Source organism: Trichomycterus rosablanca, chromosome 2 (genome assembly GCF_030014385.1).
Source record: "Trichomycterus rosablanca isolate fTriRos1 chromosome 2, fTriRos1.hap1, whole genome shotgun sequence".
NCBI classification, from domain to species: domain Eukaryota; kingdom Metazoa; phylum Chordata; class Actinopteri; order Siluriformes; family Trichomycteridae; genus Trichomycterus; species Trichomycterus rosablanca.
This window is the reverse complement of record NC_085989.1, coordinates 27,656,766-27,800,944: the sequence shown is the minus strand read 5'-3', so window position 1 is coordinate 27,800,944 and position 144,179 is coordinate 27,656,766. Positions and strand designations below refer to the sequence as shown.

Genomic DNA, 144,179 nt, shown 5'->3' with positions numbered 1-144,179 from the left:
ACTTGAGTGCCCATTGGGATTTTTTTTTAAATGACAGACAAAAAAGAGTACACATACACTAAATGGCCAAATGTGTGTAAACCCACCTTTTAACTAGTAAATCTCCCAATTTACCGCACCAATTGCAAATTAATAAAACAGACAGCCATTCAGTCCTCATAGATAAACACACTGTTTAAACTAATAGGGTCAGTAAGACTGCGGCAGGGCAGTGGTTAAGCTACTGGACTAGTTATCAGAAGGTTACTAGTTTAATCCCACCACCACCAGGTAGGCACTGTTGGGCTCCTGAGCTGCTGCCTGGGGCAGCAGGATTAAGCTGCTGAGTGCCACCAAGGAGTAACAACAGTCCAGAAGTGATAAAATAGACTGCAGACTTAAAGGGAGTATTGCAGAGTGCTAAAGAATGCAATGCATAATACTTGATTGTTGCAAAGCTATCAGGTTTTTAACTGACTCTGAAAGCAACATAACAGAAGCCTTAAATCACCATGTACAATGGCAGGTGTTGACTATATTAATGCCTTTGGTTTTGGAATAACATGCACACATAGACTTGGTGTTTGAATGTCCACATATTTAGCTCATGTGCTGTACATTTTTTGTTTTCCGCCTTGAAACCTGATGACGTATTTGCTATTTCTTCTGTAATGGTGGAAAAAATGGAGCATAAAAAGATCTTTCCTTTTATTCACCTATCACAGATTCATTACGTAATAAGTCACATAGGCCTGGCATCTGAACTGCTGGACTATGCAACATCTGCACAGCACTTAGAAGACATGCTGAGGCATCCATTCCCATAAGACCCACTTTGCCACAAAGGTCCTGGGAAAGTTTTTTTTGCAAAACCAGTAGCTATCATTCAAAAAGCAAAGATCAGCACTTTCACAGACAATGTAGAGTGATCCATTAGAGTTAGTTTTAGTTATTAGTTTTAGAGGTTGTTTAAAGTTAGGCCTGATTCTGTTTTACAACTTCAAGTGCTATATTGTACATTAATATTACATTAGTTCATAAATGTACTTGACTTTGTAGAAAATCTTGTAAAGGGCAATGTGGCAAGCAATATGCAGATGAACATTTACCAGACTTTGTGCTTGCCAGAGTTGTTTGCATGCTGTTCAGCAGACTTAAAGCACCATTCAGTTTTTAATTTCTACTTTTTTAAAGTTAATTTTAAGATGTTTATATCTGATCATTTTCTGTGATTAAGTGAAGATTGAATGATAAAAAAATCCATTCAAAATCAAATCCACATCACAACGCCAAAGAATAAGCAGCTTTACCAAGTCCTTTGTTTTACAGACACCACAAATGAGCTCAGTCAGCCGGTGTTGCAAAAACAGTTATAATGTGGTAAACATGAAGTAGTACATCAGGCAGCAGAGAATTAATCCCATAGGACAAGAATGAAAAATCACAAAAAAAAAGACTGACAAATTAAGTAATTAGCCTAAACTTGCCATTCCTGATAGATCCTCCAAAAAAGAGCTTAGAATTTGAAATATTTAACTGGTTTTGAATGATTTAACCAGTGATTTTAAATGTAATGTAGAAGTGTGTCAACCGATCCTTATTTATAGTTGCAAATATTCCACCCACTCTCACCTTAGAAGGTATAACGATGATGTGTATAGAATTGATTAGATGTCTCAGTTAACAGTGAAAGTTATTTACTTTTTACTATTTAATTTTAAGAAAATAAGTTGACAATTTTGAGTTTGAATGAAAAACATCTAGTTGTAAAGCTCTCAGCCTCAGAATTTGGTGGAACATCCTCTTACCTCTAATAGCGATATCAGTAAGTGTTAACCAGCTTCTGACACATCTCTTGTGGAATCTTTACTCATTGTTCAGGTGCAAAAGATTCCAGCTCATTGGGGTTTGATGGCTTTTGTGCTGCAGCTGCTTTCTTTTAATCCCACCAAAGATTTTATATTAACAAATTCTGGAGACACTTTAGGATATTCCAGGACTGATTCCTTACTAAGCCTTGGTTGATTTGGAAGTGTCATTTGGGTCATTGTTTTCACAACAGAAATTATAACATTCTTCCTTAAAATAGATTTGGTATTTCTGTGGACTCATGATACCAGACACACAATAAAGTTTACCAGTTCTTGCAGCAAAAAACTATTTTATTTCACTAATTACCTCCAAAAATCCTGAACCTGCTTCCTTAAAGAAATGCTCAGTTATTAGATTGTAATGTGAATGATTTATCAGATAACATTTTGTTGATGTCATATTTAAATTTGGCTCCAAAAGTGTGCTGCTGTTTTTAAAATACAGTACATTTCCACTTTTTTGAAAGAAACGATCAGACTAAAAGTAACATTTCTTAAGTGTGCTGTACTTTTATTGATTGGAGCCATTCTTGCACCCAGTAATTCCAGGTGGCGCCAGACCTGTAGTAGGTCTTTTCATTATTCGTGGCTGTATTCTTTATCAGTGGTAGCCTAATGGATGGAGCTTTGAGCTATCAACTGAAAGGTTGAGAGTTTAAATCCCAACCACTGTTGGGCCCTTGAGCAAGGCCCTTAAACCTTTTTGCTACAGGGGTGCCGTACAATGGCTGACCCTGCTCTCTGACCCCAGCTTTCAAACAAGCTGGGGTATGCGAAGAAAGAATTTCATTGTACTGTATATATGTATATTAAAGCAATAAGCTTATTGCTTTTATAAAACAGAGGTCAACATAAAATATAATAAAATACAACAATGCTCAATTTATAAATGTTTTTATTTACAAAAACACTTACAAAAAGCATTCTTCCGCGAAATCAGGTAGTCAGTTAACAGTGTTGCTAGGCAACATAAGGGCGAACATAACATTGGCAATAAGAATTCCTCCACAAACAATATTACACTATTTCTAGGACTAATGATTAGGATTACTGTTTATATTAATCTGGACATTTCCATGTATAGTACATGACTGAAAATAGAGTTCTACCAAGTTTGTACTTTTTCTTTTCAGTGGCGTATTAATATGGAATGATGTGAGGTGGTCATAGGTGTGCGTATATCAGGGATTATACAACAGTTAGTTCCGACCTTACAATCTGATTGGTTGAGAAGCGTTCTAAACGTGCTGATATTCGTGATAACAGCACGGTCTTTTCACACCACAACTGTATTACTCCGCTGACGAGTTGCCATTAACGACAAGCTTCATGCACACAAACGCGCACGCAGGCGACACAGCCTTTATTCCCGATCGCGTTTTAAATCCGTTATCTGATATACAATCTAGCGCACTGTGTAGGGAACATAACCAATTGTCTAATTCACTATCTAGTGCACTATGTAGGGAACATAAATCCGCGATCTGATACACAATCTAGTGCACTATGTAGGGAACATAAATCCGTGATCTGATACACAATCTAGTGCACTATGTAGGGAACATAAATCCGTGATCTGATACACAATCTAGTGCACTATGTAGGGAATGTAGTATTAAACTTTATATTCGTTGTGGAACTACTTTTTGGCGGAAGGCATTGTCAATATTAAAGCAAATTTAATATGAAATTCAGGGCTTCTTTGATTTATTTTCTTTCTTTATTTTGTAAAAACTGTTGTATAAAAGCAATAGAACACTTGAGGTCGTGTGTTATCGCCAATAACATCACGGCTATGATCTGGTCGCAGGCACGAGCCGAAGGCTCTTAAAAAATTAAGATTTTCTATTGCTTAATTTTACAACGGCTTCGAACGTGGCTCAGCCAATCAAATTTTAGGACCGGAACTATCCGTTTTATAAGACAAATTATGGCATTCTATATGTGGTAACTACTGTTACAATATAATACATGACCTTGGAAGGCAAAGTCAGTGATGGTTAAATGAATGATTGAATGATTTAAAAATATTGTGATCTGTCAGCTGTGTGATCTGTTTAGTACGCTTTCAATGGTCAAATCATGGCAGATGCTTAAAGATACCGCACACACACGTTCTCCCTCACAGTGTGAGTAGTGATGGGAGGAGTGACGAGCGCAGGAGAACCCCTGACAGGCTCTTCCCTGATTATAATGTAATGGTGGTTATACATAGGCGGCCAACAGGAGGCGCACTCTTTCACATGAGAGGAATCCGCCCGGAGCACATCATCCTACACAGACAGACGAGAGCGAGAGAGGGGGTGAGAGAGAGAGAGAGAGAGAGAGAGCAGAGGCTGGATGTGGCTAATTGGGTGTCCAACAGGACTAGAGCACCAAAAGTCTGGGGAAGGATTAAAGATCGGTGTGAGAGGCCGCATGCTGCAGCTGCTTCTCACTGCTCTTTGTTTGCTGTAACGGGGAATTAAAGACAACAGATCCCGGACAGGACGGATGTACCCACGGTCGCTCGCACTGAACTCGGATAGTGAGAAGTGAAGACGCGGTTTTGGCGTTTTGTTGCCAGGTTTTGGAGGCAGAGCGGGGGTGCGAGTAAGAAATCTGCGGTGCTGCTGCTGTAGGAGTGTCGGGGCGGAATGAAGCTACTGGGCTGTGTGTCTCCTGCACTGCTGCTGCTACTGCTGCTGGCGCACTCGGTGTCGGTAAGCTGAGACCGCATGCTCTATTGTTACCTGCACACAAACGTGGATGGAGCTTGCTTTCAGCACCTGTGTGTGAGGATAACTTAATGACAGTCAGAAGTGCACTGTGTGTGTGTGTGTGTGTGTGTTTATTGGAATCATAAATTGGGGAGCTTGTGTATGATATGGTTTAATATTTGCATACATCGGTTGACTGCAGTTCGTGTTTGATGAATAATAATCCCCTTATTGATCAGTGAGTGGCTGGTGGGCATTGTAGGTCAGGGACACCCATCTGGCTCACGCACCCCCTCCCTGTGTCTTTCCAGGCTCCTGATGCGTAGTAGCCCCTCACCACTCGCCGCCTGTGTGTGTGCGCGCGCGCGCGTGTAGGCGTGATTGCGCATGTAGGCCATAATTAACGCATCACATCCAATTACGTGCCTTCCGCCTTCATTTGTGCGCGCAAGCTCCTGGCGCGACTGTAGCATAATAACGCGTTGATAATCCAGGGTGGGGTAGATGGTGTAGCATGGGGTAACAAGGGTAGGTTAGATTGGAGGGGGTGTAGCGGAACGGCTGGCTGCGGGCTAGCGCCAGGGAGGATGACGTCATTGGGGACTTGCAGAAGCCGAGGGGTATGACCACAGGCTGCGTCTCAAAACGCACACTACCGCACTAAATAGTAGGCTACACCACCTGTGGTTTTTTAAAACACTACTCTTATCTGTTTCTCAAAATACTATGCGGCGTTTGTGGTAGAAATGTAGCCGAAGATGATGAGGGAAGCACTGGGAGTACCTTCCTGCAACCATGGCTAATAATATTAAGCATTTCATAGACAGTTGTAGCCTAGCAGTTAAGGTACTGGACTAGTAATCAAAAGGTCGCTGGTTCAAGCCCCACCACTGCTGCAGGTTGCCACTGTTGGGCCCTTGAGCAAGGCTCTTAACCCTCAATTGCTTAGACAATATACTAACACAGTACTGTAAGTCGCTTTGGATAAAAGTGTCTGCTAAATGTTAAAAATGAAAATTTCTGAAAGGATTGCTTCGGGTCATTTTAACATTGAAGGACATCTTTCTGTCTTTTTATCGGAATTAGTAAAATATAAGGTGGGGCTCTTTTGACAGCTTACATTGGCACTTGGCTAGTTGTTTTTTTTTATCATAATCGCAATATTATAAAGTGTAGCATGATGCCTCTATAAAACGCTGAAACTCCTTCCTGTGTTTTAAAATGATTCATTCATCCATCCATCTATTTATTTTGACTTACTGCTTTATCCTGATTAAAGTTGCAGTGGGTCTGGCACCACCTGGAAACACTGGGTGTGTGGCTGTGGCATACTCTAGACAGGGTACCAGTTCATCGCAGAACACCATTCACTCACACCTAGGATAAATTTAGTGTAGCCAGTTTACCTTTCACATATTTTGGGAGGGGGGGGGGGTTAAACTGGAATAGATGAAGAGGGTGGGAACTCCTACCTTGTGCCTCAGATAAAAAAATGAAAATATATCAAAAACACATAAACCTTTTTAAAGTAGGTTTACCAAACATATTTTTGTTCTGTGATTATTTTTGTTAACTCACTTGCTGTGCAGCACCAACTACCAGCTTCGTTTTCTTAATTTTTATTTCTTAATTAAAGAAAGATTTAATTAAAGAAGTAAATTTAATTTAATTAAAGAAAGAAAGATTTTATTTCTTAATTTAAAATGCTACACATGAATGTTATTTATAAAAAAAAACCCTGCATGATAAAATGCTTCATAAATAATTGGATTGACACCCTGTCCAATCTGCCTTGCATCAAGTGCTTTCAGGTCGGTTTTGAACCCACTGTGCGCATGTTTAGCATAAAGAGGTTATGGAAGAGTGGCCGCTCAGGTGGCGCAGCGGTAAAAACACACGCTGAAACCAGAGCTGGGATCTCGAATACATCGTATAGAATCTCAGTTCTGCTTGCCGGCTAAGGCTGAGCGGCCACATGAACAACGATTGGCCTGTTGTTCAGATATGGGCGGGACCAAGCCGGATGGGGTCTCTCTCTCTCATGACTGGCGCAATTACGACCTCTGCTGGCTGATTGGTGGAGAGGAAGCATGAAGCAATCGGGCAATTGGATGCGCTAAAAAGGGAAGAAAATGCATAAAGAAAAAAAAAAGATCTATATATATATATACACCATATGATTAAAAGTGGATGGACTCCTGATCGTAGGCTAGTTACACATCCCATTCCAAAACCATAAGCATTCATGTGGTGTTGACACAGACCCTTATTCCCTCGTGGCCAAAACTGTTTTGAGAAAGGTTATTGAGATTGTGTTTTCAGGAATGTGTGCCCATAGTCAAAAGAACATTTGTGATTTTGAATGTGAAGTATATCCAAGAGATGTTTATAGGGATTGAAGTCAGGGCTTGGTTCAGTCCACTGCAGTTCCTCTGCTCAACTTGTCAAACCACTTGTTCATGGTGTTGCTTTGTGCTTATGCACAATTATACCGGAACAGGAAAGGGTCCTTCTCAAATTGTTTGTTACAAATTGGAAAGATAATATACAGTGTATCACAAAAGTGAGTACACCCCTCACATTTCTGCAGATATTTAAGTATATCTTTTCATGGGACAACACTGACAAAATGACACTTTGACACAATGAAAAGTAGTCTGTGTGCAGCTTATATAACAGTGTAAATTTATTCTTCCCTCAAAATAACTCAATATACAGCCATTAATGTCTAAACCACCGGCAACAAAAGTGAGTACACCCCTTAGTGAAAGTTCATGAAGTGTCAATATTTTGTGTGGCCACCATTATTTCCCAGAACTGCCTTAACTCTCCTGGGCATGGAGTTTACCAGAGCTTCACAGGTTGCCACTGGAATGCTTTTCCACTCCTCCATGACGACATCACGGAGCTGGCGGATATTCGAGACTTTGCGCTCCTCCACCTTCCGCTTGAGGATGCCCCAAAGATGTTCTATTGGGTTTAGGTCTGGAGACATGCTTGGCCAGTCCATCACCTTTACCCTCAGCCTCTTCAATAAAGCAGTGGTCGTCTTAGAGGTGTGTTTGGGGTCATTATCATGCTGGAACACTGCCCTGCGACCCAGTTTCCGGAGGGAGGGGATCATGCTCTGCTTCAGTATTTCACAGTACATATTGGAGTTCATGTGTCCCTCAATGAAATGTAACTCCCCAACACCTGCTGCACTCATGCAGCCCCAGACCATGGCATTCCCACCACCATGCTTGACTGTAGGCATGACACACTTATCTTTGTACTCCTCACCTGATTGCCGCCACACATGCTTGAGACCATCTGAACCAAACAAATTAATCTTGATCTCATCAGACCATAGGACATGGTTCCAGTAATCCATGTCCTTTGTTGACATGTCTTCAGCAAACTGTTTGTGGGCTTTCTTGTGTAGAGACTTCAGAAGAGGCTTCCTTCTGGGGTGACAGCCATGCAGACCAATTTGATGTAGTGTGCGGCGTATGGTCTGAGCACTGACAGGCTGACCCCCCACCTTTTCAATCTCTGCAGCAATGCTGACAGCACTCCTGCGCCTATCTTTCAAAGACAGCAGTTTGTCAGGATGTGACGCTGAGCACGTGCACTCAGCTTCTTTGGACGACCAACGGTCTGTTCTGAGTGGACCCTGCTCTTTTAAAACGCTGGATGATCTTGGCCACTGTGCTGCAGCTCAGTTTCAGGGTGTTGGCAATCTTCTTGTAGCCTTGGCCATCTTCATGTAGTGCAACAATTCGTCTTTTAAGATCCTCAGAGAGTTCTTTGCCATGAGGTGCCATGTTGGAATTTTCAGTGACCAGTATGAGAGAGTGTGAGAGCTGTACTACTAAATTGAACACACCTGCTCCCTATGCACACCTGAGACCTAGTAACACTAACAAATCACATGACATTTTGGAGGGAAAATGACAAGCAGTGCTCAATTTGGACATTTAGGGGTGTAGTCTCTTAGGGGTGTACTCACTTTTGTTGCCGGTGGTTTAGACATTAATGGCTGTATATTGAGTTATTTTGAGGGAAGAATAAATTTACACTGTTATATAAGCTGCACACAGACTACTTTTCATTGTGTCAAAGTGTCATTTTGTCAGTGTTGTCCCATGAAAAGATATACTTAAATATCTGCAGAAATGTGAGGGGTGTACTCACTTTTGTGATACACTGTATGTATAGTGCTTTGAAAAATATTAGCTTCTCACCAGATTTCCTGTGTTTTTGCGAATTTGTCACATTAATGTTTTAAATCCTCCAACTAATTTTAATAAAACAACAACATGAGGAACCACAAAATGCATCTTTAAATGATAAGTTCATTTACTGAAGATAGTGGTTCATTTAAAACCTGTACCCCACAGAAATGAAATGTTTGTGATGAGTCTTTTATATCGTGGCAGAATTTTGGCGCATACTCTTATGCAGAATTCTTTTCTTGGCTACACTGGAGAGTTTTTGAGTATGTACTGCCAGTTTAAGGTCTTGCCACAGGACCTCAATAGGACTCAAGTCAGGAATTTGACTCGGCCTCTCCAAAACCTTTGTTTCCTTTGAGCTATTCAGACGTGGCTTGTGTGCTTCAGATCATTGTCCTGCTGAATAACCCAGCTTGAGCTTTAGGTCACAAACATACCCATCACACACATTCTCCTTCAGGATTTTGAGATAAAGAGCAGAAATAAAAGGTTCCATTAATTATGACAAAGTGTCCAAGCGAAACAGCCCTAGACCTTCACACTAGTGCTATCATGCTTGACTGCTGGTATGAGGTACTTACTGGAAAATATGGTGTTAGTTTTATGTTTGATGCAACATAACCCATGTCTTTCAAAAAATCCACTTTTGACTTGTTAGTCCAAAGAAGTCTTGAGGTCATCATTGTTAATGCAAGATGAGCCTTTGTGTTCTTTTTAGTCAGTAGTGGTTTGCATCTTGCAGTTCTACCATGGATTTCATTTTTGCCCAATGTTATCTGTAACATATAAGTGTGACAAATATGCAAAAACATAAATGTGACAAATACTTTTTCACAGCACTGTAACTAATTTATGTATCTGTTAGCAATAGGTGTGATGGAAATATCTGAACTCAGTAATAAGCCACATATCCACATGCTTTTGACCACATATTTTCCAGATATTCTGTTCTATAGAAAATCATTACCAATCTCACAGCAACCCTGACCAGAATAAAATGGCTAATGGAAATTAATAAGCATTTTTCACATCACATGTAATTACAGCAATTTCTTTAGATTTTGTTGAATTTTTAGGATGTTTTATTTTAGTTTATATTCCTTTACTTAAACACTTTTTAAACATGATCTCGACTTGATCTTTTCAGCTATAACAGATTTTCTTTCTTTCTTTCTTTCTTTCTTTCTTTCTTTCTTTCTTTCTTTCTTTCTTTCTTTCTTTCTTTCTTTCTTTCTTTCTTTCTTTCTTTCTTTCTGTCTGTCTGTCTGTCTGTCTGTCTGTCTGTCTGTCTGTCTGTCTAACTGAAATCCACTTTTGCCATTTAAACTGGGTCTGAAAAGGCCACTGTTGTCCTGTCCATAATAAAGTTGTTTACTTGCCAGATGTTGAGGCCTCTTCAAAGGAAGCTGAATAACAATCAGTTCAGTAGCGTCATATCCTATATTATCCAGCCTGCCAAAACCAAAGTTTAATTTAGATCAAACTGAATACACATACATCCCCTCCTCTCTTGTACTGAGTGAATGTGTTTTTCTGCTGAGGAGCATTGGTGGTCAGTACTGAATCATTGTTTTGTACTGCAGACGACAAAGACAAGCATAGAGAGAAAGAAGGAGGAGAAAGAAATGGAAAAAGGAATTTATACAGCTGTTTGACACAGATTTGTATTTCATAACTGCACAAAGCTTCATTGAATTAAAAAGGAGACAATATCCTTGATTTGAAGCACCGGTATACAAGGTCCTGACAAAAACAGGAGCTGTTTAAAAAGTGCTCACTGGTACAGTGCTGCTTCTAGTAAAGAAAAAATGTTAAAATGAACACTTCTCAAATAGAGCTGCACCCCTGGTTTTATCTTGTTATATTTTGTTGATTTTAGCAAAAGCTTCGGACACCTTTCTATTTGTAAAGTCTCAAAACTTTACAAAGCTTTTTAGACCATTATTATTTGTTAGGACCACATTGCTCATCTGCTAAATGAATTCCGTGTTACCATTTTGGCCTACAGAGGGGGCACAAAAGCGCAGATGATGGATGTGTCGGTTTCTCTTGATTACAGTTGGACGTTCTTCCATACATCATGGTTTCTCCCTCTTAGTTTTGCCAACTACTTTGTTGGCACTTTTTGTTGGCGCATTTCTCTAAAGCTGTGATACTTGGTCTTCCACTGGTGTGATGCCAGCATTCTTTAGTTTTCTGGGAACTCACCCCGGTGTCGCAGAGTTTGAGCCTCATAATGGAACCGCCCTGGGAGAGCATAATGTTTCTTTTCTGAAGAGGATCCAACTAGTAAACACACATTAGACAGAAGGCGTGCCAGTTGGTGGGGTAGGGGTTCTGCTCATGAATGGCCAAACCAGATTCTGAAAGTTCATAAATAATACTTATTTGACAATCTATACATTGCCTTGTTTATGCTGTAAACACTTTTATATATTTATTTTCATTTCTAAAGCATTTTTTGCAGAAAGTGGGCTCAACTATTGTGAGGATGCCAGTATTAGATTAGTATCAGATTTGGAATATAAATGGAAAAGTAGAGCTGGATATCAGTGTACTAATTAGTACATGAAAGAGGTTAATTAATGGAATATGTAGATTCTTTGAAAGAATTGGTATGTTCTAAGAAAGTGTGTCATTTTTGTTCACAATATTGATAGTATTATATTACATTAAAGAATTATATTTATTCTGATTCGCTCAGATAAAATTCTTTTCTATATTATTAGATCATGTAGAGTGGATCCTGCCTTGATTAATTTCCCAGATTAGCTCATGTTTTTCTGTTATATTAAGGAAGCATTGTATTGTGTTTACTTGACACACTTAGTTTTAGCAGATGGTGTTGAAGCCAAAAAGAAATATCACAATACCCTTATCGAATGGCACTGGCAAATACTGGATCATTTAGAGGTGTCAGGTGGGCTGATGCACCTCATAGCTCTGTGGTGTCCCCACAAAGTAAATGAGCTGCTTCACACTTACCTCCCTCTGTGTATCCTCCCTATCCCTCCACTAAGCCAGGCCTGAGGGGGATATGCCTTTGTTATTTGAACATAGTCATGAGATCAGTACAATAAAATCATTTTTATACGATACGTAGCCCAGAGCAATAACCACTGCATTACCACTGTCCACACTAATAAATAAGTAGTGCAGTATTATGATTAATTTTGGGAGAGGCTTATTTTTTCCATCACATGAAGAATTGTCTCTGTAAGAAGAAATTATATATAAAAATATTTCATGCATTTCACACATGCACATTTACAGTGTTGACAATATGTACAAAAGCGTGTTGAGTAAACGGACAGGGTAAGTTACCCGGTTATCCTAGTACAAATGCCAGGTAAAAACAGCGTTGGTTTATGGTTTATTTAACAGTTTTTTTAACGTAGTCCTCAAACGTAAAATATTACAGTCCTGCAAAAAATACATCTGATTAAATTATTTAGTTTAGCAGGTGTATACAATTGCAACTGTAACCCTTTGACCATATGGCATGCCAGTGTATATATATATATACAGTGTATCACGAAAGTGAGTACACCCCTCACATTTCTGCAAATATTTCATTATATCTTTTCATGGGACAACACTATAGACATGAAACTTGGATATAACTTAGAGTAGTCAGTGTACAACTTGTATAGCAGTGTAGATTTACTGTCTTCTGAAAATAACTCAACACACAGCCATTAATGTCTAAATAGCTGGCAACATAAGTGAGTACACCCCACAGTGAACATGTCCAAATTGTGCCCAAATGTGTCGTTGTCCCTCCCTGGTGTCATGTGTCAAGGTCCCAGGTGTAAATGGGGAGCAGGGCTGTTAAATTTGGTGTTTTGGGTACAATTCTCTCATACTGGCCACTGGATATTCAACATGGCACCTCATGGCAAAGAACTCTCTGAGGATGTGAGAAATAGAATTGTTGCTCTCCACAAAGATGGCCTGGGCTATAAGAAGATTGCTAACACCCTGAAACTGAGCTACAGCATGGTGGCCAAGGTCATACAGCGGTTTTCCAGGACAGGTTCCACTCGGAACAGGCTTCACCAGGGTCGACCAAAGAAGTTGAGTCCACGTGTTCGGCGTCATATCCAGAGGTTGGCTTTAAAAAATAGACACATGAGTGCTGCCAGCATTGCTGCAGAGGTTGAAGACGTGGGAGGTCAGCCTGTCAGTGCTCAGACCATACACCGCATACTGCATCAACTCGGTCTGCATGGTCGTCATCCCAGAAGGAAGCTGACGCACAAGAAAGCCCGCAAACAGTTTGCTGAAGACAAGCAGTCCAAGAACATGGATTACTGGAATGCCCTGTGGTCTGACGAGACCAAGATAAACTTGTTTGGCTCAGATGGTGTCCAGCATGTGTGGCGGCGCCCTGGTGAGAAGTACCAAGACAACTGTATCTTGCCTACAGTCAAGCATGGTGGTGGTAGCATCATGGTCTTGGGCTGCATGAGTGTTGCTGGCACTGGGGAGCTGCAGTTCATTGAGGGAAACATGAATTCCAACATGTACTGTGACATTCTGAAACAGAGCATGATCCCCTCCCTTCGAAAACTGGGCCTCATGGCAGTTTTCCAACAGGATAACGACCCCAAACACAACCTCCAAGATGACAACTGCCTTGCTGAGGAAGCTGAAGGTAAAGGTGATGGACTAAACCCAATTGAGCACCTGTGGCGCATCCTCAAGTGGAAGGTGGAGGAGTTTAAGGTGTCTAACATCCACCAGCTCCGTGATGTCATCACGGAGGAGTGGAAGAGGATTCCAGTAGCAACCTGTGCAGCTCTGGTGAATTCCATGCCCAGGAGGGTTAAGGCAGTGATAATAATGGTGGTCACACAAAATATTGACACTTTAGGCACAATTTGGACATGTTCACTGTGGGGTGTACTCACTTATGTTGCCAGCTATTTAGACATTAATGGCTGTGTGTTGAGTTATTTTCAGAGGACAGTAAATCTACACTGCTATACAAGCTGTACACTGACTACTCTTAGTTATATCCAAGTTTCATGTCTATAGTGTTGTCCCATGAAAAGATATAATGAAATATTTGCAGAAATGTGAGGGGTGTACTCACTTTCGTGATACACTGTATATATATTGGCATGCCATCTGGTCAAAGGGTTACAGTTGCAACTGGAAATATTTGACTTACCCCCACATAAAAGTTATTATGATGATGTGTATAAAATTGAATAAAAATATACAAGTATAATATTTATCTTACAAGCAGTTTTGATTAGTTCACATCATTTTGAGTTTAAAAGCAAAACATCTAGTTTCCATGACAACTGTCCATGTGCACTAATATTCAAGCCCCAGCCTCAGGACTTGATGGAACAACTTTAAAAGTGATTTTTGTAAGTGCTAATAGAATCTTCATCTATTCTTCTCGTGCAAAACATTCCAGCTTATTGAGTTTTGATGGCTCTTGTGCTGTAACTGCTTTCTTTAAAACCCATCAAAGATTTTCTGTCAGATTTAAATCCTGAGACTGAAAAGGTCACTCCAGGATATTCCAGGACTGATTCCCTAACCAAGCTTTGGTTGACTTGGAAGTGTGTTTGGAATCATTTTCTTTGCGGAAAGTGCAATTATCATCAAGATTCATTTTTACCACGTAAGGCATCACATTCCTCATTCTTTCATAAATCACTGAAGCCAGTTACACAATCCAGATTTCCAGTTCCTGCTGCAGGAAAACATCCCCATTTCACTGACCCACTTCCACGATGATAGTATTCTCCTTTCTTGTGCAAGACGAACGGTTGATATAAGTCACTAAACAGTTCCAGTTTTGATGTGTCACTCCAAAGTACTGTGTCCCAGAAACTTGCAGGCCTATTCAAATTACTTCTTGATCTTACTTTTTGATCAAGAGTGGCCAGCCATAAAGTCCCTAGTTGTTTAGGTATCTTCTTTTAGTTACCACTGACAACTCTGCCGTCTGAGCTCTCATCAGGTCATCCTGTAAGACTTTTGCAGTAACACAGCAACAAAGTCACTGGCAGCTAACTTTTATTAGCACTAGTTTTCCTAATTATAGCAGGCCATGGAGAAAATAAGTGGATTTTTTTGCTGTCAGAGACTTAATTCAAATTCTTAGTGATTTACCAATAAGAAATTGTTTAATACCGTTACCACAGCAGCCCTGGGTAAAGCCGCTTTAGACCCTGTCCATATGAACATGTTTTTAAACTTTCCTCTTGTCACAGCAAAGCATTTTCCATCTACATCTTTTCTTCCCTACACAAAAACTCCACACTGCTGTGAATGCAAGCCTGATTGCTTGTTAATGTCTCTGCCCAATGGTCTACAGATGCAGTAAATGTAAACTTAAACACAATGTTGTTCATCACAAAAATTCAAACCCTGCTGCCTACTGTTTTATGCAAATGCCTTTTTAGTACTTACTCATTTTTCTTATTCAAACAAAGGAAGCAACGTTTATTATATTTACACCCTGGACTATGTTTTTTAAAAGCTTTGTTATTAGTGACATACTGTGTTTATATAAAGTGTTTATATAAAGAGATGTTAAAAACTGTTTTTAAAGATATATTTATGTGGATAGGCCCTTTGTCTTAGTTATACATTTCCAGTTTAAAGTGCTTTGTCAGCTGAAAATAATAAGCATATTTCATATGATTGTTTTTAGTGACATAACCCTAAAAATGTATATCCCACCCCATTATATTTTTGATCAAATCTCTGTATAGTATGAAATATAATCAGAATTGGCCAGTCAAAAGGTTTATGTAAGATAAATCAGTATTCCTGACCTGTCCCTGACCTGACCAGGTCTATTAGCTTTTTTAATTTACCTCATTTTTGCTGATTGCCCCTATTCTAGTACTGCCCACTCTAACTGGGAAACTAAATGAGTGTAACTGGTACTTTGATTGATTGTTTTATTGCTGTATAGCAACTTTAGCTTTAATACACTAAAAGCAGTAATTACTCATTTGATTCTTCAATTAGCAGCCGCTTTTATCTAAAGCAGATTTCAATCTAAATATAATCCAATTACACTGAAAATGGAAAGAGGGAAAGTGAGATGATCTGCTGAGAGAGCCAGTGAGAGAGTGAGATGGAGAAGTGCAGGGTTGCTAGCCCTTTCCCAGGAGACTTTGCTTTCTACCTGCTCACTACCATCACTATGACAACCACAGAGCACAGTCGCAGCCATCTACGATCTCTCTCACTCCTCTTTCTCTCTCATTCTGTTTTTTCCTCCCTCGGTCTCTCTCCTCTCGTTAATTCTAATGCGACTGCGCTCTGATGGGGGAGGGGAAATCCTCGCTGTTTATACCTGGGCGACACAGACAATGGGGGAGGGCTGAAGGGAAGGCAGATGTAACCGATAGTCTGTCTGCGTGGGTGTGTGTTTAAATGTGTACCTGAGTCTCCACAGATAGCAATTTGTTTTAGACGTGGTTCTGTAAATTCTAGCTTGCCATGATGTGTCCCTGAAAAGGCCTTGGCGTACTGTAGTGGTTTTTCTTTGCTGAAAACACTGGGCTCTCATGTGCCCCACATTTAGTTGCATTTGTGTTAATGTTTATGTGTGTGTGTGTTTACTGAGCTAAAATAAGGCTTGAAATTAGAGGGTACAAGTGGAGGGACTAAAAAACCACAATGAATTTAAATGTTACATCTATATGCTGGTTAAATGTAAATACAGTTAGCTAAGCCAGTAGGCCACTCCTTGAGTTTGTGTGTGTGTGTGTGCGTGTGCGCTCACGCATTTGTTTGTTCTGCAGATATACTGAGTCCTGTGGTTGTAGAAAGGTGGGGTTAGTGGTGCATTTCCATGAAGATAAAGTACTGGTTGGTTTAATTGGCTTAACGAGAGGTCAGGGGCATTTCAAGGCACTTGGGATTTTCTAGAGTAGTTAACTTTGGCTGGCAGGGTGGGGCACAACAAGCATTTAGGAAACATTCCAGGCGACACAAGTCCTAAAGGGAAGATTATGGCACTTATGGTTCATGAACTAATGCCTTAATGACAGACAGTTTCCTCAGATCAGATCAGATCAAAAAGCACAATATAAAGAATAAATTACACTGCAACAATAATCTGAAACTGTTAACAATATCATATTTTAAGAAAGTAACATGAATTAGGGTTTTTTTCCCTTGAACAGATTTAATACTTCTTAGAATGCTGTTAATAATGTTCTAAAATATGTATTATGTTTAAATGTTTATTATATGTTAAATAACTTCTTTGTTTGATGCTGAAATCTTCCATATTTTTGATTGGGAAAAAAGTTATCTTTACACTCTGTCTCAATTCTTTACATTAATCACATGATTTAATCACAGTTACATCTGGTCAGTTAAGAGTTCATGGTAGTCCCTTGACATTTTAGTTGTGATCAAACCATTCTTGAATATTTTTAGCATTTTGTTTAAGAGCATTACAACTGCTCTTAAATGATAGTAATATCATAAGAAAAAGAAAAGTTTGCATCATATTTCCTGTGAAATTCTTCCATATTTGTTAGCTGTTATAAAAATATGTGAAGCATAATTAATCACCCAGTGTAGTAAACATTTGGTGGCAGACCTTTGTTGGCAACCTTTAGCTTTCTTCTAACAAAAATCCATCCAGATGTAGGAAATATGTTAACACTGGCTTATAGAGATGCTTGTTTAATTATGTGGCTGAACACTTGGGCCATTACCAACTATCCTGTGAAGTATCTGTTTACCAAGCAGTGAGTTTCCACCTGCATGTGACTGACACATCTGCAACTCTGTCGCTTGCTGTTATTCTGTAGTGTAGAGTGTGGGAGTCCTACTCATTCCTTCAATTAGTGCCACCAGTATGGAAACCAGTAACCAGCAAGCTGCTTTAAAAGATGGTTATCAGTTATTAGGTCTTTATATTTACAATGATCATCATGATAAAAAAGTAAGAACTCTTAAAGGATGTAAAAGGCAACATTTTAACAAGCTGATACTCTTGTGTAACTATACTATTCCTAATAAAAGTTCACTACCAACAGTCTAAGTGTTGCCATGGGGCTTAACAAACTAATTTTGACAAAGGACAAAGAGGGTTCATAAAAAGAATGAACATTGACTGCAGGGAAAGAGTAATGAAAGTGATCACTGTATTTTAAATTTGGCTTCAAATAAGTGAAATGGCATATTTTACAAACTGTGATCAGCACAGTATGTCAGTACATACTGGCCTTTATTTGAATTTGAAAGGTCAAAAATAATCAATCAGGACATAAGACCATTTCTTATGAATTACAAATGCTGGTGTGGATTTACATTTACATAATTTAGTGGACACTTTTATCCCAAGTGACACTAGTTACTGAATACAATGCAAGCAATTGAGGATTAAGGGGATTGCTTAAGAGCCCAACAATGGTACCTTGGTGGTGGGGACTTGTACCAGCACCAGGTTTGACAAAACAATCATATAATTAATAAACAAACAATACTTATTAGCTTAAAAGTGCCAGCTGAACAGTTTAAAACTCTTGATGTTTATCTTTTATGTTTATGTTTTAAAAATTGCATTTTATTTACACTGTTATAATATTTTTACAGCACAATCCTACCATATTAAAGATTAGCCTTGTATTGTATTGTATAATGTATATATGTTGTACTGATATACACTGCCTGGCCAAAAAAAAGGTCACACACAATAATATTTGGTTGGACCGCCTTTAGCTTTGATTATGGCACGCATTCACTGTGCCATCATTTCCACAAGCTTCTGCAATGTCACAACATTTATTTCTGTCCAGAGTTGCATTAATTTTTCCCCAAGATCTTGTATTGATGATGGGAGATTTGGACCACTGCGCAAAGTCTTCTCCAGCACATCCCAAAGATTCTCAATGGGGTTCAGGTCTGGACTCTGTGGTGGCCAATCCATGTGTGAAAATGATGTCTCATGCTCCCTGAACCACTCTTTCACAATTTGAGCCCGATGAATCCTGGCATTGTCATCTTGGAATATGCCCGTGCCATCAGGGAAGAAAAAATCCATTGATGGAATAACCTGGTCGTTCAGTGTATTCAGGTAGTCAGCTGACCTCATTCTTTGGGCACATAACGTTGCTGAACCTAGACCTGACCAACTGCAGAAACCCCAGATCATAGCACTGCCCCCACAAGCTTGTACGGTAGGCACTAGGCATGATGGGTGCATCACTTCAGCCGCCTCTCTTCTTACCCTGATGCGCCCATCACTCTGGAACAGGGTAAATCTGGACTCATCAGACAACATGACCTTCTTCCATTGCTCCAGAGTCCAATCTTTATGCTCCCTAGCAAATCGAAGCCGTTTTTGCTGGTTAGCCTCACTGACAAGTGGTTTTCTTAAGGCTACACAGCTGTTTAGTCCCAATCCCTTGAGTTCCCTTCGCATTGTGCGTGTGGAAATGCTCTAACTTTCACTATTAAACATATCCCTGAGTTCTACTGTAGTTTTTCTACAATTTGATTTCAGCAAACGTTTAAGTGATCGCCGATCACGATCATTCAAGATTTTTTTCCGACCACATTCCTTCCTCGAAGATGATGTTTCCCCACTGTCCTTCCACTTTTTAATAATGCGTTGGAAAGTTCTTAACCTGATTTTAGTAGTTTCAGCAATCTCCTTAGATGTTTTCTCTGCTTGATGCATGCCAATAATTTGACCCTTCTGAAACAGATTAACATCTTTTCCACGACCACAGGATGTGTCTTTCCACATGGTTGTTTAACAAATGAGAAGCCACTCACTGCATCAGTTAGGTTTAAATAATTTGTTGCCAGCTGAAACATAATCACCCATGCAGTAATTATCCAATGGGAGGCTCTTACCTATTTGCTTAGTTAAATCCAGGTGGTGACCTTTTTTTTGGCCAGGCAGTGTATTAACAATATATAATGCATAAACACTTTATAAAATGTATTTTATGTTTTTATCATGAGCTTAGTATTGTGAATAACAATAATAATGTAATAACCACAATATGTGCTCACTCTCAGAGGTCTAAGAACACATCCTGGGAAGAGGGTTTTAAATAATTGAACACTTAATACCATGGAGGCAGAAACAAAATGGCGACTGTATAATAGAACATGCACACACACTTGAAAAGGTCTAATGTTACTTGTGTATTGATAAAAAGCTGGATTTACATGTTTTTTTAAAAACATTCAACATTCTGTTTTGATGTCCGTCCAGACTAGTGGAGTGTGTAGCCTTTAGAGAAGATCATATTTTCCATGTACTGCATTAGTGACATATCTTTGACTTGAAACACACTTACAAAGATAGTATAATTGTCATTGTTGGAGCATTGGCAGTTATTAAATATTTACTTGTGCATTATGGATTATATGGACTTCAGAGGCGAGTACAGATGATACAAAATCATAGGGAAAATACACGACCAGAATTACTATGCTTTGTCAGTTGTTTATAAAAAGGCATAAATACAATTACATAAGACATTTTGTTATGCTGATCTTATCCTAAGATCTTGATTGTTACAGTAAACTCCTCATATATAATAACCTGATTAGGGTTGAATTTAAACCTGGACCTGCCTGGAGGACAGTGAACACAACATGTGACCTTTCAAGGACATAACAAACTCATCAATTAACACATAGAGACAATTAAGTACTAGCCAATACAAGTACAGCAGAGCTTTAAATTTACAGTATTTAAGTAAATATGTACTTTTTTAACCTGTCATATTTGGTTGACACAATGGGGCAACAGGATTCCAGTAAAGAATCTAGAATTGTGAGTAAAATGCTAAAACTGGATCTTCACAACAATTCCAAATTTTTAATTTAGATATATTAAGTATTTAACACCTGACCAGAATAAATAAAAAATTTTAAATATATATATTTCTGGTGCCCAGGTGGTGCAGCGGGATATTCCGCTAGCACACCAGCACCGAGTTTCTGAACTCCTCGGTTCGAAACTCAGTGTTGCCACCGGTCGGCCGGGCGCCATCTGGCGGGCATAATTGGAAGTGCCTGCAGCAGATATTCATTGGCCACCATATCTGCAGGGTGGGGGCCGGACTATGTGTGGGTGAGTGGGTCTTCATACGCTGTGTAAGGACCCTGATTGGCAGAAGAGACGCCTGTGCAGAATGCAGGGGTGAAAAGAGGAGGGCTGTACACATCGAAAGAGGTGTGTACAGTGACGTGCTCTCCTCGGATGCAATCTGGTATCTCTCAGCGGCGAAAGACAAGCTCCTCACGTGTAATTCTGGACTGACCTCACCTTTCTCAGAATCATTCTTACCCCACCAGGTGAGCTCCAGAGTGAGGGTGATTGACTGTGATCTTGTATTTCTTCCATTTTCGAATGATCGCACCAACAGTGGTCTCTTTCTCACCAAGCTTCTTGCTCATGGTCTTGTAGCCCATTCCAGCCTTGTGCAGGTCTACAATCTTGTCCCTGACGTCCTTTGATAGCTCTTTGGTCTTGCCCATGGTGGTCGAGAGATTTGAACGGAAGAAACTGATTCTGTGACAGGAGTCTTTTATACAGGGACAGGACTAATCTGTGTGCCTCATGGGCACATAACCGGTCTGTGGGGGTCAGAATTCTTGCTGGTTGGTAGGGGATCAAATACTTATTTCCCTTAATTAAATACAAATTAATTTATAACTTTTATTTAATGTTTTTTTTCTGGATTTTTTGTTGATATTCTGTCTCTCTCTGTTAAAATAAACCTTCCATAAAAATTATAGACTGTTCAAGTCTTTGTAAGGGGGTAAACTTACAAAATCAGCAGGGGATCAAATACTTATTTCCCCCACTGTATATATATATATATATATATATATATATATATATATATATATATATATATATACATACACACACACACACACACACACACAAAATGGCCACTAATGTTTTTGGTTTGTTTTTGTTTTTAACATTTTGATGTTACATTGGATAAAAAGACAAAATTCAAATAATCTAAAAGTAAATTGGAAGTACAAAAATATGCCAATCACACAAACACTTGTACATGTGTCTAAATCTGGTAGGAAGCTATTACTAGAAAAACAACAATTGGTGTCCTCAGTTCCAAACCATTACAAGGTATAATTAATAGTGTAATTATTTGGAGTGTGTTGCAGGCATTAAATTCTGAATTTGTTTATATTTACAAAATACAGTTGGGTTAGTCAGCTATAAAGTCACTTACTTTTTGTACTTTTCACAAATGTCAGATTCTTGTTTTTATTGAATTTTTTAACATTTTTTAGTTTTCCAGAAATGGTTTTTTTATTTATAACATTGTTTATATAAAGCTCTGATTCCTTTTATGTGTGAATGATGTAGGAGGTTTATGGAAACGGATGTGCAAACTGATATGGCATCTTTAAATCTAGGTAGCCCTGCCCAACACACCCTGCAGGAGCACTCGATAAGCTAGTAGATCAAATCAGCAGCCTATAAATGTCAACCTTGAAATATCCCTCATGCAGAGCAAGATTTGCAGCATTGGCTATTTTCTACCTTTACAGCCCACACTTTTTTTTACCAGTATTTATAATTTTTTAAGTTTAATCAGATTGAACAAAACACCTTTATTTCAACACAACATCTGATGCTTTTAATTTTGCAAAGTTTTGGTGGAAAGGGCAACACACAACAATACAATTTGTGTATTGACCCGTCAACTAATTGTACCTGTTAGACGTTAAATTAAGGCTATTTTAGTTTTGGACTGCTTTAATATTCCTTGAGTTATTCCTTTATTTTGTCTGTGCACAAAGATCATATAAAAAGCATTGTGTAGCTTCTTGTCAGAATCATCCTTACCATTTTTATTTTAAAGTTAAATAGCAGCTGGCCAATGTCACCTTCAAAATCTTGGCCATTATTATGGTGCATTATTTGCCTGTTAGTATGTTTTCACTCCAAATTTCAATGATAATGTAATTACAGATCTTCCAGCTGTCTGCTCATGGGTGGCTTGATAAAAATCCACAAGCGATTATCAGTTACCAATATTATTATTACAATGTACATAATATTAGGCTTATATGAGGCTGATCAGCCTTAGAAACCCAAACCATGACACTCCTGGTTAAAAAGTGATGATGGTGCTTTAAGAGGCAGTTTGGAATTTGTCACCATTGCAATCGTGCATTTTTACTGCCTAAACAGTTCAGCACTAGGAGATTCATTCTATGTGCTTATGTGGTCTTCAACTTGTGTGGCGGTTGAGCTGTTGTTTAGCTGGCAATTAGTTACCCTGGCTGGACAGAATTTTGGCCTACTGGTTTGTTAAAGAGGTGGCATTCTATAAAAGTGGTACTTCGAAAGTCACTGAGCTCTTTGATACAACCCACTTTACAGCTATTGTGTGTCTGAATATTACTTTATTTTCACCTCATTTGAATTTTTGTAGCCCAGTCTGCAAAAAAAAAAAAACTGGACTGCTCTTGCTATGACATGGTGTCATTGTAACCGTTTACAATACTTCATCCTGGCTTTTTCGTTTTGAATTTCTCATCTTAATTCTTAAACACACAGCTTCATCCATTTCACAAGTTCTATGCAATAGCACAACTGTCGCAAAGAACAAATCTTTTATTTACTTTTGCACAAAACATTAATCGTAATGTAAAAACAGCTGTTAGCTTAAGTCTTAGCTTACATGTTCAGTTTACAAATGTGTGATTGTCCTTTTGAAGTGTAGTGTATAATACTGTTACAGCTTTTCTTTATTAAGCAATGACATGCTGCAAGTGTGACCAGACTGGCACTGAGTAGTGCTGGTACTAGCTATCAGCCCATGTTTGTTTAGGTACTCTAGTTTCTAGTGGTTGAATTCTTGTTCTCTCTCATTGTGTACACTGCAGTCTATGTAAAGACCATGAGGCTAATCGTAGTGGATCATATATACAGTATATATACAGTATATATATAGTGGCTCATACAGATAAAGTGCTTTTAAATATACACTTCAACATCAACTAGAATTAGTAAATGTAAACAACATTACTGAATCTAACTACATTAAAATGAATGGAATCTTTTAAAGTGAATAATTAGTATAAACTAACAAACCCAGAATTGAAAACTGTGTAACTCATATTGCATACTGGTATCATCAGTTAAGGTAGGAACTCTTGCATCATGTTATTCTAATGAGAGTTGCATAACTGATTTCAGGCACAGTGTGTCACACGGCTGGCACACAAGATTGAACCTCAGTAGTGCATCAGAATAGGAGGAGGAGGAGAATAATTCATTTTGCTCTTTCACATTTTGCATACACTTCAGTCGATGTGATACCAGGAATTGGGTTAATGCTTGTAGGGCAAAATGTATTTAGTTTAATGTGTTTTCTGAGGTCGAGGCTTAATTAAAATGTAATTTTACGAACACCATTGATACTTTTATTTTGAAACAGTCAGCATTATGTGGGGTACAGTAATTGCATTTATATTAAAAGCAAAAGCATGACAAAAACATGACAGATAACTATCCAATTATGCCTGCCATGTATGACATAAAATATAAATGAGCACTTGTGCTTCTGTCCCTGCTAAATTGCCATGTGTAGTTTCAAGATTACAAAACTAAAACAGTCATGCTGTGAAGGGTCAGATTCTGAATAGATACATGCATCATTTTAAACTAGAGATAGGACAATCAGCTTAACTGAGGCCAAAACCAACAGCTAATCATTCATTAGTGAGATTAGCTAAATGCCATTTCTGATAGGGTTGGAGGTGTATTAAAAACAAACTCACAAGATGCAGCACAAAAACCTTCATTTTGTGCACAAATTCTGGAGTGTCAAAAAAGATGTGAAATAATGAAATATTTATGATCTGTAATTGGTCCACTTGCTGTGGAGATAGACAAGAGGGTGCACGTTACTTAATCAGGCTCATCTGCCATGCCATTAGAGCCAGCGGGGGCATGGAGGCATTGATGACTCATTCGCTCGGTTCCTTTAACCGACAATCTCTGCCTCACTGAGCGATCCAGGTGAAGGTCCCTCTACTTATTTAATTTTCCCCACTGAGTTGCTGGCTTCTCTGTTGGCAACCATCTTTTCTCTGGAGACTATGATGCCGGGCCTGATCTGGTTCAGTTTTCCACCAACACAGATGTCGACACTTTGGGAACTCAGCCAGTGTTGAGCAGTTTCAGTCGTCTCTTGCGTGGGTCTTACAATGGGATCCATGCTGGGTGCAGTAGGTGGAGAGGCTGGCGCCTGTACGCACAATGATTGGCGCATTCAAGGGTGTAAATGCCAGAGGAGATTTCTCATAACTGCTGCAATTACAAGATCTGCTAAACATGTCAACGTATGCCTTGGTATTTGTAATTGAATATGTTAACACATAGCTCATAGGCTGGTTAGCCACAGCTAATTGGGATGGCACAGTGGCTAAGTGGGTAGCAACCTCACAGCAGGGTTCGATCCCCAGGTGGGGCGGTCCGGGTCCTTTCTGTGTGGAGTTTGCATGTTCTCCCCGTGTAAACGTTTACTCCGGTTTTCTCCCACCGTCCAAAGACATGCAAGTGAGGAGAACTAGAGATACAAAATTGTCCATGACTGTGTTCGATATAACCTTGTGAACTGATAAACCTTGTGTAATGAGTAACTACCGTTCCTGTCATGACTGTAACCAAAGTGTAAAACATGAAGTTAAAATCCTAATAAACAAACAACCATGGCTAATTAAACAGTGTTATCACTTAAACAGAAATGACAAGCAAGGCTATGTTTAAAAAATCAGTGTGATCTAAGAGTATGTATGTGAGTTGTAAATTTTAAAAGGTTAACTGTTAATTAACATATAATCATCAGACTATCAGGATTTTAACAATTCTGAGATCAAGCAGTTGTCTGTGGTCTTCTATAAAATATGTGTTCTGATTTAAAGGCATTACTGTAAAATGTTTATTGATCCACACTATTTCCATTACACAAGCTGAAATAACCTCAGTGTTGAAAACCAAAAAACCTAACAATAAAATAGATTCTTTGTGGGTGATGTATTGCTGTAGACTTTATTTTGTTAATGCATGACTAAAGCCATGTAATCTTTTTCTCAGTTTGCTGTGCTGTTTGTTAATGTATCATTTTTGAATCAATAATGAAACTTTTTCTCACATCTGCAGAGGTGTGATTGAGTAAGTGAAATCACTTGGAGGCTGTTAAGACCTCCTGATGGGCTGATAACAGAAATGGGCTGCCAATTATTTTCTAACTCTTCAAAAGTATTTGTCAGGTATCCCCAAGTGTGATGGCCATGAAATGAAAGTATAAGATATTGAGCTGTCACTCTTGAGCAGAATCCTAGAGGTGCATCATTTATGTTGTCACCTTGAATTATATTTATTTATTTTCTATGCAATGTTTATGCAAAGCAGCTTACAAGTTAAGGCAGTGAGATTCAAATCATAAACAACAGCTGGTAAACGAGCTGATAGGAATACATGTTGCTTCTATCCCTTCTCCCCATGAGCAGGTTGAGCAGACCAGCCATGACTGCTCTATTCCCAGTCATAGGTTTCAGCTTGATGTTCCCAAGCCAGCTGTGAAATTGAATTTTGCCATTGAGTCCTGGGGAATTTACCTAAAACAACCCCAGCAGGAGCCAATCACGGTGCATCTTTGCAAGATGTCCAAACCACTTCAACTGGCTTTACTAAATTAACTGTTTACTGATCTGAAAGAACTTTACTGATGGAAGATGTTGGAAGAACAGTACTGTCTGAACACAATAGTTAGACGTACAGTGAATCTAAAGCCTTTCACAAACACACTGGGAAGAAACACACCTTGGACAGGGTATCAGTTAATTACAGGGCTTCACACACATTATCAACAATCAGCATGCCAAGATTTACACAAGCAGCATTGATTGGACTTAATGTGCTGGAGCTCTGCAGCATGTATTTTTGTTGGTAGGGTTTCAGCTTTTGTATCATTCACACTTGCACGCTTCAAATATTAACTCAGTTGAACTTATTTGTACATTTGCCTTGTGACCTAAGGCAACCTAGTATCAACCCTCACATATGATGGATTTGGTAAAAGACTGGGCCTTTGCTGATGTATCTCTCCTCAGGTATTTTAGTTAACACTGTGCTTTGTGGTGGATTTGCACATAAATAACTTTTAAATAAATTATAACAGTTGGATATAATTTATTTAATAGTCAAGAATGCTTTGATTGTAGTATAACTCCAATTTGGGGAAGTTATTGTTTGTCATCTTGATTGAATTTAGGTACTGTGGTACTGTTTTAAATCAGCTTTCTCAAAAGATGCTGCCAGCATTTATTTCCTTTTAATTGCTCAGCTTCTGTTTATACAAGCCTGTTAATTTTATATGTTCTGGTATATACCTGAAAATTGTTTTACCGTGAAAAACTGCTGCATCATTCTACCTAGTATTTCAACTCAATCTCTAAAGGACTTTAAATAAACAGTTTATTTAATTTTTGTTTTTTATGCATATGAACAGTGTTTTCATAAGCATTCAATAAAGAATAATAGCTAATTAAAAAAATATTAGCTGCTTAACATATGTTAGCATAATAAATGTGCATTCAAGCCAGCAAGATTGTAGGAGCAGGAGGAAAAAAACAGAAGAGGCAGACAGCAGTAATTGATCTTTCAGTCTTATTTCCTCTCATCTACTAAATCAGAATTTGCTCACTTAACGTATTGTGTATGGAATGTGATATCGATCGATGTGTGAAACCTGAGACACATGCTCACATCCTCTCAGGCAGTCCTACCGGTAATGGAGATTACTCTATAATTCAAAAAGTGTGCTAGATGAGAAATGAAAACAAAATCACCCGCTGTGAGGATGGGGTGGGGTGGGGTGAGAGACAGAGAGGATGTCATGGAACAATGTTTAGAGGGCAGCTACTAAAAAGCTTACAGTGGTAAGCAGGATACTCACCATATCCTATACTACACGCACAAAAAAAGAACAGTGAAGGAATTGGAACAGGTCACTGCTCTTGCTCTTCCTGTACACTACTCTATTTTGTTCTAATAGTATAACTTGTCTAAGGCTTTGTTTAAGATTCAATGGGCATTAAAGGCACCCATGACCAACAATGAGGGCAGTCCTCTGTAATATGCTAATCATGCTTATAAAACAAAAAAGATAATATGCAACCAAGATCAAATTTATATATACCCTCTAATGCTAAAAGTATATTTTCAAGGTCAGATGTAGAATGTTCTATGTCATTTAACTTTATTACATGACCTCCTAATTTCTTGGTAGTGATTGATTGAATATAGCTGATGAATTTCCTGTGTGCATATAAATAGATCCAGTTGAACAGCACCATTAAAATGTATTAAGCTGAAAAATTAGATCTCTTTAGATTTGACATTTAAAAAAAAGTCACCAGTTGTAGGCAATCATATTTACACATTTTATGGCCATGCCTTACACCATCAAATTAATAATCAAAGCTATTGCATTTGTGGCCAATCATAAATTGTTTAATGAACTTAAGTTGGCAAAAGAAGCTTTTTGTATTAATTAAAAAAATTTGAATCGAATAAATGTTAATTTCTGGCTTAATTGTATAAACAGTTAAAAGATATTTCACTTTGTCAGTTTGATTCTACTAAGTGTGCCATGCTTGTTTCTGTAGAATTCAGCAGTGCATTTTCAAGCTCCAGAGAGCAACTGATACATAAACATGATTCAGTTTCTGGCCATTAATATGTAAAAAGCCATGGGCACTGTGGAGGGGGAGAAACAAATGGCTCATAAGCAGAAATAGACCCACATGGAGTAGATCATTAAATTGGTTTTTAACACAGTGCATTAGCAAAATAACAAAATAAAAATCTTTTAGATCCTTTTAGATATTGTGTAGTGGCTATCCCAATAATCTCCACACATAGACATGTAGTGATTTAGCTTATTTTGTGTCTATTGGACCTAATTCAAAAAAGGATTATATAAATAAAAATTATTTGCTTTTGTTACCATTTCTTCATGTTTTGTGCTTGCCACAATCTGTATCTAGTGGAATTTCTACATCATATCATAGTTTGATAAGCCTGTTATATGAATAGACATAAAAGTGACTTTGTTTGTTAGATGCAAATATTAACTGATTTGGATCTGAAATAAACTTTTATATAAATTATGTTTATTTGTTTATTAATTTGTATGATTTTCAATTTAAGCATATTCCTTCCTAGTTTTGTTTGTGATAGTCAATGCTAAAATGCAACAGTTTGTAGGAAAGAGCTGTTAATTTCTCATAAAATGGATGTGTACTTACTTGAATATGTTACCTTTTGTATTAATACAACATGGACTTGATGTTGTTGGATTTTGTGGAATTGTTTTGAACAATACTTTTTAATAGTTGATTAAAACTAAAAATGGCTTAGATTATGGCTTATTGGTTAGGTAAGATACTAGGGAAAGAACATCATTGTCATTGGCTTGGACCCTGATGGTGGTGCTTACTAATCATATCAAATGAAATTCGAACTGTGCTGATCCATCAAAACAGGGTTGGATGGCTGTTGGTGTTCCTTTTTTCAGCTAACCCCAGCTATAAGAAAAGTCAGATTTATATATAATACAGAGTCTCACGTTTTTGAACACTTAGGGGAGTAATAGGTTTAACATACCAGGCATTGATCAAATGATTAAATATCTTCAGCTTACTGTACTGACCAATGTCTTTCTAAAGTAAACATAATCAATGACAGTGTGCTAATGTCGGATTCTAAAAGCACACATGAATCTACAGTGGTACCAGAGTTTATAGGCACAGCAGATAATAAACATAGCAAGTGGAAGGCAAAAGAACAAGCTGCTGGAGCTCGGCTGGCAGCCTCTAATTTTTAAATTACTTGGAACTGGAAAGCTTTTATTTAACAGTCATAGCATTGCGGAGAAAGTCTTACTGGGAATGTAATGAAAAAAACACACACACAGAAACAAATATACAGTCACAGGAAGCCTTTGTATTGTGAATTCTGTCTTGTGCTAAGCTTCCTTTCCGTGACTTAGCCTAACATTTAAAGCCACAGGTCAACAGGACATAAGGACATGAGTTAAATGTGACTAAATCTGGATCTGATCCCTGTAAACTACCCTGTGCAATTCATACATACATACATAAATACACATATATGTATGTATGTACTGTATGTATGTATGTATGTATATAGTATACTTTCGAGTATTTATTGTAGTCATAGGTCATAGCTTTACAGAGTCTTCAAAAGAAGTCAGACCCAAAAATGATTGTCTTAAGCAAGAACTGGATTTTTTTTACTTAAATTTAATTTTGAATTTAACATTTATATTTAAATAAATACCAAAAATATAAAAGTTAGCAATTTATCATTGCATATCTTTTTGTACTTGATTGTACATTTGGCATATTCTGCAATGGCGTTGTAAACCTTCCTTGATTTTTAAGACAAAACATTGCCTATTTTATAATGATTGTTCTTGTCACAGTCAGGGATATGTTAAATGTTGGGCTAATGATAGTTACTTATAGTAAATACAGTATGTTGAATAGGTACTCACAGGTGAGTACTTACTGACAGTGGTCCACGGAGGGACAAGTAACAAGTTGTTAGGTGGCCAAGACTCATTGATGCCAGATTTGATGAAAGGTACAGTGGTGTACATTGCATTAAACCCTTATGTGTATGGGGCTGTAATTAATTTTAGCCCATGTTAACTCCAGTTCACTGAAGTTAATGTGGATGGCTGGACACGTGCATGGTTTATCTGTGGAAGAAATGGCACCAGGATTTACTGTAGTACGATCCACCTTGCAAAATACAGAATTTAGAAGACCTGTTGATAATGTTCTGATACCAGATACTATAACTCCTTCAGATGTCTTGTGGAGTCCATGTCTTGTTGGGTCAGAGCTATTTTGACTAGATGTTAAACAGGTGTTCCTAATGATTTACAATTAAACAATTTCTGTCTAGTCTAAATCTATATTAACTTTTGACCTTAACTGTATACACAGGTTACACTTTAACATGTCTGAAATTTCATTTAACAAATGTGTTCTGTTTACACCTCATTCTGTTAAATGTGTAAAATTACGTTTTGATTGGACTCTTTACTTCTATTAGGTGTTATACCTTAATGTTTTTCTTATTCCAGTGAAGCTGTTAAATAGATTTTCAGACCGTTGAAAGGTTTGCTCTTTTAATATTACAATATTCATTTCTTTTCAGGACTCGAGGTTCTGTAATGAGGTGTCTCAGCCTAACAGTAACTTTTCTATATTATAAAGCAAACTGACTCGGCTGTGTTACTCCTCTGGGTTTGCTTTTCTAGTTAACACTGAATATTTCTCTACCTCTTATGAACCCTTGTGGGCAATGTGTGCAATAATATTTCACTTCAGTATTATTATATGTGAGGCAGTGCGGCAATTTTTATCATTCTGTAACTATTTTAGAGAGGTAATATTAAGATTTTTCAACAGGTGTGGCATAGAGTTTCTCTCAGCATATTTAGCATAGCCAATTAGTCTTCCGATGCTGGGGACCTCGGTCGCATCCGAGGAGGGTATATTCGCCTGACACACACTTGCACAGGCTTTCTCTTATTTGCCCGCCTTGGGGCGGCATGGTGGCTCAGTCACCTCACAGCAAGAAGGTCCTGGGTTCGATCCCCAGGCTGGGTCTTTTCTGTGTGGAGTTTGCATGTTCTCCCCGTGTCTGCATGGGACTCCTCCAGGAGCTCTGGTGTCCTCCCACAGTCCAAAGACGTGACTGTGTTTGACATTAAACTGATGAATTTTGTGTAACGAGTAACTACTGTTTCTGTCATGAATGTAACCACAGTGTGTAAAAACGTGACATTAAAATCCTAATAAATAAATAAACAATCTGGCCTTTTACCACACAGCAGACTTAGTGGCCAATTTTGTATGCTGCAGGAACTGCCAATTGTGCCTGCTAGGGGGTGCCCAGCCGACTGGTAGCAGAGCTGAGATTTAAACTCGGAGAGTTCAGAATTCCAGCGCTGGTGTGCTAGAGGAATATCCCACTGGGCCACCTGGGCGCCCAGTTTTTTCAAAAATACATTCAATTCATTTTTATTTACAGACATATAGGAGAACCTTTGTGGGCGGCACGGTGGCTTAGTGGGTAGCACTGTCGCCTCACAACAAGAAGGTCAAGAAGGTCCTGGGTTCAATCCCCAGGTGGGGCGATCCAGGTCCTTTCTGTGCGGAGTTTGCATGTTCTCCCCGTGTCCGGGTGGGTTTCCTCCTGGTACTCCGGTTTCCTCCCACAGTCCAAAAACATGCCACCAGGTTAATTGGAAACACTGAATTGTCCTATAGCTACCTAGCCACTAGATGCACTAGTGCATTGTAGTGCCGGTCCCAAGCCCGGATAAATTAGGGAGGGTTGTGTCAGGAAGGGCATCCGGCATAAAAATTGTGCCAAATCAATGAGCGATCATGAGGATGACTCGCTGTGGCGACCCCTGAAAAAGGGAAAAAGCCGAAAGAAGAAGAAGAAGAAGAAGATAGGAGAACCTTTGTAGGGACCCATTTGACAGCAATTACAGCTGAAAGTCTTGTACACATCTTTAAAAGCTTTGCACACCTGGATTTGGGCAGTTTATTCCATTGTTCATGGTGGATCATTTTAAGCTTCGTCAAATGGTTAGCAACTGTTAATTGCATTGAGGTTTACATCTTGACTTTGGCTGGGCCACTCAAGGACACTCTGAGATGTGCCCAAAATTTACTCTACTGTTGTTTTGGCTGCATGATTTGGGTCACTGTCATGTTGAATGGTGAGCTGTCACCCATTTTGTGTGTGCTCTAGAGGAGTTTTTTTTCCCAAGGATTTTGTATTTGCCTATATTTATCTGTCCCTCAGTTCTTACCAGCTTCACTGTCCCTGCCACTGAGAAGCACTCCCATAGCATGATACTGCCACCACCATGTTTCACTCTAGGGAGAGTATAAGCCAGGTTATCTGCTAATCTGCCAAAAACTTTAATTTTTCATGCTGCTAGACTTCCTTACAGGCTGTTTAGCAAGTTCCAACTCAACAGTGGCTTCTGTCTTGCCAGTCTGCCATAAAGGCCTTATACACTGATCAGCCATAACATTAAAACCACCTCCTTGTTTCTACACTCACTGTCCATTTTATCAGCTCCACTTACCATATAGAAGCACTTTGTAATTCTACAATTACTGACTGTAGTCCATCTGTTTCTCTATATACCTTTTTAGCCTGCTTTCACCCTGTTCTTCAATGGTCAGGACCCCCACAGGACCACCACAGAGCAGGTATTATTTAGGTAGTGGATCATTCTCAGCACTGCAGTGACAATGACATGGTGGTGGTGTGTTAGTGTGTGTTGTGCTGGTATGAGTGGATCAGACACAGCAGCGCTGCTGGAGTTTTTAAATACCGTGTCCACTCACTGTCCACTTCATTAGACACTCCTACCTAGTTGGTCCACCTTGTAGATGTAAAGTCAGAGACGATCACACATCTATTGCTGCTGCTGTTTGAGTTGGTCATCTTCTAGACCTTCATCAGTGGTCACAGAAAGCTGCCCACTGTGTGCTGTTGGCTGGATATTTTTGGTTGGTGGACTATTCTCAGTCCAGCAGTGACAGTTATGTGTTTAAAAACTCTATCAATGCTGCTGTGTCTTATCCACTCATACCAGCACAACACACACTAACACACCACCACCATGTCAGTGTCACTGCAGTGCTAAGAATGACCCACCATCCAAATAATACCTGCTCTGTAGTGACCCTGGGAGAGTCCTGACCATTGAAGAACAGCATGAAAGGGGGCTAACAAAGCATGCAGAGAAACAGATGGACTACAGTCAGTAACTGTAGAACTACAAAGTGCTTCTATATGGTAAGTGGAGCTGATAAAATGGACAGTGAGTGTAGAAACAAGGAGGTGGTTTTAATGTTATGGCTGATCGGTGTATATAGAGAGCTGCAGAAATAGTTGTGCATCAAGTAGGTTCTCCCATCTCTGCATGGGACATTTTAAGCTACAGTATTTTATAGTGACTGTTGGATTCTTTTTCATATATTTGATCAAGGCCTTCCTGCAGGAAAGTTCAATTTGGCCAGACAGCTAAAAAGCTTTTTCCATTTCAAAATTAATGTGGTCCCACTGTTGTCCTGGGAATCTTTTGACATTGTTTTTTATGCTTGCCCTGATCTATGACATGATCATAAAGTTTTCTTGATTTTTGTTGTGGACCAGATGTGCGCCTTTCCAAACTTTACTCAATCATTTCAAATTGCAACAGATGGACACCAATTTATGGACAGCTCTAGACACATCTCAAGGACCATTTAGGCAAACAAGATGCACCTGTCACAGCCCAGAATTCTTATTTAAAATTTAAAATAAGATCTATTTGAATAAGAATAAGATTCATTCAAAATAATATTCACAACACAATAAAGTGCACAAAAGTCAAGGGGTCTGAATACTTTCTGAATCCCCTGTATGTCACTCCTTGGTCTTTTAAACAAATTCACACCCTGAACAGCAGGAGCTTCTGGGAAAGGGGGAGGGCTGTTCACGAGTACAAAGATGGTCCACACGCATGCACACACTCACACAAAGCTAACTATTCCAGAGCCGCGAGCTGCATTTTTTAGCCCCTCTGAAAAGTTTCTTAGGAACATGAGAGTTATGATCCACAGGAAACCCTGACCCAGCTGCCTAAAAGAAAGAGTGCATTCAAACATGCACTCACACACACTCACACCCCAGACAGCACCCATTACATTATAAACATTTGCCCAACTCCTATATAACCTAAGTAACAGAAAGCCACACAAACTCACTCACTCCTGAGCACAAAAAGTCACACACAATTATACACACATACAGACTCACAAAGACACCCTCTTAAACTAAACTCCACACTGCAATTTGACCCCACTCAACCTGTGGGTGCGGGGTTGTCCCAGGCAGGGTGGAGTGTGTTTATATGTGTCTTAGTGAAAGATAGCACAGAAAGCACAGAGGGAATTTACCAACATAATTATCCTTTAGAATGTTTCTATAGCAACACTTTACTAACAAACTAAGGGGAACAACCCCCACACTAAACAAGGTCAGCTTTGATCATTTGAAATTTCATTAAGTTTAAATGTAGGCGCCCAGGTGGCGCAGCAGGATATTCCGCTAGCACACCAGCTCCGAGTTTCTGAACTCCTCGGTTCGAAACTCGGCATTGCTACTTGTTGGCTGGGTGCCATCTAGCGGGCATAATTGGCAGTGTTTGCAGGGCGGGATGACTGGACTATGTGGTAGGGGTCTTCAAACGCTGTGTAAGGACCCTGATTGGCAGATAAAGAGTTGCCTATGCAGAAGTGCATAGGTGAAAAAGGGTTCCGCTAAGGGCTGTGTGCGGGTCGGAGGAGGTGTGAGCAGCAATATACCCACCTCAACTGCAATCAGGGATCTTTCAGCAGCGGAAGACAAATTGACTACACTAAATTGGGAGAAAATGCATAAATAAAATAGAAAAAAAAGTTTTGAATGTAAAATGTAAACACTTTAATATGTAGGAACCTGATATGCTTTCTTTAAATTTTGTTTCTTATATGTAACAAGCCTGGCATGGCTTGTTGAAACATGGCCAGTAGAGGGAGCATGGAGGCACAGATGATTGATGAATCAGTTCTTAACTGATAGTCACCTGCACTTTGTTGAGTGTTGATGGAAAGTGCAGGTGGAAATGGAAGTGCTTCAGTGCTGCAGATGGAAGTGCTTCTATTTATCACTGCTCCTTTTTACAGATTACAGGAACCATGATGCTGGGCTCTCTAAAGTCCAGTTTTCAGCTGGCATAAGAGGCCAGTGCACTTTTATCTGTTTCTGGGAACTCACCCGGAGTCACAGCAGCAGGATGTTTGTGTGTTTTTAACTACTTTTATTTTCCCTTTACCTTCGTGGCTTTTTAGGCACAGTATTGTTTTACTCTGGTTAAAAATGTGTGGGGCACCTCAGTGGTGAGGCAGGACCCGCCACTGTACATTACAAGCATTCTTTTAAACCTTTTCAGTCTAATATTTTCCAACATAGTCTAATATTTTCTGAATCTTTCATTAAAGTATAATCTTTTCAATATAGTGTATGGGCACGAACAACAATTTTGACATTTAAAGTAAGAGTGGAACTGGGAAATAAAGTTAAGCTCTTGCCCTGCTGGATACAAAGATATTGATATTAATCTGTGTAGTTTTCTGTTGTTTTTTCTGATTTTATTATAGCATTACACAGCCTGACATTAATATATAGCCAAACTACTGTTTAAATAATTGCTTTTTTATTATGTAACGTCACTATGTCATGTTTTATATATTTTATTACACTGTTGTTTTAACTACACTATTTTTGGGGTAATATAGACAGTAAGCTACAGTTAACAATTTTAACCAGCAGAAAAAATAGCTTCTCATTTTCTCAATTTCCCTCAAAATTTAGCACACAATTATGTTGATTCAAATGGGATTTGTTTTGGTCAGTAGTTTAGCATACAAAACTAAAACAAGGCCAAACTTTGAAATTGTTTAATTCTGACCAATTATTTTTTTATTGGTGACCAAGAGCTGACATCTACAGAAATGGTACTTTATATTAGCTTATAGAAGCTGAGTGACTTTGACAAGGACCAAACTGTGATGGCTAGACGACTAGGTCAGAGCATCTACAAGCAGCCGATCCTTTGGAGGTTTCTCATATGAAGTGTCTAGTGCCTACCAAAAAAGGTTCAGAGAAGGACAAGTGGTGAACTGGAGACAGGGTCATGTTTGACCAATGTTTGTTAATGTGTGTGTAAAGAGAAGGCTATCCTGAGCTCTCCCACAGTAACTATCTCACTAAGAGCTACTGTAGCACTAATTGCTTAAAAATAATTCTGGCTATAGTAGAAAGGTGTCGGAACAAAGTGCATTACAGCTTATTGTGTATGAGTCAGAGTCAGAGTGCCTGTGTGAACCCTGTCAACCACTGAAAGCACCTACAATGAGCATGTGAGCATCAGAACTTGACCAAGAAGGCTTGCATGTGTGTGCATTGCTAACCCAGGGCAGTGGTGTCTTTAGGCAGGATAATGCTTTCTGCCCCACCACAAAAATCGTTCAGGAATGGTTGGAGAAACATGACAAAGTGTCCAGGGTGTTCACTTGGCCTCCAAATTTACCAGGTCACAATCTGATCAAGCATCTTATGAATGGAATGTGCAAGACACAAAAGTCTGATTCATGGAGGCCCCACCTCACAAGTTATTTAAATGAATGTAAAGAATGTAGAGGTCAAGATAATCAATTACATAAATTTGGTCTACACATATGTTACTGGTCCAATAACCACCTTTATATTTTCATACACTCAAAGATGAATTTCAAGTTATTGTTCTATTTTTTTAATACTGGAAAGTATGAAAATTGCTGCTTGGGGTTACTAAACATTAGATACTTATAATAATAATAATAACATTTTATTTGAAAAGTGCCTTTCATGACACCCAAGGACAAAAAAAAGAATAAGAAAAAATACAAATGAGAATACACATTTACAAACATGAACAAGCACGTAACTCAAGAGGGAGACCATTCCACATTTTGCGGCCAGTGACACTGAATGCCCTGTCACCAAATGTACGTAATTTAGAGGGCGGAACTTTGAACTGGTGGTAGCGCGAAGAGACTGAGCTGGAGAATATGATGTAGCAGATATATATAAGGAAAGACTTAGGGTTACTCAAACACTAATGATACTACAGTGGTAAGGGTAGTTTAAGCATAGAGGAAGTGTTTGAAGTCATAATTAAGTGCCACTTTGTATAACTAAGTATCCTGCGCTTAGAGCAGTTTGCATCGTCATGTCTGTGCATCTGACATGGTTCTAATCCAGAGGAATAACAGATTGCTTGCTGCTGGGATTAAGAATTGCCAACAGAATGTGTCCAGTTCGTACACACACACACACACACCACACTTTACACACATACTTCACTGCAAGACATAATACACAATAGTGGCGTGTGTGTGTGTGTGTGTGTGTGTGTGTGTGTGAGAAAGAGAAAGAGAGCAAAAGAGATGCCGTGATGAGGTCTTTACCTAGTGACCTTTACAAAGCTTAACAATGGCTTTCAGTAAACGTTAGTGAACTCTGCCTCCTGCTCACCCTCTATTGTTCTCTTCGTCTGATGCCTTTTTTCTTTCTCTCTTGTTCACAGCTGTTGTGTCCAAGCTGTTGACCAGCAGCCAAAAAAACTCTACCAAGTCAAACTAATTTATCATAGCAGAGTGGGTCAGGAGGTGGAGAACAGTGAGCCATAGAATGAGAGAAGAGACATAAATTCCCATGAAATCTTGTGTTTATGCTTTGTGATATTGTCCTGCTAGCATATAATGTTTTGTACTGTTTTTAGGGGCCAGTCACTTTACATTTTTCTGTGCAAAAATCTGGTGAAACAAGGTGAAAGCAAGGTGAAACACCTGACTTGCAAACTCACGTCTATAAACAATAGCACAGCTGGTCTGCTGGGTTGATATATGAAAGGCCAAGGCTTTGCACTGATTGCTGCTGTTCCAGCTAAGATTTAATAAAATATTACCATAATTAACAACAAAGTTTTGACTAAACCACAGTGGTGGACTTTTTCCGGCTCGGTCTGACCAAGCCCACTTTGCAAAGCGAAGTTTGTGGTATGACCATGCGTTTGCTCACCGATGTGCTAAAACATACACACACACACTGCCCATTAGTGAACGCTCTCTCACTGTTGGCTACAGACCCACCCCTTAATCATGCATTATACCAAATTACACTACCAAACAGGCTATTATTAAAGTGGCTACACAACACACACAGCATTTAGTGGAACTGCAGCATATTTAAGCTGAACCCTATTATGTTGACTATATTATTTCTTAAATCTATCAATTAATTATACATTAAGAAGTGTTCAACCATTTATTTTTATGTACTTCCAGTGCATAAAAATTTTATTAAAAAAATTATTAATTCATGAGCATTTATTAATAAGTTTGTTGGGAATTGTTGCAAAACTGTGATTGGCAATTATAGCTTTAGTAAGAAAGAATGAGCTTTTTGCAGCATTCGGGTTCAATATTGCTCCATTCCTCCTAGCAAATTCAAGTTTTAGACTTACAACTTAATATTATCCATCATTTTCATAAGATTCTGAATGCAGCCAGTGATGCACTGACTTCCATACTTTGGGTATGGGTTTTTTAGGATCATGGGTGCAACTCCTCTTTTTCCAAAAATGACAAGCTTAAATAATGCTTTTTCTGCTTTTTCCTTTGATCTGACCATTATCATTTATTTTAAAGCTTGTAGGCAAAGGTATTGAAGAGGTGTAGAAAGAAAACACTTGGTGCAATATATTGCTTAATGTTTTCTGTGTAACTGTTGTTCTGGCTGCTTTCAGGTCTTTTCAACACTTTTCAACAGAATGCTAACTTCTCTTTGCCTTGCCCTTCTCTCTCTTTCTCTTATTATTCCAAATTGTAAAACATTGTGTGGATCACCTGTAAAATCTTTTCAAACAATGTATTTTGTAATTGAATATGGCTTATTTATTTATTTTATTAGCAAGAAATAACTTTGCTAGAGTTTAAGTCAAGCACCCACCCCATTTTTATTAGAAGAATTTATTCATTTAGCAGGTGATTTTATCCAAAGCAACTTACAATTGTCAAATTGTAATCCAAATACGATCAAAGCAATTGAGGATCCAAGGCTTGCTCGGAGGCCCATGAGTGGAAACTTGGCAGTAGTGGGGCTTGAATCAGTGACCTTCTGATCACTAGTCCAGTACCTTAACCATTAAACTTTAATTTTAGAAACCCTTTAAATGATTTAAAATACACAACTAAAATACAAAACACATGCTGAGTACGCAATATTGACTTTAAAAATAATGTTTTGAAATTAGGCTTATTTTTTTCCTCTTTATCTTTTAAACTAGTCATCTCCAATGCTGCTTGCACAACCCCCAGTCAGATCAAAGAGAGACGGCACATGTCCACACCCCCTCCGGCACATGTCTAATCTGTGGCTGCTTCTTACCACCTGGCAGTGTTGGGTTCCCATACAGAGCCGTATTCCACCCTCTTTGTGTAACCCCCCAAACCAGTCTTGGAGATCAAAAAGAGACCCAGTTCCAACCTGTCCTCTCTCAAACATGGCCAGCTGTGTGTGTGGACACCGAGCTGGTGGCTCTAATGAGATTCGAACTTGAGGTGTTCGAATACATTGCAGCAGTGTGCTAGCATGTTAGACTGCTGCATCCCACTCAAGCTTCCTGAATTAGTGTTATCTTTTAATTAAATTCTCTTGTTTTTAGCAGTGTTGTCTTTGCTTTCTTTTTGTGGGTGACAGCAAAGCACTAAGCACCAATTTAAATTCTAATGTTGATATCTTATGACTGTAATTGCCGTTGTAGTATATATAAACATTACATAATAACAAGTGGTGTTAGTGGTGTAGTGTTATTTTGCATTACTACCTAAAGAGCAGAACCATCAATCTATGTCTTGAATTCCAAGCTTTGAATGGCTATGCTATTGTTAGGGTTTGAGAGCAATCACTTGATTACACTGAAACTTACTTTAGTGTTGTGCTACTTCAGCGCTCTGAAAACACTTTCAGGCTTTCTACAATGTATGTAGTGTTTTTATTGTTACACATTCAACTCAGTTCAGACAGTACAGTGGTAAAAGTAACCTTTAGTTCTGTTATATGACACCTTCAGGAAGGCCGGCAAATAGGGTCAGCACTCAATCACTTGATGCTGAAATTACCTGCTTTAATATGTTTGTGTGGGAAACATCACATGGGTCGGAATGTTTTAAGGTTTTTGGCTTTTTCGGGATAGCTTGTGTGAGTGTTTGTTGGGGGGGGGGCGGTATTGGGGTGGTTGTGTTTAAAGGATGCAAAATTGTATTAAACTTGCTGATACACTGTCCATCCTTTTATATAAAGCATTGGAAAGGACAGGGAATCATAAAGGAAGTACAGAGAGAGGGCAAACAGAGATGCCGCTGGACAAGTGCCCCAAATGTACTTAAGTGTTGTAGGCTAAACATACAGGCATCATTTTTACTGCATGATAAAAATGCAGTTATTTTAATATAATTTAATATAAATATATAGTTTAATATAAAAATATTTTAAATATAAAATATTTTTATATTTTTATAAAGTTTTTACGTTTTTCCACTTATTGAAAGTAAATAATAAACACATTTATTTTAGCTGTTAAAAATATATGATGCAGAATAGAAAAGCTTTTAGAAACAGCAATTATTTGTAAATTATAGATATCGTAATTCAAAACCATAGATGGCCGCTCTTTGGTTTGGGTGGCCCTATGATGGGTTGAGCAGGGTATTCCTGCCTTATGCTAAGTGTTTCCTGGTAGTACTGGATCCATCTCGACAGTTGGTGTAAATAAACCCCCCCCCCCAATACTTCATGTTTTTAAATGTTAAATAATGAATGATGTTTTGGCTGTAGACCTCAGTGTTGCCTCTGAAAAGAATTTCTCGCTGTACTGTTGTACTGGAAATTAAGCTGACATCCTAGGTGTGAGGAAAGCTTTTTCTCATGCAGGATCTGCGACTCTCCTTAATTGGGAAACTGGGTTAAAGGCAAGGGTTGCCCTTAGCAACAGGCCTCCCTCTAAAATGGTTCCCCACGCTAGACCCTGCTGTTCACACATCCTTGAAAAATCTCTCTCTCTTCTTCTTACACACATACACACTAAACAGTGCTTAAATATATTAATGAAAATTCATTAAAACAATGCAAAAGCAAGCATTTTATGTAATATGAATTATTAATATTCCAAAAATTTTAAGAAGCATTTAATTCTGTATGTAATGTATTAACAAGATTCTGATGGTCAATATATGTGTACTGTGTAAGTAAGGCACATCGTTGTATTAAAAAAAAACTGTATGAAACTCAAATACTTCTTTATCGTTTTCTTATAGACACAACTTGGCCCACCAGTGGACCAGGAGGGCTCGGCAGATGGTTTCCTGGATGATGAAGACCTTCTCTCTGGTTCAGGATCTGGCTGTAAGTGTTTTTTTTTTTTTTGTATTTCTCAGTGTGAGAATGTGCCTGCATATTTTTTCTGATGAATAGTACCCAAAACCGCATGGTATGAGGTTGTATCAGGTGCATTATGGTTGTTGAAATTACTGGGCCCAATTGTGGACCCTCATAGTCCCTGATGTAGGACTTTCCAAACTATGTTCATTCGATTCAAATTGCAGTAGGTGGGCTCCAGTTGTTTACAAAATGTAATTTCATCAGTTGTAATATTATGATTTGTTTAATGATCTAAAATCATTAAAGCATCATTCACAAAAGGCACAATTACGTTTGTATATCTGTGTGTGTGTGGGAGGGATTTGTGACAATAAATAGCAAATCTCTGATTATGAGTGTGTGGATGGCAGCTGTCTCATTTTAAAGTCCTGTGCAGACCTTCAGTTCCCACACCAGCTGGTATGATTTGCTCAACATCTTTTTTTCTCTCTTGCCCACCCTTTTCCTTTTTCTGCACACTACACAAGTACTTTAAATGCTTGACATCAAGGTATACAAAACTAGCATTGTTTAAAACATTAATTAACATTAGTTTGAGGTGCATGGAGAGAATTCTTTCTTTATGACTTGCAAGCTAATAGTTAGCAGCAGATTGCCTTTTCCCCACTACCATAGTATCATTAGATGTCAGCAGTCTGACCTGTTTTTATTTGTAGGCAGGTTGGTGTTATAGGCTCTTGTGGGGCATGTCTACAATGTCCTTAACACAACATTATTGTGTCCATCAAATATTTTCATCTTAATTTTATAAACCCAATTCAAAAAAATGTGACAGTAGGAAAAATGTAAATGAAAACTGACAGTAATGATTGAGATTTTTTTTACCTGTAAAATAATACAATTACAAGATTATTAATGATTAATATTATTATTTTTTGTATAAAGTCTAAATAAAAAAGCAAGACCCCTTCCATGAAAAAACACCTGTTTTCTGTTTTTATATGCATTTTAGCCAGATTTTAGCCAGTCTAATTTTGATATTGGGTTTGTAATATATTTTAGTACTATATAATATACACTGATAAGCTAAAACCACCTCCTTGTTTCTACACTCACTGTCCATTTTATCAGCTCCACTTACCATATAGGAGCACTTTGTAGTTCTACAATTACTGACTGTAGTCCATCTGTTTCTCTACATACCTTTTTAGCCTGCCTTCACCCTGTTCTTCAATGGTCAGGACCCCCACAGGACAACCACAGAGCAGGTATTATTTGAGTGGTGGATCATTCTCAGCACTGCAGTGACAATGACATGGTGGTGGTGGTGTGTTAGTGTGTGTTGTGCTGGTATGAGTGGATCAGACACAGCAGCACTGCTGGAGTTTTTAAATACTGTGTCCACTCACTGTCCACTCTATTAGACATTCCTACCTAGTTGGTCCACCCTGTAGATGTAAAGTCAGAGACGATTGCTCATCTATTGCTGCTGTTTGAGTTGGTCATCTTCTAGACCTTCATCAGTGGTCACAGGATGCTGCCCATGGGGCGCTGTTCGCTTGATATTTTTGGTTGGTGAACTATTCTCAGTCCAGCAGGGACAGTGAGGTGTTTAAAAACTCCATCAGCACTGCTGTGTCTTATCCACTCATACCAGCACAACACACACTAACACACCACCACCATGTCAGTGTCACTGCAGTGCTGAGAATGACCCACCATCCAAATAATATCTACTCTGTAGTGGTGCTGAGGGGGTCCTGACCATTGAAGAACAGCATGAAAGGGGGCTAACAAAGTATGCAGAGAAACAGATGGACTATGGTCAGTAATTGTAGAACTACAAAGTGCTTCTATATGGTAAGTGGAGCTGATAACATGGACAATGTGTGTAGAAACAAGGAGGTGATTTTAATGTTATGGCTGATTGGTGTATAAAAAAAGAACTATTGATCATTTGTCCTTAACTGGTTTTGTTAGAACGAGTTAACATAAATTTAATTTAAAGTTTAGGATGCAATGCAATACCATAATTAATCAACACACTAAATTATTGAGCTTTTTGATGTTATTATACAGTACTCTACATGACTGCTCATGAAGCAGATGTTTATTAATGCTGTTTCTTTTGTGTATTAAAAATATAAATTCTAACCTTTGTGTTTATAATGTTAACAAATTCAACTAAGTAGTGTAATTATGATCTAAATAATGTTAATTTGGTGAGCCTTAATGTAAAGTAAACCTAGATCTTTATAGTACAATATACTGTTCTATAAACAACTCCACTGTGTGTCCTCCTGTGTGATCACCTGATAAGTAAGTTTTATTAATGCACTCACTTGTGTTGGGTACAGTGTGTTCGAAGTGTTATTCATAAATGATAAGTGCTAAATCATAAGTGCTGTAATGGGGAAGTTCAGATTGCTGGGCATTACTTCCAAAGAGCTACACTGTTGCCTTCCAGTCAATTTTATGAAGGTATTGTATCGCACATTATAACGATATCGATCTCTTTCTGTCTCTTGCTATGTACAGTATCTGATATTGAGCCTGAGACTACTAAAATGGGTGTGTCCTTCACTACATCGGAGCCCCTCCCCCTTTCAACCACACAAGCCACTGGACAAGCTCCCTCGGCTCCACCTGCCGCAGAGCCCAGTAGCCCCCCAGTGCCAGAAATGGAAAATGAAAGTGGTATGGAGATGGAAAGAGAAATTGAGTTGGAGAGAAAGCAAGAAAATGAGAGAGAGCAGCAGGAAATAGAGCAAGAAAGGGAAATAGAAGCAGAGGATGAAATGCAAAGTGTGCGAGAAAAGGAAAGACAAAGGAAACTAGAGAGGGATAGAGAACAAGAACTTGATAGAGAGAGAGAACGTGAAAAAGAACTGGAACGTGAAAGAGAAATGGAACAAGAACGTGAAAGACAGCGAGAAAGAGCAAGAAGTACAGTTGCACCCAGGTTCCATCTGGTTCCAGCAATGACCACAGACTCTTCTCAGACTTTGTCTGAGACTGCCATGGCAACCGTCAACATGGAGGACCTGAGCACCATAGAAGAAGATTTGGACGAGGATTTGTACATCACCACAGAAACCTACCCTACCAATTCATTCAGCACTGACATAAGCACCACTGAAGCTCCTCCCACCACTGTTGCTTCCACCACAGCTAAAACCATTCTGAATCCAACACCCAGCATTGCTCCTCCACGACGACGAAAACCACATCCCACACCCAGTGTTGCCCCTCATCGACCACAGAAACCACAAGTTGTTCCCAGTGAAGCCACACCCACTGAAAGCATCACACATCCAATGACATCTACTTTACAGGTAATATACAGCATTGAAAAAACAGGGGGTTCAAAAAAATTCGGGAGGTTGAGAATTCTGATGGGGACTCGAAATTAAATCTCTTTGAGGTGAAGGGTGGGGCAGTTAACCTATCAAAGTGGGGTTTTACTTCACTTATTTATTCTTGGTGTAAATTGCAATGACTGTTTAGGAAAGAAAATATAAAATGTCAAAGGTTTGCTGTAATAATATTAAGGAACAATGACACCAATAAGGTTGTCATAGGGACAAGGTGGCAGCTTCAGCAGGAAATCCTTCACCAAAAGATGTTGCCATTTTCGCTCATGCACTCTGCACAGGTGCCTCTATCTGCTAACCAGGGCCCTTACACAGCGTAGTGCTGCAGGCCCTGCCAATTATGCCCGCTAGATGGTGCCCAGCCGACCGGTGGCAATGCCTAGTTTCGAACCGAGGAGTTCAGAATCTGGTGGGCTAGTGGAATATCCTGTTGTGCCACCTGGGCGCCCGCATGTTGCCATTTTTTGAGCGAGAACAAGTTTAATAAATATTAAAAAATACATTGTTTTTAAATATTAGATATACAAAAAATAACTCCACTAATTTTATACAGTAAAAACATGTCCATGTCATGCTTATTTACTGAGTTACAACTTTATAGGGAGTTTCATTTTGTTATCATCAACTGCTTTATCCTGGTCAATATAATATTGAAAAACACTGGGCGCAAGGCAGGAATACCTTGGACAGGGCACCAATCCATGGCAATGCCTCAAGACATAGCCAATCATGTCTGTGTACATGCCTGGCTGGCCAATTGCACCACTAAGATTTAAACCCAGGTCTCTGCAAAGGTGGACAAGCATAACAGAATGATGTGCCACCCAAGCGCTTATTTTATGAGGGTTTTTGTCATTTAAATCTGTGGGAAAAAATGCTAAAATGTGTCTGTAGTTTGGAGTGTTTATATTTAGAAATACAAGATACATTTGTATATTAGATGTGGTTATATTTAGATGTTTAGAGAAAGGCATTTGTTGGGGTGACAAATTGAAGGTGCTGACTCGCTTGCACAGCAGCCTTTAAGCCCAGGGTGCTCACTGTGTCAGCTGTGTTTATGCAGTTTCTTATTATTTACAGAATAACAGCATTTTAATTGCTCTCAAATTACATCTGACTGTTCAGAAAAATTTGCTTTTTGTTTTAATCAATTGTTTATACTGATGAACTAGAGTTGCTTAGAAATGGCTGTGTGCTCTATTCCAGACTTAAATTAGCCTTCTGATAACAGTCTAATGGGTGCAGTCAAACTAACCATATTTATATAGGCACAGAAAAGGCACCAGCTCTAGTCAATGAAACAGCTGCAGTCAATGTAGTAATGATAAATTAGGATGCTGTGCCAGAAAAGTAAACAACATTTTGGAAGGATGTGTTTCATTTCATATAGAAAGCATTGAAAATCCAAGGTACATCGCCCAGTAGCTAAAGTCATCCTTAATGTTCTGCAATCACCATTCAACATATGTTTTTCACACTGATATGTCCGATTGGCATAATAGGGGAGGCTTTTTGAAGTTGCATGCAGTTACTTATCAACTGGGTCACATGACTGCTAAATTCACTTAAGGTTATTAAATTGCACACACAGATCAGCATTCTATGTTTGGAATCTTCATGTCATTTTAACTTGAAGATCAGGGCCAAAGAAAGCAAATAAAAAGTAAAAATAATAATGAAAATGAAAAATGAAATAACACTAATATACATTAGGTTGGCACAACATAAAATGCTACAAAGATGAATGTGTTTTTTGAGTCTTCTTCTTTTTTGCTTTTTTTATATTTCCCTTTAGGTAAGAACTACAGAGGCAAGCATAAACAATGAAGTTGCAGCAGCTGGTCCCAGTGGGGACTTTGAGATCCAAGAGGATGGAGGTCGGCAAGGAAACGAAGTGGGGCAAGGCAAAGGTGTGCTAGACGTGGGGATGGAACCTGACTTGACTGGCAACACAATAGATTCAGGAAGTTCAGCTGCTCAGCTTCCTCAGAAAAATATCTTGGAGAGAAAAGAAGTGTTGATAGGTGAGAAAACTAGCTGACTTCCAGATGTTTCTGCATTTTTTAAATTTGTTCCAAGCAATGTGTCACAAATCATGTAAATGTTTGCCTAAATTAAGTGTGCTTATTATGTGTTTCTTTTTATAGTCATACAAAAGCAAGAACTGTACTGTAAATATGAACATGATTTCACCAATGTATTATATTTAGCCAAAATAGTGTGGTTGGGCCAGGGCAGTTTACAGTCAGTTTATTGTTTAATCCCAAAGATGTTGGATGAGGTTGAGATCAGGGCTCTGCATTTCAGTCAAAATCTTTCTCATCAAACCCATTTTTGCAAATCTATAGTAACCTTGCATTCTGCAAAGGTACTAAACATGATAGTTTTAGTTAGACGCAAACACTGTAAAATATTTGTAAATACTGTAGCATTAAGATTCCCTTTAGTGGTATTAAGGGGCCCAAGAAAACCCATAAAAAATGCCTCAGACCATTATTTGGCATTATAGTCACAAACTGCAAAATTCTCCTGGCATCCACTAAAGCCAGATTTATTCGTCAGTGTCAGATGGAGAAGTGTGAATCATTACTCCAGGGACTGTGTTATCACAGCTCCAGGGTCCAGGACCAGGTTTAGCAGTGACAAACTGAAATTTGACAAACTGTCCAGTTGGAAATGTGGCATTTAATGACAGTGGCACTGTTCCCGAGCTTCACAGTGTGAATTAATCCATTGCCAATGTTTGTCTATTGAGATTTCATTACTGTATGCTTAATGTTATCTACCTCTTGAGAACAGCTATGACTAAAATATATAAATTTACTATTTAGAGAAAGTATACAGAGTATTAAGTACAAGAGAGAGTGTGTTTGCACAAATATGTGCAAGTGTGTGTGGGTGGCATAGTGGTGAAGAAAATAGTATAGGTGTCACACAGCACCAGGCTCCTGAGAACATGGGTTTAAACCTCATGTCTGGTTACTGTCGATAAAAATTTGTCTACATAGGTTTTTTTCCAGGTACTCCAGCTTACTCTTACCTAAAAAAAAAACAGGGTTGGATTGGCATTATTAAATTGCCCCTAGGTTGAGTGAGTAAGTGAATGAATATGTGAGTTGGTTACGTCCTGTGGTGGACTGAGTTTCTGTTCAGGGTAAAAATCCAGTGTTAACACAGTGTTAAAAGGTTGAGTCAAACCTCCCATGTACCTGATCGGTTTAAAGCACTTACTAAAAAGAGTGTGTTGCAATCATTATTTAAAATCTCTCTCACTGTTTTTTTATTTTATCTAGCGGTGATTGTTGGAGGTGTGGTAGGTGCACTCTTTGCTGCATTCCTGGTCATGCTGCTGGTATACCGAATGAAAAAGAAGGATGAAGGAAGCTACACACTGGAGGAACCCAAACAAGCCACAGTCACCTATCAGAAACCAGACAAGCAGGAGGAATTCTATGCCTAAAACACATACAGTTTCCTTATTTACATCCTAACAAACGATCCTTTTTCCCCTTGTCTTTTCCTCCCTTCATTTCTCTTCCTCTGTTTTTTCCTAACTCCCACTTTTTTCCATGAAGAGTGCCTCTCACTCTGTGGACTTGGAACTTTATTTTAAATGGGAAAAAAGATAAACGAGAAAAAAATGAACGTTGCTATGGACAGAATTGTGGCAAATGGGCTAAGAGTAGGGATTCCATACCTACAGAGAAATAAAAAAAAAAGCTTTTTTTAAAAGAAGTATGTGTTGCTATTAATAAGTTATGGATTGTTGTTCTAAAATTATGACAAAAAACTTTTGTAAAGACACATTTGCTCTTCAATTGCACAATAATTCTTTTCACTGTAGTCAAGAAGCATAAACAAAGGAGTGAGGAAAGAAAAGAGGATGCAGGGGGTCATGGAGGGACAGAGCCGGCTGAGGGGTAAACTTAAACGGATGAAAGGGGATTAATTGTTGTGTGTTGCCTTCCATTTCCCTGGTGCTAGAAGCTGAACTCGGGCGTTGAAGTGTGCGTGCTTGATTGTGTGTGAGGCTGTGTGGCATGAAAGTGCTGCCATCTGTGTGACCTTAGCCCAGCCATACAGCCACACAGCCACACACGCATGAAGTACACAGGAGTGCTCCCTCTGCTGGTAAACGTGTATGTCAGCAGGCCTGGACTCGAGGACTAGTACTAATATTTTCAAGTAGGGAGGCTAAAAAGCTGTATGTCTAACACAGCATATTTAAGCATTGATGAACCATTTGCTGTGAAGGAGCGCATGCTAAGAAACAAAGGACTAGTTCTGTATCTGTTCTGTACAAAGACAATTAGTTATCAATAGGAAAAATAATCAGTAATATATCAGCAGCTCTGAATGGAAGGTAAAAGATAATAATATTAGTAGTAAAGGATATTATCTATTTAGCTGTGCAGTCAAAGTTTTATTGGTGTAAATATCAACTCTTTTTATTTTAACTGAACATGCTTTTATGCCTTTGACTTAATGAACGTCTTCTCTTACACATATGCTATCACTTTAAATATACTGTTTCAGTCCCATCGGCAACGTTGCAGCAATCTAATAAGCAATTTTATTTATTCCATTGAGGTAATATGCCTGTTTTCAGTATTTTGTTAATGTTTATTCAGGTTATTGGACTTTATGTAAAAAGCACAAGCTCACATGAATGTCTCAATTGTGCATTGACACTTGCACAGCCACATATTCACACACACACACTGCAGCACTTGATGTTTTTGTAAAGGTTCTCCGAAAGGTTATAAGGCATTTCCTTTTAACCCGTAACCAACTCTTATTAGTTGATGGCTAACCAACAAAAATGAAAATTTTTTGTTGTTAGGGCTTTGGATGTCTACGAAAATTCAGAGCATGACCTAACTTAGCAGATAGTTATGTAGCCTAGATATGGGTAGCACGGTGGATCTGTGGGTAGCACCATTAGACCAATGGGTAAGAATACCCGATGTGTCACTGTTTTGCTGAACTTGTGCATGCATGCACATCAAGGTGACTTAAATTGTTTGAACTGTTAGCTACTGTAAATATAGTGATTTTTAAACAAATGACATTGACTAAACAATTGTTGGTTACTGGATAATTGGATAATTAATGTTGTTTTTTCTAAGGGTTGGATTTTGTGTCCAGTTTAAACGTAGCAATGAAAAAGCAATGGTTCAGGACAAATATCATGTTTAATACTGGGACATAATAGCATTTAATAGTACACAAATGATTGTGAGAGAAGTATGAGATTTTTATCATTTTGTAAGTGCTATACATTGAGGTCACAAAAATGGCTGCACCATTAGTAAGGTAAAAGTGCATGATGTAGCAATAATGCAGCTGTTAACATACACACCATAATGCTGTCACTCTCCGGTGCTGCAGAAGGAGAATGTACACAAGCTCTCATAAAGATGCCACTGCCTGGCCTTATGTAACCTTGAAAATCACTAAAGTAAGAGACTGATTGGCATTTCCTGTAGGTCACGTAATCATTCTGTGTGTCACAGAGGTGGGTGGCAAATAGCACAATCATTAGAACCACAGTAAGTGACATTTTCTGTAGTATATCCTCACTGCCCACTGTAGCACTAATAAAGTAACTCATTGAAAACATATCACTATGATGGAGGGGGCTTGAAGTGGCAAAAACAGTAATAAAATGCACTTATTCACATTTCTAAGTACAGCAGTTTCATCTTACATGAACACATCCATGTTATTAAGCTGCAATACTTCTGAGCTCCTTTAAATATTACACATACATTCTAATTAAATTAAAAATACATTTATAGTTGCTGTGGTTTTATTTAAAAAGAAGGTGAGAGACTCCAGAGATTATCATTCTACACTATGTGGTCAAGTGTTTAGACACTTCGCTAAATCAGCCACACCTATTATTAATGGGTAAATAGAATCAACACTACAGCCATACAGTCCCTATTGAACACTGAATGGGTAATACTAAAAAACCCATATATTTTTAATATGGCACTAGGCCAGTTTATTAAATTTAAACTGTTTTGACTAGCATCGTGTGTAGGGCCAATAATGTATTGTTTGAGATGAAACTGTTGTGCGCCATAAAAAACTTTATTACTGATATTTGTTACTGATATGTAACTTTATAAAATAACCCTGCCAGACACCTTTCACTACTGTCAAACTGTCAAACCCATGACTGTAAACGTCCACCCACACACACAGCTCTGAAAACACTGGTTTCTATGTGTACATTATACTCACGGCCTTGAAAAAATATTTATGTGAATAAAAAGACCTGACAGTCAGTCATAATTGAAAACTTTGCCTTCACAATTAGGATCCTTTAAAAAAACCAATAAACCATACACCAGGGATCAAAAGTTTTAAACATGTCAGCATGGCCAGAAACTTACATTACCAGTAAGAATGAGGGTTTTTTTTTTTTTTTACATAAAATACACACTGCACCTGGCACCTATATAACCCAACAAAAATATTCACTCAAATGCTTCCCAACACATACACACAAACACTATCTATTCACTCGGGAATGTCTGTCTTTCACTGTGTTCAGTCTGAATAGATTTGTCCCAGTGCAACTCTGTGTCGATAATTTATGTTTTTTTGTTTTTATCTACCTGAAACCTGTCATTTTTCTACTCATCGCCAAATCAGAAATGGGCCTTCCTGTGTCTGTGCCAGTCACAGGCCAGCATGGTCTTCATATGATGGATGCCCAATGTGTTTTATACATGCACATTTTTTAAAAGCTGACTTTTTTCATTTTGGTTGGTTTGTGTATTTGAGGACATTATGTCACTAATATGCCACTCTGTTCTAAATAAAAGACCTGACTGGGTACTTGTGTGGCTCTTATTTTCTTTGTTTCTCTGAATTCAGTTCAACATACACTACATACATGGTGGTGTAGCTGGTAGTTTGGCTTTCAAGACTTTAAGGAATTGATTTTAATCCTTGTCTTTTTTACTGTATGTGTTATATTTGATGTGTTCTCCGCATGTCTGAGCTTCCTACAAGTACTCTGCCCAGGTGTATTTCTGCCTTATGCCCAGTGTTCTCCAAAAAGCTCTGGATTTTGAAGAAGAATTAAATCATTTACTGGACTGTTTTATTACAAATGCTACATTGTATTCCTTATTACATTCCAGCCCCAAAGCCCAAATAAGGTTCTGTTGCAATTTAAACTGATAGAACATCATGTTTTGACTTGTTACATTAATGACAGGACAGGTAGTTACAGGTTATACAAGATTAATCAGTTCAAGTTTAATGTCAAACACTTGTCACAAGCAATTTTGGATCTCCAATCACCTAACTTACATGTCTCTGGACTGTGGGAGGAAACCAGAGCTCCCTGATAAAACTCACGCAGACAGGACCCGGACTGCTCCACCTGGGAATCAAAGCCAGGACCTTTTTGCGGTGAGGTGACAGTGCTACCCACCAAGCCACCACCATGAGAATACATGCCATAAAGTCCAAGATAATTTATGAGGATCTCCAAGGAATAGATCAAAGTGAGAAAATGACTAGGCAGGCATTGGTCAGGGAGGTAGAAAAGAACCTAAAAAAGCTCCAAAAATCCCATGCAGTGATGAAGGGACTTGTTGGTTGAACAACCATCTCTGCAGCACTCCATAAAATTGGCCTTCATGGGAGCAAGGCAAGTCGGAAGCCAATGTTGATTAGAGGCATTTTGACAGAATCCCCAGTGAAGACTTCTGACAACATCTCTATATTGATTTATGCCACCACTCTCCAGCTACTTGGTGGAAGTTTTGTAAAACTCAAAATGAATTAAGACATGCAGCGTATTTTATACTTTAAATAAATTAAGTGCATTTTGATAAAAAAGGCCAACAGTCAGTTTTGTTTTGTTCTGTATACTGTTAAAACATTGCAAGGGAGACCTCAGTACTTTCATGGGCTTCCCACTGTCCATATACAAACCTTTGCTAATTTGCTAAGACTATTTATGCACTTTCTCAACAGTGCTTCTTGAAGGGAGCAACTGATCCTCACTACATAAAGTGTGTGCTTCTGAGCTGTTAGCATACACTGATCAGCCAGAACATTAAAACCACCTCACTGTTTCTACACATACTGTCCATTTTATCAGCTCCACTTACCATATAGAAGCACTTTGCAGTTCTACAATTACTGACTGTAGTCCATTTGTTTCTCTACATACCTTGTTAGCCCCCTTTCATGCTGTTCTTTAATAGTCAGGACCCCCACAGAGCAGGTATTATTTAGGTGGTGGATCATTCTTAGCACTGCAGTGACACTGCCATGTTGGTGGTGTGTTAGTGTGTGTTGTGCTGATGTGAGTGGATCAGACACAGCAGCACTGCTGAAGTTTAACCTACCTAGTTGGTCCACCTTGTAGATGTAAAGTCAGAGACAATCGCTCATCTATTGCTGCTGTTTGAGTTGTTCATCTTCTAGACCTTCATCAGTGGTCACAGGACGCTGCCCATGGGGCGCTGTTGGCTGGATTATTTTTGGTTGGTGGACTATTCTCAGTCCAGCAGTGACAGTGAGGTGTTTAACAACTCTATCAGTATTGCTGTGTCTTATCCACTCATACCAGTACAACACACACTAACACACAACCACCATGTCAGTGTCACTGCAGTGCTGAGAATGACCCACCACCCAAATAATACCTGCTCTGTAGTGATCCTGTGGGGGTCCTGACCATTAAAGAACAGCATGAAAGAGAGCTAACAAAGTATGCAGAGAAACAGATGGACTACGGTCAGTAATTGTAGAACTACAAAGTGCTTCTATATGGTAAGTGGAGCTGATAAAATGGACAGTGAGTGTAGAAACAAGAAAGTGGTTTTAATGTTATGGTTGATCGGTGTAGTTACAATCACTTCAGGATGAACTGCTGATGCGCGTGCTGGAAACACCGCTCATGCGCGTGCACTGATCACATGTCTAAGGGTGCTCAGCTGTAGCTGCTGATTTCTGTGATTAATGAGCAATGATGTGATTTAGAAGAGACTGACTGCATTATCTTTCTCTTTAAGCTTTAACCTAATTCATATTGCTAGTTAAAATAGTTTTGCCCAACAAGATGGCCGAAGACTTCCTCTTTGCTAGTGATTACGGTGCGTAATTTAAACCTTAATTACCCGCCTACTTAAATAGTTTGATAATTGTTTAATTAGTGAGTAATGACACTAATTATGAGTTCTTTAGGGCGGAAGTTAGGTGACGTTGGTCTACTGTGTGGTTGGTTTGTTCAGTTGACACGGAAGTTTGAATTGGAGAAATACATTTTGGATAGTGTTTCCAGTTTTAATGTGAACTGAAGTAAGCTGTGTTTAGTTCGTTTTAAAATACAATGTAAAACGGATTTTGGTGTTTAACTTGCAAATATACTTTAATTCTGACAGCTAAAAGCCTCAAACAGAAACACCAGTCATGTTAACTCACAGTATTCCACACAGCTGATTTATCGTTAAGCTTTTAAAAATTAAAAGAAAAACAATGTCTTTTTTATTTTGTGTTTGACTGGTAGTTTTAGTTCTTTTTCTTAAATGTGTAAAACCTAATGATAGACGTCAGCTGTGACCATGTACTACAGTTTGGACTGTCGTGGTATGCGTTTACGCACTTCAATTAAATATCAGGGTATTTTCCAAGCAGGAATGACTGGCTTTAATAATGCTGTAGAATATGACATTTGATTCAGAGATTTAATAATGTCTAAAGCGGTCTGGAGTACAAACAAGATAATTGTTTCTGTATCTAATGTGTGTTTACTTTCACTCACAAACAGTCAAAATAAAAAGTATTTTGTTTAAATGTAATGCCAGTAGGTGAACTGGCTGCTCTAAATTGGCCCTATAGTTGTAAGTGCATGTTCGATCATTTGTTGTGCTGTGAACTGTCCCCTCTGTTTAATGTTTTCTTACCGTATGCCCAGTGTTTCTGGGTGCCACTGTGACCCTGACTAACCAGTTAATGAAACTAAAATAACAAATAAGTGATGGTAAAATTAAATAAGATTTACAGCAGCAACAACAAAAGAGTTTAAGATGCAGCAGTTTACTATGACAGCCCACTGCCAAGTCTTGAGTTCAAGGTTATTTATATTATGTTTTATGCGTTATGGAAATAAGAATATAAGAAAGTATTATGTACGTTTTGTCTTTAGTTAAAGCTGTTGGGGAACTATAATAAGCTAATGTAGTGAAACCAATGGAACTTCATTACTATGATATGTATTTATTTATCACATTGTCATTAAATGTAACTATTTTTATGTGGCTTATTCTGTATTTGCGTAAAATATGTACTTTTATGTAATTATCAATAGAATTCGCCCATCAAAAAAGTATTCTATTAAATGTAATAACTTTACCTACTGTAACTTTAAACAGCAGGTTTAAAGGATTTCTTTTTGCAGTTAGGAAACTGCACAAATTGTCATGGGCTACACATACAAAAAGTTTTCATCCAGGACCTTCCATGCTTTTTAAAAAACAACAACATTATTTACATTTAAATACAAATATTTTCCTCTTTTTAATTTATGTTCTTTTGGATATTTATTTTTTAATTTTTTTTTTTTTTTTTATTAAAAAATGCTAAACACTCCTTCAATTACATCATTCATCAGTTACCTTTAATTGATAAATGGGTTCACATCACTTAAAAATGACTTTTGGTGTGAAATAGACTATAAGGTCTAAAAAGGCAGCACACTGTAAAACACTTTCAAAAATGTTACTAAGCAATTTCTAAGACACTAGGACACCAAAAACACTCCCAGTGAGAGCTATTGTTATTTGGCCCATTGTTAAGATGGCCCACACATCTTTTGGAATGTGTTCAATTTGTACAGTTTCTAAAATTTCTACAATTTGTTGAATTTATCCAGTAATAAAGTCCAATTTCCCCTGGCTGTTAGTTTGTATGGAATACTGGTAACAGGAGTTACAGCTAATACATTCAAAATTCCTTCTCCTTAGTTTAATCAAGGCTGAAAATGGATTAAGAAAATCCTGGTAAGATTGATACAGCCATGGTACAAGTTCACCTTGGGGCGTCTCAACCGCAGACCAGAATAAATATATACAGATTTTATGTATACATTAAATCACACAGACACACAAGTGAAGTAACCCTGGGGCTAACAAAGTCTAATGTACAGGTAAGTTATGGGTACCATGACCATTAAAACATGTTCTTTTTTTAGATGGCTCATATCCCTTATGCAAGGAAGAAGTGGATAGGCCTTATCTATCACTTGGAATCTTTGAGCAACAGAGAAATGAGCAAAACAGAAAAAAAGCCGAACTGAAAAGAGATGGGAATGAAAGTGATTCTATAGCTAAAAAAATAAAAGAAGCTGAAGAAACAAGAAAAGAAATAAGCAATTTACAACAAAGATGTATTGAGACACATGATCACAAGTATGATCATGGGAAACGTGAGGTGTTGGAAATGGATAAAAGTAAGGTAGAACTGACTAAGGTGCAACAAGAAAAGAGTAATGAGCATGAAGTAGGGTGTGATATGGTCCCTCCCCCTCAGAAAAAGAGCATGCTACAGCTCGACAGCAGTTCTCCACTAAACCTGATGATGATGTGTGAGGAGTCTGTTGAGAGATCTTTAAGTGAAGAGCTCATGCTGTGTCCATCCAAGTCTTTAACTATCCCACAAGTTTCATCGGCATCCTCTTTTCTCTCTCAGACCTCCCTGCCTCTTACAGTCACATCTTCTATTGACTCTGTAATTCCTCTACAAACACAGCCAATGGTTCAGAGCCAAGCTGCAGTAACCATGACTGTTCCAGCTGCTCCAAATCTGGGCAATCGATCGTTTAGCAGCAGCCCATTTGCAGAACCTAAAACATTTGTTCCTCCTGGGCAGCTGGAGGTGACATTAAAGCATGTATGCACAACTCGTCGTTACACTCGCTTCACCAGCAGACCTACACCGCTGCTGCCATTACCATCAGTTCACCCAGAAACAAGCTTGCAGCCCTTACCAAGCGTCAGCAATACCTCTATACTGCCACCTGGCCCCAAGAAAAAAACACGCACCTCCTACAGCACTGGTAAGTGAGCAAGTTTAGGGGTTGTAACTTGTAGTCATTTGAGGGTTTGCCTTGCGACATTATGCATGTGTGTAGATCAGTTGGAGGAGTTGGAAAGGGTGTTTCAAGATGATCACTACCCAGATGCAGACAAGCGGAAAGAAATTGCAATTTCAGTTGGTGTCACACCTCAAAGGGTCATGGTCAGTGCATTATTTAATTTTGTGGACTTTTCTTGGTATTTTTGTTTTTAAATTCCTAAATTGTTTGTTCATATCACCATTTTTCGTTTTTAGGTGTGGTTTCAGAATCGTCGAGCCAAATGGCGCAAGACGTCCAAAGCGGCAGCAAAAAAGGTTTCAGTGAGCCGAGTCCAGGCTCCTGCTCCAGCCCGTGTTCAGGTTCCTGTAAACAGGTTATTTCTTAAGTGTTTTCAGATCATTTACAGACATTCGCTGTGATTCCATATTAACTGCAGATTTTGTGCAGGCCTGCTCTTTTCAAAGGTCCTGTAATTGCACCTCTGCCTCCTCAAACCGGCAACAAACTCCCACCTCATAGCACCCTCCTCACCAGCTGCACAAGCCCACCAGGTCTCTCATTTATAAACTCTACCCTAACAAGTTTAAATGAAAATAAAACTACATTAAAAAGCTGATAACTTGTATATAGTAAATAGTAGGATGGCAACAAAACCCATAGGACAAATGACACATATTAAGAAATTACTTTGTTTAAATATGTTAACAAAGAATATGAGGAAAATGTATCTCTTTTAAATATTTGAGTGTCCCAAGTACTATTCTTAGTATAGGGGATATCTTTAAAATATAATTGTGATAAGATATCCTTATTGTGACTGCACAAGTGCAATTAGAAGTTGATTTGAGCAAGCATGTAGATGCTTAATTAAGGTAAATTATGTAAAACACGCATAAACTACAAAATCTAGCAAAATAGTAAATAAGGATAAAAGACAATTTCCTGTTATACTGTTGATTTAGTGGATAGAAAGCAAACAGGTAAGGCAAAATATCCTACCCTGGTAAGCCTAGCGCACACTACACAACTATGATTTTGCTGTGTAGACTGTACAGTGATTTACATTTTTCAGGCATTTGCAATCAATCATTTTAGGATCACAAGATGCGATCCATATCTCAGTTGTATTCTCTAACGCAACTATTATCAGTCTACTAATCAGACTTTTAAGAAAAGTTATGGAAATGCCATATAAGTGCTGAACTATTGTAGGAATAACAGCAGTTAATGCAAAAAATGAAAATTAGCTAGAAAGTAGGGTAGTTGTTATACTTTAGCTTATAAAATTTGGATGTAATTTTGAAAACAGTATCAAGCTGTACATGAAGCAGACTGCTGCGTCAGTCAGTGTACTAACAGGGTGTACCTCCAACCTTGCACTATTTGTTACATAGTATGCTCAAAAAAGTAATGCCACCACTGGTGGCTAACTATCTTGGCACACTATTTAGTTATTAGTCAGGCATTTGTGAATTAAAGAGCTCAGCTTTACTCCAGGTGCTGCCTGATGGAGAAAGTTTAGGACAGAATATTTAGAATCAGAATGCTTTTATTTAAGTAAAGGATAGACAAGGAATTTTTCTGATACTCAACAGTGCAATAGCGTTACAGTAATGCTGATAATACAATATTAAGAAGTAACACTATATCAAAATGCAGGTATGCTTTGTGAAAGTATGCATGAAACATTTTAAAGTACAGAAATGATAAGAATAAGCAGCCATTGTAAGCTAAAGTTATAAACCCCATTTCCTTTAAGATATTTTGTAAAATACAAAGAAAAAATTTAATATATGATTTGTCAATTATCTTAATTTTTTATTAAACTTATAAAAGTACAAATAATTTGTCATGTTAAAAATATGTTGGCTGACTTGGAGTGTCTTCGAGAAAGCACATGTTATTAGGATTGATAGCTGTCATGTGGACAAGTAAATTAAGAAGGATTATTTATAACCAATAACCTTAAAAATTACATAACCTAGTTTAGTTCAGTTTTCAAAACATTATTTCTAAAACTTAATGTCAAGATCTATAATTAAATAAATATATATAAATTGTATTATGTTTATGCATGGGTGGTACAGGCTGTGTGGATGTGGCCACGACTTGCGTCTCCCAGGCTGGTTTAGGTGACTTCATGCCCCCCATTATGCAGAGTCCCCCACCTCTTCGCCGAGCCTCGTTGCCCTTCTTTGCTGCATACAACCCCCCCAACTACGCTCTGTCTGTGTTGCTGGACACACCGGAACATAGTGAACCTCAGCCTTTCAGCATGCACACAGACACTGGGTGAGTACCAGCATCAGCACCACATATATTTACTACTAGAGAGAGTAAAACTCAACATTTACATCATAAGCATGGGAATTTATACTGTGTTCAGTTTTCCACCCAGTACAAATTATTAACAAAAAAACCACGAGGGGAAGAAATTCAGAGGGAAGAGTTTCTGTTCATCAACCAAACTATACATTGATTTATTAATTCATTCATCCAAACCTCATCATCGGCTGGGGTGGGTCAGGTGCCACCCAGAAATACTTGGTGTACAGCAGGAATACACCCTGGACACAGCATATCACACGCTCTTAGTCACATAGCCAGTCCACCGTTTTAATATACTTAAAGTGCATCCACTTCATATGTTCACACAGTGTCCTTTGATTTAGTAATTAGAAACATTACCAAAACAGCATGTATTGATTAGCATACACAAAGGTATATTTAAAAATATAATTAATAGAGAAGACACATATTTAGCCACAATTTTTATAATATTCTTTAAATTAACATTTGTACAATCTCATTTTGCTGTTTTGTAGGTTTAACTACGATCTTATGGGCCCTTCATCTAAATATGAGGCTGGAAATGGCACTCAGCCCTACTTTCTCACTACATACCCCCAACAGTCCAGTTTACTTCCCCAGCAATCTAACGCTCTCCTTTCTTCACAAAGCAATAATGTACTCTCACAGCAGCCAAACGCGCTACTGCCACAGTATTCGCGTATGTCATACCTCACCCCATCACCTTACCTGACCCCCAACCCTAGTGAAGGAACCACCAGCTCTGGCCTGCCACTGAACCCCAGCACCAACAGCAGTCTACTGGCCTGTTCTAATGGAGGACATTCCTATTTTCATAGCCAAAATGGCAGTCAGATACTACTGCAACATGGAGTGCAAGGTAAGAAGAGCATGTGTGTAAACATACAGTAGTGTTCAAAAAAATAGCAGTGATTTTAAAAAAAGTGAATAAAGCACAAAATCATTCTAATAACTTTTATTTCCATGAATGCAAATGCACTGAAAATACTACACTTTCAATTCTAAATCAAAACATTAACAACATTTAGCCAGTTTGTGTTCATCATTTACAGAAAATTAAGAAAAATGAATATTAGGCTGTTCAAAAAAATAGCAGTGCCAGCATTTTTCTTAAAAAATGTATCTATAAACTAAAAATGTTTGAGGTTTCACTTTACTTTAAATTACTGAACTAATATTCAGTGGCATAACAATTGTTTCCGAGATCTGTGTTGAATGGAGTCGACCAACTTCTGGCACATCTGAACAGGTATCCAGTCCAGGATGATTAGACTACATTCCACAGTTCTTCTGCAATTTTGGGTTTTGCCTCAAAAGAACGCATTTCAGATATCAGAACACAAGTTCTCTATGAGATTGAAGTCAGGGGATTGGGCTGGTCACTCTATTACCTCAATCTTGTTTGTCTGTAACCAAGATGTTTTGGGTCATTGTCATGTTAAAACACCCATTTTAAGGGCATTTCTTCTTCGACATAGGGCAACATGATCTCCTCAAGTATTCTGATATATTTAAACTGATCCATGATCCCTCGTATGTGATAACTAGGCGTAACACCATGGTATGAGAAACATCCCCATATCATCATTTTGTACCACCATGCTTTACTGTCTTCACAGTGAACTTTGGCTTGAATTCAGTGCTCAAGGGGCGTCAGACATACTGTCTACGGCCACTAGACCAAAAAAATAAAATTTTGCTTTCATCAGTCCACAAATGTTGAGCCATTTCTCTTTGGACCAGTTAATGTGTTCCTTGGCAAATTTGAACCCATTCAGGACACGTCTTTTTCTTAACAACGGGACTTTGCAAGGAGTTCTTGCTGTTAAATTGGCTTCACTTAATCATCTTCTGTACTCACTGGTAACTTCAGATGTTCCTTGATCTTTCTGGAGGTGATCATTGGCTGAACCTTTGCCATTTTGGCTATTCTTTGATCCATTCGAACAGTAGTTCCACGCTTCCTTCCGCGTCTTTCAGATTTTAGTTGTCACTTCAAGACATTTGAGATCATTTTAGCTAAGCAGCCTATAATTTGCTGCACTTTTCTGTATGTTTTTTCCCTCTACTATCAACTTTTTAATCAAAGTACGCTGTTCATCAGAACAATGTCTGGAACAACCCATTTTACCCAGTATTTCAAAAGGAAATGTGCTATGACCAACCTGTGCAACATTTGCCACCCTCCTACATTAAATAAGGGCCAAAATTGACACCCGTTCTTCTGCAGAATGAATGGCTTCACCAATTGAAATTCTCACTGCTATTATTTTGAACAACCCCCTTTCAATCAATGCTTCGATTACTCAGAATGAGTGTCATGCATGTCCTAATTGTTGGGTTTTATTTTTTTTCATTACTCTACTACACTTTCAAGTAAAATTTTTGCTATGTAGAAATAGCATTTCTACTAAAAACAGTGATTTATCAGGTCAATGGTGTTGGACTGCTATTTTTTTGAACACCACTGTACATATAAACCAGTAAAGGGTCTTTTATCAAGTTATGTGTTTTTGTGTCTAAAAACAGCTATGCAGGCGTACTCATGGGCTGGTGATATCTACAGTCATTCGACTCAGGTTCCACACTCACTCTTAAAGCCCCAGTTCACATCTGAGAGAGAGAGCCACTATCCTCCACTGGTTCCATCCCAGCCCTACATCACACCACAGAGGGCAACCAGCCTGACCAAATCTGCCACCCCTGACCCCATGCTACCTAGTGTGAAAACGGAGTTAGAGGAAACTGGGCACAGCCAACCAGCCAGAGTATCTGAGCCAGAGACCATTTTCCACTGTGATTTCTCACCCATTCACTTCTGACAGGTGTGTGCATTGTTTGAATTTTGTAGGGAATTGGGGATCTGACCCTTTTAATTTAATACTTGGACCCCAAAAAGAGGTAAAACAACATTTTCAACAGAAACTCATATAAGCAATGAAGTGTATTAAACAAAGTAGATAGCCACTTCCATTAACATACAGTGCTTTCTCTGGCTTGCGCAACCGCAACCAATAATGGAAGTGAAGGCAGGCAGATAAGACTAGAAATAGTATAGTCCACTTTAAGGACCTGAAATTGTATTCTACCAAGCATTAAATATATCGTTCGATAGTTTAGTATTATCAGGTTCACCAACTCTGTTAAAGCACTTTGTATATGTACAGTAGCACCTCTCTTCTGTGTAAAATATTCCAGCCACACAGCAGTTTATACATGCAAAGGGACAGCTGTAAGAAATTAGCTGTCATCCATTATACAGCAATCAACCCTGTGGAGAGGACTTTTAGGAGATAATGAGTTTAACTTAAATTAGAAAAAGCATTTTCATTAAATCAAAATGTTAATACTTGAAGAAAACAACTGATGTTTACTTCGTTCTAAACCTAACAGAGTAAGAAATAGCAATGAAGTTCAAGTAGGAGCATAGTGGCATTATTATTTAATATTATTAAATGTAAATCTATACAGGCTATAATACTGGGTGAACTTTAGATCCATGTTCATCCAATGGACATTCATTTTTGCTATTCTAGCTATGCTCCATCAAACCGTATTTGCTTCTGTTTCTTAGCCTACTTTTCAAAACCAGGCTCTGCAAATTGAAACTGGTTAAAGGTTTTTGATGTACTTATGGGCCACTGAGTGGCACTGTAGGCCATCGCATAATAAAGTGGGTTTCTTAAATTATACATTATTTGGATACGTAGTAGTGGTGAATGAACACAACCTTAAAATTAGATGACAGCTCCTTATGATTGCTCTTGGCATGGGTCAGTCAAATGTGGGTACAGGGCTACACTATGATTTTAAACATAAGAAACTAGGTAAATTAAGCAGTATTGTTAGACATTATAGAAACTTATTTTTCAAGGGTTTGGGAATAAGAAATTTGGGAATAAGAAGTCATTTGCAAATGTGGAATATTGTAAAAACCAAGCCAATACCAAGTTTGTTTGTTTTAAAATAAATTGATGTGTAACTGAAAAATGGGTGTCTGAACTATCCATTTCAATTTTGTAAAGCATCCTACTGTTGCACACTGACAATGGAAAAAATCAATCAAAAATTCAGTGGATAACATCAAACGATTGTAAACTTACCAGTGATAAGCTATTGGAAACCATTAACAAACAGTGTGCATGGAAAAGTAGTATGATTTTAAAGACTGCATAGAATACTGAGCTTGTAGGTTTACAGTTAGACTAGAACTGTCACAGCAACTAATATGTCATTATGTCTGTCATTACTGTGCTGAAAGTGCAGCTCTGAACTAATAATGAGTCAGTAATAATAATTTCCATAAACAGATATTAAAAGAGTGACTGAAAGAATGCAAATGGCTTATATTTATGTGTGTGATTTCTGAGAAGTAACACAATGTGGTTATATGTGGGAGGTTAAGTGATTAGCTTGTTCCTGTGAGAAATAACTTCCTGTTTTATGTTTCAGGGCCATCAGCACTGAATGCGGAACTCTACAGCCTGCAGTCTGTTTGTGTATTTTTGTGTTTAGTTTGTTTTTTTGATTGTTGACTGCAGGTTTTAATTAAAGTTCCTTTCATCTCTAATTAGAACATTGTATGACTTTTGATTTATAGAGTATGTGTCCTTGGCCACGTGTGGGCTAGTAAAGAAAACAGACATGGGTCGATCTACAAGTTTTATGAGTTTCCATCAATTATGAATTCTAGAGTTGAAGTTTAAACTTAAACATCATGTTAACACTAGAGGGCTATATTACACCAAACTTGGTCTTATTCAGAAATTTCACATTAGATATTTATTACTCTCTCAGATTGGTATAATTATATATAATCATTGGTATATTATATATAATCATATGCTGGATCACTTCATTTATTACTTACACTATGATTGTATTATTCTGGGAAAGGCATGTGTACCATTAGCTTGTCGTACATCCCATCCAAATACTAAAAGCATTAAATGAGTTGCACAGGGAAAGGGCTGTTTAAAATCTTTTTTTCATAAAGTCAAAAGTATTATTTCATTTATATAATTAAATCAGAACAACTGTTAGCAAGGTTAGTGTCTCATAACACCTGAACTCAAGTTTCACATACTTTTGGCCACATACTGTAGAACCTATTTTAATGACAAAATAATGATCCAGGCATGCTTTCATGTCCATTTTATGTCCTCTTTTTGACATCTTTTTATGTCCTTTGCTAACTTGATAACTACTGTACATTAGCCTTAATATTTGTCACCAATAAAAGTGGGATTTTAATGTCTTGCATGAATATTTGCTCAACAATTTGAAAGAAGTGGCTACACCTGTTTAAGTACATTAATATTTAAAACAATTGCTAGACTATCTGATCCAAACAAATGAGCTAGAAATAAACCCCAACATGCAGGATTCTTCTCTGCCTCAGAAACTGCATACTATTATAAGAATGTAGTGTAAGTTTGTGTACAAGCAGTGGTACTGTTGGAATTCTGACCTGTAACAATCTCTACTATCCATAGCAAATACAAGTTAGGTTACTAGCAGGTAGCTAGCTGGCCTAACAATCTGTGGTTTTGGGGCTTTTTCATATACAGCCTTAGAAAAAAAGGGACCATTGCAAACTGTGTACTTGGTTTTAAAATGTATTGGTATGGGTTAAATAAACATTTTGTTTTATTCTATAAATTACTGATTACTCCCAGATTCCAAAGAAAAACATTGTCTGTTAAATCATTTGTTTGCAAAAACTCACGACTGGTAAGACTGGTAAGGGCAGTTGTAGCCTAGTGGTTAAGGTACTGGTCCAGTAATCAGACGGTTTCAGGTTCAAGCCCCACCACAGCCAGGTTGCCACTGTTGGGTCCTTGAGCAAGGCCCTTAACCCTCAATTGCTCAGACAATATACTGTAACTGTACTGTAAGTCGCTTTGGATAATAGCGTCTGCTAAATGCTGAAAATGTAAATGGTAAAAACAAGATCCACTGTTTCAAAGCCTTGGGTAATACAAAGAAAAAATCATACTTATTTTAAAGAACACAACACTAATGTTTTAACTTTTGACTAAGTTAAATCAGTTTTGTTTGTGGATTATCCCACCAATTAGTAAAGATTTCACTTCAGAAGCTTGTTAGCAAGTTAGAGGTTATAAAGGCAAAAAAGATGTTTCACCAAGTACTGAGGCTGGGGGTGAAATCATAATGCACATGGACAGTTGTTAAAAGAACTAAATGTTTATTTACATCTAAAATTGTTAACTTGTTATATCAAAATTGCTTGGATGTATCAATATTTTCTCTGTTTACTGAGACTTCTTGTTTACTAAATTGGATGAAAATATTGAAGCTACTTGAACACAGCAGCCTCATTGACTGTTTGTGACTGTAGAGTACTGCAGTACTCTAGGGCATCGGTGGGTACATAACCGGGCCATAGCTGCACGGTGGGTATTGCAGTACATTTTGGATGCATTGACTCCTGTAAGTAGGTGTGTAGGGTTATGGCGGATTATGAGAGCGTACTTGTGTACTTAATAGTGTGTGCGTTGTGCGTATGGGGGCGGTGCCTAGAACTACTGAGCGCTTGCGTTGGGAGGGGAGCATACGTTCAAATTAACATACTGTAGTTTGATTTAATCGTGTGGTTAGAATGTAGTGTGTGTTATGTTTGCTAAATTCCTACGTCTGTAAATACAAAGCTTCCTTTGCAAAAGCATAAAAATCCTCAGACTCAGTAGTTCTCTGTGAAAGTCAACATGCATCACCAAAATACCTACTAAGGCGAGAGCAAGAACAGGGAGCCTCGCTGTATCAGGCTGAGGAGAGCTGCTGTGTTCCAAACAGCTGCCTATATAATATATAGAGTGCTAAATGAGCTTTTGAGTATCCACGAGGCTACTATTTTGAGCCAATGGATAGCAGTTTGTGTGTGGGTTCAGACACAGCCAAGTTTGCTGGCTTAAAGTAGGGTTTGCACCGTAAGTTTTTAGATATTTAAACCAAATATTTCATATTGAGTAATTTAATGCATGTTGTAAAGCAGTCCTCATTCTTTAAGGATTTTGTTTACACCAGCCGGTAGCTGGAATGTGGTATGAAACAGTCGGTACCTACTGTATATTCTGCTGCCTACGTCTCCCGAACATCTTTTCTTAATGAGTATTGATTAAATATATTTAAGGAAGTGTATTATTTAAACAGTTAATCAATGGTGTTTGCACTTACTATGTCCAAGAGGTTGCCAAATTTCTGTTTCCTCCACATCCCATTTGCTGTGCTGCTTACTGAAGATCTAGGGTGACTAAACCATGATTCAAAAAATGTTGTCACACTTGGCTGTAATGCAAGTGCTCCATTAAGTTAACCTTCTGCAAAAATTGGATATAACATTCATTTTTGGAAGCGCCAACAGCAACACAGCAGAACACCAAAATTCCAGGTTAGACAAGATAGTATTGATAACAAACACTGTTGGATTAAGCTAATGTTGGTGACAATACTGCCACGAAGTTAGTAACTGTTTATGTTAGCCTATTTGTTGTAGTCTGTGTCTGTGTATGCTTGTGTGTAAGCAGTGTAAGAACTCAAAATATTCAAAATATTAAAACAGAAAAAGGTCCAATTACCAACTGACCTTGTGCTAAAAGTAATGGGCCACTTATTCAATCAACCAAGTAACCAAATGGTTAAACCATAATTTTTTTTTGCATTTTATCCCTTTTTCTCCTGATTTTTAGCGTGTCCAATTTTTACCCAATTGCGTTATGCTTCCTCTCTACTGGTACTGACCCCCTGCCCCTGATTGAGGAGAGCGAGACTGTCACATGCCCCCTCTGACACGTGTGCAGTAGCCGACTGCATTTTTTCACCTGCACCAGCCGAGTTCATATGCAAATCAGCCCTGTGCACGGAGAGCCACACCCTGATCAGCATCATTCCTCTACTCCGTGCAGATGCCATCAATCAGCCAGCAGAGGTCGTAATTGCATCAGCCATAAGGTCCCTATCCGGCTTCCTACCCTGTATGAACAACAGCCAACGTTGTTCATATAGCCGCCCAGTGCAGTCGGATGGCAGAGCTGAGATTCGATACAATGTATTCCAAATCCCAGCTCTGGTGTGCTAGCGTATTTTACCTGCGCCACCTGAGCAGCTGTTTAAATCATAATTGGCTTAAATTGCAATGGCCATATTCAGGCTTGCTTACTGAGAAAGTAAAATCCAGATATTACCCACAGAAAATAATTTTAGGCAAGATAGTGTAGATTAAAAGTCTCAACAAGCAAAACACTTTGTGGCAATCAAATCAAATTACAAAAGAGATGAGAGAAAAGTTACTGAAATGTATCTGTGACAGGGCGCCTCACCACTGTGAAGCCAGGAGAAGCCCCGTACCTGCGAGATGAAGAGAAAATAACCCAAATGCAGGAACCTTAAACAACGTAGAACAGTAATGTGGCTAAAGAGAAACGACAAAGTAAAAGGTGGCCAAAATAACTGAAACTAATCAAATTAACTACTAGAAACCAAATAAAATAAAACCCAACACACTAACCACCAAGCCTTTTGGGAGTTAAAAGATTTGGTACTTTTACATCTGACGTAGGGGTAACACCAGGTTCCACATTATGTCAGCAGTTAAACATGATTTGGTAATGTGATAATGTGTCGGGATGCTTTGCTGCTTCAGGGCCTGTGGATTTTCCATAATCTGTGGAGCCATAAACATGATAATTTGTGATCTGAGGCTAAAGTGTTTAATTTTGACACAGATGCTGTGGTAGTTCAGTTTAGTCAAAACTATCGAAAAACAGCAAAGGCAAATACATTTTCCCAGATGCCCTTTGCAACTGTATGTAAACTTTTAAATTTAACATTAGGTAACCTTTAAGTATCTTATTCTATGGTAAACAATAACCTACATTTATGCTAGTAATGCATTGCAGATAAAGTATTTGTAGTACAGAGCAGAACAAACAATAAAATATTAAACACATCTGAATAACTTGGCCTGCAAAGCTCTCTGCAGACATGTAAAATTTGTAAGCAGTGTGTGCATGCGTGTTAGCATCAGGAAGTGTGTGTGGTTTGTAAGGCTGTGTCTCCGAGTGTGCATGTCAGATGCTTTGTGTGAGTGAGAAGGCGAAAAAGCAAGAAAGAGAAAAGATGTCTGGAACTCAGTCACTCTGCTGCCATGTCCACACAGCCACCCGGGTCTCGGCTATCCTCTATTTGGTAATATTCCACACACAAACACTTGCTTTAAGATTGTGCAACTAGATCTAGATTTTACAACATCTGAATCTAGATGTATAGTTTAGATAGAAATTACTTTATGTATGTTCATTTTGTGATGTTTGATGGGTCTGAGAACTGATTTTAGTTGAAAAAACATGTTTTAACTTTGGGCACACTGACAATCGACACTTCACCAAACAGGAACAGTTCTTCCTGTTTTGTGTAGTGTTAAGGGTTGATCAGGGCCTGCAACAGCAGCAACAGAATCAGTTTATTTTAGCGTACACAGTCATTAAGAGGAAGCTGATGTTGGGCTGGGTTAATATAGATTAGCCGATAAGAAGCCTGTGAAAAACAGAGAATCATTTCGAAACAAGCATCTTATATTTACAGTTACAGTAGCATTACTCTCTGTTGTTAAAGAAAACAAAAATCATAGCTACATATTTATGCTTGCACTATTCCCAACATGTGCAAAAGTATGAGCACACATGACCGTGAGCTTGTTGGCATTCTATTTCAGAACAATGGACATTAAAATAGATGTATTGCCATGTGTGGCAGTAACAGCTTTCACTTTTTCTGGGAATGCTTTTAACAAGGCTTTTAGTGTGTCTGTGGCCCTTTGTGCCCATTCAGCCACAAAGCATTTGTAAGCTAATGCGCTGGTGTTGGACAAGAAGGCCTAGCTCACAACAAATGTTCTGAATCATCCCAGGTTCTGTGCAGGTCACACCTTGCCAAATGTCAATACGGATTTTGCTTTGTGTCAAGTGGCACAGTCCTGCTAAAACATGAAGGAGGCTTTCTCAAATTGTTGCCACAAAGTTGGAAACACATAATTTATTTTATATAATTGATTTAATACATCTGTTAGCAATGGGTGTGGCTAAAACACCTACACTCAATAATAGGAAGGGGTCTTTATAGTTTTGACCATAGATTGTTTCTAACAGGAAATAATAGGTGGTGACAAAAATAACATGAAGGAAAATGATGAAATATATTTCTAGGAAACTTCTAAACTGTTACTCTTGTTATGTGATAATCTCCAGTCCAAAACATTTCTGGGAATTCATTTGCATATCAGTGTCTAATCAATTTGCTCTGATTTTCTGATCTCTCATTTCATACCTAATCCTAATTTTTTTGTACATATAAATTTTAAGCGTTATATTAACTACTGGATTCTTTATATACAGTTACAGAGGTGTTCAGATTTAATCCACTGTGTACTGAATGATGAAAAGAAACTTCTCTCATGTGCGATACCACGTATGAGTCAAAATCTTTGCAAGAAAACTCCAGAAACTCAATCTTCAAATACCTGCAGGAAACAGCCCACAAGAGAGAATTCTTTATTTCGGTGTGTGTGAATGTGTATGTTATGCAATATACACTTTTAAAGGCTTTCCTGAATGAATCGCTGTTCCTGGGTAACTAGTTCTGTTGGTACTGGCTTAAAGAGAGGAATGAAAACACATCTGCTGCCAGAGTACACACTTTCAGAGACACTGAGCATACTCATACAAACATATTCTCTCAAACTTCAACTCATTCTTTCTCTCTCTCTGTATGTACGTGTATGTATCAAGGTGTTTAATCTGCTGGTGGCTGTGGATTGGACTGTTGGAATAATCAAAGGAAAAGATCCAATCACTGTCTCATATACTGAAATGAAACATACCCAGGGCAACTGCATGTGTAAGTTTCATGATGTTTTAGTGTTGAATAAATAAAAACATAATTTTTAAGCTCTTGCTTCTCATTTGTATAATTATGTATCAGTACTTGAACATTAATATAATTATTGAATTAAAGTCGGTAAAGACTTGCATAAGTACAAACTGTGGAAAAGTTTGCACATGAATAATGCAAAACTAACATATTTTTTATTTAGTTTTGTTATTAATAGCCTTAAAACTTTATCACACCACTAAGTCAAAATCATAAATGCAGTTATTCATCAGCTAAGAACAACAAAAGCTATTTTTCCAGTATTAATTAGTATTAAAAATGTAAATGCATAATATTACAATTTTAAAATGTAATAGATGTGCACAACTGATAATACTAGTAACTATAGATAATCAAAGCTGATAGCAAAAGCGAAAATGTAATATAAATATTCATACAAATAACTACTTGAGTAAGAATGTAAATGAGTGGATAAATGACTGGTAACTACATTACAATAGAACTTGACTGTGGAGTAACTAAATCCCGATTGGCTTAACGAGTTTAAACAGTATAAAGCTCTTTAGAACAACTAAGATTTTTTTTTTTTTTTTAAACAAGGCATCTAACAAAAATCTACAAACCCCATTTATAGATATGATAATATCATTAAATGATACAGGGAGTTTAATCTAACCTGTATCTTTTCATAATATTATGACCTGTAGATGGTGAAAAGTTCTTAGCAATCTTACACTGAGAAACATTGTTTCTGAAACTTTCAATTCAATTTTGTTTAATTGTTAACTGTTTATTTATTTATATTTCCTTTGTAGTTGACATAAGCACAAACTATGTCTCTTTGGTACTGATGTCATTCTCCACTGTGCTGGTCCTGTTGTCTCGTCGTAAGGTAATATGTGATTGCATGTATGAGTGCTCAACAGGCTGTTCAGCAAATCTGTTCTTGTTTTATCAATCAGAATTATAATAATATTTAATAATATAATACATATTGTTACAATAATATTTAATTATGCCATATGTATACAACATTAGATATAGAAAAGCTAAATGTTAGTATTATAACATTTGGTTTGGTATGTACCTAATTTACTAAATCTACTAAAATGATTGTGTGTGTGTGTGTGTGTGTGTGTGTGTGCGCGCGCTTGAAATCATGTTATAATCTCAGTTCAGTTCGGACATAAATATTTACCCTGAATCATGAGTCTCCAGGATAGAGACCGGCTTTCTTTAATATTGATATTTACTTTGCAAAAACATACACAAACCTTTAGTGTTACATTGAAACATAACATCTGTTAGTGATGGATTGGTGTCTTGTCTGGGGTCTGTAACTGCATTGCACCCAGTGAATCAGAGGAAACCTGACAAACTCCAAAATCTTTTAAGCATCCACAGAAAAATGGTGACTGTTATAACTGCAAAGGAGTGTTTAACTCTCAAATGTCCAATATTTTAAAATATAATCTTTAAAAAACTCAGAGACAAATGTGATTTATGGTTTAACATCTCTATCTCTGTCGTAGGGGCCAATATGTGTTGTGCCATTTGTGCTGTTCATGTTTATTGAAGTGGCTCTGGGTCTTCTTTCCCTGTTTGATTCTCGGATTGGACTGCCTGGATTTCCCACATATCTAGATGCACTGCGGCTTGCTGTAAGAGACAATGCTCACACTATATATACAGTGATTTAGAAAAGTATTCAGACCCCTTAACTTTTGCACAGTTTATTGTGTTGTGTATTTGCCAAGAATCAAGCCATGAAGTCCAATGAACTATCTATGAATCTCCACAATCATTCAAATTGTGGCAAGCCACAGATTAGGGCAAGGGTGTAAGAACAATATCTAAGGCATTGTGTGTTCTTAGGACCATGGTGGTCTTTCCAATTAAATAGAGCATCTGCAATAAAAGCGCCTTGGTCAGGGAGGTAAGAAAGAATCCAACTTCTACTAAAAGAGCTTCAAAAGTCCTGTGTACAGATGACATAACCTGTAGCTCTCCACAAATCAGTCCATTATGGCAGAGTGGATGCAAATTCAGACTGGGGCAACAGTTCACCAACACAAAAGTGGCACAAAGTATACAGTATTTCACATACAGGCAAGTCTTTGAATGCCCTTGAGTAACCCAGCCATAGTCTAGACTTAAACCCCATTGAGCATCTGTGGGGAGACCTGAAGATGACAGTTCACAGACGTTCACCATTTAGTTTGACAGAGCCTGCCGAAATTTAGGTATGCAAAGCTTGTAGAAGCATATCCTAGAAGACTTGCAGCTCTAATCGCTGTAATAACTCCCCCCCCCCCCCCCCCCCCAAAAAAAAAAAAAAATTATATTCATTTAAAATATTTTGCACATTGTGCAAAAGGTCAAGGGGTCTGAATACTTTAATTTACTGTATATGTGCTAAATCAAGAGCTGAACTAGGTGCATAATAGCATGTTTGTTATTTACCTATACCTGTATAATATTCCAATTAGAAATAAACATTATGTAAATATTGCTACATTTGGATAGTAGCAGTGTGTAAATACTACATTTTTGCCTTGATGTCTTTAATCAGTCAGGCAACACCCAGACTAATGTTAAAACATCCACATTAAAACATTGCAAAGAAAAAGCTTATTACTTTTATAAATTGTTGTTGCAGTCAAACCTAAAAGGCGGTGCCAAGTTGGAGGGGTTGGAGTTAAACCGTGTCACCATGATATATGGTGTTTTCTTTGTGATGAACATCTTGCTGAAGGTTTGTTCTTTACACAGCATGTGGTTTTTGACCATGTGTCTGCCTGAATATATTTTAATCAATTCAGTATGTTAAATGCACTGACTAATGTTTAAACTTTCCACAAAGACCCTTTTTGTTCTCACTTATTAACATACACAATTAATCAGGGCAGATATGTTTTACTCACTAAAATGCATGGAAATATCTTTTACTATTTCTGTCTCTCTCATCTGTCGACTGGGTAGGACAGCCTCAGTAGGGTCTTTTTAGCTGTGTAAAAACACTAATATTGTAGATACAGGAAAGGAGGAGTGGGCAGAACCTGGACATGTAGCACTAGAAGGAACACTCTGTACTTAGTAGAAGATGAAACTTTAGAAAAAAATTGTGTTCTGAATCTAAGTTTAGTGAATGTGTGTTTGAGAATGTGTTTATACACTTGTGGGCAGTGTGTCGTTCTGTCAACCTACCTGTCCAACCTTCTCAATCTCTACAATCAATGTGAGCTGTTCAGGATTTTTTCTACTTTTGGTTTTATTAGGCATGCTGTTAACTAGTGTTTTTGGGATGTGTAGGTTTACATGCTTCAAGTTTCAATTCGTTCTCTATATCTGCTGAAGGAAGAGCGAAAACCAGCCCGCACCAAGGAGGACAGCGCTGTGATGGTGAGCAGGTTCAATCTCAAAATGACTTCAGTCTCACTCTAATATTGTAGTGCAAACCTAACAATATGGTCAAAACTATGTGAAGCTTGCAGGATGTTTTATTCCAAAGAGAATTTTGGTATCATTCCTCCATGTCAGCAGGTTTTCCTCCAGATCTTATAGGTTGAGTTACCTCCCACTTTCCAACAATAAGTTGGTAGACTAGTTACTCCAAAATAGTCTCTAGGTGAATGTCTAATTAAGTGGTACCCAGGGATGGACTGACATCCTGTCCAATGTCTCTCTGCACTGCACCCAGTGTTGCTTGGATCCACTGATCAGACATTTACTGAAAATAGAATGTATAAGTAAAATTAATCATCCTCTTTTAAGAATATTTAAAAAGTAGCATTAATGACGTCAGTAGAGGGGAACAAATACATTAGAAAATGTTTAGTATGTAGTGTTGTGCTGCTGTTGATTGGCTCCTAAATGCGTAACACATTACTGCAAAGGCCGCACTGTAAGGTTTATTGACCTGCCACTATTCCCCATCAGTTTAATCTGCACCAATTTTATGACGTGCATTTTGCATGTGGCTTTGTATAATATAGCCCTACCAGAGAAATCCCTAATAATTTGATCTATTTAATATATTGATACAATTACATTAAGTATTTAGGAAACATTTTATCCAAAGTAACTTACAGTTGCTACTGAATGTAATCCCAATTATAGGAGGTAAAGGGCTTTGCTTAAGATAAGGGAGATTTAGAGGTGATGAAGCTTAAACCAGCTCCTTCCAATCACTAGTCTTAATCACCAGTACATTATAAACTGAGCTACTACTGCCTGTCCAGAATTTTTGTCAATGTTTTGTCTTGGTTACTATTATATCTCTTGAAACGTTTATATCTATCCACGTACATTAATGTTCCTGTTCTTGAACTTGTAAGTCCCATACCACTAAACTAACTAGATGTTTTTCTGTTCTCTTGACTGATAGGTGAAACTGCCCTCTTATGATGAAGCTGTGAAGATGAAAGCTAAGGCCATGCCCCCTACTTATCAAGAGCCTTAAAACAAATAGAGAGCACACTCGCGTCTTATGTATCTCACTTTGTGCAGATATGCACAAAGTGTGCTATATGTATTACAAATGTATGCACAAATTCATAGACAAAATATGCTTAAGTCTTAACATAATGAATACGGACCTGCTCTATTAATATAATGTTAATTATATGAAGCCGTTATGATAAAGCCATTATGATAGGTATTGACATTTATTTTTTACAAAAGATGTTATGGAATGTGTTAATAGGTCGTCATTTTGATCAGCGTTTGAACCTGAACATGGCCTGTATGTTTTAAACCACTGTCAATGTTTACCACCAAGACCACAGAAGTTCCACTTTTTTCAGCCAAGATCTAAAATCCTATGCTAAAATGGGCACAGGCTTATCAAAATGGGACAGTTAAAGGTCTGATAAATCTTATTCTTTGCTGCATCATGCAGATGGGGTCAGAATTTGACATAAACAGTATTAGTCCATGGATCTAGCCTGTCTTTTTCAACAGTTTAGGCTGCTGCTTCTGCTGTAATGATATGGGGAATTATAACTTGGCAGACATTTGGCCTTGTAATACCAGTTGAGAATATTTAGAACCACATACCTAATCTAAAAATTGTTGCTCTCCATGCATTTCCCACTTTGCCCACAATGTACTGCTCTTAAAATACCTTCTATCAATATAATAGTGCTTCAGTGTTTAGTGTACTTCCCAGTCACCAGATATAAATCTAGTAAGCACCTGTGGGATGTGGTTAAACAAACAAAATCACAATAGGCAAAATCTGCAGCAATTAAGAACAATCTAAAACAAATGTATTCAATAGCTTGTTTAATTCATGCTAGAAAGAATTCCTGTCTGAGACAAAAGTGGTGTATTGCATAATATAACTAATTCATTAGTTTCTAATGAATTGTTAAGTGTATATACAATTTAAGTGTGCAACATTTTCTGAATTGAAGAAAGCATTATTGAGTTAGCAGAGGAAAACATTTCAACATTGGTGTTTTTGTACTGTGTTGAGTCACTAAAATTTGATTTGCCATTTGCAGCCATCTCATTAGTAAATGTTGGGGAATTGTGCACTGGACTAAAGATTTTTTGTTGCATGTTGCTCACTTACCATGCTGCAGCTTTAATAAACAGCCTAAAATCTTTAAAATGTCATGTTGTCATTGTTGCTATGTGCTTTTTCCAACAAGTTTAAATTACAAAAGAAATAAGGCAGTAAACAGCTATTCATTAACAAGCAGAACTAACAGGAAGAATTTGTTTTACTTTTTTTTTTTTATATGCTTTCCGGTTTTTGCTGTGTGTTTGTTTAAGTTTCTGGCAGAGAGTTGAACCTGACCAAAGCAGACCAAAATGTGTTTGTGGTTGAAACAGACTGCGTGTATAAATAAGCTCTATATACATTCTGGCTTACCTTCAGTATGCTGACTAGCATACTAGTAATATGAGTCTATGGTTCAGCTTGTTTTTAGAAAAAAAAGGATAGTGAGTCCTCTGTGCCAAAGAGGAATTGGACCATCGAGACCCAAAAGTGCCAAAGCCAACATCTGTCATGGTGCATGGGTTCATTATTGCCCACAGCATTGGGGACTTGAATATGGGTAAAGGTACCATTGATGTGGAGGTGTATGTGGATTTTAGAGAGACATGCTGCCATCCATTTTACAGGATGTCCATGTTTATTTCAGCAAGACAATGTCAGGCCACTACAACAGCGTGGTTACACAGAGTGCTTGTGCTTGACTGGCCTGCCTGCAGTCCAGATTTGTCTGCTATTAAAATCGCATGATGCATCATGAAGAGGAGAATAAAAAAACAGGGACCACTTGTTGAGCAGTTGAAGTCTTGTATCAAATGATTAAACAATAAAAAAATGTAATTAATAAGAAAGGTGACGTAACAGTGGTAAACATGCTTCTGTTTTATTTGTTTCAGTTTGAGTGTGTTTCAGGCATCAAATTCTATTCTATCTGTTTATATTTACAAATTACAGTTTGGTCAGTGAAAACATTGAAAATTTTTCTTTTGGGTCAAGAGAATTAGCAAATCACAATTTACAATATGTTAAATCTATTCCAGAAATGATGTATGTGAATTAAAAGTCTTTCATGTATGCACACAGTGAATGCTTAACAAAATTCCCACATTTTCTCGGATCCCAAGATTTCATGTGTGTGTGTGTGTGTGTGTGTGTGTGTTTGTGTACACACTTAGATACATAGATACACTCACATATAGATGTAGAAGGTCCTATATGGAGCACTTACAATCTTAAACAGGGATAGCTGTGTTAGCTAAGCATTCATGCTTCCCACACATCCTGTGCATAAATTACTATGTGTGTAAGAATTATTCGAGTGGTAAACTGGTTAGAAAAGAGAGATTCATCGGAATGTTTATATGAGTCCTACCCCAAGTAAGAGACCCTCCCAGCGGTCCAACCGAACCTGGCCCACCTTACACACACATGCATGCTGCACGATCAAGGTGTGTTTTTCTTTCCTATCCAAACGTTCAATTTTTTGTGCAGGGGTATTTCCCCTCCTCTCTAACAATCTCCAACACACTTTTTTTTAATGAAAACAGATCCTAGGGGGACGTCTCTTGGTCTAATGTAAATGTATCTGTATGTGTGTGTTTGTGTGCGCTGATAACCTCAGCCTTTCACACTGTGAATCATTCTGCAACTGGTAGTTGAGCCTGCAGTTAGGACTCCTGTTGCATCCAATATGGCGTTGCTAGGGTTTGTGGTGCTGCTGTGCATCTTTGGAGCACAAGCCACGGTGGACCTTCGCCATGCAGCTGCCATGGGTGAGAAACTAATAGCATCCTTGATTTGTGTGAATGTGGTTTTATAAAAATGTAATTAATTGAACTTTTATCAGTTTAGTGATTTCCAGTAAGTTGAAGATTCTAGACTTATGACTCAATAAATAAATTGTATCACTCTCTTGTATTTTTTATTTATTTTAAAATTGACTACAAAATACTTTTAACATGCTTTATTAAAAAAAAAAAAAAAAAAAAAACTTATAATAGAAGCCTGTAGGTAATATCTGGGGCAGCTAATATTTGTGCAAATCAATTCATTTGTGAATGTAGCTTCAAATGTCTACAGTATATCTTTTAAGACATTAAGAATACAATTTTAAAAGGAAATATATGCATTGGAAGAGTTGTTCAGTGATGCAGCTGAAAATTGTCTTACAGCTATATGTTTTTTTTGGGTACCCTAGTTTCCTCCTTAAAAATGCTATTTGTTTGATCTGTAACTTTACATTGCCCCTAGATGTATAAGGGTAATGTTTTATGACCTGAGATGGCTGATGACTTATTCTGTGTGTAGTGATGCTTTGTGCCTTGTGTTCCTAAATTTGGCTCTAGAACCTTGGTAACCCTGACCAGAATAAAGCTGTTGCTAAATGAATACATGCAAATTAATAAATTTGATATTGCTGAGATTTTTGCTACATAATATTTTGAATATTTTCTTTTATATTTCTATTTTCTATATATTATTTTATAATATTTATAATATAATATTTTGAATATTTTCTAGTAGTTATCAGTAGTAAACAGTATTAAACAGGGTGATCGGTGCTTTACCTGTAGACAACATACTAGAAAAAAGTATTATTATGTACAGTGGTACCTTAAAACTCAACGTCAGTTGGTTCTGGAACTGACATCGAGTTTAAAAGGCATTGAGTTTTAAGGTATTTCTTCCCATAAGGATGTATGGTAAACCTGTTAATGCATTTCATCAAAGCTGATTCTTACAGTTTCTTAAAACCCCAAGCCCCATAGCACAAGCTTAAAACTGAAACAGTGAGAAAAATCCAGCTAAACACCGCACCACTCAAGCCAAGCACTGAACAAAGTGGCTGTTGCCACTGTTGAAATTAAATAAATATATTTTTAAAAAACAAACTGAACATGTTGAGTTTAAGGGAAACGTTGAGTTTAAGGGTACAAATGTCTCGACAAAGGGTGTTGCGCTTCAAAGATTTTGAGTTTAGGGGACGTTGAGTTACAAGGTACCACTGTATTCAGCATGATATGAATATATAGTTTATGTAAAATCAAGCAAGCTTTAGTTTAGTCATATGACCAATTTTAATATTAGTGAAGAAATGTAGTTGCAGCCTTCAGTAATTTGTTATTTTCTTACTTGTTCAGTTGGACACAAAGATGTGTTTTACACAGTATATGTATGTGTGCATATGTGCAAATACCTGTGGGTGAATGTGTAATCAATAGCAGTTATTATATGCCTTGCCCACACTGTAAGTTCATTCAGCTCTCTACAGCCTCAACACTCCCTCCCTCAGTGTCACCACCCCAAACCCTCCAACCACAGGTCTCAATGCTATCACTCACTAAAACTGTTCTTATTATAATTGGCTTTAAATCAGACTAATACTTACTCATTCTACTGTTGATCAACTGCATATTTAGTTTTTTAATAAACATCCATAACCATAGCCCTGCAATGGATTTGTGCCCTGCTCAGGGTATTTCTTCCAGACTCGCTGCAACCCTTACCAGGATAAGTGGTTGATGAAAATGAAATGGAAAATGAAACATAGTTACTGTCTTGACCAAATGAAAACAAACACTATTTATTAATAAATCTTTTTTTGTTTTCTCAGTACAGTATAAAAACACACTATGAATGTATTTGCTAGAATGTAGTTTTTCAGGAGTAAAGTCAATCCTCTTCCCTCTTTTGCTGCCACTTTTTAGCTGCAGGATTGTGCAAGACCAAGCCTACCGATCTGGTGTTCATCATCGACAGTTCTCGGAGCGTGAGGCCCTCTGAGTTTGAGCAGGTCAAGGTGTTCCTTAACAAGGTGATAGATGGTCTAGATGTGGGGCCTGATGCCACACGTGTTGGTGTTGTAAATTATGCCAGTAAGGTGAAGAATGAGGTTTCACTCAAGTCCTACAAGGCAAAGGCTGCACTGGTCAAAGCAGTGTCAAAGATTGAGCCACTCTCGACTGGCACCATGACTGGCCTGGCTATTCAGTTTGCCCTGAATGTGGCCTTCAGTGAGGCTGAGGGTGCTCGCACCAAATCTCCTGATATAAGCAAGGTCAGACATTTTTATTTAGAGAATAAGGAATAAATTACACTAGATAAACACTTTACTTTTTAATTAACGTTTTTATTCTAACAGTATCCTAATACAGTTCTGCATCATTTAACATTCATATTTTCCTTGACTGCAGGTAGCAATCATTGTGACAGATGGACGACCACAGGACAATGTGCGTGAAATTGCGGCAAAAGCTAGAGAGTCAGGCATTGAGATATTTGCCATTGGTGTAGGTCGAGTGGACATGAATACTCTAAAGCAAATGGCTAGTCAGCCTCTGGAGGAGCACACTGACTATGTGGAGAGCTATGGCTTCATTGAGAAGCTCACCAAGAAGTTTCAGGAGGCCTTTTGTGGTGAGTGAGAGAGATAAAGGTAAAGGGGTGGTTATTTAAGGGGAATAATAGAATGGACTCCTCTGAAAGGACTTTCAGCATTCATCATTATTAAGTTCAAAAGTAAGTTTCTACACCTAAAGATATAGGGTTTCCAATAATATTGGCAGTGGTTCTCAATATCTGACATCAAAAATATAAGTAGAACTCTGAGGAATAGTTGAGAACCAGTGCTGTAGAAACCTTCTATCAGAGCAGCAGGAACCTGAAATAAACATAACTATATGCTGAAGAGGTGTCTCAGGCACCTGGTGCTCCTCAGGTCCCTGGTCCTTTGATGTGCCTGCTTGTTTTAAAGATTTGCTGTTTTAAGGACTCAAAAAAGTGCAGCAAATCGTTAAAATGTGACAGTTCCTTACCTAACATAGTATTATTGTCTTTCTTCTGATTTACCTCACCTACCTGTGTCTCTGTTCGTGACACCTGTGATGGAACAGTGACTGACCTGTGTGCATCAGGTGATCATGACTGTGAGCAAATTTGTATCAGTGTACCTGGATCATTTAAGTGTGCCTGTAAAGAGGGTCAGACACTCAAGGAAGATGGTCGTACCTGCAGTGGTGAGTATGTGCATGTCTTTGGTGAATGTTTCTATTAAGCCACCTTAATTCTTACTGGGGTAATATTATAAATTCTAAAAAAACATCCAGTTACTAACTGCTCTGTGTTCTTGTTTTCTCAGCCTGCAGTGATGCTGTGACTGATGTGGTCTTCCTGATTGATGGCTCCAAGAGCGTAAGGCCTGAGAACTTTGAGCTGGTGAAGAAGTGGATCAACCAGATTGTGGAAAAGCTGGACGTGTCTGAAAAGAATGCCCATGTGGGTCTGGTGCAATACTCCAGCACCGTCAAGCAGGAGTTCCCTCTGGGACGTTACAACAGCAAAAAGGATGTAAAGGAAGCTGTGAAGAAGATGGCCTACATGGAACGTGGAACAATGACTGGCCAGGCTATTCGCTTCCTGGTTGACAACAGCTTTAGTATCAGCCAGGGTGCCAGGCCAGGAGTGACCAAGGTGGGCATTGTCTTCACAGATGGCAGGTCACAGGATTACATTGGAGATGCTGCAAAGAAGGCTAAAGAGCATGGTAAATAAAAACATTGAGGCACTTCAATGACACATAACAGTGAGCATGGGTAACATATTGGTTTGTACACTAGGCTTCAAGATGTACGCTGTAGGAGTAGGCAACGCCGTTGAAGATGAGTTGAAAGAGATCGCATCTGAGCCAGTTGCAGAGCATTACTTCTACACTGCTGACTTCAAAGCCATAAACCAAATAGCCAAAGAGCTACACATCAATACTTGCTCAGGTAGAACTGCTACAATGACACAAAAAATACCAAAAGTTTAAAATGCAAACCTCAATATACTGATAGACCTAACTGTTGCTTTACTTGCAGTGGAGGATCCCTGTGAATGTAATTCAGTCACAAAGTTCCAGAAGAAAGTGGAGGCTGCACTACAGGCAATAACAAAGAAATATATCCTTTTCTATGTGTGTAAGGTATATACACTGATCAGCCATAACATTAAAACCACCTCCTTGTTTCTACACTCACTGTTCATTTGATCAGATCCACTTACCATATAGAAGCACTTTGTAGTTCTACAATTACTGACTGTAGTCCATCTGTTTCTCTTCATGCTTTGTTAGCCCCCTTTCATGCTGTTATTTAACTCTCCCAGGGCCACCACAGAGCAGGTATTATTTGGGTGGTGGGTCATTCTCAGCACTGCAGTGACACTGACATGGTGGTGGTGTGTTAGTGTGTGTTGTGCTGGTATGAGTGGATAAGGCACAGCAGCGCTGATGGAGTTTTTAAACAACTCACTGTCACTGCTGGACTGAGAATAGTCCACCAACCAAAAATATCCAGCCAACAGTGCCCCATGCGCAGTGTCCATTGACCACTGATGAAGGTCTAGAAGATGACCAACTCAAACAGCAGCAATAGATGAGCGATCGTCTCTGACTTTACATCTACAAGGTGGACCCACAAGGTAGGAGTGTCTAATAGAGTGGACAGTAAGTGGACACAGTATTTAAAAACTCCAGCAGTGCTGCTGTGTCTGATCCACTCATACCAGCACAACACAGTACCAGCAGTGCTGAGAATCATCCACCAACTAAGTAATACCTGCTCTGTGGTGGTCCTGTGGGGGGTCCTGACCATTGAAGAACAGGGTGAAAGCAGGCTAAAAAGATATGTAAAGAAATAGATGGACTACAGTCAGTAATTGTAGAACTTCAAAGTGCTTCTATATAATCAGTGAAGCTGATAAAATGCACAGTGAGTGTAGAAACAAGGCAGTGGTTTTAATGTCATGGATGATCAGTGTAGATAATGTTTAAAGGGGTAAGTATTTGAAATTATGTAAACAAAGTGTCTGATTTGGCATTCAAGGTCACTGGTTCAGTCCTTGGTTCTGGTTGCTGTTTGTATAGCATTTGCATTGTTTTTTGCACATCCATGTGGGTTTCCTCTTGATGCTCAGTTTACTTTCACCTACATACTAATAGGTAGACATTCTGATTAATCTGTAGTTGGCCAAGGGTGTAAATAGGTGTAAATAAATGAGTAACTGTGTAATGCCTTATGATGAACTAGTGCCCTCCAGGGTTCATTTTTACCTTGTGCACAGTGATTTGTTGGTATGCTCTGGATCTACCACAGTCCTGATCAATATAAAGTGGTTATTGAAGGTAAATAAATACATGAACTTTTTAATGGATTTCTGTATGCCTGTATGGGTCCCTCTGTCCACATTTTTAGTTTCTCTAGTCTCCCATAACACACTAGTAGGTGTATGGATTACTTTAAATTGCCCGAAGCATGAGTAAGTGAAAATAAATAAGTGTGTGAGGCCTTGCAATAGACTAGAGCCCTGTATAGAATGTATAATTGCTTGCTTAGGAGCTCCTTGGAGAGGCTTCAGATCTACTACAAACCTGACCAGAATAAAGTGGTTACAGAGAGCAAATGAATGAACACATTGATGGTTTTAGAAAAAAAGTAGTGTTTGATTTTAAGTGTCTAGATATGCAATACCCATTGTAATTAGTTTCACAGGTTTTCCTTGACATCTGATTTACTGGAAAATGTGACAAAGAGGCTTCTTGTTTTGGAGAACAAGATTGTGTGAGAGCGTTCTGCCTATCAACTTCATCCCTCACAAATTTTTGTGAAGTGTTGCTGAGTCCCAAACTGTGATGTCTCTCCTACCCTGTTTTATTTATCTGCATCTGCATCACTAAATTCCACAGAGATTAAGCTGGTTATGCTGTTCTTGGCATACATAGTTTTAGCATTACAAACATCTGAGAAAAGAATACTTCAAACACAGGACTCTACTTTAAACAAAGAACAGCATGATTACGACATGCAGCAACTGCAAATGCATGTTAAAGGCCTCTACCAGTGGGCAATTACAGCCAGTGTACCTACTCCTGGCTTTCATTATTTCATCTGTCACCTGTTAGTTCATACCTTTTGCAGTTCATCTGGTGTCCAAAGCAACATTTATTGTATTTAATATGAAGTATATATGTATATGGTTAAATTAACATGGCACACACAAACACATACACACACATACACACACACACTCTCACAAAACAGACACACATACACATTCACACCCCTGCACATACACTTAAACACTAAGCAAGCATTTAAAAAATCAATATGCTTGCTCGAAATCAATAAAGATCTATCTTGTGTCTTTGTTTTGTGTCTGTATTTTTCATTGTTGACGAGAAAAGTTAGATAGCAAACTTTATGAGAAAGAAAGTATAGGCTCTGTTGTTGTTTTTTTACACTGTACCACACAGTTTCCAGTTTAGACTGCATATGTAGATAAGTAAACCACAGTGCCACATTGCACAGAAGCAGACTTGTCAGGTGGTGTGTTAGCACATGTGTCAGCACATTTTTAGAGAGCTCACAGTAGCGGTGACAATGTAGTTACTGTATCATCCTGATTTTTTAATTTAAATACATCAAGGTGATATAACTGGTAGAGTGAATTCCACGAGGCAGCATGGGTTCTGGTGTCCCGGGTTATTCCTCACCTCTGATTATTGTCTGTAAGGAGTATTTCATGTTCTCTCAGGTTTCTTCTTCTATACAACACACAGAAGGTAAACTGGCTACCCCAAACTGTCCCTTGGTTTGAGTAAATATTTGTGTGTTAGCCTGTGATGGATTCACACCCTGTGTATTCCTGAATTTGCTTACAAGCCTCAAAAATTTTGTTAGTAAGTAATTATTTCACTATTCTACTGAATGTTTTAATAAAAAAGATGTGTGATTCACTCTCCAGTTACAGTCCGTGTTTGTTCTCACTTTGTGTGTTCTTTTAGAGACACTAATGGCACACATTAAATACTCTAGACTGTCTGTAGGTGTAATCAAGAATAAATAAAGTCATACATTACCATAATGTCTAGAGTGCATTCAGTGTTGTCAGAATCAAGTTACAAAGAAGAACTGAGTAGTGCTTGGAGAGCAGAATTACACATGCATGATTGGGACCCTCTGGTGCAGATGGTTTAAATATCTCATATGGTGGTGATACTGGGGTCCCACTAATGCCCACTGAATTTTTTTGTTTCAAAATAATATTACCACAAGCAATGTGTTTTCAGGTGTTTCAGATGATCCACTTCCAGAATGGGGACCAAAAGTCTAAGACCACTAGTGAAAATGCTCTTATTTGCATTTGTTTTAAACTTTTTGCATTTTTTTAGTATAAATGATATAATAAGCTGAATCTTATTAGAATTTTAGAATTTCTTAGTATTTGGTTTTGCCATATGTATAATAGGTGAGCAATGTATTCACTTAAGTAAGTTCCTGATGAATAGATCAACATTTTTGCATTCACATTTTTGTTTACTTGCTCTTCATTAGCAAATTAAATAACATAATACAGGATACAATATATGTATACATTAATACTACAATGTATATTTTTCAAAAAAGAAAAATTAGCAAAGAAAAAAAGAAGCTAGATAATTTCACATATTAAGACATGCACACAAGGTCCTTAACTAAATTGGTCCAACAGGAAGAACTTTATGAAGTGACCACTGTCAAGGTTATTATTATGACAGTACAACCATTATGAAGGCCTGCAATTAAGCCAAGTAATATGTCTGCTAAAAACTGATTTATCAGCTAATTGCCTGTTTACTTGTGTGTTAAAAAGTAATAAAGTCAGCATTTTCTACTGAACTCTGGCCCTCCTGAACCCAATCTGTGCAACCCAGTATTATCAGAGCTGGAGTAAGTGGTTAGCGTTAGTCCATATTTATTTCAGTAGAGTTTGCTTAGTTAAGAGGTGTTGCTATCTTTGATAAATTCTTTTTTTCACAAAATGTCAAATTTGAATGTAAGTCTATGGGCAATACATGCATTTTTGCACCACACTGGATTTGTTTTTGTAATTGTTTGGCTACTAGGGCTAGCTGGGTACACCTCTCCTCTTAAAATGGGCAGACAGGTGAAAATGTCTTGTAATAATGATTGGTTAGGATGTGTGTACTCCACATCCTTTATTTTACTTAAGTCTCTTAACATTGAATATGTACCCACGACCTTTACATGTGCAAGTATTAAACCCAAGAAATCTTGATCCATACATGCTATCTAAATATAGGCCAGTATAAAACCTTACTTTTGTCTCCAATATTCTAGAAAAAGCTGTTTTACAACAATTATGCTCTTATCTGCAGCAACAGTATTCATGAAACATTTCAGTCAGGATTTAGACCCAACCATATTACTGAAACGGCATTAATTAGAGTAGTTAATGATCTATTAATGTCCTCTGGTAATAGAGGCATCTCTTCTCTTGTTCTGTTCTTTAGTGTTTAATACTATAGATCTTAAGGCTGTATGTTACTGAACAGGCTACATGTTTTGTTTAAACATGGATCTGGGAGCCTGAGCAATATCCATTACTGACAGAAAAGCATTATTGCACCATAATACATTAACATTTATAAGAAAATGACAATCTTCTCATGGTTTGGTATTGTCATTGTTTTGTAAGACAAACACTTTTCACCTTGAGTGTTAATACATACAAGTATGAATGCTTGTTTGTGTGGTAGTATCACTAAAAGCCTGTGCTATTCATTTATTAACATACATGGGGCAGTGGCAGAGCAGGTACACGGCAAAATCCATCTTGGAAACCTGGGTTTAAACCTCACCTTTATTGACTATGCTGAATGTTTGGATGTGTCCACATTGGTTCCTTTGGGTACCCAGGTGTCCTCCCACCATCCAAAATTTTCACTAGTTGGGTTGACTCTAAATTGCACTCTAGGTGTGAGTAAGTGAAAAATGTGATTCATGTAATTCTGTGCAATAAATTGGTGCCTTTTAGGGTGTATTCATGCTTTGTACTTGATGTTTTTGAGCTGCGCTGAACACACTATGACCCTTATAAGTATTAAGCTAAATAATACTGAAAATCTAATGCTGTTAAAAGTGGCAGAGTGGCAGAGTTGGTAGAGTGGGTGCACATCAATATAGGTCCTGGAAACCTGGGCTTGTTTATCACCTCCAGTCACTGTCTGTAGAGTCTAGCCTATTCCCCCTGTGTTTGCATGTGTTTCCTTTAAGTACTTTGGTTTCCTTCTTCTTTAATGGCCCTTAACCCTCTCTGTTCCAGGGGTGCCGTACAATGGCGTAGAATTTGCGCTCTGACCCCAGCTTCCAAACAAGCTGGGATAAGCGAAGAAAGAATTTTGTTGTACATCTGTATATGTAAACATGTGAAATTTAAACTGGATGCTCTAAATTGTTTTTGGTATAAGTGAACAGATACATATGAGTTTGTGGTGCCCTGCAGTTGACTATTGTCTGGTCAAGGGCATGTTTCTGCCGTGGGTGCAGTTTTTCCATGCTCAGTTTTATTTGCTTTAACGCTGACCAAGATAAAGCATGACAAAGCTTAATGAAAATGTAAAAATGGGTGAATAAATACATAAAGTTTTTTTTTAACAGCCCTAGTGTCTTTAAACTTTGAGGCCACTGTTCTTTGCATAGTGGTACCTCAGCAGATAAGGTACTGGACCAGTGTTGCCACTCTCCATTTTAAGAATTCCCAAAATCTTGCCACAAAAATCCCAAGATTGTACTAAAAATCCCACATAACTGAAAACGACAAAATTGTGAAGATTTAATTGACGTATTTTCACAGTTATTCACAAAAACAAAAATCCCGAGTTAACTGACAAAGAAAAAGCGGGATCATTGTCAGTATTAATATTTGCTAAATGCAATATCAAAAAAAATATTAATGTCTTTCAAACCCAGAGAGTGTCCTGTCTAATCTGATTCGCTATCACTATCGGACTCCGAAAGTCTGGTAACAACATTAATCAGATCAGACTGTCACACTACGACGATTGACGAGATTTATTCCTGCAATCTATCACAACAATTACCAAAAAACGGAAGCTGTGACATCATGTTCTCACATCCAAGAAAATTTAAGTAAGAAAAGAAGTAAATGTACAACAGCCGTAGAAATGGCCAGCGACAACTAAAGGTTATTATTTAGTAGTAGTACGCTTTGTCATTCCTTATTTATGACTGTAGACCATAAAATTGCATGCAGATTAAAAAATTTAAAGTGCAAATAAAAAAAATCCCAAGATTACTTGGCAAAATCCCCAAATTGATCCCCCAAATCCCAAGATCTTGGGAAAAATCCCAAGGAGTGGCAACATTGTACTGGACTAGTAATCAAAAGGTCATTGGTTTAACTTCACTACTGTCAGGTTGTGGCTGTTGTGTCCTAGAGCAACCCCCTCAATCCTCATTTGCTTTGATTGGACACTATAGACAATATAGTAAGTAGCTTTGGATGAAAGCCCCTGCTAAATGCAGATGTACATGTTCCATGATAAGGCTTCACACTTGCTACGACCTTGACCAACATGAAATTGTTACTGAAGACAAAGCGATCGCAGAGCGGTAGAGAGAACAGAGTGGCGACAATCCCATAGGGAACCGTTGGAAAGGGGGCGGGACATATTTTTGCGCAGCTTCCGGGTTGTGGAGCTCTGAAAAGTTCCAAACAACCCATAGTGCCCCATTCATTTTCACTACTTATCAAGCATTTTTAGCTGTATGTTGCTTTGTTTTAAAAAAATAATGAATTTGATGTCATTAATATACTTAATACTGTTATTGTTTAGCATTTGCTCAGCACTAAATGTTACATGTTTATCTTAATTAATAGGTATAACTGAATTTAGCTTAGTCAGTTTAGCTTAATTAATGACACACGAGTCTTTTCACCTAAAATGAGTTGATTAATCAAGAGTCTTGTTACAGAAATGATCATAAAACATTAGAACCACAATAAATCATTATACTTTTACGTTCATACTTAAGTACATTTGAAGGTAAATTTAGTTTAGTACTTTAGTGGAGGTAAAGAGTATTTTTACTTTTACTACTACTTTTACTGGAGTAATATGTTACCTTGGATATCTCTACTTTAACTCAACTACATGGTTTGTGTACCTTGTCCACCACTTACATTAGACAAAATGAACTTGCATATTCATAATGAATTCATTAATGTATTACATGTAGGAATCAATTATTAATCACTCATGAAATAAGAGATGAATGAATGCTATTTCATGTACCTGCACTATAATGTTAAAGGTACGGTAGTGTGTTTATCAATCTGTTCATTCAGTGCAGGTAAACCTTATGAATCCAGCACATGACTTAGTGTTTAACCAAAATTATTATTATTATGAATCCTCAGGAAAGTTAAGGGAGATTAGTTTATGTAAAAAACAAAACATAAAAAAACTTTTATCTGTATATTGTCTCTACTACTTAATGATATCGCATTATGTAATGTATGCTGATATAATGTACTGTGTGTTATAGGGTTGCCAACCGTCCCGTAAAATACGGAATCGTTCCGTATTTGGAAACTAAATGTCGCGTTCCGTATTGAACTGATACGGGACGCGCTTTGTTCCGTATTTTTATCAATGGGAGAGAAATGCTGCAGATTAGATTGTTCAATACTAGAGCTGGGCGGTTCCTGAATCACCCGGGTTAATGATTCGAATCTTTGTACTGAATCAGGAATCACGAGTCCGAAATCTCAATTAACCCGGATCCTACGAGTCCTCTGACTGGCTGCTGCCAAGTATACAAGGCGAGTGAGCCGACTCACTGGAAACACCTCTGACTCAGATGATTTGGCTGAACCGACTTCACTTCAGTCTGTGAATCTAAGTAATAAGTTAAATATTCCAATAAACAAGCGGTTAAACACACTGTATTATCAGTAGTAGTGGAAGAGATTAGTAATGCAGCATATTTTCTTGTAAGCAAAAGAACAAAATATAGTTATATTATTATTAAAATGCAAATGCTTACAGGCTACTTTAGTACTGAACCACTTAAGGAGTATCACAGCCCCCATGGTAATTTTAAACCCTTGACCCATTAATATACCCATCTGATTGGTAGGTGATTCAACCCCCCCTCCCACATAGTCAAGATTTCACTTAAAAAAAGTGTCAACTTGTCACTGATAAGAGAAGTGTGAGGTGCCAAGAGAATTAAGAGAGAAGGATTTATTTACAGAAGATGAGTGCATGGAAGACGTAATATTTGGATGCATTTTAATGCAATAAATCAGTCGCAATCAGAATGTCAGTACAAGTGACTCAACTGACTCAAGTGACCCAAGTAAACCGGATCACATTACTGAGTGACTCAGATTAACCCGAGTCCATAAAATCAACCGAATTTACCACCACTATAAATACTCCGCTGTTTGAGTAGCGCAGTGGGCAGCGCGCATGCGCACGCTCATCTGCCTTAGGTTCCGGCTTAGGGCGAAACTAAAGTAACAAAAGCAGGGCCGGTGCAACCTTAACCCCCCCCAGCTCAGGTAAACACCTGGCATCTCGCCCCCCCCCCCCCCACCCTATGCCTTCCGCCAACCCGCCCGCCCAGGGTGTTCCTTATTTCCAGTTCTGAAAGTTGGCAACCCTAGTGTGTTAACAAGAACGACCTATTAACAAGTCATTATAAACATCAATCTTCCACTTCATATACCAAATTGACATTAAAGCAGATGCAGTAAATGTAAACGCAGTTGAAAATACCCAGAAATTGTACAAATGTTTATTATTTAGCGTTTAATATGTCATTCACTGCTGCCTGTCCCATATGAGAACATGACAGCGCCGGGTTTGTTTGGAACTATTGAGGGTTACATGAACCACGTGACCGCGTAGCGGCGAGATCAAGGAGTGTCGCAACTCTCTCTCTCTACGGCTCTGAGCGATCTGTCTAGTCACAGAATCGCGAGCACAGTTATCGCGAGACTTCGGCTCATATGGTTTGGCTGATTGCTGTTTGGTTGCGTCACGCTGCAGCTCGAGCTGATGATGCAACAGTTCAGAGCGGTGTGTTAAGGGTGGACACACCCCCTCGTGCTCTCACTTCCTGTTTTCTGCAGTCAAAGTGCGACTATGCTGAATAAAGCAGTTAGCCAGCAGCATTTATTCTAACAGAGAAATAAAAATACCGGCTCTTTAATAGCTCTATTACATCATATGATACTCGTATAATGAAGGTAAGTTTACCTGAACTGTGTTTAATATGGTGTTATCATGGTAGCCCTATGTAGCCGTGTTTAACTGCTGTAGTTAAAGAGCTGAGGTAGAGTCAGTACGCATTTCAGCCGTCTTAGATAAACGCTTAAAGACTCACTACGATTTACCATGTATTTAGTAAAAATCACATTTAACACCAACTACAGAAGTAATGGCGTATCCAAGTCTTCCAACTGGTAATAAAAGTAGGCTTCAAATGATAACCTGAAGACGTTTACAAGCTACACTGTATGAAAATGACTGAGGTTTTCTTACTCGACATTTCTCCCCTGTCTTACCCAGAGTTCTGTAGAAGTTCATCAGCCCTTGTCATCAGGACCTAGTGCCTTCATTTCAGCTGAAGTGGTGAGTATCATCTCCAGTTGGTGGTTCTCGACCTCTGTGTCAGCTGGGCTGCAAAGCTCTGCCGACAGCACACATGCATTCACGTATAGGAATAATGTGCAAAAGTTTGTACTGCCGTTTAGGTTGAGAATCCCTTTTTAAAGAAATGCTTTGTTCAAATAACATATTTAGGAAAAAGTCCTTTTGACGCAACAACAGCAGGCAACCAGACTGATTGAAATGACAGCCATCATTTTGGCTCTGTCCCAAACCACATCCAGCTATACTTAATCATATGTTTGCTTGTTTAATAGGATTTTAACGTCATGTTTCACACACTTTGGTTACATTCATGACAGGAACGGTAGTCACATATTACACAAGATTCATCAGTTCACAAGGTTATATCAAACACGCTCATGGACAATTTAATGTCTCCAATTCACCTCACTTGTCTTTGGACTGTGGGAGGAAACCAGAGCACCCGAAGGAAACCCACATGGACATGGGGAGAACATGCAAACTCCACACAGAAAGGACCCAGACCGTCCCACCGGTAGATCGAACCCAGGACCTTCTCGCTGTGAGGCGACAGCGCTACCCACTTAGCCACCATGCCGCCCCCTTAATAGTATGTAAAATTGGTCAGTCTATGTTGTATTTAACACTTTTCCCATTTTGTAGCCTGCAGCACGCCATTGGACCCTTTAACAGCTTAGCATGTGGTCTAACTAGGTAATTTATTCAGGGAAAATTTTGTGACACGGTGGCTCAGTGGGTAGCACTGTAATCTCACAGCGAGAAGGTCCTGGGTTTGATTCCCAGGTGGAGCGGTCTGGGTCCTTTCTGTGTGGAGTTTGCATTTTCCCCCGTGTCTTCATGGGTTTCCTCCCACAGTCTAAATACATGCAATTGAGGTGAATTGGAGATACAAAATTGTCCATGACTGTGTTTGACACAAAGACTTGAACTGATGAATCTTGTGTAACCAGTAATTATCTGTCCTGTCATAAATGTAACCAAAGTGTGTAAAACATGACAATAAAATCCTAATAAATAATATTTAGGGAAAATTTAATTTACTTTCAATTCACATTAATAAATCCTCAGCCAAGCCCAGATAACCAAGCTGAAGCTCTCTTATTTTGGACACATTTTGACAAACCAATTTATTTGAAAAAAAAAAAAAAAAAAGATTAAGGATAATTTAAAGGTGATTTATTTAAATAAAACAAAACACATAAAAAAACATGTTTTGTGTGGGTGACCAGTTGTAGTTGCATAAGCTGTAATTTATAACTACTGTAGTTAACAGATTAGGTTATATTAGACACTGCTAACTATTGATATGAATATATCTGTCAGGTACTGGAAGAAAGACCGGGGCAGGAGGTGATGACGGAACATCTGATGTCAGTTAGTAATGCTGATAATATTATTGCATTAATGGGGCTGCATCCTGCCTACCTCAACTGCTTTTTGCACACCCAGAATGCTTTGCTGCAGCCAGATGGCCCTTTACCACTGTCGTGGAGGCATTACATTGTCATCATGGTGAGAGAAAAAAACAGATTGTCAGCTGACTTTTTGGGATAGGTAGAATCTTCTACAGAATGGTCATGTTGTGTTTGTCTTTGCAGGCATCTGCACGGCATCAGTGTTCTTACCTGGTGCAGCTGCACAGCTCAGCCTTTCTATCAGCTGGCGGGGATGAGTCCTGGCTCAGAGGTATTCACTCTGCTCCTCTTAAAATTCAGCGGTTGCAGACACTCAACAAACTGCTAGCTCACAGACCATGGCTAATCACTCAGGAACACATACAGGTACTAGCTCCATATACATATAACATGGATTAATAATGTGTCTCAAATTTTTTATTCAATTTAAAGTTTTTTTTGTATTGTACCTAAATAGAACTTCAAAATGGTTCACCATGTAAATGGACACTGTTTTGAACCCTTCATCTACATAATCCTAGTTCTTACTAAGGATTGTCAAAATGTAGATTTTAATGCAAAGGTTTTTTTTTATTTAAAGTAAAGACATTTAAAATACAAATTAAAATGAATTGAAATTCCCAAAATGCAAATAACAATCCCATCCCAAAGTAAAATAACCAAGTGTTATTATACAAGTACCAGTTGGGTGTGTATGCTGTATACAGTACACAAAAAATGCATGGCTATATTGGGAATAGTTCAACAAAACGTATAGCAACCACTATAACAGCAGTCCACAAAACATTAAAAGCTTGGAAGTATTTATCAGTTGAATAATACAGCAATTGAACAAAAAAAATTAATGATTTGAATTGCAAGATACACCGATTAGGCATAATTTTATGACCACCTACTTGTTTCTACACTCACTGTCCATTTTATCAGCTCCACTTACCATACAGAAGCACTTTGTAGTTCTACAATTACTGACTGTAGTCCAACTGTTTCTCTACATACTTTTTTAGCCTGCTTTTACCCTGTTCTTCAATGGTCAGGACCCCCACAGGATCACTACAGAGTAGGTATTATTTAGGTGGTGGATCATTCTCAGCACTGCAGTGACACTGACATGGTGGTGGTGTGTTAGTGTGTGTTGTGCTGGTATGAGTGGACAAGACACAGCAATGCTGCTGGAGTTTTTAAACACCTCACTGTCCCTGCTGGACTGAGAATAGTCCACCAACCAAAAATATCAAGCCAACAGCACTCTGTGGGCAGCGTCCTGTGACCACTGATGAAGGTCTAGAAGATGACCAACTCAAACAGCAGCAATAGATGAGCAATCGTCTCTGACTTTACATCTACAAGGTGGAGCAGCTAGGTAGGAGTGTCTAATAGAGTGGACAGTGAGTGGACACAGTATTCAGTACAGCGCTGCTGTGTCTGATCCACTCATACCAGCACAACACACACTAACACACCACCATCATGTCATTGTCATGCAGTGCTGAGAATGACCCACCACCTAAAAAATACCTGCTCAGTGGTGGTCCTGACCATTGAAGAACAGGGTAAAAGCAGGTTAAAAAAGTATGTAGAGAAATAGATGGACTACAGTCAGTAATTGTAGAACTTTAAAGTGCTTCTGTACAGGGAGTGTAGAAACAAGGATGTGGTCATAATGTTATGCCTGATCAGTGTATTTTGCTGACACTTCCATGACAGTTATTTAATCCCTACATAATATTGCTGATCTTAAAATTTAGTGCTAGTCTGTATGACCTAAAGTTGGATTACATCATAATTAATCCATTGGGAACTCAATAATGGCCCTTGATATACTTCAGCTGTAATGTGTTATGTAAAGTGTTTAAAGTGTGTTGCAACCATGGTGAAAACTTTGCAGCTGTCACAAATGCTGAGAAAGGAAATCATTTCATTGTACCAATAGGGCAGTGGGTATAAGAAGATTTCCAAGACCTTGTACATTCCTACAGACACCATTGCAAATATTCTCTGGAAGTTCCTAACTTATGGCACAGCAGAAAACCTGCCTGGCCATGGGAGAGATACGGTGGCCGAGAAGTGCAAAACAAATTTACATTTCAGAAAACAAAATTACAAAAAAAACTAAAACAAATTTACAACAAAAGCAAAAACAAATTTACAAGTGCTCGGGTACCCAGTGTTTGTAAATTTGTTTTGGCATATGTAAAAGTGTTTCAGCACTTGTAAATTTATTTTCGGCATATGTAATTTTGTTTTCTAAAATGTATATTTGTTTTGCACTTCCCGGCCGCACATTTCTGACGGAAAAGGCAGGGACAATAAACCGGAAGTGCGTGTTGCTTACCTGCTGTCAATCAAACTGTTTCTCAGCGATAAAGTGAACGGAGTTTGTGATGGTGACGATAAACAAGGTTTTGTCTAGTTTGTGGAAATCATTTTATCCAGTTGACCCGCTATTGTTTTTCTTGTGGAAAGTTATTAGATTGTTTGTGCAGATGTTTAGACGTGGCGTGTGCATCTCTATCTACTGTCCGCTCTTCTAAACATCTAAGGAATTCCCACAAGAACAACAAAAGCGAAATAATGAAAATAATTAACACAAAATGGACAAAACATTGTTTATTAGGGACGGAACATTTGATACCGAGGCTTGTTGAAGCTTGTTTCACTTTTGTAACACTGGACTCAGTGTATCGGAGCTTATATTAAAGCAGCATGTGCGGGACTGATGAAGCTTTGGTGCTGTGTTTTATCTCACTCACTATATAAGAGACAATCAAACCAGGGTTACCCACCGTCCTGTAACATACAGAATCCTTCTTTATCTGGAGACTAAACGCCGCGTTCAGTACTGAACTGATACAGGACGCTTTGTTCCGTATTTTTATCAATGGGAGACTGAGGGAATTATATTAAGTAGTGTTCACTTTTATTCTTAGTAACGGTGTGTGTGCGCTGGTTATAGCAGCAGGGGGGGACCTTACACAGTCATGAGAACAAAGGTTTTATTTATGGTGTTTAAAATTTATTATTTTCATTCTTTATAATAAGTCAGAATCATATTTTAGGCAAAACAACGCACTCCGCCCACTGTGCTACACATACAGCGGTTTATTAAACAGGTTATGTCACGTTACTAAGAATAAAAGTGAACACTACTTAATATAATGAATTAAGCAGCAGTTTCCTTCTGTTTTATACACCACACCGTCTCCCATTGATAAAAATACGGAACAAAGCGTCCTGTATCAGTTCAATACAGAACGCGGCGTTTAGTCTCCAGATAAAGAAGGATTCTGTATGTTACAGGACGGTGGGTAACCCTGGTTTGATTGTCTCTTATATAGTGAGTGAGATAAAACTCAGCACAAAGCTTCATCAGTCCCGCACATGCTGCTTTAATATAAGCTCCGATACACTGAGTCCAGTGTTACAAAAGTGAAACAAGCTTTAAAGCCTCGGTATCAGATGTTCCGTCCCTAATAAACAATGTTTTGTCCATTTTGTGTTAATTATTTTCATTATTAGAAGAGCGGACGGTAAATAGAGATGCACACGCCACGTCTAAACATCTGCACAAAACTTTCCACAAGAAAAACAATAGCGGGTCAACTGGATAAAATGATTTCCACAAACTAGACAAAACCTTGTTTATCGTCACCATCACAAACTCCGTTCACTTTATCGCTGAGAAACAGTTTGATTGACAGCAGGTAAGCAACACGCACTTCCGGTTTATTGTCCCTGCCTTTTCCGTCAGAAATGTGCGGCCGGGAAGTGCAAAACAAATATACATTTTAGAAAACAAAATTACATATGCCGAAAATTAATTTACAAGTGCTGAAACACTTTTACATATGCCAAAACAAATTTACAAACACTGGGTACCCGAGCACTTGTAAATTTGTTTTTGCTTTTGTTGTAAATTTGTTTTAGTTTTTTTGTAATTTTGTTTTCTGAAATGTAAATTTGTTTTGCACTTCTCGGCCACCGTAGAGAGAGCCTAAAATTTTACACAGAAATACCAAGGCATTTTGAAGAGGAATGCTTTCTGTGGTGAAATTAAACCTTGGTGTTGTCTGGACATTCCAGCAAGACAATGATCTTAGGCACACTTGAATTTTTTTTTATGTCACTTGTATACTTAATTTTGTTAAAAAAAAAATCAGGAAGCCTGTAAATCCATTTATGGCACTACATGTTATAAATAACTTGCCTTGTAATTGTTAGCTTTAAAACATTTTAAAACAGTACTAAAATATAGCATTACAAAAATACAACACTTCAAATAATACAATATAAACTTTATCTTGTGTAACAGACCTCAGAAGCATATCAAAAGCCAATAAAATCTAAAATTGACTTACTTATGCAGGAGCAATAAAGTACACTTAAAATGCATAAGCTATATTCCTCTAATAATTAACTGTTAAAATACTGATTTAGTCCTAAAAGTTACTTTTTTGTGCTAGCATTTGCTTTTAAAGAAAGAACAAATGTATTGACATTGCATCACACAGTCTTTGTCATTTGCGTCCTCAGGAGCTGGTGTGTCCAGGGGCAGAGCCCCGCTGGTCGTTGGCTGAGCTGATTCAGGCTGTGGTTCTCATGACCCATGCACACTCTCTTTCCTCTTTTATCTGGGGCTGTGGCATTCATCCAGAGCCTAACTGCCTAGCTAAACAGAAACGTCCACCACCCTCCCCAGCAGGACAAAAGTCTCCTCCTGCTAGCCAGAGTGGCACCGGCCATCAACAGGAGGTAGGCCTTTCTGATTCTGATCATAAAATAGTGATAATCGACAAAATTAAGGGTTTGTGTGTACTTACACAGTGGAGTGAGGCTGTGAATGAAGTGGAGCTGTTGATGGAGAAGATGATGATGGTTCAGCAGCATGATGAAGAGTTCACACAGGAGGAGATGGTTACTCGGTTTGAGAGAGAGCGGACTGAGAGCTTGCTGGAACCAGCTGAAGGTATTGACTCTTAACTGAGTACTGCACACACACATGACCATGTGTATATATTACATGACTACTTTCTCTTTCTCCCCCACAGTGGTGCGCTCTGTTTTGCCTGATTCTGTCTCACGGTTTGTTCAGGATCCAGATTTTATTTATCAGGACTTTAGTACAAGAGGAGAGCAGTCCCCACCGACCATGAGAGCCCAGGTACCTACACACCTAATACAAGATTCTAAATCTAATTCGATTTTACATTATTTCCAATTGAAACCACCTACAAGATTTTTGACGTAAACATTCTCCACAGAACAACAAAACTAGTCACTGATAATCCTCTGCTAAATGCTGGAAATCTCAACATATGACCCAGACTACAACCGTCTTCCTTTGGTGCTGTAACTAGTGTTAGTTTTGGGCAAGAGCACTACTTGTTTATGCATGTGCAGGATTTCTTGTATTTTCTGTGCTCTGTGCTCACATTAATCCACCCTGCTCACACATGGAAATGCTGTGTCTGTTCTCAAAATAAGGCTGCTCTTGTGTGAATGTATATTCATTGCATTTTCAGGTTTTACCACCACGTTGTCTTGTCTCCATTCAAGAGAGGGACAGGAGGGATTCTGAGCATCAGTTTTGTGAGCAAGCTGTAATAATTTGAGCACAAGAGCAGCATGTTTTGAGCGTGCACATACAATTAGGTGGGCAAGCAGTGTGAGTCTGTGAAAATCTGTCTAAAAAGACAAGAAATCCGGTACATTTACATTTACTGCATGAAAATAATGCTACATAACAAGCTTTACCTTTCTAGGGAGGCTTTGCACATTATTTTGGAGTCTTTTGGAGTTTAAAACATTTGCAAGGTCAGACACAGGGGATGGACAAAATGGACTGACTTGCAGCTAATATTTAGTTTTTTTCCCCAAAAATGTTCAGTGGGGTCAGGGCTCTGTGCAAACCATTGTGATTCTCTAACACCAAATTTATCAAACCATGCCTTTATGGACCTTGCTTCATGCACAGGGGCACAATCGTGCTGAAACACCTTTCCCAAACTGTTGCCAAAGTTAAAAGCAAATTTTTATAGCTGATGTCCTACACTTATTAGCAAAATGTGTGGTTAAAACATGTGAACACTGGAAATCATTATTAGGAGTGCCCACCTGCTTTGGGCAGTATATTGCCACAATTTGCTTACAGTAGGTTTATTTTGTTACTAATCGGATGCCTGTATCAGTAGTGCTTGATCAGAATAACCTTTATTCGCAGGTATGTTTGCACACATAAGGAATCTGTTTCCGGCTGCTGGTTGCTCTCTGCAGTATGCAGACAAAACAATATGCAGACAATTCATACAGTTCACTTTCTATTTTTACCACTACCTTTAATCATTCATCTTCTGAACTTATAATTGTTATATATGGATAATGTTTTATTTACCTGTAATGTTTTTTTGTCTAGGTTGTCAATCTCATATTGTGTGTGTGTGTGTGTTTTTGTGTGTCTGGTGCAGGACTACTCCTGGGAGGATCATGGTTTCTCACTGATGAATCGGCTATACGGAGAAATGGCCCAATTGCTGGAGGAGAAGTTCCAGGTCGTGTGTGCTCTGACATATCACACCATGGCCATGCACACAGATGTGGACACTTCCACTCTCCGCAAAGCTCTTTGGAACTACATACACTGCATCTATGGCATCAGGTCAGCCAGACACCTTTAGCACTTTTATAGCCATTTTACTGAGAAAAACAATGAGAAGCAGAAATGTGGCCTTATCTATAATCAAACCAATAATTTTATTTTCATGTTTTTATGTCCTTTATCCTGGTCAGGGTTGTGGTGTGTCCGGTTTTCCTGGAATCACTGGGCCAAGCCAATACAGGGCCTTGGCCATCCATTCCCTAACCCCCCTCTCTTCCCAGACGTGACCAGTCATGTTTGTATGGAGAGGCCTAAACCGCTGATGGCACCACTGGGTATTAGAACCCTGGATCCCAGTGGTAGTGGCCAAGCGTAATTTAGCACTATGTCCCCTTAGCACCCCAATAATAATGTTTAAATACAAATATGAACATTTACTTAAATGTTATGTTTTCCCTGTACTCCCAATTGTTTCCGACCAAACATGTTAACGGTCCAATGTTTGCTTCCTTAGTTTTGCACAATATATGCACATTTTGGCAATTTTCTGGGTTAACTGATTAAGCTTGGTTAACCAATAAAGCTTTACACATTTTTTGGTATCATAGCAACATGTCTTTATGTTTTATTAAATAAAAACAGGGGCGGCACGGTGGATGAGTGGGTAGCACTGTCACCTTGCAGCAAGAAGGTCCTGGGTTTGATCCCCAGGTGGGGTGGCCCTGTCCTTTCTGTGTGGAGTTTGCATGTTCTCTCCATGTCCGCGTGGGTTTCCTCCGGGTGCTCCGGTTTCCTCCCACAGTCCAAAGACATGCAAGTGAGGTGAATTGGAGATACAAAATTGTCCATGACTGTGTTTGATATAACCTTGTGACCTGATGAACCTTGTGTAATGAGTAACTACCGTTTCTGTCATGAATGTAACCAAAATGTGTAAAAAATGACGTTAAAATCCTAATAAACAAACAAACAAATAAAAGCAGCCATAGTGAACATACGAGTGATAAAAAACAGTAAGATTTACATAAACATTGTGAGCAGAAGCAGTTCAGTATCATGAATGTAGATTTGAAACAGTAGCTGACTAAACATGCCAATCATAAAAAACAAAAATGCAGTCTGTATTTTATAGCTTTTGCTGACAGTATTTATTATATGATAAAAAACAAAGTTCTACCTTAATACCAGGACATGATGCAAAATCATTGCAATTTATGCAATGATTATACAGAGAGTCATATGAAATCAGGCACCATATTGACACAACTTATTTTAATGCACAATGCTTCCAGTGTTCATGATTTGAATAATATGGGTGCATAAAAAGTTTTTCTGCTCGAGTTAGAATGGCAGTACTGTCTCTAAATAAAACAGCATGTGCACACTGTGGGTGAGTCTTACCGCAGCAGTCTGAGCTCTTGTGCATATAAAGATCTGTAACTTTAGTTCTCAGTTCACATCAAATATCAGCGGAAACAACCTTTTTACGCAAAAGCATTAATTAAACAATGACTTTTTGTCCATTATCGGTTAATCATTAATCACTGACATCCCTCTTTTGTACTGAAGATACAAGGCCAGTGTCACACAGTTAGGGGAAGGCTAGCATTGTGCAACTGCTTGTATGACAGTATTACACATCTGTACTAAAATGCTTATTGGCAAACCTGCACACAGCTTACCTCTTTTATTAAAATACTTTTAATGTCTCCACATACATTCATTTTTTTCGGGGTAAAAATGCAAATGTGCTGAAAACATTAGTCTGTCTCATAACCGCAAGCAGTAGCAGCAGCCAGAATAGATCAAGAAACACTTACTTCTTTAGCACAGTTTGGTTTTAATGAAATAGGTATATGATGTCAGTTTGGGCGGCACGGTGGCTTAGTGGGTAGCACTGACACCTCACAGCAAGAAGGTCCTGGGTTCGATCCCCAGGTGGGGCGGTCCGGGTCCTTTCTGTGCGTAGTTAGCATGTTCTCCTCGTGTCCACGTGGGTTTCCTCCAGGTGCTCCGGTTTCCTCCCACACTCCAAAAAACATGCCACCGGGCTAATTGGAAACACTGAATTGTCCTATAGATACCTAGCCGCTAGATGCATGTACCAGTCCATTGTGGTGCCAGTCCCAAGCCCAGATAAAATAGGGAGGGTTGTGTCAGGAAGGGCATCCGGCGTAAAAATTGTGCCAAATCAATGCGGATCATGATCCGCCGAGAGCCGACCCCGTAACCGAACGGGACAAAGGCCGAGGAAGAAATGTATGTTAGAGCTTTAATTTGATTTGTATATTTACTTATTCATCTTGTTCTGCTTTTGTTTTTAAAAAATGGTATTACCCAATGTCTCTGATCCATTATCTTTCAAAATAAACTTATAAGAAGGTATAAACACAAAGCCAAATCAGAATTGCTTAATTATGTGTCACAACAAACTACGAATGGAATTTTTGTAATTGCACATTTATGTTAATGTGGCTTGTCTGTGTCAAGGTATGATGATTATGACTATGGGGAGGTCAACCAGTTGTTGGAACGTAATCTGAAGGTTTATGTTAAGACGGTGGCCTGTCACCCAGAAAAGACCACGCTGCGAATGTATTCTGCTTTCTGGAGACAGTTTCGCCATTCAGAAAAGGTATGTAATGGCAAGAGCAGCAGTAGAGGAAAAATACGATTGGGCAATTGGATAGATTGGGAGGAAGAGTGGGGAAAATGCATAAAAAAGAAAAGTAAACATTATCAATCAAGAAAGGCAATATTTTCATTTTTTTTGTTAACATACACATTATCATAATCAATATTTTGGGGACAATTTCTGCAACTTTTATAAGTTTATTGTAACCTACCTTGCAACCATAAAAATAAAAATGAACATATAATATGGACCAAAATATGAAGACACATACATAATACCTATTACTGCCATTAAATAACACCAATGTGTTAAACATGGCGTTAAAACTTAAATAAATAAATTATAAGTTTATTGTGGGTTTTGTGAAACTCTCTAGAGTTAAAAATATACATAGCACTTCAGATTATACATATGGTGTTCTGTAATGTCATCGAACTGAGCTGCTTGGCTTCTTTTTTGCATAGCATTGGTGTCACAATTATTGAAACTTTGTCCAAATTCAATGCTATAATTAAAGTTTAATCAAAGCCGTTCCGACAGTTGGTTGTGGCTGGTTTTAATAAAATGCAGTACTTTAAAATACATTGTTTACAGACTGTTGAAAATTCTCATTGGTCTCTATTTAAGACTATTAAAACATACCTTGTTAAAAGAATTCATAAGACAATCTCTGTTGTTGCCGTCTTACTTTAAAACCCAGCCCTGCTAATAAATTTCTATTGGAAACTAAATTATACAAGGCTAGTTCGGATGTTTTCATTTTTTTATTTTTTCATGAAAGACGTTTAAAATAAAAAGGCAGGAACTTGACTGACTGTCTGAGACTGACTAGCCTAACTACAGCCCGATGTTTTATGGTTACCATTGTTTTAATAAAAGTAAGTGGTTTGTGTTTTGATATTGTTAACTTTGTGTTCAAGTTAAGATGTCTTACTCTGGCTCTCTGCTTAGGTTCACGTGAATCTGCTGCTGATGGAGGCGCGACTCCAGGCAGCTCTGCTCTATGCGCTCAGAGCCATCACCCGCTACATGACCTAGCAAACAAAAGTACAAGCTTTTGCTATCAGCATTAACCTGCTAGCTGAAGCACAAACAATAATAAAAGCACTGGTACAGTATGCAGTTTAGTCTAACACTCTCTATAAGCACAAACATCCTCCTACCAACACACACACACACACACATACACATACATACACGTCCCTTTACCATCGAAACACTGGGTAACTGGATAAATTAAACACTACAGGCTTCTTTTTGATCTCTCTGAACTGCACATATATTTTTGAACTTTCTAGTTTATTTCAGTTTAATTCTGGTGTAATACGGCTGCTTGGTCACAGTTGGGTTTGGGAACTAGCTCTGTTGTCAGGTGGAATTCTTCTCCCAGTGACCTGTTTCTTATCAGACTGTGAATGTGTATATCTTCGTTATTGCAGTATTCTCTCCACATTCTCTCTGTGTCTGTGTGCCCATATGGGCCATCTGTACCATTACTTTCTTCATTACTTTATCAATGGTACTCAGTTGCTGGATTTCAGCCAGTGGGATTGTGGGAGGAGAGAAAAGCACGTTTTCTTTATGTTCTTGCTTGAATGTCTTTAATGTGTTTTATGTCCAATAAAATATTTTTTACTATTTAAGATATTGCAAATTTGATTGAAGCTGTTGTGGACAAGCCAAAATTGGTTATGTTTTGATGGTGTATTGCCATGGAGGGCGATAAGGAGAAGAAACATTGAAGCCATCACAGTATACTGTATTTAAATTGTCAATACCTGGGTGACAACGGCCATAACACCATATTTTTAAAAAAATATCAAAGACCAACTATAATGATTATAATTTTTATTGGAATCTGTTTTACTGTGTTGATTAAATATTTGTTTATTATTCATTAGCAGACTGTATCCAACGATCAAAAACGAGTTAACCTTTTGGGCATTTTAAACTAGTTTTTGATTGTTGGATCCACAACCAATTCTTAGGTGTGTGACTTACAGAAGTTTAGACGGGATTGTGAATCACTATGATCTCAATAAGTTCTTTTTGTAAGCCTCATTAGCAATGAAATAGAACTACAGATGACTACTAGGGCTGAGATTACTGATGTGCAGTTAAGTTTTAGCTAACGTAAGAGCAGGAGGGATACAATTAATTGCTTTGTTGGTACTGATTGTTTTAGTGCTTTTTTTTTTGTTATTTCAAAAACTATTAAAACGGGAAATCTGTTGTTCCTCGGGAGCTAACCTACTTAACGTCGTTCCGAGCTGCGGTCTGCATCCAAATATTTTCAATTAAAGTTAGCTTTAATTTTCATGAAGCGGTTTATCCCTGTCAGGGTCACGACGGGTTCCTACCTGCACGAGTCAGGGTCACGACGCACGACCAAAGGAAGACAGGGAAAAAAATTTTCTATCACAGCTGTGACTGTTCTGGACAGTCTGTCTTGTCTCTGAATATCAATCAGCGTCGAGTTGTGTTCCATACAGTACCGCCCCTTTTGGGGCGATTTCAGTCTGACTGAAAATCGCCCCGGATTGCTCTCATGTTAAGGCTCTTGCAATACAATCTGAATGGGTTCCGGGAGGGCTCGCACTTACAGTGCTGGCCAAAAGTATTGGCACCCCTGCAATTCTGTCAGATAATACTCAATTTCTTCCAGAAAATGATTGCAATCACAAATGCTTTGGTATTAATATCTTCATTTATTTTGCTTGCAATGAAAAAACACAAAAGAGAATGAAAAAAAAAGTCAAATCAATTATCATTTTACACAAAACTCCAAAAATGGGCCGGACAAAAGTATTGGCACCCTCAGCCTAATACTTGGTAGCACAACCTTTAGACAAAATAACTGCGAACAACCGCTTCCGGTAACCATCAATGAGTGTCTTACAATGCCCTGCTGGAATTTTAGACCATTCTTCTTTGGCAAACTGCTCCAGGTCCCTTAGATTTGAAGGGTGCCTTCTCCAAACTGCCATTTTGAGATCTCTCCACAGGTGTTCTATGGGATTCAGGTCTGGACTCATTGCTGGCAACTTTAGAAGTCTCCAGTGCTTTCTCTCAAACCATTTTCTAGTGCTTTTTGAAGTGTGTTTTGGGTCATTGTCCTGCTGGAAGACCCATGACCTCTGAGGGAGACCCAGCTTTCTCACACTGGGCCCTACATTATGCTGCAAAATTTGTTGGTAGTCTTCAGACTTCATAATGCCATGCACACGGTCAAGCAGTCCAGTGCCAGAGGCAGCAAAGCAACCCCAAAACATCAGGGAACCTCCGCCATGTTTGACTGTAGGGACCGTGTTCTTTTCTTTGAAGGCCTCGTTTTTTTTCCTGTAAACTCTATGTTGATGCCTTTTCCCAAAAAGCTCTACTTTTGTCTCATCTGACCAGAGAACATTCTTCCAAAACGTTTTTGGCTTTCTCAGGTAAGTTTTGGCAAACTCCAGCCTGGCTTTTTTATGTCTCTGGGTCAGAAGTGGGGTCTTCCTGGGTATCCTACCATAGAGTCCCTTTTCATTCAGACGCCGACGGATAGTACGGGTTGACACTGTTGTACCCTTGGACTGCAGGGCAGCTTGAACTTGTTTGGATGTTAGTCGAGGTTCTTTATCCACCATCCGCACAATCTTTCGTTGAAATCTCTCGTCAATTTTTCTTTTCCGTCCACATCTAGGGAGGTTAGCCACAGTGCCATGGGCTTTAAACTTCTTGATGACACTGCGCACGGTAGACACAGGAACATTCAGGTCTTTGGAGATGGACTTGTAGCCTTGAGATTGCCCATGCTTCCTCACAATTTTGCTTCTCAAGTCCTCAGACAGTTCTTTGGTCTTCTTTCTTTTCTCCATGCTCAATGTGGTACACACAAGGACACAGGACAGAGGTTGAGTCAACTTTAATCCATTTTAACTGGCTGCAAGTGTGATTTAGTTATTGCCACCACCTGTTATGTGCCACAGGTAAGTAACAGGTGCTGTTAATTACACAAATTAGAGAAGCATCACATGATTTTTCAAAGGGTGCCAATACTTTTGTCCACCCCCTTTTTTATGTTTGGTGTGGAATTATATCCAATTTGGCTTTTTGACAATTCTTTTTGTGGTTTTCCATTGAAGACAAATTAAATGAACATTTTAATATCAAAGCATTTGTAATTGCAATCATTTTCTGGAAGAAATTGAGTATTATCTGACAGAATTGCAGGGGTGCCAATACTTTTGGCCAGCACTGTATGTGCTTGCGTCACACGTAACCTGGTGTCGCGATCTTGTCACCATGACTACCATCACCTCAGTTCGGAGCAACTCCATCGTGTCATTAAGGGAAATACCATTCAGTCATCGTAGTAATCAGGATAGATTAGCAACTAAAGAATTAGGGCCGCCCCATCTGAGAATCGAACCCAGGACCTTCTTGCCTTCTGTCACAAAGACAAAAACTGTAAATTGTGAAAGCTCCTGTGATTATCCGGGACATAAAATGGTGACAACCAACCCGATCTTCCTCTATTTCATGTAATACAGACGTTAAATAATAAAAATAAAAAAATACACCACAAAAGATCGAGTGATTTAATACAGTAAAGTACAGTACTCCGCGTGTGTGCGCGCGCGTGCGCAGTCGGGCACACCCTTGCACGCGCTGGACAGGAGAGCACGCAGAATTGAGCCTTCCGGACAGAGCGCGAGTGCGGTTAGTTGAGAGTCTCTCGCGTCGACGCTGCTTCTCTTTTCTCACAAGCGGAATAGTGAATTAGTGCCGCTGCTGTGTGTCATCTCACGACATTTATCTAGGTGAGTACCAGCGACTGTGTGATTGAGATTTTTGTCTAAACCTGCTTCTGTGTGTTGCTAGGAAAGTTAGGGTGAGTGAATGAGTAAAGCAAAGTAATGTTATGTGAGGACTGAGGCGCAGCTCGTCAGGCGTCGAAGTGCGGGGCTGTATCCCAAATAGCATCCTGTTAAATATATTACATATGTATTCTATGTAATACAGTATGTACTGCTACAACATACGTTTTTGTGTAATTTCATGACACTGACGACGCTGCAGCTGGACTACCCAATGTCCTGGTATTCCGTACAGTCTTACTGTATCGTCTATAGTTTAATATATAATCAAATAACTGTTTCATCCTTGCCATTGGCTCCGGTGCTCAGAATAGTTAACGCAAACTTATACATTTACTTACACTGGCACCCAGAGGTGATTTAATGTAGGCGATTTACCTCCTGTACGTTTCTGAGAGGAAGGAGGAAACCGGGGTAATCAGAGGAAACTCTCGTGTACACGTCAAGATCATGCCAAACTCATCATAGACTGTGATTGGAAGGGAAACTCGAACCCAGGTCCCCCAGGGCAGATGTTGCAGCACTCATTACCCTCCCGCAGGGCCACCTTGTAGTCCGTGCTCTTTAGCATTGTATTTTATTTTATTTAGATGTTGGTCCGTTTCTGTTTTGTACAAGCAACATGAAATCATGCTGTTTTGATGGTGTAATAGAAACACATATGAGCAAGAAAAAACTTTAATGAGCAAGTTTTGGTAAGTTAACCCCATGCTTCCCGTTTTAAATGGACAGTAACCCTAGTTCTTTATTTGCATATATAAGTGTATGTAACCGGTGGATGTCGACTCTGCTACCACAATAGACAAATGGACTCTGCGTTGTGTATTCGATGATGATTTTATTCTGTTAACAAAACAATATAGCCCTTAGTACCGGTAGAAATCCCCTGCTTCTCCTCTACACTCCTCACATCTCCTCATACAGTACAAAATTCAAAAGGGCCGGACAGAAGCAGGGCTTATAATAAAGATTACAATATAATACAAGAAAATTACTAAAACAACAATAATAATAATAACAATTGCTTTTCATTTACAGACCAGACAAACACATACAGCAATGACGTCACTCCATTACGCTCTGTGCATTAGCATAGCCAACTGGTATAACTCAGAATTTCTCAGATTTATTCATATAATTATGCATACCTGTTAACAAAACAATATAGCCCTTAGTACCGGTAGAAATCCCCTGCTTCTCCTCTACACTCCTCACATCTTCATATAAAAAGAATATAAAGAACAGACTTATACATTGCGTGGACCATGCTGTGCATTATTAGCAATATAATTAGAAGTATTATTCACTTTAAAACTGACTATCAACAAAATATAACATAATAATATAATATAATAATAATAATAATGTACCCAGAAATCTATATATAAACTTGGTGAGATATTTATATTAACTAAACGTGTATGATTAATATAGATTTAATTTGGAGCATATTGTGATACCTACCTCCTCATACAGTACAAAATTCAAAAGGGAGGAGGTAGGTGGAGGGGAGGAGACTTTAAGAAAGGCGGGAAGGGGACGGGACGTCCCAATGTGAACTTACCCAGCACCAATAAGGCTATATGTAAAAAGAGAATTATGTGTAATTATAACATGAACATATATGGATTTTTAACTATGTTACATGTACAACAGTGACAATTTAAGCAAATGTGTTACGTCTATGTTGGGTATAACCTCTCAAAACTTTCATTTTCAAAAAGCTAAATGTTGTTGAACTAGGTAAATGGGATGTATCTATTTTTTTTATGTAAATGTCTGGTTTCTTGTTGTTGGCACACCTGGATCTAAATTTAACTCAGTTTTTGGTTTTCTAGAACAGACCAGATTTTCAGTTGAGTCTACTAATTCTCTGTAGGATTGAGGTCAGAACATTTGAAAGGCCATTTCAAAAGCCTGTTTTTAGCAATGCTACATGCACCAGTTTCACTGGCAGCGAAATACTCAGTATACTACTACCACCACTACTATGCTTAATAGTTGGTACAATGATATTGGGTTTACCTGACACACCTTTCCTGGTCACTATGGCCAAAACACTGAATTTTTATCCAGATGACATTTTGTCCATAGGATCAGCACTAAAATGTAATCAAACTTTAAGGTTCAGATTTTGAAGCAGCGTATAGACCTTTAACTATGTAAAGCTCACTTAAATAGGAAGTCGCCTGTATACCAGAAGTTTCTAATTGGGGCAGAGCTTTTTTGGTGGTTGCATCTGGCCCTTTCTGATTATTTTCCAGTACACCGTGACAGTCTGGGTTTGCTTCCCGAGCATGGCGAGCAATCGTTTGTACTGATGATCACCGGACATGAAGTTTACTACAACTGTAAACAGTAATTATACATTTACTGACCTGTAAACAGCCTTTTCAGTTTTGGCATTGTAATACCAGTACTTCAGTAATGGGTTTAGTCAAAACTAGCCCTTTTAAGACAGGCTCATCACACACCATCTGTAGTCACTAATAAAGGCTAATGAGAAAGGCTATGCTACAAGAATGTATCTGTTTATTAATGCTACGTTTTGCTTTTGTTGGTGGTAAAAGGCAAAAGCCATTTCTGAAGTATGCTGACACAAAACATGTTCAGTGTTGAGTAAGATGCTGGGTAATTCGTGTCCAAAACCACTAAATGTGGTTAACTAATGTCGAGTGGACAGCTGCTACTTGTTGGTAAAATAATAAAATGCCACTGGAACCAGATAGTGACGGAGGTATGTAATTTCCTGTACTTTATAAAGTTACTTCCTGCCTAAAGCCCCCTGGCACTGTTGGAGGAAGCAGGTCTTTTCCAGTGAGGGGAGGCTTTTTCTTTATCGGGTGTGCCTGGCTAGTGCAGTATTAAGTTTCTGGTGCCGAAAGGTGCCAAAATTCATGTTTCCCATGTTTAGGTTTTTTATTATTAATATGTCCAATTTGGATACACGGAAATGCCGTCTGTTCTCTGACAACCTCTATTGTTTTATTACATCCTTGCTGGCCAAGCAGGACCATAGAACCTCTTACTAATAAACAGCTTGCTGCTCTCTCCGTATTTCTCTGCTGCTTGTGTTGGTGCCCTGATCAGACAGTAGAAGCTGCTGTTGCAGTGGCACCGAGGCAAAGCTTCATCTTGCCTCCATCTTACCATTTTTGTTTGTTGAGCATTTGGCAAGGCCAGCTGCTCAGCTGAGACTCAGTTCTCGTTAATTGTGGGCTTGTGTATTGAACTGTATGTGCCACCCAAGACCACAATAAGTCCTTTTGGTAATTATTAGGATATTGCATGATGTTAAATCTTTTTCTTGTTGGAAAACTTTTTTATCAGAATGATGCAAGACAGCAAATTGGAACGTTTCATTCCAACAACCCTTTACTTGAACTCATGCCAAAAAAGTTGTTAGTTTTTGTATATTTTGCAAGTTAATTTTGTTTTGGTGGTGTTAAACTCCTGTACAAAATAACAAAAAGAAAAGAAATCTAATGTGGCTTTTATAGGACATGTATAATCTAAAATACATTGTACTGTATATCAATATTTAATAAATATTATATTTATTTAATAAATATTCGGTTATTTAATATTTGAAATGTGCACAAATTACATCATAAAACCTAAAGTAAAATTTATTTCCCAACAGATTTCCTTTAATAATTGGGACAAAAGGGTTGTAAACATAGCTTAATCTAGCAAGATAAAACTTGCATTCTATGTGTCATATATGTGACATATATTTTTATAAAGCTGTCTTATTAGAAAACTTTAATACCATACAGTGCCATAAGCTAACTATGATGGGCTTGTGAAAACAATTTGAACTTTGAACAAGCTCTTGTATTGGAACTTGTTCATAAGTAGACGACTAACTGTACTATTCTTTTACACAGAAACTTTTAAACTTCCTGTGCATAACTAGAAAGTCCATTTCCTTAGAAAAAATGGAACTACGTCAACACATGATAGATTTCAATGTTTTTTTACTAAAGACTTCCCCTGCTGAAGAAAAACACCGCCTGGGTCAGCAAGCTGCTTTTAGTATTCAGCCTCAGCTGGTGCATGAGCAGCAATTGTACTGATGTGTTTTAATTAACAAGTTGCATGTTTATACTGAGCTGCTGTTTCCTGATTGTTTTAATTGTACGCTGGCCACACTAAACCAAACTACTTACATATGCAGCAGGGGCCAAAATGTCTGAAACCACTAGAAAACTTGCTTCTGTTTTGCACTTTTCTCTCATTTAATCAAGTCACATCAACAGCATACCAACTTGATTGACTATTTAAAAAATACATTTGTGCAGTTATCATGTCAATGGTTTTGTACAACAAGTTAGATGTCCTTGCGCCCTATTCATCTTATTTAAGGAAACATGCTCAGATGACTTTGAGTGGGTGGATTTGATCCACTCATCAAAAGCTTGATCAAGAACTTACATTTGCAGACAATACTCATTAACATTTACATTTTCAGCTTTTATCCAAAGCGACTTACACAATGAGCTGAACACGATGAGCAATTGAGGGTTGAGGGCCTTGCTCAGGGACCCAGCAGTGACAACTTGGTGGTGGCGGGGCTTGAACCAGCAACCTTCTGTTCACTAGTCCAGTACCTTAACCACTGAGCTATCACTGCCCAATACTCATGTTTCAAATATAAAATCAATATAAAATAAAATACAAAGAAATTCTGAAATCCATGTATTGTTTGTCAAATCTTCAGCTTTTTATGGTGATGCTGGTCATGTGATAACAGAAGCATTTCACTAGTCGTATCAGGCTATTGATATGACTAGTCTGTGTTTTATTGGATCCTCTTTTTTACATGCATTGAGTTAGCGTTTCCAAGGGAACATTAGCAATTACGTTTGTAGGCATGCATACAGTTGAGAAAACACAAATGTTGCAATACATTTGTAAGGGACACGTATGTCATAGGGTTTCATCATGTCGGCAACTTCTTTTCTTACTAAATAATGGAGCACATACATCTACCTTTAAAAACAAAAGAAAAGATTTTAGATGAATGCTTTTGCTCAAAGTTGTTGTTAATCACGTGGACAAAAAGGCAAAAGCAGGAGCTTATTTCTCAAATTAGACCCATTATTTAAAATAAATAAGTAAATATATAAATACATAAAGTGATAAATTTGTGAAAAAAAATGTAATTAATCATTAATCATAGTCTGAACCAGTGATCCACTTGCGCAGTTACAAAAAGAAGTTGCAGAAATGATTTAAATCCCAGAACTGTCATGACATACGTGTCCTTTACATATGTATGTAAACTGACTGAAAATGAGAGAAAACCATATCTGAAAGTTTGTGGTAAACCAGGAAGGCACATTTCCTTACCCACAGTACAATGCTTCTAGATAAGACGTATAGTTTTAGTCACTTTAACTTAAAACTGATCAGGTAAAGCTCCTATGTGGCTTGCATTAAAACCAGCAGCCATGCTGACCATATGTGACAAGACTGAAGAAATTGTGATTATGTGGCTGTAATAAAAAAAAAAGGTTTAAAATTATTCTTTGATGATTATGATCAGTCAGACACCATTTTTACCTTTTGCCCTGTTTCATGTTTCTGCCAGTATACAGACTGTGACCCTAATTACAATTTGGATTTATATAACACAAGTGGCTATATTTTGTCATTTTACTCGTACCAAAAGTAAGTGTTCAGTGTTTGTTTCAGAAGGTTATTCATGTTAAATTATTCTAATATTTGAATTAGGGATGCACATTTTGGGAATTTCTTTTTAGCCAAAAACTGCCTGACCTTAGTTGATATAGTCATTAGCCGATATCTAAAAATGTAAAACCCATTACAGTTTAATATAAACAAGTCACACATTATTCATTAATTTAAAAAACAGCACAACATAGTGAACGTGGCAGTAAGGTAGAACAGTCAGATGAACATGAACACCATGAGCAGAAGCAGTTCACCATCATAAATGCAGATTTTATACAATCACTAGCGAACATTTCATTACAAGCGCTAACAAAACATCTTAATCATAATAATCAGAGGTACGCGCATTATAATAAAGCTCTTCCTAACCACATTAGTACAGGTATTGTAAGATAAACAGAGTTTTACCTTCGTACTGGGACATGATGCAACATATTCACATTATTACACATACAGTGGGGCCAAAAAGTATTTAGTCAGCCACTGATTGTGCAAGTTCTCCTACTTAGAAAGATGAGAGAGGTCTGTAATTTTCATCATAGGTACACTTCAACTATGAGAGACAAAATGAGAAAAAAAAATCCAGGAAATCACATTGTAGGATTTTTAAATAATTTATTTGTAAATTATGGTGGAAAATAAGTATTTGGTCAATAACAAAAGTTCAACTTAATACTTTGTAACATAACCTTTGTTGGCAATGACAGAGGTGAAACGTTTCCTGTAAGTCTTCACCAGGTTTGCACACACTGTAGCTGGTATTTTGGCCCATTCCTCCATGCAGATCTCCTCTAGAGCAGTGATGTTTTGGGGCTGTCGCTGGGCAACACGGACTTTCAACTCCCTCCACAAATTTTCTATGGGGTTGAGGTCTGGAGACTGGCTAGGCCACTCCAGGACCTTGAAATGCTTTTTACGGAGCCACTCCTTCGTTGCCCGAGCGGTGTGTTTGGGATTATTGTTATGCTGGAAGACCCAGCCACGTTCCATCTTCAATGCTCTCACTGATGGAAGGAGGTTTTGGCTTAAAATCTCACGATACATGGCCCCGTTCATTCTTCCCTTAACACGGATCAGTCGTCCTGTCCCCTTTGCAGAAAAACAGCCCCAAAGCATGATGTTTCCACCCCCATGCTTCACAGTAGGTATGGTCTTCTTGGGTTCTTCTTCTTCCTCCAAACACGACGAGTTGAGTTTTTACCAAAAAGTTCCATTTTGGTTTCATCTGACCACATGATATTCTCCCAATCCTCTTCTGGATCATCCATATGCTCTCTGGCAAACTTCAGACGGGTCTGGACATGTACTGGCTTAAGCAGGGGGACACGCCTGGCACTGCAGGATTTGAGTCCCTCTCGGCGTAGTGTGTTACTGATGGTAGCCTTTGTTACTTTGGTCCCAGCTCTCTGCAGGTCATTCATAAGGTCCCTCCATGTAGTTCTGGGATTTTTGCTCACCGTTCTCATGATCATTTTGACCCCACGGGATGAGATCTTGACCCCAAAGGAGATTATCAATCATCTTGTATGTCTTCCATTTTTTTACAATTGCTCCCACAGTTGATTTATTCACACCAACCTGCTTGCCTATTGTAGATTCACTCTTCCCAGCCTGGTGCAGGTCTACAATTTTCTTCCTGGTGTCCTTCGACAGCTCTTTGGTCTTGGCCATGGTTGAGTTTGGAGTCTGACTGTTTGAGGCTGTGGACAGGTGTCTTTTATACAGATAACGAGGTCAAATAGGTGCCATTAATACAGGTAACGAGTGGAGGACAGAAGAGCTTCTTAAAGAAGTTACAGGTCTGTGAGAGCCAGAAATCTTGCTTGTTTGTGGGTGACCAAATACTTATTTTCCACCATAATTTACAAATAAATTCTTTAAAAATCCTACAATGTGATTTCCTGGATTTTTTTTCTCATTTTCTCTCTCATAGTTGAAGTGTACCTATGATGAAAATTACAGACCTCTCTCATCTTTCTAAGTAGGAGAACTTGCACAATCAGTGGCTGACTAAATACTTTTTGACCCCACTGTAGATTCAAATACGCAGAGTTTAACATGCTGTCAGATTCAGTACTGACACTACACAGCTTTACAACAAAAAAGTTACAAATTTTATTACATAATAGTTTTATCATTCCATACAAGTACAGATTAGAGCTCCAGGTACGGCTGGACACTGAACTGGTGCACGCACACTGCGCTGGGAGTGGCTAAGAATGTTACAAACTGGCATTCTGTACAGACTTCAGCTTCAGTCTCAGTTGGAATCCAGAAGACTTTTATACAGGTCATCTTTTATGGAATAGACTTTTACAGTGGCATTGATATTATACTAAGATGCTAAGATATTTTAAAAACGAATATGCATACATCTTCAGGTTATCAGTAGTAGTTTTGCAAAACTGGTAAACTCTGTTTAGTACAGACTGGTTTATCTAAATACTTGTGTTTAGTTGTGAAACTGTAATTAAATGCTGAATTGTATTTTGAAATTTGTCATGGCAATATGACACATCGGATCAGCAAGAGATTATGGGCATGTTTTTCCATTAGGTTTTAATTTGTATTTTTTGTTTCAGCTTGTTTCACATTCTTACTGTTGTGTAAAACCTGGACTCATGTACCTGGGATATGGGATATTTTTTTTATATTGGTTAGATGTCTGCAATTACTGATATTCATCATATAGAGAGGCTTTCTGGTCAAAATTGTTATTACAGTACAATGCAACTGTAGAAGTGGTTTATTTAGAGTGATCCAGTTATTTGTATTATCACTGTTGGACACACACACACACACACACACACACACACACATACATATACATGCAAGAGTGATTTGTAAACAACAAAAAACTACTAAAATCACTCTGAATTTTCCTAGGGTCACTTCAAAATATACTATGCAAAATACACTATATGGACACTGCTTTAATTTTAATTTTATTTTAATGCTTTCAACTTTGCAGCAACAGTTTAGGAAGTGCCCTTTCCTGTTCCAGCATGACTGTGCCCCTGTGCACAAAGCAACGTCTACCAAGACTTGTACCAAGAAGTAAAGCTTAGTTTAAAGAAACTCTAGTGGCCTGCAGCAGAGCCCTGACATCAGCCTCACTAACCAGCTTTAGAATTAATTAAAACATAAATTGACCAACATCGGTGCCCAGCCATATAAATGCTCTAAATTCCCATAGACAAAATTCAAAGTCTTGTGAGAAACCTTTTCAGAAACCTGGCTGTTGCTATGACTGAAAAGATCACATAGTGGTTACTTTGTTTTGATACCTTTTGTTTTTTAAATTAAATGTCCAAGAAGCTAATGATCAGATGTCCAAATACTTTTGGCGATATTGTGTTTTACACAACATTCTTGGAAGCTATTTATTGTGCCGTCAAATATGTTGTTCTTCTCTTTAAGTCAAAGATGCTTTAGTGAGGTGGCATAAAAGTATTTTATGAGTCCTGAGCTTAATAATACTTGCTAATTAAATAACTCTTCTTCTGTACCAGAGTTTAATTTGTCAAAGCCTGTTAGGAATCAAGAAGCTTTATTATAAATAGTTAAAACACATAAACAAATATTAAATGATATGTAATTTGAAGAAATATTACTTCATTGCTTCATTTACAGAAATTTTTAATTAGAAATAAGTTAAAATAAAATTAATTCAGAATTTTCAAACAAACAAACAAATAGAGTTAAAGAATTGGAGCTGGACTGCAGCGTTTGACCTGTTTCCCTTGTTTTAATTTAATAAATGACACAACTCATTGAATTGTGGAGATGCTTTACTATTTTCCAGTGATTTGAAAATCAATTTACTTTTATTATGGTGTATTCTGAAATGTACTTTTAAATATGTTTATGATGCACATATTTCATTGTTTGTTTTATTATTTCCAATGTTTAACTCAACAAATTTACTGCCATTAGAGGATCATTAGAGGATGTTAACTTATTTTAACTCAGAAAATTAACAAAACATGGACTTTGACCAGGTGTGTCCAAATAATTGCTATATCTTTTTAGAAGAGTTTACAGTTGATAATAAAATAAAATCCTAAAATATTTATGGAGGAATTTGACATCATGTGAAAAAGGAAGTGGCTGGTTTGGTGACACCAGACTTCTTTTTTACCCAGATCAGGATTGTCTATTGTATTTTGTCTTATACCATGTAGTTTCTGGTGTTTTTTGTGTTTATGCAGCACTCTGAATATATGTAGTGCTTGTTTGAATTAAGTGTTTTTTCTTTGTCAGAAAAAAAAAAAGTAAGTAATTAATTTTTGGTCCTATATAGAGTTCACACCGTGGTCCTAATTATCACATCATTTGTTGACAATGCAAAGTGCAGAGTGTCCTGTTGCGTGTGTGGGTTCATGTATAAGTTTTACAGAATTACTGCTTACTTCCCAGTATTCTATCATTCCAGGTCCACTCACACAACACTTCCTGTAGGGAGGAGGGAACTTCCTGTCCCAGAGCGAGAATGGAAGGGGTGAGGCGAGGGGCTAGGGGCAGGCAGAAAAGCTGTATTAAAAAAGTACAGTAGAAGATTGGTGAAAAAGAATTTTTAGGTTTTTACTGTAGTTATTGATTACAAGCTATGGCAACCATACAGAACTGTCATTTTGTATACATGAATACATGCATTTTGGAGGGGGTGAATTATGGTCTGCAGCTAGGAAATAACTAGACTGCAACATTTCTCACTGCAAGATTACAAATTATTTAGGTCTTTTGACATCTATCGTACACAGTATCATGAAAAGATTTAGGGAATTTAGAGGAATCTCAGTCCGTGTAGGGCAAGGCTGGAAACCACTGAATGAATCACGAAATGCAACCTGACAGTGAATTACACAAACAGAAAGCTCATCTCAGATATACTAAATAACAGTAGAAATGTGTGCTGTGGTCAGACAAATCCGCATAAAAGCATAAGCAAACATCTGGCATAGTATGGGGGTGCATCATATGTCTAAAGGTACTACTGAGGCAAAGGCATTTATTGGAATTATAGAAAAGAGACATATGCTGCCATCAAACATCTTTACTCAGTACATTTATGTTTTGGGCAGCACGGTGGCTAAGTGGGTAGCACTGTCGCCTCACAGCAAGAAGGTCCTGGGTTTGATCCCCAGGTGGGGTGGTCCGGGTCCTTTCTGTGTGGAGTTTGCATGTTCTCCCCGTGTCTGCGTGGGTTTACTCTGGGTGCTCCGGTTTCCTCTCACAGTCCAAAGACATGCAAGTGAGGTAAATTGGAGATACAAAATTGTCCATGACTGTGTTTGATATAACCTTGTGAACTGATGAACCTTGTGTGATGAGTAACTATCATGTCTGTCATGAATGTAACCAAAGTGTAAAACATGACGTCAAAATCCTAATAAACAAACAAACATTTATGTTTTTTTCAACAAGACAATTCCAGGCCTTATTCTGCATGCGGTACAACAGTGTAGCTATGTAGACACAGAGTATCCTTAGTTCCCAAATAACTAAAAAGTTTAATTATTTGGAAGGGTGATGTAACATGCCTCTGTCCCAACTTTTTCAAGTGTGTTGCAGGCTTTACATAAAAAAAAGTTTATATTTACAAAGTCTTATTTAAGTTGATCTGTGAAAACAATGGAAATCTTGTTTTTGTTTTTACTGCCTTTTACCTTTGTCTGTTAAACAAAGGTTTACACGGGTTAACAAATAATAGATTCTTGATTTTGTTGCACTTGACAAAGTGTCCACAGTTGTATGTATACATTGAAAGTCATTATTAATACCATGTGGTATTTGTAGCATTTACAGTTCCCGGTATTTTGTTGCAGGAAGGGCTAAAAGGAAGGACATAGCTAGAGAGTGAGGAAGCTGAGGAGAGAAATGATCGTGCCTAAGAGGCAAGAATGTAGGCTAGGATGTAAACATCTGCTCACATTATGACTATGTGAGTTGAAGGTGTGTATCTTTGTGTGTGTGTGTGAGTGTGAGTGTGTGTGTGTGTGGATCCACAGGGAGAGTTCTTATCAAGAGAATATTGGACGGGAAAGGGTGTGACTGTTAGAAGTTTGTTGATGTGGCTGTCTTTGTGAGAAAGAGCAAGAAGTTTTAAAGGTTGTTAGTAGATTTCAGCCTTGTGCTGTTGGTTTTTCTTTGTATAAAACATTTCAAAAGTCAGGGGATGTAATTTTATATACTTAATACCTTTGTAAACACTTAAATGTTTGTCTAAATAGGTAAATGGCATGTATGTCAAGGATGCAGTTATTTCTGTGACTGTTCTTTTTCTTTACACATTCTCCTTTTCTAGAAAAAAATCGAATCTAAATTTGAGGTCATAAGGAGATTTTGCACCGATTACAAATCACATGAAATAGTGGTCTTTTATCAAGATTGGGAAGAAAAGGCAAACCACCACCTCATGGTGCGAAACAGTTCGTCCAGATGGTCACTTTAGACGTTAAACTCAGTTTGTTACTGATTAATTTTGTGCCTTCTTCTTTTTTTGTTTTTGGACAAAGAATCATAGGTTCCAATTGTTACAGACAAAACAACAGTAAAGGAAATAATTCAAATCCCAGTATTGTAATATCATACTTGTTTCTTACAAGTATTTTCAAACTTTTAACCCCAACTGAGTGATTAGCTTTGACCACATATAAAAATGTGTATTGTAAACTTTAAGATTAGTCAAGACTAACCTTCTTGCCAACGTGGTGGAATGTGGATTTTGCAACAGTGAGTATGTAAAAATAATGGGGAAAATTAAAAGGAGGTTTAAGTAAAGACAAATTCCACTTCATAATGCGTATGTGTGGGAATTTACAGGACTGAAATAAAACCTTATGGTACCAGCATTATGCTAAATGACTGACAATTGGAAAGTCTTCAAAGCTACGTACAAATCTCAGAAAGCAAATAATACATTTTCACAGGTCAGGAATGTCACTTGGCATCATCTCTAAACACATTTAGGTCCCAAGATCATCTGTACAGACAAATGTTTATAAGTACAAAGTAAGTGGAGGAGTGATCTCCTTGCCAAGGTCATGAATAAAAAATGAGCTTTTATTTGGCAGAGATAAATTTTTTTTTAAATGTTCAGATCACCAAAATATTTGAATTAGAAACATTTACATTTACATTTTCAGCATTTAGCAGATGCTTTTTATCCAAAGCGACTTACACAATGAGCAATTGAGGGTTAAGGGCCTTGCTCAGGGACCCAACAGTGGCAACTTGGTGGTGGCGGGGCTTGAACTGGGAACCTTCTGTTTACTAGTCCAGTACCTTAACCACTGAGCTATCAGAGAAGTTTTGCTGCAAATGGAAATGGTGCCGTGCAGAAAGTAGATGGAATAATACTGAAGAAAAACTACTTCCAAATGATTGAATTTTGAATGCAATTGTCCTTTTTAACAGGACAGAGGCCAAACCCACATTAAAACTTCCAAAAAATTTGGAATGGCAAAATCTGGCTAAAATCAAGCATTTTTACTGGGCTTTTATAGGTTTTTACCTCAATTTTACAATACAGTGCATCACAAAAGTGAGTACACCCCTCACATTTCTGCAGATATTTAAGTATATCTTTTCATGGGACAACACTGACAAAATGACACTTTGACACAATGAAAAGTAGTCTGTGTGCAGCTTATATAACAGTGTAAATGTATTCTTCCCTCAAAATAACTCAATATACAGCCATTAATGTCTAAACCACCGGCAACAAAAGTGAGTACACCCCTAAGAGACTACACCCCTAAATGTCCAAATTGAGCATTGCTGGTCATTTTCCCTCCAAAATGTCATGTGACTCGTTAGTGTTACTAGGTCTCAGGTGTGCATAGGGAGCAGGTGTGTTCAATTTAGTAGTACAGCTCTCACACTCTCTCATACTGGTCACTGAAAGTTCCAACATGGCACCTCATGGCAAAGAACTCTCTGAGGATCTTAAAAGACGAATTGTTGCGCTACATGAAGATGGCCAAGGCTACAAGAAGATTGCCAACACCCTGAAACTGAGCTGCAGCACAGTGGCCAAGATCATCCAGCGTTTTAAAAGAGCAGGGTCCACTCAGAACAGACCTCGCTTTGGTCGTCCAAAGAAGCTGAGTGCACGTGCTCAGCGTCACATCCAACTGCTGTCTTTGAAAGATAGGCGCAGGAGTGCTGTCAGCATTGCTGCAGAGATTGAAAAGGTGGGGGGTCAGCCTGTCAGTGCTCAGACCATACGCCGCACACTACATCAAATTGGTCTGCATGGCTGTCACCCCAGAAGGAAGCCTCTTCTGAAGTCTCTACACAAGAAAGCCCGCAAACAGTTTGCTGAAGACATGTCAACAAAGGACATGGATTACTGGAACCATGTCCTATGGTCTGATGAGACCAAGACTAATTTGTTTGGTTCAGATGGTCTCAAGCATGTGTGGCGGCAATCAGGTGAGGAGTACAAAGATAAGTGTGTCATGCCTACAGTCAAGCATGGTGGTGGGAATGCCATGGTCTGGGGCTGCATGAGTGCAGCAGGTGTTGGGGAGTTACATTTCATTGAGGGACACATGAACTCCAATATGTACTGTGAAATACTGAAGCAGAGCATGATCCCCTCCCTCCGGAAACTGGGTCGCAGGGCAGTGTTCCAGCATGATAATGACCCCAAACACACCTCTAAGACGACCACTGCTTTATTGAAGAGGCTGAGGGTAAAGGTGATGGACTGGCCAAGCATGCCTCCAGACCTAAACCCAATAGAACATCTTTGGGGCATCCTCAAGCGAAAGGTGGAGGAGCGCAAAGTCTCGAATATCCGCCAGTTCCGTGATGTCGTCATGGAGGAGTGGAAAAGCATTCCAGTGGCAACCTGAGAAGCTCTGGTAAACTCCATGCCCAGGAGAGTTAAGGCAGTTCTGGGAAATAATGGTGGCCACACAAAATATTGACACTTCAGGAACTTTCACTAAGGGGTGTACTCACTTTTGTTGCCGGTGGTTTAGACATTAATGGCTGTATATTGAGTTATTTTGAGGGAAGAATAAATTTACACTGTTATATAAGCTGCACACAGACTACTTTTCATTGCGTCAAAGTGTCATTTTGTCAGTGTTGTCCCATGAAAAGATATACTTAAATATCTGCAGAAATGTGAGGGGTGTACTCACTTTTGTGATACACTGTATATAGACTGTACTGAAAAGTTAGGTCTGTTCCTGAAAACCAACACATGTAATCAAACTGTAGAACGTTGAGTGGTCAAAGGTTTAACCAGAGTTGTTCCAGAACCTTGTCGGTGGCTTTTAAAAGCAGCTGCTCAAAGTTGAAATAGCTAAGGGACATATAACCAAATATTCAGTGTGCTGTACATTTTCTTATTTTGACCCAGATACGTTAACTTTAGATATACATGACAAAAGTGGACAGTTGCTAAAACATTTTGCATTGCACATTGGACGATTTTACATTGCACTTGCTTTCTGATATTCTGCTTCTAATTTTGTGATGTTGAGAAGCGGTGTTTCTTACACCCTGCGGTGCTGAGAGATAGGTGTTGTGGTGGTGCGTACGATTTTAGTTTGATATATTTACACATTAGAAGCAGCCATTACTTTTTCACTTTGTTGTATCCTCTTTGCACAGGAAATGTGGGAGGTTTTAGGGGGTCGGACAGGAAATGTGGCCAGCGCCGACATCCTGTTTCTCCACTGATGGTCAGTCAGATAGAGATGCTTGACTGAGCTGAAGAGAGAAAGAACTGTATGCATTTAAAAGAGAAATGTCATGGTAGACAGAACATACTTCCCTTTTCTCGTATGGGGGAGAGAAAGAGGAAGCCACAAAGTCAGAAACTCTATGCATCTTGTTCACCTTCTCTGTCTTTGTCTTGTCTTGTCTTAGTCTCTTTGTTGGGAGATGGTGTAGATGGACAGATGATTTGAGGAGCTGGTAAGTTGTTCAAGAATTTAGACTTGAAATGAATAATATTGCCTAATAGTTTTAGTGATTATTCAAGTAAAACCCATTTCAACTCTTTGTGGGGATGAAAGCAACATCAGGGCATCAGTAATTCTAATCTGTGGTTCACATACATTCTAGGCCCTCATTCTGATTAAATCCACGTTGCCCTATTTACTGAGACATCTAAAACAGGCCATACCATGTTGATGAAAGCTTGTATGTGTTCACCTCAATGGTGTTGCCTTTGTGGTTAATTCTAACCTACTTCTGCTTCTCCCTGGTTTCTGCTTACTGGTAGAAGCTCTGTTTCCAGGGTGATGATCTGTGTTCTGTGAGAAGTGTGATTATTATGGGCTGCATTTGCTGTAAGCTGAGGAAGGCCTCCAAATCCTCTGCCGCATCAAATACTGACACCTGTGAGACAGGAGGTGGAGCTAAGGGGACGGACAGCTCTCGTTATATTCCAGACCCCACCCAGAATTCAGCGACGGGCCTCATCCCCAACTTTAATGATTTCCCCAACACAATCAATTCCTCCAGTGCATTTACCTCCTCCGGCTTCCCTTCCAACTCCAACCAGCCCTGGTCTACTGGCATCACAGGTTTGTTCATACAGACCTAGGTTTTGGTTTTGTGAGATGTATAACTGTGAACTGATCATACAGATAAACTCTGTCTGTGTGTGTGTGTGTGTGTGTGTGTGTGTGTGTGTGTGTGTGTGTGTGTGTGTGTGTGTGTGTGTGTGTGTGTGTGTGCGCGTTTGACTACAGGCGTAGGTGTTACTCTGTTTATAGCGCTATATGATTACGATGCCAGAACGGAGGATGACCTGTCATTTCAAAAGGGAGAAAAATTCCATATTATCAATAACACGTGAGTTTCCTACTATAAAATTTGGATTTTTACAGTTGACAGGATGAAGCTGTATAGTATTTTTATAGTGACAGAGCTAATGATCAGTACCCACTTTTCTGTTTTCATAGTGAAGGTGACTGGTGGGAGGCACGCTCTCTGGACACAGGGAAGTCTGGGTACATTCCTAGTAACTATGTGGCCCCTGTGGATTCCATACAGGCTGAGGAGTAAGTATTAAACACACAAAGATGGATGACACAAAAAAACATAAAAAGCATCATGTGATTAACACAAATTGTGCCTGAAAAAAAGAATAGAGCTCTAGTCCCTAACTTCACTTACCATGGATGCTAACAGGGTATGTGTACCTAATAAAGAGGCTATTGAGTTTAAACAGTTTTTAAAATCCCAAAACAATCCTGCACCTTAAACAATCATACAAGAACAACCCACACTACAGTGGAATACCATGTAAGTGTCATTGCAGTCACAGAGACAGAGGGAGACCTGAACCATTAATTCTGCTCACTTACAAAAAGTCCTAAAGAAAAATGTCCTTTGGCATGGGCATGGGTCAACAATGGGGTCAACAATGGGTCAACAAAAAGCCAAAAACAAAATAAGGCTTTTGGAGTAGCCTAGTCAAACATTTGACTCTATTAAAATGCTATGAAAGAACCTTTAATTAAACCAATGAAATAATTAAGCTTATGCCTTTGTAAAATTCTGCTAGCCCACATCTGCTGGGATCATCCGGTTAGGCGTCTACATACAGACATGATTGGCTATAGCTAAGGGGGGGATGGCTGAAGCCCTACGATGGACTGACATGGACTGTCTAAGATGTGTTACTGCTTTGCGCCCAGTGATTCTGGGGAAACCAAAACCACCCCAACCATGACCAGGATAAATTAGTGGTAAAACATGAAAATAAAGTGAAATAAGATCCCGGCAAGTCCATGTTTATTTCAGCAAGATAAAACCAAACCTCAGCAGCATACTTTACATTATTAGCATTATAGCAATTAACACCTTAGCATTAATTGAGCCTTTACAGATGTGCAAGTTACCCATGTCACTGGCATTAACACACTTCCATTTTATGATGGACACTGGCTTTTAAACTTTGTGTTGGTCAGTGACTGAAACCATGGTACTGGGTATGGCTGCTGTCATGCGATGCCAGTGTGCTGTATCTTTCTGGCAACTCACCCCAATGTATCTGCATTCTGGGCCTCATGATGGAACCGCCCTGGGAGAATAGATTGCGCCAGAGGTGGTGCGATGTCCCTCTTCCTGAGCAGACACCACCCTACAGGTGAAATGTAATCCAGGTGTAAACAATACAGTGACTAAAAAACTATGGCAATGCATAAGCAACACCCCGACCCCACCAACTCACATACCCCATGCAATCCATGTTATGCATGGGGTATGTGAGTTGGTGGGGTCGGGGTGTCGCTTATGCATTGCCATAGTTTTTTAGTCACTGTATTTGTTTACCCTTGCATCTCATCTTGCACACAAACATCTTGCACCTTAGTTCTCTTCCATTCTTTGGGCCCTTCGGCTTATGATTCGGTAGTGATCGGTAGCCCCATTATACTTTCCAGTCTTATACTGCCCCAGGCCCAACTTTTTTTGGAAGGTGTTGCAGGCATCAAACTTTACAATATAGTATATTTTCAAAAATCAGTAATACGTAATGTATACGGTAAATATAAATAATGAAATATCTTGTCTTTTTGCTGTTTTTTATTAAATACCTGTAAAGCATTATTCATAATGCCATATTTCTTTTCAGAATTAAGTTGTATGAGTTTAAAGGTAAAGTTTGCAAATAACTGTGCTTTGTTTAGGTGGTATTTTGGGAAGATGGGCCGTAAAGATGCAGAGCGCCAGCTGTTGGGACAAAACAACCCCAGAGGAACCTTTTTAATCAGAGAGAGCGAGACTACTAAAGGTTAGTACAGTTTTTACTTTTATCATCCACCTGATTCTGATGGTGGTCAATTCTGACCTAGTGAGACTGTTTAAAGCATACGTTCACTTCATCTTGACCTGTTTCTCTCTATCAGGAGCATACTCTCTGTCAATCAGAGACTGGGATGAGGCTAAGGGTGACCATGTCAAGCATTATAAGATACGAAAGCTTGATAATGGTGGATATTACATCACCACAAGAAGCCAGTTTGACACTGTCCAGCAGCTGGTGGAACATTACACAGGTCAGCCAGTATAATTCAGCCTACACATACATGAACCAAAATGGTATCTTTAGTTATTTAATATAAAAACATTTTGGTTGTTTAAAATTGTGTTTATTGATTGCAGAACTGAATGACTTTTTGGCCATTGACAACAGTGATGACACATAGCTAATTTATGTCAGTTTTATCTTCTTCTTTTGGCTTTTCTTGTTTGTTGTTCCTGTTAAACAGAGTTTGTTGTCTCCTAAAAGTCTGCACATTTCTCACTGTTCTCTTTTTTTTGTCTGCCTTGTGATTTAATGTGTCTCTTTCTTTTTCGATCTCAGTTTTGGTTTGATTCAAAAGTAAACTTTTAAACCATATGCACAAGCACACACACAATTACACCAACACTTGCACATTAACCACACTTGCATACCCATATGAAATACAGGTGTTAAGTCACACCAAAACCGACTGTAAAACAAAGCCCATGACAAACCTAAGATATCTACAAATGTACAGAGCCCTGCTTTATTTGTGTTTTTAATATTTTATGCTTATTTTGGATTTTTTTAACTGGGCTTTTTATTTTAACTATCTGTTTCTGATTTGGAAAATTTCTGCTGTTTGTAACTTGCTTGACTTGTAAATCACCTTTTGTACTGTGTATGTGTTGGTCTGCGTATCTCTTCCTCTATCTCTGTTTATATGTCAATGTTTGTTCCACCTCCTGTTTACTCCTCAATTCAGAGCGTGCAGCAGGGCTCTGCTGCCGTCTGATGGGCAGCTCTAGACGAGGTATGCCTAAGTTAGCTGACCTATCTGTGAAGACTAAAGATGTTTGGGAGATACCAAGGGAATCACTACAGCTCATTAAGAAACTGGGCAACGGGCAGTTTGGTGAAGTGTGGATGGGTAGGAGCCACACTGGACAGGGGAATCTTGCAGAGGAAATGAAGGGGCGATGTGCACAGCCTTGGCATCCAATCTAAAGAAAAAAGCTTAATGATTTGCTGAACTCTTAATCTTTGCTGTAATATAGACAAATTGATAAGAAATAGGGGATCAGCCATGGCCCTGCAGTTGCTGTTCTCTTCCTCTGATTTCTTTGTCATTGCATGCTGCCCCATTTCATTCTTTTTCCATCCCCATTCTGTTCTTTCTCTCTCTCTCTTTTCCCCCCCTCTTTTCTCCCTCATCCTTTTTCAGATTGTAACGATGGTTTATGTTACTACCTCACCCAGCCGTGTCAAAATTCCACACCCCAGACTCTCGGTTTGGGGAAGGATGCCTGGGAGATCCCCCGGGAAACACTGCAGCTCCAGAGGAAGTTGGGTCAGGGTTGCTTTGGTGACGTCTGGATGGGTGAGAAGGTTAACCTTTAGTGCCATATCTGGAGCCAGTGTCTGTCCACGCTAGCAATTATGCAATTGCCTGTGCGTGGGGAAGACTGTATTTGCTCTGGCTTAGTTTGCTTTCAAAATCCTCTTTTCACTTAATTTAAGCAAAGATCCAAAGGCAAATCAATTCTGGCCTTAACATTACAGAAGATATTGTCAGCAAAGTACAAAATATCAAAGAAACTTGTTCCACTAAGCAAGCTACTGCAAAGTTGTTTGTGTTTTGCTAAACATGCTATTGCAGAGTCTTTTGTGGTTTTAATACTGATCTATTTGATCCCAAGTGAAAAGCTCAAGTTTCAAAGCCTACTGCTTGAAGACACTGAGTTTGTCTACTGGCACTGTCAAAAAAGAAGACTATTAAATCTTACAGTTTTGTACCAGTTTTACCCAATACATTTTTGCCTCATTTTGAGATGCTGTCTTATCATTTTCTTTCATCTGCCATTACTAATGTCATTTTCCATCTAATATCCTTTTGTTCATTCATTATATTAAATGAATACTAAAGCTTTTTTAATCTAATCCTTATCTGTTGCATATGGGAAAAGAAATTAAACAAAATTTTAATTGGCTGTTTATAATTAGTATAATAGATAAATATAGATAAAACTACTTTATCCATATAGGGCAATTTAGTTTTAAATTTGCATTATTAGGCTTTTAAATCATATTTACACCCACTTTAGTCCCAACTCTCCCTTGTAACATGACATTTAATTGTGCCACTTTGGAGCTCCTTGAGTTGTGTGTATTTTCAATTTGAACTATTGGCATTTAACACCAGCTCTTAGAAAATCATTGTATTTGTGTTGCAAGTCATCAGCATTTCTGTTTTTTGTGATTGTAATTGGTTGTCAAATATTCCCTACAGGTGCAGTGGATAGTAATTAGGTTAAAATTGCTTATTAACATAAAACATATATGTATCTGTGTTTATTGTATTGCATCACACTGACCCTGCCTTTCTTTAGGGATGTGGAATGGCACAACTAAAGTAGCAGTGAAGACTCTGAAACCTGGAACCATGTCTCCAGAGGCCTTCCTGGATGAGGCCCAAATTATGAAGAGACTCCGGCATGATAAACTGGTGCAGTTGTACGCTGTGGTGTCAGAAGAACCTATTTACATTATCACAGAGTTCATGACTCAAGGTAAGCACAAATTACAAAAACTACACAGACCTTGATCTATCTTTCTCTCTCTCTCTCTCTCTCTCTCTCTGGATCTAGACTGGATTAAAAACTTATTCCCCATAGCTACACAAAAAAACTGTTTCATAGATCCAATCTTCAGGCCATAATGATTTACGCATGTCTTTGTGCTGCTCATATTTGCTGTCACTACCCAATTAGCCCAAGATGCACACTTGTTATTAGAGAAGGAACAAATAACAGAACTTTGCTACCACATCCTGCCCCCAGCAAGACATTTGATACATTTCTTAAAAATGTGTCTGCCTGATGTTAAATGGTTAATGCTAAATCAATTTTAAGCAGGTGGATTTAATCTAATCATCAGAATTGTTAACCTGTTAGAAAAAAAATCTAAACACAAGTAAAATAGAGGCATTACACTAGTTATTTCAGACTTTTTACCCCACTGTAAACTATTTGAATAATTGCCTTTTTTTAAACAGAATCATTCTTTGAGTGAAAAAGTACAATAAAAAAGTAATAATTCTAAATCTGGGACATTTTGCCAAATTTTTCCACTGCTTTTTTCCACCCACCCTAAAATTATGCTATTTTTATTCATGTTTTACCTCCGCTTTAACCTATTCAGGGTCACGGTGGGTCCAATTCACTGAGCGAAAGGCAGGAAACACCGTGGCCAGGTCACCAGTCCATCACAGGGCAAACACACATACACACATTCTCTCACACATACACTTATACCTAGGGGGATTTTAGTATCTCCAATAAATCTGACTGCATGTGTTTGGACTGTAGAAAGAAACTGGGGCGCTCAGAGAAAACACAGGGAGAACATGCAAACCTAACACAGAAAGGACCCGATTCACTCTACCAGGAAATCAAACCCAAGACATTCTTGCTGTGAGGCAACAGTGCTTCCCACCGTGCCGCCCCTGCTATTTATTTTTTTTTTAGAAAAGATCTAATCAAAAAAGCAAAACATTAAAAATGCCAAAAACTATTTTCATTTATACCTGCTATTTGTGTTTTAGGAAGCTTGTTGGACTTCCTTAAAGATGGAGACGGCAAAAATGTAAAGCTGCCTCAGCTTGTGGACATGGCTGCACAGGTTAAAATTTGCTAGCCTTAAAATCATTTTTTAAACCTGCAGTTTTATTGTGCACTGTTTAAGTCCACAACATGAAGAGAATTGTGTGACTTATTATTACAAATTATTTTATGTTAAGGAAACATAAGAACTGTCTTTTTTTTTAAAGATTGCAGCTGGCATGGCATATATTGAGAGGATGAACTACATCCACAGAGACCTGAGAGCAGCCAACATCCTGGTGGGAGATAGCCTGGTCTGTAAGATTGCCGACTTTGGCCTGGCCAGACTGATTGAGGACAATGAATACACCGCCAGACAAGGTCATTCAGGCTTCTGCTTCACAGACTCCACCCAGTTCTACTGTTTTCACTGTATTGTTTTTAGCAGTTGTTTTTTCCTCTCTTCTGTTCGACTCAACTTCCACTCCTATCATTTTTTTTCGACAGATAGGCTCTGTGTTCCTTTTTGTATTTAAAGTCTATCTCTGCACTTCTGTATTTGTCAGTCAGTTTTAATATTATTTTAATTAATGATGATTAACAAAGTTTGTTGGTGTATTACAGGAGCCAAGTTTCCGATAAAGTGGACAGCCCCAGAGGCGGCTCTTTATGGTAAATTTACCATCAAATCAGATGTGTGGTCATTTGGCATCATGCTGACTGAACTTATCACCAAAGGAAGAGTACCATACCCAGGTATATTTGTTTTATAATTGTAGTGATACATTTCAAACATTTAAAATGCTTTGTCTATCTGTTACCTCTGGGCATCCACTATATTTTAGCTCCTTAAATGAACTCCAATTTATTAAAATTCATTTTTTAAATTAATAACCATGTATGTCCAACAAAAACAAATATTGTATACTTGGGTGGGTGGTGGTGGTAGCAGTGGGGTGTTCCACATTCAATATTTAAATGATTAGATCTTTGTATACATGAGTTACATGAGTACATTTCAGACATGGCAGCAATGTTTGTGCAAGCATGATTAAGTACTGATTTGTATTTCTTTTGTATGTGTGCCTGACTGTTTGTGTGTCAATGCAGGAATGAATAACAGGGAGGTTCTGGAGCAGGTGGAGCGTGGATATCGTATGCCATGCCCGCATGGCTGTCCAGCCTCTCTGCATGAGCTGATGCTGCAGTGCTGGAGGAAGGACGCAGATGAGCGGCACACCTTCGAATACCTGCAGGGCTTTCTGGAAGACTACTTTACTGCCACTGAACCACAGTACCAGCCAGGAGAAAACCTGTGATTACAAAATGTATGAAGTGATTCGACTGCTGTTTCACTGGGTTGAACAGGTTTTAAAAATGTTGTCCATGAGAGTCCCTCACACTGAGTCTTCCAAAGAATGTATGTGGAATAATGTGCAAATAATACTTAAAAGTGCCATCCATGTAAGTTAAGATATACAAAAATGTGTATTCCATATAACATGCTTGTATTTGATTATAAGTTTGTATTTGATAACATTGTGGTCTTTCTTACAACTAAGATGAAATGAAGTGCTGAAAAACCCATAATCTGTCTGTTATGTTTGCACTATATTTCCATAATATAGTAAGGGCATTAAATTGCTATCAGATTAACACCAGACTAGTTACACAACTATGCAACTCAAAAATATAATTTTAGTGCAAATTCTTATCAAAAGGGCTAAAACAGTACCACTGAAATCAACATGTATGGTTCACATTTCTGAATGTGGTGCTTTTGTGGGACATACTATCACTCTACCTTTTACCTTCTGGCTTTTGTAGCTTTAAATGCAAGAATGATTTAAAGTCTGAACTAGGCCTGTTCACAGCTAAAACTGTTCTTTCGTCAGACAGCGTTAAAGTATAGTGTTTTTATAAGAATAATACAGATGATCTAACTACTGCCTGAGAACAGAGTTACTGTATTTGTTCTTAAACTTTTTTTGGAATTTTACAATTATCTGTGATTTTCTATCTATGTGTATCTGGTGGCCTCAACTACTTTCTGTGACTCGTCTTTTGTGGCATTCTCCAGTCTTGAATATATTCATTACATTCACTTACTTAACTGAGTCTCAAGTCTTTATTCATCCTACACACACAGACACGTACAGAAGAAAACAGCAGCGTCTCTTAATTACACTGCATCTGAAATTATTGAGCTGTAGTTAAGAAATAAATCATAAACAATGTCTATACTGACAATGGTTTATATATAGATTTGCAGATGTCTTTCTGCCAACACCAAGCAGTCAGAACACATGGGCACATACAGTAGAACAGCATCACTAAGAACAGCAGTATCCAACCAATCAAGTCCAAAACACAGTCCAGTAACAACTGCCAGATAAATAGTCCTGGTTCAACACAGTAAAGTATTACAAAGAATTAGTAAGAGGTAGGCTTCAAAATTGGACTTAACATCTTGAGTCCAGGCCCGTGGATCAGCTAGGCTGGGCCACCCTCTAGATCCAGAGGGATACAATATTTGGCCAAAATGTGTGGACATCTGATCATAAGCTCGTTGACCTCCTATTTGATCCTATAACATTTATTTATCTTATGGAAAGTTTCTGTAAATATAGTGAAGTGTGTCTGTGGCAGTCAAAGTAGCATTCCAAAGTAAGTCAAAGTAAGATTTCTGAGATCAGACATTGATGTTAAATAAGAAGGTCTGGCTAGCAATTGACATTCCCATTCACCTAAAATGTGTTCACTGGTGTTGAGGACATGGCTCTGTGCAGTCTGTACAGTATTTCCTCCCCAACATACAGTGTCTTGATGAACCTGGCGGTCATGCAGGTTTTATACACTTTTTTCCAATGTCACATCATTATGTTTTCATAACCTTAGCAATGGGTAGGGCTGAAACATCAGAATACTTTTGGCCATATAGTATATATGCAATGTGGGGTAATTTCATAATACCTGGGCAGTTTAGGATTATATGAAACTTTAGGTAAACTTTAGGAAACTTTATACTTCAGGTGAAGTTGAAGATCTTGTGTAGAAAGCCATATCCTTTTACCAGGCTGAAACTGATGCTCAGGTTGTCAATGACAAGCTGCATTGATCTTTTGTCTCTTCACAGCTCTCTGCAGATGTGCATGAACATTCAAGGGGTTACCTTGACCGGGGGACGGGGTGGCTGGAAGCCAAGGACACACTGGAAAAATGTTAATACAGTCAAAGGTTGAGTCACTGAGTTCTGGGCATATTTTGCCTATGGGAGGAAGTGACTTCAGTGCAAAATTTTCCAGTCTCTTGATTCAGGTGTGCAACTGGGTCATCAGATTCAGGGGGTTGAACTGATGACAGGTTTATTTAGATAGTGTGCTGTTTGTAGAATGCAGGGCTGTGGCTGCAGCTAAACAAAGAATTAAACATGTAAAGGAAGCACTAACTATGATCTTGGTATTAAAAACTAAACTAAAAAGTTATTATTATTAAATAATACTAATAAAAATTAAACAGTTTTTGTTGACCTAATAGTTTGAAACTTGTTTAACAATGTCATTTAAATCTGTTTCCAGCTCTACTGTTGGTGTTGGTTTTCCTCTTTTTGTGTGTGTTTCCTCTGGATAAACTGGTTTCCTTCAACCTCTGAAAACGTGACTGTAGGTAGATTGGCTATTCTGTATTGCCTCTAGGTGTGAGTGAAAATGAAGTGTTTAATGCACGGTGTTCTTGGGACAGGTTCTGACCTCAGATTGATTATTACAGTTACTGCAGCTACTAAAAATAAATAAATTAGTTAATTAATAAATGTACAATAGAATGAGTTTGTTTGTTTGTTTATTAGGATTTTAACGTTGTGTTTTACACTTTGGTTACATTCATGACAGGAACAGTAGTTACTCATTACACACAAGATTCTTCACAAGGTTATATCGAACACAGTCATGGACAATTTAGTGTCTCCAGTTCACCTCACTTGCATGTCTTTGGACTGTGGGAGGAAACCAGAGCTCCCGGAGTAAACCCACACAGACAAGGGAAGACCTTCTTGCTGTGAGGCAACAGTGCTATGCACTGAGCCACCGTGCTTCCCGCAATAGAATGACTTAGTATAGAAGCATCAAGTATACATCTATATTTATCTTGCAAGCATATCTATCATATATCATCTAAATTAAATAAAACATTTGACATAAAAAATTTGGCTTTGCTAAAATAAAATAAAACAAACAGTATGACAAATGAAGTATATTTTTCCATATGTTGAACAAACATTGGTTTGAGTGCAATTGTTTACCAGCTTTTAAACTTTTTAAAATAAGTTAACTGTGATTCTAATTTTATTAGTAGACTGTTTCTTTTGCTTTGTTGCCCCAAACCATTAGAACAACTTTCCTGATTACCAGAGTTCTGCAGTATATTATTTTAATACTGGCTTTAAGACATTTTTGTAGTTTGATCATACTGCTTTGTTATTTTGTAATCATGGGTTTTATTAAAGTTTATCATTATAACACCATATTTACACTAAATTACACAAATAAAATGATGATGGACATTACTGGATGCAAGGGATGAACCGTTTGGGTTAATTATCATTATTTTTATTTATTAATTCATTTACTGTCTGTTTTATGGTGGGTCTGATTCACTGGGCAAAAGAAATTAAACATTTATTATTATTATTATTATTATTATTATTATTATTATTATTATTATTATTATTATTATTATTATTATTATTATTATTATTATTATTATTATTATTATTATTATTATTATTATTATTATTATTATTATTATTATTATTATTATTATTATTATTATTATTATTATTAATTATTAATTATTATTATTATTATTATTATATTATTTTATTATTATTATTATTCATTATTCATTATTCATTATTCATTATTCATTATCAGTAATAGTAGTCTGGGCGGCACGGTGGCTTAGTGGGTAGCACTGTCGCCTCACAGCAAGAAGGTCCTGGGTCGATCCCCAGGTGGGGCGATCCAGGTCCTTTCTGTGTGGAGTTTGCATGTTCTCTCCGTGTCCACGTGGGTTTCCTTCGGGTGCTCCGGTTTCCTCCCACAGTCCAAAAAACATGCCACCAGGCTAATTGGAAACACTGAATTGTCCTATAGATACCTAGCCACTAGATGCACAAACCAGTGCATTGTGGTGCCGGTTCCAAGCCCGGATAAAATAGGGAGGGTTGTGTCAGGAAGGGCATCCGGCGTAAAAATTGTGCGGATCATGATCCGCCGAGAGCCGACCCCGCAACCGAGCGGGACAAAGGCCGAGGAAGAAGATTAGCAGTAATAGTAGTATGTCAACATAATTATTATTTAAATATCTGCATTGACTACAAAATCTTGCTTATGACCATTAAAGTCCTAAACACCTGAGCTTTTGCTTACTGAGCTAATCACCTAAAGTAATATAGCCCATCCCAGTGTGTTTGTTCAGACAATGAAGGATTTCTGATAAACTTTAAACTACTGATTGTACTATTGTTTTCTGCTCTACAGAGTCATTGAGAGTATTAGGGATGCATGTTCTATAACTTTATTTAAATCTAGATTAAATGTAGTTGTTTACTAATCTTGTTATGTAATGCACGGTACGGTGGCTAAGTGGGTAGCACTGTTGCCTCACAGCAAGAAGGTCCTGGGTTTGATCCCCCAGGTGGGGTGGTCTGGGTCCTTTCTGTGTGGAGTTTGCATGTTCTCCCCGTGTCTGCGTGGGTTTACTCCGGGTGCTCCGGTTTCCTCCCACAGTCCAAAGACATGCAACAAGTGAGGCGAATTGGAGACACTAAATTGTCCACGACTGTGTTCGATAGAATCTTGTGAACTATCGTGTCTGTCATGAATGTAACGAAAGTGTAAAACATGACGTTAAAATCCTAATAAATAAATAAAATCTAATGCATTACTACTGCAGTGATTCGTAGTAATCTTGGAAGATTTGATTGAATGTTATTAAACCATTAATACAAGCAGCTTGGCTACATTAGAAAACAAACTTAATAGCAATGAAGCATCGCACCAAATATCAGGCATATTCTCTAGCACAATGTGAATACCTGTCCCGAAGTGCAGCTCGATCATTATTTCAGCATTTACCAAAACGAACCAGCAGATGGCAGACTGAGATGAAATACGTTTGTTTTGAAACCCTGACAAATGCACTCTCCATATGAGACACAAACTTTTATTTCAGGCTTTAATGGTTCTTTTAGAACTTCATCAACAACGACAAAAATGTTTGTTAAAGAACACTGTGCAGAAACAAAACCCCATGGAGCAGATATGGACGATTATATCGTTTAAACTTGTGGAGTCCCAACCTTTAAACTTGTACAGGACTACAGCTATAACATTTGTGACAGACCAGAGTGTGAACAGGTAAGCTTGGCGGGGGTTTTTGAAGGCTATTTCTGAATAAAATATAATCATGCTATTTCTTTAACCGCTGGTGCTGTGATATGTTGGTCATTACAGCTAATACTAAAGCTATATATGTTCTGTGTTCAAAATTTACTGTAAATTCACCACTAACATTTTAACATTGGGTAAAAAAAGAGTAATTTTATCAGTCATCTAAACTGTGTCCTGCTGGTTTGCATTTAAATGCATCTAATTGCCCAGACAGTACAGCCAGTGTGTTAACAAAAGTGCACATACTGTACAGCAAAATAACAAAATAAATAAACACAATATATGGAAATGTTTATTGCGGGATGTTGTAATATTCTTTAGGAAAACAATTTTCCAGTTTTTTGGGTTAGATGCTGTTTGCACTGAGGTTCTAGATCTCAGGAGCAGGGGCGGCTCGTTCCTCAGGGCGATCGGGCGACGCACCACCAAAGAGCGAAAGGGAAGAAATTTTTCTTTCACAGCTGTGACTATTCTGGAGTCTGTCTTGCCTCTGAATATCGTCCAATCAGCGTCGAGTTGTGTTCCTACAGTACCGCCCCTTTTGGGGCGATTTCAGTCTGACTGAAAATCGCCCTGGATTGCTCTCATAGACTCTCATGTTAAGGCTCTTTTTTTCGAACTGCAGGCACTGCAATACATTCTGAATGGGTTCCGGGAGGGCACGCACTTACGTGCTTGCGTCACACGTAACCTGGTGTCGTGATCTCGTCACCATGACTACCATCACCTCAGTTCGGAGCAACTCCATCGTGTAATCAGGATAAATTAGCAACTAAAGAATTAGGGCCACCCAGACCAAATTTAAACATCAAGCAAGTATCTACAAAGGGGGGGGGAAATCATATAAGTAACAAGTACATTACAAGTAAGTAATGTAATTTGTAAATTGTGAATTGTGATTGCACTTATTGTATCTCCCCAATTGTTTAATTGTACCGATGCCAATCTTTATTCTGGATCTGCTGCACCCAAAATAAAATGCTATCTGATGAAGACTGAATTAAATTGTTAGTGTGAAGGCTTTACTTATTTTATGATTAATGGTAAAGCTGGTCTCTCTCCATGTTCAAAGTTATTTGTGAGGGCAAACTGACAGATGACTTAAGATGTTAATTATTTAAGCTTTAATTTACCCATTGAACGGGTCACCTTGGCCATCAACGCAACAAGATCTCAGGAGTGTTTTCAGAGGTTCTAGATCTCAGGAGTGTTTTCTGAGGTTCTAGATCTCAGGAGTGTTTTCTGAGGTTCTAGATCTCAGGAATGTTTTCAGAGGTTCTAGATCTCAGGAGTGTTTTCTGAGGTTCTAGATCTCATGAATGTTTTCAGAGGTTCTAGATCTCAGGAATGTTTTCTGAGGTTCTAGATCTCAGGAGTGTTTTCTGAGGTTCTAGATCTCAGGAGTGTTTTCTGAGGTTCTAGATCTCAGAAATGTTTAAATGCTTTACATTTTTCCTTATGTAAAGCATTTTGAATTGTCACTGTGTATGAAAGGTGCTATACAAATAAATTTGCCTTGCCTTGCATTGCACCCCTTTATCTTGTAAGGTTTAAACTGAAGAAGCAATGGAAGGAAACTGACTTGTCCTGGTGTTCATCACACATCTTGAAAAATTCTAGCAAAATGTTTTATTATGGGTTCATCAATGGAAAAAAGGTGCACACACCATAGTGTGCTCCTGGTTTCATTCAATTGTCTTTATGACCATGCAAAGCAACCACAACACAATTCTAAAAATGCAAAAGCAAAAAAATGCTTACAGCACATTTCTGGAAGACTGTGAAGCTTGTGGGATGATCAAAAACTTGTTTTGAAAGTTTTGTTGTTTTTTTTTGTTTGTTTTTTTACAGATAAACACATGATACTATCCAAACTGGGTATAAAGGAGCCTTTATGAAAGACTCAGTTGTTTACTGGCAATGATAATTGAGGTTTGCTGTTGCCAAAGCTAAGTGAGTAAATAGTCCAACAGTGTAAAAAATGATGGTTCTCAATTCATCATTTATGGATTTTACCACTTCAGTCTATTATATTATTAAAAGATCTGGAGAATTTGGAGAAAATGTTTAAAGGCTGAAAACCAATGTTGAATTCCTATGACCTTTTCTTTCTCAGGTGGCACTGCATTAGAAATAATAACCCCAGAGGCTCCGAAATACTTTGAAAAACCATATTCCAAACACAGTTTGTTGCTGCATCTACAACTGCATGTCTTCACTTCGCAAAGCGGAAGCCACATATGAACAACATCCAAAAATTGTCTCCACAAATTCTCATGGCTGAAGATGTTCTAAGTTAAAATTGTTTTGGAAAGAATGAAGGTCATGTTTTGTGGGCCAAATAGAAAAAAGACCACCCTGAAATCAATGCAAAGTGGGAGTGTAAGTGTCAGTGTTATTGGGCACAACTGTAAAGGCACAATAAATGCTTAGGGGTACATATGCATTTTGAAAGTATTCACACCCCTTGAAGTTTTTGCACACTTGGATTTGTTTTTAAATGCATATAATAGCCACTTAGCCACCCATTATGTCAAAATAAAAATAATTACAACTCAAAAGCTTAAATGTTATATTCACAAAAGTATTCAGACCCTTTTCAAATTGTGGTTAGGTGCATTATGTTTGCTTTAATTATTCCTAAGATGTGTCTAGAATTCAATTGGAATCCGCTTGTTGTAATTTAAATTGGCTGAACATAGTACAGTTTACACTGCAGAACACAGTGAATACTACATTACCCAATGTGCCTTGTCGGGGGTGGGGGGAATCAAACTCCAAGAATGTACGGAGGCCGAGAAGCTGCTGTTGGCACGTCTGCAGTTAGCGTGTGTCTATGTGTGTGTGTGTGTGTGAGAGAGAGAAAGAGAGAGAGAGAGAGAGAGAGAGAAAGAGACGCGGTTTTGCAGAGGACCAGTACAGCGCAGGAACGCGCTTCTTTTTGACTGACGCGCATCTCCATCCAAACTGCGCTGAACCATTTATCACGTTATTTAAGATAAGCAAGGAGAACGCACAATTCTGTCCTCTAAGCCTTTTTGTTTTGCGTTTTTTAATATATTCAGAGGTTTTTTTATTTAACCAGATGTTGACAAGGGACAGCTTGGTTCTGCGTCGCAATACAGTAGCGGAGCTGGTGGGAGATGCCCAAACCCGATGTTGGTGTGGAGCGCGTGCTGAGCACGGGTGCGTGTGCTGGTAAAGCTGGTGGTGGTGGTGGCGGTGGTGTTGCGGCTCGTGGTGGTTTGGTGCGGGTGATTTGGTGCGGGTGAGTGGTAATGCGCGCGTGAGGAGCTGAAAGCCGCTGCAGCAGCGCAGAGAGGGAAGTGGAAGCGCCTCCCGGGGTGAGTGCGCACAGTCTGTCTGCTCCTACTGTCAACATCTGCATACTGTACACACAAATTGCACCCTATTTACTCTGATTTGTTTTTGCTATCGAATGCATTTGGACTGACAAAATACCTACCATTCATTAGTCACCCGGATACACACGATTACCTACAGACATTGTCATTCTAGTCATTTAAACTGTGGAAAGCTGGAGCCTAATGTCTGAACATGGAACGTGATTTGGATTATATAGTGCCATTTGTGCTAACTATTGAAAATGCATTCGGTTAATTTAATCTTAAGCTTGCCTGGTGTATTACAATGTAAAGACATCAATGATAGCTAGACAAAATGCATAAGTAGTGTTAGAAATATACAGTATGTTCTGTTCTTGAGTAAGCAACTCGTGCGTCTGGCTCAAGCGAGGCAGCTGTTTTGATTGGTTGTGATTACGGATAGACAATAAGCAATCTGCCGCGCCTTCCAGATATAATGTTCGCCTATTGCTCTCTTAATTAGTCTAGTTTATTATGCCCCCCCCCCCCGCCCCCCCCGTCTGACTATGCAGTGCCACCGCAGACGCTAAGTTAGGGATTGCTTGATTACTATTTGTATGCGCAGTGAGCTGTCAGTTGTGCCTATTAATTGTATATATGTTTAAATCCGCATACTTAAATGCTAAATAGTATGTACAGATTCGACGCAACTATGCACGCACGGTTGTAGTATGCGGTTTTGGACGAGTTCTTGGCTCGCACCAACTGCGTGCGCCAGGAAATGTAAGAAGCGCGTTAATGCGTGCCAAAATTCTGACAGGGACCTCAGTTGACAAGGGGCACAAAGAGATAAGCATTCAAATAATTGTCCGTTATCTGAATCCCAGAGGATTTATTTAGCAGGATGATCTATATTTGCGCTGGTGCCCCTGCGCGACACATAGAGCGTGCATCCTGTACAAGCGCACGGCGCACGTGGCGGTGATATCCAGTGATGGTAAGTACTCCAGATCACGATATAGACTGCAAAAAAAGAGACAAATTGATTTTTGCTTGGTATTTGTTTCCTGGCACATAACACCGGTTGCGCATTGATATTGCAGTTAATTGAGCTTCTTTCGTTATCTGCACGCATCAGGTTGAATATGTGCAGGCGTGGGTGTGCGTGCGCGTCCATCCGACAGTTCTGGTCTCCATGGCGACCTTTATTAAAGTAACTGTAGCAGACCATAGCTGCTGGAGACTTCTGATTGGCAGAGAAAGAGAGAGAGAGATCCAACATGACCTTGGAAGTAGCTGTCATAACAGCCAGGTCTATACCACTTACATACTGTGTCACTTACACACTCCAGCATACCTCACAGGGTGTCAAAAATCACATTATTTCATTTTTATCATACATATTATATGCAAGTGAAAGGAATTTGGACTAAAATAATATAGTGCAAAAAATAATTACACACTTCAGCTAAAACAACACAGCAAGCCCTGACCTACCGGGACATGGACTCCATAAGACATTTATAGGAGTCCTGTGGTATCTGGGACCAGGACATTAACAGCAGAAACCTATACCTTCTGCATGTTGCACAATGGATCATTCCCAGTGCATCCTGGTGCCACCTCTTTCATGGGTAAATGATGAACATGTGCCAGGCCGTCCATATGATCTTGGACAAAATAGAAATAATTGAACCAGTCAGTCTATGTGTATGTCCGTTGTAGGTGCTTTTTTTTAGTGAATAGCAGTTTGCATATGCACTTTGACTGGCCTGTGACTAGGCAGCCCCATACACAGGAGGGTTCAATGCACTGTATGTTGTGACACATTCATATCATCATCAGTATTACAATTATCTGCAATTTGAGCCACAGTAGCCCTTGTGTTGGTCCATGCCAGATGCAATAGCCTTCATGCCATTTGGCATCAATTAGTCTTGGTCACCCAACAACCTGCCTGGGTTTTGTTGTTCTTGTTCTTTCTCAGACCACTGTCAGTAAGGACTTGTCATAGGTGACTGTGAGTTTTGAATAAAAGACTTCAACGCAGTTGTTTAGCCATAAAAAATTGGCCCTTATCAAATGTAATTAGGTCTTTATGCCTGCCCATATATACTGTTTTTCATGTTTCTTGGTGATAAAACCCAGAGTGAAATGTTTCTGCTTCAGTGATATGGTTGCCTGTCTTGTTTTTGGTTTGGTTTTGCTACAGTGTTGTTCTGCCATGGTTAAGTCTCCAGTAATTGTGTTTAATTGTTGACTTTGCTGGTGTGGGTTTACAACTGGAACCATACTTTCACATGGTGCTCACCACCTCATGACAGAGGGACTCAGTGATTACATGAGCTCCCAGCAGAGCTTATCCAAGGGAAGCTGCTCATTACTGTTTAAGGGAAAGATTGGCATCCTTTCTGAGCAGCTTTTCTCCAGCCCAAAGTTTTTGCCTTTTTGCCTAAGGCACACATACAACTTTCCCACAAACATCTGACCTTTTACTCTGTAGGTGACAGTGCCAACTGTGGTGGTAACATGGTTGGCCACAGCGCTTGAAGCTCGAGTTGGTTAAAGCACCCAAGGTGACAGCAACATGATAATGTTAAATTGTCAAGTCAAACTCAAAATGATTTGCATTGCGCTTTGGACATTGTCACAAAGCAACTTTCTCATCCTCTCCCATGTATGCTCTCCATTCTTAAATGCTTGGATCTCAACTTCCAGACGAATGCTTCACTGTAATCCTTGGATAGAATTTGAAACATTAGGCGCTGTTCCTTCAGAAGGGAGACTGTAATGTGCCCACTTGCCATGCCCACACTGGCCATCAGGGTGGTGGCATTGCAGATTAATGGAAAATGCAGTTATCTTTAAACTGTACTTCAAAGCATTTTTGCACCTAATCATAGATTACTCGCTTCACCTTGGAGAAGCTCTTTATAAGTGTAATAGGGACTCAGCTCAGGGCTCTTATTCATTTTTTAAGGAACAGAATACTAATGTTTATATTTGGTGAAATAACCCTGAGTTTTAATCACGGCACGTTCTCCACCAGTCTTTCACAATGCTGTTGGGTAAGTTTATGCAACTCCTGGTGCAAACATTTAAGATGCCTATCTATGTTTAATGGCTTGTGACCAACCATCTTTTTCTTAATAACATTCTAGAGGATTTACATGGAGTTAAGTGGGTCCATCTTCCTCCTGTCACATTCTAGAGGTTTATTGATTGGACAGGCCATGACAGTGTCTTATTTTGTTGGTCATCAATTCACGTTTTTTTCTGATCTGGCTATTTCTAGTTTTACCCTTAAGGTCTTTTGCAACTTTAGCCTGTGTTTTTGCTTCTAATTGATAAAGGGCTTTTTTTTTTAGCTCTAGTATTCTTTTTGTAGGTCAGTGCATGTCATCCTACAGTTGTTGAGTGACATTCAATTGAGTTGGCAGTTATCATGGTCAGTAAAGACTCAGTTTCACTCTTTGTAGATTTGTTGTCCCCAATGTCTGCTGCTTTATCATTTGACATGATGCTCACTGTATCCCTCTGTCTGTAAAGCCACAATTGAATCTCTTTTTCACTCCTTTGTATTATGTTCAATTGCTATTGTTTTTTTCCCCAGTAACATTTTAGGCATAACTAGTACTGTTTTGTCACCCAGTTGGTTCTGTTCCAAGAGGATAATGAATAATAAATAATGGTTGATTCAGGTGATTGTTCAATCAGTAGCTCATTAGGTACAATGAGGTGAGTTGGCTGCCACACATGTAGAGATGCTGATTCAAGAAAAAATAGTGTGGTGTTTATACATACATAGGTCATTTCATATGTACATTAACTGTTTATGTATTTATTTATTTTTTTTACATCTTCTACAGAAAACTTGCATTTAGTTGCACAATTACAAGTTATTTGCTGAATAAACTTTGCTGGCCAAATTTAATGTTTGTTTATTTTCAACAATGTTGAAATGTGCAATTGTTGCTGCCTTCAGCAAATAAACAGAAATGGGTGGGTGGGTGGGTCTTCATGCGCTGTGTAAGGACCCTGATTTGCAGAAGAGACGCCCGTGCAGAATGCACGGACGAGAAGAAGAGGGCTGTACACGTGTAAAGAAGGCGTGGGGCAGCGGCGTGCTCTCCTTGGATGCAGGTCTGGTGTGCCTGTTAGCAGCGGAAGACAGATTGGAAGCGCTAAAAATTGGGAGAAAAATTGGGGAGAAAATTCGGAGAAAAATAATAATAAAAAAAAAATAAAAAAAAAAAGAAATAAGTGTCTAGTGAAAATTAACTAAATCAGTTAAGTTTGGTGCATTGGTTGATTGATTAACAAAAGGTAGGGTTACTTTGACACACTGAGCTAGTTGGTGTTGGATACATTTTTACTTAAATTAAATTATTATTTATGAAATAATCAAGAGCTTCATTAGTTGCATCAGGAGTGCTTGAGGTAAAACACATCAAATACCTGCACTGGCTAGGTGTTTGTTGACTGTGGTGTTTGATTGCATGCTACCAACATGGCTAATTCAAGAGAGTTGTCCAAAAAGTTAAGAGATAAAAAAAATAAAGATAATTGTCTTGTACAAACAAGGAAAAGGATACAAAAAGATATCAAAGGCACTCAATGTTTCTAGAGATACAGTCGAAGGCAGGTGGTCAAAAAAACCCTGAGTGACTGCAAACAACCTGCAGCAAGATTTGGTGGCAGCAGGCACTGAGGTTTCAGTTTGTATAGTAAGGTGCATACTAAACGCTGAAGGTCTCCTTGCTCTAACCTTAAGTCATACACTTCTATTGACCCAAAAGCACATGGGATCCAGTTTGCTCAAAGCCATATAAATAAGCCACAAGTTTTGGGATTCTGTTCTGTTCCGATGAAACAAAAATGGAACCCTTCCAGCATTTGGATTGGTGGTATGTCTGGAGGAGGAAGAATGAAACATATGATGAAACGAACACCCTGC

The 144,179-nt window shown here is 38.4% G+C and overlaps 6 protein-coding genes across 8 annotated transcripts; all 6 read left to right on the top strand.

Moving 5' to 3' along the window:
* The first annotated feature begins 4,191 nt into the window (after positions 1-4,191).
* sdc3 (syndecan 3) lies at positions 4,192-49,029 on the top strand. The gene is made up of 5 exons (XM_063013441.1): positions 4,192-4,552; positions 41,857-41,944; positions 44,459-45,255; positions 47,090-47,318; positions 48,588-49,029. The coding sequence occupies exons 1-5, from the start codon at positions 4,487-4,489 to the stop codon at positions 48,752-48,754; spliced, it is 1,347 nt and encodes a 448-aa protein (XP_062869511.1). The 5' UTR covers positions 4,192-4,486; the 3' UTR covers positions 48,755-49,029.
* Positions 49,030-54,391: 5,362 nt separating this feature from the next.
* LOC134301337 (homeobox protein NOBOX-like) lies at positions 54,392-64,265 on the top strand. Its single transcript, XM_062986003.1, has 10 exons — positions 54,392-54,425; positions 56,522-56,957; positions 57,093-57,385; positions 57,461-57,567; positions 57,661-57,779; positions 57,854-57,957; positions 59,494-59,698; positions 60,232-60,596; positions 62,267-62,562; positions 64,190-64,265. The coding sequence occupies exons 1-9, from the start codon at positions 54,392-54,394 to the stop codon at positions 62,557-62,559; spliced, it is 1,956 nt and encodes a 651-aa protein (XP_062842073.1). The 3' UTR covers positions 62,560-62,562; positions 64,190-64,265.
* Positions 64,266-68,819: 4,554 nt separating this feature from the next.
* LOC134307913 (lysosomal-associated transmembrane protein 4A) lies at positions 68,820-76,254 on the top strand. Its single transcript, XM_062990608.1, has 7 exons — positions 68,820-68,944; positions 70,543-70,651; positions 71,461-71,537; positions 72,178-72,306; positions 73,305-73,400; positions 73,958-74,047; positions 75,033-76,254. The coding sequence occupies exons 1-7, from the start codon at positions 68,831-68,833 to the stop codon at positions 75,105-75,107; spliced, it is 690 nt and encodes a 229-aa protein (XP_062846678.1). The 5' UTR covers positions 68,820-68,830; the 3' UTR covers positions 75,108-76,254.
* A 1,587-nt stretch (positions 76,255-77,841) lies between these two features.
* matn1 (matrilin 1) lies at positions 77,842-83,753 on the top strand. Its single transcript, XM_062990604.1, has 8 exons — positions 77,842-77,923; positions 79,859-80,208; positions 80,345-80,567; positions 81,044-81,166; positions 81,289-81,693; positions 81,767-81,919; positions 82,010-82,090; positions 83,704-83,753. Exons 1-8 carry the CDS (start codon positions 77,842-77,844, stop codon positions 83,751-83,753), a joined length of 1,467 nt encoding a protein of 488 aa, XP_062846674.1.
* Positions 83,754-91,173: 7,420 nt separating this feature from the next.
* sesn2 (sestrin 2) lies at positions 91,174-103,944 on the top strand. The gene is made up of 10 exons (XM_062990603.1): positions 91,174-91,250; positions 91,573-91,635; positions 92,980-93,168; positions 93,255-93,437; positions 97,605-97,823; positions 97,896-98,037; positions 98,120-98,232; positions 99,536-99,726; positions 102,157-102,301; positions 103,253-103,944. The coding sequence occupies exons 1-10, from the start codon at positions 91,245-91,247 to the stop codon at positions 103,337-103,339; spliced, it is 1,338 nt and encodes a 445-aa protein (XP_062846673.1). The 5' UTR covers positions 91,174-91,244; the 3' UTR covers positions 103,340-103,944.
* Positions 103,945-107,017: 3,073 nt separating this feature from the next.
* On the top strand, positions 107,018-131,557 carry yrk (Yes-related kinase). 3 transcript variants are annotated; one of them, XM_063013433.1, is made up of 14 exons: positions 107,018-107,103; positions 122,752-122,799; positions 123,110-123,413; positions 123,582-123,684; positions 123,795-123,893; positions 125,526-125,629; positions 125,745-125,894; positions 126,609-126,773; positions 127,068-127,223; positions 128,233-128,412; positions 129,447-129,523; positions 129,672-129,825; positions 130,069-130,200; positions 130,555-131,557. In XM_063013433.1, the coding sequence occupies exons 3-14, from the start codon at positions 123,161-123,163 to the stop codon at positions 130,761-130,763; spliced, it is 1,782 nt and encodes a 593-aa protein (XP_062869503.1). In that variant the 5' UTR covers positions 107,018-107,103; positions 122,752-122,799; positions 123,110-123,160; the 3' UTR covers positions 130,764-131,557. The 3 variants fall into 3 exon arrangements, with proteins under 3 accessions (XP_062869503.1, XP_062869496.1, XP_062869488.1); XM_063013426.1 differs by lacking the exon at positions 126,609-126,773; XM_063013418.1 differs by lacking the exon at positions 127,068-127,223.
* The last annotated feature ends 12,622 nt before the right edge of the window (positions 131,558-144,179 follow it).

Coding starts and splice junctions, on each gene's coding strand:
- yrk (XM_063013433.1), top strand. CDS start 123,161: ATGGGCTGCATTTGCTGTAAGCTGAGGAAGGCCTCCAAATCCTCTGCC. Junction 125,630..125,744: donor AGAGAGCGAGACTACTAAAG/GTTAGTACAGTT, acceptor TCTCTCTATCAG/GAGCATACTCTCTGTCAATC. Junction 126,774..127,067: donor GTTTGGTGAAGTGTGGATGG/GTAGGAGCCACA, acceptor ATCCTTTTTCAG/ATTGTAACGATGGTTTATGT.
- LOC134307913 (XM_062990608.1), top strand. CDS start 68,831: ATGCTTTGTGTGAGTGAGAAGGCGAAAAAGCAAGAAAGAGAAAAGATG. Junction 70,652..71,460: donor TACCCAGGGCAACTGCATGT/GTAAGTTTCATG, acceptor TTTCCTTTGTAG/TTGACATAAGCACAAACTAT. Junction 71,538..72,177: donor TCCTGTTGTCTCGTCGTAAG/GTAATATGTGAT, acceptor TCTCTGTCGTAG/GGGCCAATATGTGTTGTGCC.
- sdc3 (XM_063013441.1), top strand. CDS start 4,487: ATGAAGCTACTGGGCTGTGTGTCTCCTGCACTGCTGCTGCTACTGCTG. Junction 4,553..41,856: donor TGCTGGCGCACTCGGTGTCG/GTAAGCTGAGAC, acceptor GTTTTCTTATAG/ACACAACTTGGCCCACCAGT. Junction 47,319..48,587: donor GAGAAAAGAAGTGTTGATAG/GTGAGAAAACTA, acceptor TATTTTATCTAG/CGGTGATTGTTGGAGGTGTG.
- LOC134301337 (XM_062986003.1), top strand. CDS start 54,392: ATGGCCGAAGACTTCCTCTTTGCTAGTGATTACG. Junction 56,958..57,092: donor TTAAGTGAAGAGCTCATGCT/GTGTCCATCCAA, acceptor AATGGTTCAGAG/CCAAGCTGCAGTAACCATGA. Junction 60,597..62,266: donor ACTGCAACATGGAGTGCAAG/GTAAGAAGAGCA, acceptor GTCTAAAAACAG/CTATGCAGGCGTACTCATGG.
- matn1 (XM_062990604.1), top strand. CDS start 77,842: ATGGCGTTGCTAGGGTTTGTGGTGCTGCTGTGCATCTTTGGAGCACAA. Junction 81,167..81,288: donor AGATGGTCGTACCTGCAGTG/GTGAGTATGTGC, acceptor TTGTTTTCTCAG/CCTGCAGTGATGCTGTGACT. Junction 81,920..82,009: donor ACACATCAATACTTGCTCAG/GTAGAACTGCTA, acceptor CTTTACTTGCAG/TGGAGGATCCCTGTGAATGT.
- sesn2 (XM_062990603.1), top strand. Junction 93,438..97,604: donor TCACTCAGGAACACATACAG/GTACTAGCTCCA, acceptor TTGCGTCCTCAG/GAGCTGGTGTGTCCAGGGGC. Junction 102,302..103,252: donor AGTTTCGCCATTCAGAAAAG/GTATGTAATGGC, acceptor CTCTCTGCTTAG/GTTCACGTGAATCTGCTGCT.